The 104,802-nt window shown below is 41.9% G+C and overlaps 6 protein-coding genes across 6 annotated transcripts; 4 read left to right on the top strand and 2 right to left on the bottom strand.

Moving 5' to 3' along the window:
• The first annotated feature begins 2,983 nt into the window (after nucleotides 1–2,983).
• On the top strand, nucleotides 2,984–27,373 carry LOC133109763 (sterile alpha motif domain-containing protein 10-like). Its single transcript, XM_061219333.1, has 5 exons — nucleotides 2,984–3,121; nucleotides 19,028–19,209; nucleotides 21,968–22,136; nucleotides 25,724–25,864; nucleotides 26,380–27,373. Exons 1-5 carry the CDS (start codon nucleotides 3,109–3,111, stop codon nucleotides 26,400–26,402), a joined length of 528 nt encoding a protein of 175 aa, XP_061075317.1. The 5' UTR covers nucleotides 2,984–3,108; the 3' UTR covers nucleotides 26,403–27,373.
• Nucleotides 27,374–29,791: 2,418 nt separating this feature from the next.
• On the top strand, nucleotides 29,792–32,888 carry LOC133109761 (heat shock 70 kDa protein-like). The gene is made up of 2 exons (XM_061219332.1): nucleotides 29,792–30,018; nucleotides 30,619–32,888. The coding sequence occupies exon 2, from the start codon at nucleotides 30,646–30,648 to the stop codon at nucleotides 32,575–32,577; it is 1,932 nt and encodes a 643-aa protein (XP_061075316.1). The 5' UTR covers nucleotides 29,792–30,018; nucleotides 30,619–30,645; the 3' UTR covers nucleotides 32,578–32,888.
• A 3,876-nt stretch (nucleotides 32,889–36,764) lies between these two features.
• LOC133109803 (heat shock 70 kDa protein-like) lies at nucleotides 36,765–39,989 on the top strand. The gene is made up of 2 exons (XM_061219414.1): nucleotides 36,765–37,109; nucleotides 37,718–39,989. The coding sequence occupies exon 2, from the start codon at nucleotides 37,745–37,747 to the stop codon at nucleotides 39,674–39,676; it is 1,932 nt and encodes a 643-aa protein (XP_061075398.1). The 5' UTR covers nucleotides 36,765–37,109; nucleotides 37,718–37,744; the 3' UTR covers nucleotides 39,677–39,989.
• Nucleotides 39,990–40,884: 895 nt separating this feature from the next.
• On the top strand, nucleotides 40,885–70,965 carry LOC133109874 (serine/threonine-protein kinase 4-like). The gene is made up of 11 exons (XM_061219595.1): nucleotides 40,885–41,488; nucleotides 43,379–43,459; nucleotides 44,836–44,964; nucleotides 46,735–46,849; nucleotides 46,944–47,108; nucleotides 47,946–48,113; nucleotides 48,781–48,918; nucleotides 49,700–49,828; nucleotides 50,619–50,805; nucleotides 58,582–58,730; nucleotides 68,974–70,965. Exons 1-11 carry the CDS (start codon nucleotides 41,445–41,447, stop codon nucleotides 69,130–69,132), a joined length of 1,464 nt encoding a protein of 487 aa, XP_061075579.1. The 5' UTR covers nucleotides 40,885–41,444; the 3' UTR covers nucleotides 69,133–70,965.
• A 4,678-nt stretch (nucleotides 70,966–75,643) lies between these two features.
• Nucleotides 75,644–81,588, bottom strand: si:dkey-43k4.5 (potassium voltage-gated channel subfamily S member 2). The gene is made up of 2 exons (XM_061220695.1): nucleotides 80,623–81,588; nucleotides 75,644–76,518 (listed from the first exon to the last, which is right to left on the bottom strand). Exons 1-2 carry the CDS (start codon nucleotides 81,586–81,588, stop codon nucleotides 76,015–76,017), a joined length of 1,470 nt encoding a protein of 489 aa, XP_061076679.1. The 3' UTR covers nucleotides 75,644–76,014.
• A 16,780-nt stretch (nucleotides 81,589–98,368) lies between these two features.
• Nucleotides 98,369–99,289, bottom strand: LOC133109453 (odorant receptor 131-2-like). The gene has a single exon (XM_061218775.1). It carries the CDS (start codon nucleotides 99,287–99,289, stop codon nucleotides 98,369–98,371), a length of 921 nt encoding a protein of 306 aa, XP_061074759.1.
• Nucleotides 99,290–104,802: the final 5,513 nt, after the last annotated feature.

Below are 104,802 nucleotides of genomic sequence, written 5' to 3' on the forward strand. Positions count from 1 at the left end.
ACATATAGTATAACACAGAAGGCACACATGCCCACAGACATCAATATTATGATGTCAATATTAGGAGATCCTGGGTTTGAATCCCAGTCGACTGGGGCCTCTCTATGTGGAGTTTGCATTTGCATGGGTCTCCCTGTGTTCTTGTGGGTTTCCTCGGGGTACTCCGGTTTCCTCCCACAGTCCAAAGATATGCAGGTTAGCCTGATTGGAGAGTCTGAATTGCCCGTAGGTATGAGTGTGTGAGTGAATGGTGTGTGTGCCCTGTGATGGACTGGCAACCTGTCCAGGGTGTATTCCTGCCTTTTGCCCAATGTATGCTGGGATCAAATCTCAACAGTACCTTTTCTATGAAAAATAGACACCTGGTCAGCCTAGACAGATGAAGACAGAAATGGAGAAAAGAAAGCAGAAGAATCAGCACAATTGAACAGGAAACAGTTGACTGTATACATGCTGCTTCAGTTTGGTCATAAGTTCAATCACATTCTCTAGTCTACACCCACCAGATGTTCTACTTCATATTCATAACTTTTAAAGCTACATATTCCCTAATCTTGAACCTGGAAAATGCTAAATGCAATTGCTGAAAATGTATGTGCATGGCAAGAAACTATACAGTTACAATGGATGTTTTACACCATAATACAGACACAGTTGGATGCAGAGATGCAGTTGCAGAGAATGCTTTAGTGCCAGACCTGTGATGCATTACCAACAGTTACCTCAAGGTGGTGCTCATGCTCTGACAGAGCAAACAGAGTCAGCCTCCTGGGCCATTCTTCTCAGATAACAAAGGTAAACCCGTGCTATGAGAATGCCTTGTACAACCCGTTCTTGCTCTATTCTTTCTGCACTCTTTGAGTCTGTTCCACGGTCTGTTTTCATTCTATAGAAGCTTGCAGAACAAATACAGTCGGCTTGCTGCTCTCAGATCCCTTGTGTTTATTTTTTGTTTTAGTTCCAAAAACAGAACGTTTTTGTAATGCAGTCACTGGGCACGGACTGAATAGTTCTAAAGGCTCTGGAACTGGGATGTCCATTTGTCTAGGGTCATAAGGGAAGTGAGAGCATGTGTACAGTAGTATGGAAAAGTGGGATCTCTTGGTTGAGATGTGAGCATTAGCAGGACATGTGGTTTGAATAGTATGTAGAGATAACTCCTGTTAATTTGTGACAAAATAATATATATAATATAATTCTATCCCTAGTTTTTTCCATTATAGTTACTGGCTGTTTATCACTATATTGGAGGCCTGTAGCGTAATGCTTAAGGTACATGACTGGGGCCCGCAAGGTTGGTGGTTCGATCCCTGGTATAGCCAAAGTAAGATCCGCACAGCCGTTGGGCCCTTGAGCAAGGCCCTTAACCCTGCATTGCTCCAAGGGAGGATTGTCTCCTGCTTCGTCTAATCAACTGTATGTCGCTCTGGATAAGAGTGTCTGCCAAATGCCACTAATGTAATGTAATGTAATTTAATGTAATATTGAACTGGACATGACGGTTACTGCTTGTTTATCATGATGAAGAGCCAAACGGGACAGTTACTATCTATATTTTATATTGAACTGGGCATGATAGTTATTGGCTGTTTGTCACTATATTGAACTGGGCATGTTAGTTACTGGCTGTTTATCACTATAGTGTGATGGACATGACTGTTACTTTTTGTTTATCACTATATTGAGCTGGGCTTGTCAGTTACTGGCTATTTATCACTATATTGTGATGGGCATGTCAGTTACTGGCTGTTTATCACTATATTGAACTGGGCATGACAGTTGCTGGCTGTTTATCACTATATTGAACTGGGCATGATAGTTACTGGCTGTTTATCACTATATTGAACTGGGCATGTCAGTTACTGGCTGTTTATCACTATATTGAACTGGGCATGACAGTTACTGGCTATTTATCATGATGAAGAGCTAAACATGACAGTTACTATCCATATCTGATATTGAACTGGGCATGACAAATGCTGTATGTTTTTTTCTATATTGAGCTGGGCATGACAGCTAATGTCTGTTTATTGTTATATGAAGCTGGGCATGACAAATACTATTTCGTTATTTATATGTAATTAATTATAATTCCGTGCATTCCTATAACACTTTTCTCATACTCAAAGCGCAGTGATTAGGGAAAATTTCACCTGAACCACCACCAATGTGTAACACCCATCTGGGTGATGCAACAGCAGTAATTTTGGTTACCAAATTGATCGCCCTCTCAGTCACAAATAGTGCTGTATTACAAAGTAACACATTGTGCCTCAAGGCTTTCAAGTCGCTTGCTGCGTGTTATTGCAGAATATTTTTGACATTGTTTCTAAGTAATCTATGGTCTATCATTGACATCATTGCATGCATGTTGTTAGGATAATATCTATTTTAATTTTGCTGTGAATGTGCATGGGTTTCTTCATGATATTACTGACTTTTCCTAGACTCCATGAAAATCACTCATTATAAGGCCTTTCTGCTTTCTACGCCCGTTTCTCACACCGTCCATCTAACCAGTAGACTGCACCCACCAACAGAATCAAACCGCCGGCAGGCTGCACTGAACAGCGTGTTTCTACACGGTCAGCTGAGCCCTTCTCGACCACATTTGCCATCTGTCTCTCTAACCTGAGGGTATCGAGCTAAGAAGGTCCGTGTTCAAAGTGGCGGACTGATTTCTCTTAACAACAGAACATCTGATGTCATAAACAATACGCGCACGGTCCATCGAATGCGAATTCAGCGCACAGCATTCATAGTAAATCTGCCTCTTAAAATGCGACGGGGGCGCACAGCAAACCGTTTCTACAGACCTACAGGTGCTAACATAAGAAGCCATTCTACTGTCTTTCGGGGCGCAGGTAGCCTATATATATATTTATACAAATAAAAAGGGAGGAGTCAAAACAGACTGTTTTCCCACAGTTTGCCGTTGGTGTGGAGAGGAACCGGAACGGTGACCAGTTAGTCATTTGGACTGTGTGAAACTGGAAAACACTTCCACCTGGCCACAGAGGTCTCTTCGGAACGAGAATCGCTACCATAATCATTGAAAGCATGGAGCGGCTTTCCGGAGATTAATAAAGAGGTGGAGACGGTGACACCATGGCTGTGGATGGTAAGAAAACGGAAAACACTTATCATATACCTTAACAAAATGTTCCTGCGTTAATTGATGGTGAGTGTCTTGTGCCTACTGGGGTATTAAGGTGCGCGAAGTTATTATAGTAACCGTATATACTACGACAGGATATTTGTCAAGTGCTTATCATAATTGTAGACATTACGCATTTTATTGCCCATGGACATTGCATTGTTCGTATTGGAAACTACACGTCAAAATATTATTTTATGAAATCGGGTGTGGTCTTGTGAATATTGTAGCCTATCACTGGCGTTAGTGGAAAGTTGGAATGTTCCGTTCTTGTTTCAGATTGTCGATTTCTACATGTTGCTTGTTGAAATTATACCACCTTTTAATCACGGGAATTATTGCTGAGTCGTATTTTAGCCGATTTGAGTAGCGATGGTAAACAAAATATAATGTGCAGTAGTCGTGCATATTTGTTTATGTCTGTGACGGCACGCGTGCGGTACTTTCCCAGGCTAATAACTGACTGACTGCCTTCTTGGGTTGCCTTCCGCGCATTTGATACAATTACGCATTGATGGCAACATGTTTCCATCTTCACACGCACTGGAACCGTTTGGTTCGTAAAAGGCTACTTTAAAGTTTAGCGTACATGATTTGTACTAACTGAAAATATTTAAAGGGGGGGGGGGGGGGGGGTGCTGAAATTGTTGCAGTTCATAACGGTCGCCTTGCCTTTTTTTATTTTACTTACAATCAACACAAGACTCTCTCGCTCTCTCCCTTTCTCAATCTTTAGTGCTTTAGATGAACCAATTGGGTGTAGCTCTATAGTATCTGTTTATCTTTGCCTGGAGGAGAGTTGGCCCGTAGCCGGGCTGCCAGGTTTCCTCATTCATTAAAATGATGGACTCTACAATTAATTACAAAGTTAAGTGCTTCAAGGGCACCTTATATGACTTAATTAATCTTCATTTCTACAGTTTGGTAATAACGAATTGTGAGGTAGGTCATGCATAAATAGGCCTAATTGTGAAATTATGAGAAAATTACATGGTATTTTAACCGTACATTCTGCGTTTATAAACATGTGGTTGTGTGGTCTTGTAGTTAAAAACTGGAGGATTTGAACATTGAATTTTTATTTATTTAATTATCAATATTTTTAACCTTGTGCAAGGTTCTTGAAATGCCCAAAATAGTTCCACAGGCAATTCGCTGCATAAATTAAGAGCATGTCAAATATGCATGCTATCTGAGATGCTGTCAATAAGGTATGCTTATTAATAATATTATTATTAGTTTTTCTAATATTCATATTAATTATATCCAGAAAACTTGTTTCCATTCCATTTTTCATCCTGAGATTCTTGAGGATGTAATTATCAATCAAAAAATATATATCTTTATCCCAAACATTATAGACACTATAATACAATCAGGTTGAAACTATGCATATTGTCCCTCTTTGAAATATTCAGTTGTTAAACCAAGTCTTCCAGAGTAGCCTTCACGTGGTCCCTATTCGACTCATACAAACACTGTAGGAGTTGAATTTATACTGGTCATTTTACTGTCAAGTGCCCTAAGGGATTATGGAACTGAATATGTAACTCAGAGATTGCAGGTTTAAATCCCAGGTGGGGCTCGACTGTTGTGCCTTTAAACAAAGGTACTTGACTGGCATTGCTTCAGTAAAATATGAAGCTGAATTAATGTTCTGTTTGAACACAGCAATCTTTAAGTTGCACAGGAGCCTGAAAATGTAAATGTTTGCAGTTTGCGGGGTAGTTGTGGAACCCAGTGCTAGGTTGTGTACACTCAGAAAGAAATGGTTCCAAAGGGAACCCTTTGATTGCATTGAAGAACTCTATCTAGATCAAGAGTTCGTTGTCAGATATAAATGGTTATTTGTCTGGGAGCTTTCACACTTCACACCTACGATAGATGGTTCCATAAAGAACTAAAATGGGTTAATCTATGGAGACAAGCCAAATAACCCTTTTTTCTGAGTGCCTACTCGCAGCTGGCCTTGCATGCAGGTGGGTTGTGAGACTTCCAGTCTCTGAGGAACCACATGGCATGCTATTGTTCCCTGCGCCCCACAAAGAGAGGCTGACGGATGTTCAGAAGAATAATGACCACAGAAAGGCAAGCACAACCATCATACAGATCAGGAGAAACTGAAATGACGTCTGATCAGGAAAGCTGGCCGTTCAGTACACATTCACTAATGAATGAGCAGGGCGTCTCTCATACTCTGTGACCCATGAGAGAAGCAGGCTGGTAATGATGAAAGCATAGGGCTATTTTTTCACTTTAAATACAAATGCTCTTTTTTTTTTGTGGTTTCTTTGTTGTTCATTCTTCAGCTAGTGGCATTATTGTGCTTTGAAATCTCACCCACAGGCCCTGGTGTTGGGGAATGGGGATATATTGGGCACTATGATGTAGGATTGTATTTGGTTTTGAGACAGTCTGCGAGTGAGTGTTTCTTAGTGTAGGGCAGGAACCAGGCTGGCTCATGTATACCATTTGTTTGTAGTAGATTTGTATGCATTTTTTGTAGATTGTATGTTTTTTGATTTGTGTGATTTAAAAATAATGTGTATGCATTTGCACATGTGTTTCTGGGGATTTGTACTCATCTATAACTGGTTACAGTTGGCATCATGTGAGCCTCATCTTTCTGAGTACGGCTGGGCCAGACCTCATTACCCGTGTCACCGGACCATGTTCAATACCACCTCTTCCATCGTCCCATGCCCCAGCTTACATTTTCCTTTTTAATGAGTTTGCTGAGACAGGGTGCTACTAATTAGGCTATTAAAAGACACCACCCCCATACCCACATCATCACTACTAACCTTGTGAAGGTCACTGGAAAAAGGAATGTACACCTAGCTGGTCACAGGGCCCATTTCAGCTGGTGTCTACTCCCTAGTGTCTGATGTCTCCTTCCTTACAGATTGTGAAAGGCACTATATGCATTCAGGCCATTATGTTCATTATTATGGCAGGAAGAAGATATACATTTCCTGCACACAAAAAGAATGAACTGAATACATTTTTTATTTAAATAAATGAAATAATAATTGTAAACATATCTTTTGTGTCTAAAGATCTGAAACCATTCAGTGTGACACATATTCAGCAGTAGTGGAAAAGCAGGATTGGGGCAAATACTTTTTCACAGCAGCACTGTATATATTATAGATGTTGTGCGGCTACCTTCACCATCCTCTCTGGGTAAATGAGAACTAGTCACCTGTCCTTCCTGTCCTTCCAGCTCTGTGTGTTTTGCAAAAGAGCTACAGTCTCATCTGTCGCCAATTATAGTGTGTCATGCTGTCATTTAGCTCCAGTTTTCGCTTTTCACGAGGCTCGCTGTGTGTAGTTTTCCTTGTGTATGTGATGAATACCCACCTGCAGAGCTGGCAGACGAGTGACACAAAAGAGGAGAGGGTGTTGTGTTTTTGTGTCCCTCCTCCTCCCTTCCTGTGGCTTGAGCATTTTGTTAAATATCCAAAATTGAAGACAGTCAAACCCCAAGTGCTGAAAAGGCCAGGAGAATTGTGATGATGTCTTCTCCACCAGATTATGTCCACCGGCTCATTTCTGCACTGCTTTGAGCACAGCATTGAGCCTAATTGTTTGCTGTGGAAGTGAGGAGACTGAGTTTATGTAGACTGCCCTAGACTTGGGCCAAGTTGAAAAAAGATCATTTAGGGGGTTTTATCTGCTGTTGAATGTAGAGGGAGGTCATTTTTGACCCTTAAGACAACACAAGGGTGAATTATACAGTAGCTTCAGATACGCATGAGCAGCTCTTCTTAAAATAGAGTTGGCGAACTTGGGCAAGTTAAATTATCCATTTTGAACAAGAAAAAGCACCACAGTACTGATCCAGGAGAGGTGGTGTTTGTGGCTATGCTTCCTGATGAGTTTGGGTTATGGTTATGGGTTTGCACTTTGCACTTTGTTGGATAAGAGCGTCTGTCAAATGCCATTAATGTAATGTAATGTTTGAGATGTGCACTCCGTGAGCACTTTATTAGGTAGTTATTAGACTTATTTTTTAGACTTCGACTGCTGTAACTTAAGAGGTTTGACGTCTGGTGTGTTCAGAGATGCTCTTCTGCATACCACTGTTGTAATGCGTGGTTATTTGCCTTACTGTCACCTTCCTGTCAGCTTTGACCAGTCTGGTCATTAACAAAGCGTTTTTGCCTGCAGAACTGCTGCGCACTGGATGTTTTTTTGTTTTTCACGCCATTCTCTGGAAACATTAGTGATTGTTGTGTGTGGAAATCACAGGAAATCGGCTGTTTCTGAGATACTCAAACCACTCTGTCTGGGACCAACAATCATTCCTCAGTCAAAGTCACTTAGATCACATTTCTTACTCATTCTGACATTTGGTCTGAACAATAGCTTAACCTCTTGACCACATGTGCATGCTTTTATGCATTTAGTTGCTGCCACATGAGTCGCTGAATAAATATTTGCATTAGTGAAGGTTAATGAAGTGGTCACTGAGAGTATAGTGCAGCCCGTAAGTATTCGGACAGTTTTGTTGTAATTGGCTCTTGAATGTGAAATAAAGCAATGCCTGAAATTTACTTTTGCATTTATGGTTTTTACAACCATATTGGACGAACAGTGTTGGAATTGTAGCCATTTGTATACATAGTCCACCCAATTTTCGGGGACCAACATTAATTGGAGAATTGGCTACGCAAATGATTCTTGGACAGGTGTGTTATCTTTAATTTTTAGTTAATTCATAAAAGAGCTAGCAAAAGGTCTAGACTTGATTCTTGTTGTACCATCTGAGTCTATTGTTGTCATGAGGACCAAAGAAATGTCATTGTCAGTAAACCATGCCATCATTAGGCTGAAAAATCGGAATAAATGAATTACAGACATATCAGATGTTTTTGACAGACCAAAAAATTAGATAATAAACTTGGTCAACTGTTTGGTACAAAGCAACCAAGGAGTGTTTTCAGGCCAAAAAGTGGAATGTACTTGACTGGCCAAGTAGATATCCTGACCTCCTGATTGAGCATGCATTTCACTCACTGAAGACCAGACTGAAGGCAAATAGCCCCTGAGACAAGCAGGACCTGAAGAGGGCTGAAGTACAGGCCTGGGAGAGATTCACCAGGCCTTCACCAAAGGATTTGCTAGAAAATATTGAATTTGACTTTATTTCAGTGAGTTAATTTGTCCAATTTCTTTTGGTCACCCAAAACTTGGGGGACTATGGATAAAAATGGCGGCAATTCCTATATGGTCAGGATATAAAAACCCTCAAATGAAAGCTGAAAGTTTGCACTTTTAACTACATACAATAGTGATTGTTTTTATTTCAACTGGAGTACAGGGTGAAAACAACAAAACATGTGTCACTGTCCAAATGCTTATGGACTGCACTGTCCACATATTTTCTTTTGATCAATGATCTAGGCAATTTTGAAAATAGGTGGTGTTTACAGAAATGCTGTTTAATAGATGGAGGAAAATCGGTTATTGACATTTGAGAAAGAATGTTCTTCTGTTTACCATTGTTTTTCTTGTTCTGTTTCATTCTGTTTTTTTGGTTATGTTTTGGTTTTCTTATTTTTTTTATTTTAGGTATGGGTGAAATTGCATAGGTAATCTACAGGATTATACCTTGATCGATCCCGAAATATAATGGGGTTTGCTGTGCCTTTCCATCTCTTTCTCTCATCCCATTTTCAGTCCTCCTTTCCCTCCTGTTTCTTCTGAATTCACTCTCTCACTCTTTCCCTCTTCTCTCTCTCCCTTCCTCTGCCCCTAGCAGAAATAAAGATGCCACAACCAAGACAGATAATGCACTGCTCCAACAATCCACATTATAGCAGCTTTATTTCTAATATTCACAAACTAGTCGTGTCTCCACAGATTCACTGACCAGACTGACCACATATTACTGGTCATGCCATCCTTTCTGTTTCTTAACTGTAGGAGATTCCAGTGCTTTATAACAATACAGAACATTCACTCACCGAGCACTTTATTAAGAAAATCTTTTACTTTATTACTTTTACTTATTCATGTGATTATCTAATCAGCCAATTGTGTGGCGGCAGTGCAATGCATACAATCATGTAGATACGGGTCTGGAGATTCAGTTAATGTTCACATCAACCATCAGAATGGGGAACATTTTTTATCTAAGTTACTTTGTCCAGGGAATGATTGTAGACAGGGTGGCTTGAGTATCTCAGAAACTGTTGGAAATTTCACGCACACTAGTCTCTAGAGTTTGCGAAGAATGTGTAGAAAAAACCAAAAAAATTCAGTGAGCAGTAGTTCTTCAGAAACGTCTTGTTAATGAGAGACATCAGAGGAGAATGGCCAGACTGGTCAAAGCTGGCAGGAAGGTGACAGTAATGCAAATAACCACACATTACAATAGTGTTATGCAGAAGAGCATCTCTGAACACACAACACATCATAACTCTAAGTGGACAGGCTACAGCAGTCGAAGTCTAAAAAATAAGTCTAATAAATACCTATTAAAGTGCTCACTTTACAATGTACAATGTTGTTGAATAACCATAATCCTGTCACAATATTAGTTTGGCAAATAAACAAACCTTGATTCTCTATAGACATTGCTAACAGATACACTTTTTGAGTTTTGTACATGAATTCTAGTTTTAGGCATCATTCCTTGCTGCCTGATCTCAGGTCTGCCTTTACTCTACACGTAATCCACCTCCTGGACAGGGGATAGTGGGTGAGATCTGTGTGTACTTCTTCTGCAGTAAATGACCTGGAGTTGGTCCCTGGGCAAGCCATGTAGACAGACTGTAGGCTGGCAGTATAGCTATGAAAGACAACTGGCCTTTCACCTTGCACTGAAATTATTATTTCTTTGGCATTTTGATAGTAAACATACCGAAGCTTACAAATGTTTCACTTAGGCTCACAATGCATAATGTCAGCATGAATTTTATTTTTTATCAATTCATTCCTTTTGGGATTTTTTTCTCTCAGACATGAGAGGAGCATGTGATGGGTGGGGTTGATAGACGGGGAGTTAATCCGATGGGCTACTAGACCAGCGGAAGGCACAGCCTCTGACCCAGATAATACACCCAGAGGTGTACAGAGGTATGCATGATGGTTCTACAGCTGTGTGACACCTGTGCAGATAAGAACCAAAGAACATTTGTGTGACAGCTGTACAGACAAGAACCAAAGAACATTTGAGTGACAGCTGTACAGACAAGAACCAAAGAACATTTGAGTGACAGCTGTACAGACAAGAACCGAAGAACATTTGATGCTCATGTCACCCCGCTTCTCATTGGCCTCCACTGGCTTCCCATTGCTGCACGCATCCGTTTCAAGGCCCTAGTGTTGGCATTTCAGGCTGCTAAGGGGACTGCCCCACCTTACATACAATCCCTGATCACTCCCTACTCCCCAGCTAGACCACTCCGGTCTGCCAGCTCTGGTCGCCTTACGGTTCCCTCTCCACGTGCACCTTTTCAAACTCTACCTTAGTCCTCCCTCCTGATTTCCCCTGCCCCTCCTTTCTGATATCCCTATCCTTGTCTAACCCCCCCCCCAGTTGTCTGATGACAACTATGTTTAGAACAGCATTTCCTGTGTATTTTGCTAGTTTCTGGATGTGATGCTCTGACTTATGGTAGAACCTATGCACTTGTAAATCGCTTTGGATTAAAAGCGTCTGCCAAATGACTAAAATGTAAAAATGTAAATGTAAATTTGAGTGACAGCTGTACAGACAAGAACCGAAGAACATTTGAGTGACAGCTGCACAGACAAGAACTGAAGAACATTTGATGAGGACAGCAGGACATTCAGCCCATCTGACTTCATCATTTATCTACAACTAGAGGGGATCCAGCACAGCATCAAGCCTGGACTTCAACTTGGCAATCAAGGGTACCCATCTTCTGCAAGCTCAATGTGTCGCACCGCATGTTAACAGCATGTACGGAGATTCTCTGGAAGCAAACAACCACAATCAGTCTATGGCATGTTGTGTTCATTAATTAGATTTCTGCTCAAAGCATTGATAAATCATGGGTACCTGGCAGCCTACTGAAGGTTGTGCAGTACTATCTGTACTTGGATATTACCTGAAATCAGCCATTTGATGTACAAGGCTATAGCCTGTATTTGCTTTTATCATATGCTTGCACCTCCAGTGCATCTCTTGGAGGGTTAAGCCAGGTGTGTGCTTGCCTGGCTGTATTTATTATTGTTCAGCCGGCAGTTTTCCTACCTCCGCTAACATGCTCCCACAACAAGAATAAATGAGACCCTGCATTTCTCTACCCTGCTAAAATTTCTGACAGATTAGGGTGGTTGTGTTAACAGTGTTAATTATTTTCTCAGGTCTCTGAACATTCTCATGTCAGAGTCTGCTATGGAAAGGAACTAATTTACAGTATAAAATGTTGTAAAGCACATTTTATTGTAAAATTGTGCATACAGCAAAATCCACCAAAACATTGTGATTTGGTGCAAGGGCGGTTCTAAAGGGGTGGCCGTGGCCACCCCAGTGCCACCCCGCACATAGCCAGTCCGCTATAACGTTACCAAGATACCGTTTTTACCAAGTCACCATCTTTCCCGTTTTACTGACTTTCAAATGACTGTCAGAAGCACCAATCTGATTCGCACATTTTTGGCTGTTTTGTCAGTCTGTTTTTACGAAGACACCGTCTTTTCAACTTGCAAGACTACCAAATGTGTGGTAAAAAGTGACAGCACAGCTTGCAAGCTTATGTGGTGCAGTTTGTAAGCCTCTAAACTTCATTTTACTCTTGTCAGTGTGACAGTTTGAAATATTGAATATGTTGAATGGTAATGTTACGGTTTAAATATCATTTAAATGTCATCATTAAATAACATAAAACTAGTCAGCTAGCTGACGTTAGCTAACGTTAGCTGACTAAATTGAAGACTAGTAACTAGCTAGCTAGCTAACGAAAGTTAATCTCAACAAGAAATAAATTACTTGTGTTGTGTTGTGTTTCTTTAAGATAATATGGCCCCTTGTGTACTACGAGCTAAATCAGCTCAATATATATAAGCAAATTGCTAACTTATCTAGTTAGTTAGCTAACGTAACGTTGTAACAGATGGTTTGAAAGAATGTGCATTTCCATAATAATATTGTGCCCTCTGTATAGGTGCTGGTACATATTCTCATAGTACTGAGACAATTTGTTTGACATGTTGATTGATGCAAGACAATGATTCATATAGTTTCCAAACGGTCTTTAAAATGTTACATGTAAGCATTCTTCTCATGTCACATCGTGACATCCCCGTGTCTGACCCGTCTATTGTTTTAAAAGATTAAAAGATAATTTGTCTTATGTCGTTATTTTGAGTGTATTTTATAATGTCGATTTTGTGTTCTCTGTATTAATTCAGAAGAAGACTAGCTAAAATGAAGTGACTGGATAAGTGACATGCATCAGAGCTGGTGAGAATGTGATTTTGGAAAAAGCAACAATGTGTATTATCATCATTTTAATTAATTTAGTTAATCCTTTTAATCATATTAAGCTAATTTGTAAGACATCCATGACCGCAAATTCTTGAACAGGCTTAGTTATAGGTCATTACATTATTGTAATAAATCTCAGGTACATCATGATGATAAAAATGTGATTTGTCCAAAATCACATTCTCACCAGCTCTGATGCACATGTTACTTATCCAGTCACTTCATGGCATTCTTCTTCTCAGATTGAAACAAGCCTGTAAATATTGGTAGCCTATTATGTTGGTGTGCCATGACAGGGATTGCTCTACACCATGTAGCTTGTTCTGCAGAACACAGTCCATGACCTTAATGCCCTTAAATATGGCCAAACAATTTGTTTTTCTTCTTGGTCTGTAAACATTTAATTGTCTTATGATAACAATATCTGATGTGTATATATATATACAGCGGGTAAAATAAGTATTGAACACGTCACCATTTTTCTCAGTAAATATATTTCTAAAGGTGCTACTGAAGAAATCAAACCTTAGATGTCCATAAATTAAGTTATGTGTAATAAAATGGAATGACACAGGGAAAAAGTATTGAACTCACTTAGTTAAATTTATTTAATACTTCGTACAAAAGCCTTTGTTGGTAATAACAGCTTCAAGACGCCTCCTGTATGAAGAAACTAGTTGCATGCATTGCTCAGGTGTGATTTTGGCCCATTCTTCCACACAAACAGTTTTCAAATCTTGAAGGTTCCGTGGGCCTCTTCTCTAATCTTTAGTTCTTTCCATAGATTTTCTATTGGATTCAAGTCAGGTGATTGGCTGGGCCATTCTCGCAACTTTATTTTCTTTCTCTGAAACCAAGTGAGAGTTTCCTTGGCTGTGTGTTTGGGATCATTGTCTTGCTGAAATGTCCACCCTCATTTCATCTTCATCATCCTGGTAGATGGCAGCAGATTTTTATCAAGAATGTCTCGGTACATTTTTCCATTCATCCTTCCTTCAATTACATGAGTTTGCCAGTGCCGTATGCTGAAAAACAGCCCCACACCATGATGTTCCCACCTCCAAACTTCACTGTTGGTATGGTGTTTTTGGGGTGATGTGCTGTGCCATTTGACCTCCAAACATGGTGTGTATTATGACATCCAAAGAGTTAAATTTTGGTCTCATCTGACCAGACTATATTCTCCCAGTATTTCACAGGCTTGTCTAAATGTTGTGCAGCAAACTTTAAACGAGCTTCAACATGTTTTTTCTTCAGCAATGGAGTCTTGCGTGGTGAGCGTGCATACAGGCCATGGCTGTTGAGTGTGTTACTTATTGTTTTCTTTGAAACAATTGTACCTGCTAATTCCAGGTCTTTCTGAAGCTCTCCACAAGTGGTCCTTGGCTCTTGAACAATTCTTCTGATAATTCTTTTGACTCCTCTGTCAGAAATCTTGCAAGGAGCACCTGGTCGTGGCCGGTTTATGGTGAAATGATGTTGTTTCCACTTCCGGATTATGGCCCCAACAGTGCTCACTGGAACATTCAGAAGTTTAGATATCCTTCTGTAACCAATGCCATTAGTATGTTTTGCAACAATAAGGTTGCGAAGGTCTTGAGAGAGTTCTTTGCTTTTACCCATCATGAGATGTTTCTTGTGTGACACCTTGGCAATGAGACACCTTTTTATATGCCATCAGTTGGGACCGAACCCAAGGATTGCTTTCTGATTACTGATAGATTTCAGCTGTTGTCTTGGCTTTTGGTGCCTTATTGCACCTCCATTTCTTCATGTGTTCAATACTTTTTCCCTGTGTCATTCCATTTTATTACACATAACTTAATTTATGGACATCTAAGGTTTGATTGCATGTGTGGGTTGCATGGGTTGTTACCGACATCTGGTGAAAATTGCATGTCAGTAGCACCTTTAGAAATATCTTTACTGAGAAAAATGGTGACGTGTTCAATACTTATTTTACCCGCTGTATATATAGTATATATAGTATATGCCAACACTATAGCCTATTAATTTATATTTAGTCTTAGTAGACTACTAATGCTTAGTAGACTTTCGCACATGAAACACATAAATAACCCTAAGAATGTGTGCGTGTGAAGCCAGGAGATATGGTGGCCACCCCCAGACAACCCTTGGACCCCCCTTGGCCACCCCAGTAAAAAATTCCTAGAACCGCCCCTGATTTGGTAATCTTGAACTGGTTGTGGCTGCACTAGCACTAGCTGATTGCCCTACTATGGGTGTTTTTTATAAAGGGGGCTGGTTTCCTTGCACTTCCATACAATGGAAAAAAACTATATTAATTATAATGTCACCAAGTTTAGCTAATTGTATGTGCTCAGTGGGCAGAGTCCTAAAGCTTGTTTACATGTGCATAGACTCCATTGTCTTAATGTCTCAGAGCAGTAATGATGAAGAAGGTACCATTTTCTGAATGAGACATTACACTGAGTATATGTTCAGATGTTGAAGATATTCTAGTGCCACAAGATGGTCCCTGTGGATCCTGAGGGAAAATGCTGCTTGTTTGCTCAACTGAGCACTTGGATCCATATAGGTAATTAACACACCTACATTTCTATTTCCTCATCAGTATTCATGATGGATAGCCCAAGTACCCTGCACCTAACTGCTGATATGATTCATTTTCCTGCCTGAAATGGAATGTGATTTTCTTTTTTAGTGAGATGCTATTAGCTCAGAAAGAAATTGAGTTCCTTACAATGTTTAGGGGTAAAAAACATTATTATTTGAATAGTTAATATTTTGTACCTTTAGCTAGAATAATTGACTTTCATTTGAATGGTAATGCATATCATTTCTGCAAATACCATGTTGTCCAGGAACAATGGAAAGATACTCATGGGTATGCAGACCTTGGCAACTTGGGTTTGTACTTGGTGAGGGAAAGATTGAACAGAAAGTGAGAAAGAGCAGAAAGAGAAAAATAGAGAAGGTTGTTTTTATATCCAAAACTTACTGTGCCCTCAACAATGTATGAAAAGGTATAGGACGCTGGTGAGTCAGGGTTGCCTTGCTTCGAATGCAGGCCTTGAGAGATTAAGATTTCTGGGACTGACAGATGGAAGACTGGTTCGACTCTAGGGATGCTACTAATGATTGTTTCATAATTAATCTAATACCCAATACCCATTATTTTATTTGTTCACTTAAATGATTAATGTTCTTTAAAAAGTGCAACTGGACAAATAAACATTTTATTTTCCCATAAAAAAGAGGAAGTCTGACCCTCCTTCCACAACTTAGCATCCTGCTGGGTAAGGTATTTCTGATAACTGAAGGAAAGAGTTTTCAGTTTGTTTTGGAGTCTTGGAGATAGGCTTTCTTCTTTATTTGGGTGGAGGTTCTTTGGTTGTACGTTTTGTTTTTGTTGCACAGAAACTGGAGGATAATGATTTGACATGCAGGTTCTGGCTTATTGGTCTCTCTTTACAGGTAATTAGTGTGGTTGCTTCAGTTTTCCACCAAATGTTCTGTACACTTCACCTCCTACAGCTTGTAAGATAGACATGCCATTCCAACTTCATATAATTCAGTTTGGTTCAGTGCAGAGTGCTTGAACAAAGTTTTCTGCAAAAAATTCCCATAGCCAATGAATGGGGAAAAATACATTCAAAACTTTGCTTTTGAGCCCTGTGACGACTTGATTTGATGCCCTTTCAGCCAATTGGACACATAGAACGCTGAAACTGTTGCTGTCGCCTGTGTGTGTCTGCAGCTGGTAGCTCAGGTTTTAAAAACTGAATTTGAGACATTGGAAAAAGAACCCTGAGCTTTTGAAACCCCTAAAGCTACAATTCTGAGACGGGTGCGTGGGGGTTGGACCCAAAATGCACGACTCAGAAACAATGGGTAGAGAAAGTCCCGTCAGGGCTTTATTCGGGACGAATCCCAGGAGAGTGGTCAAAACAAGAAAGTCCATACACGAAGATCCAGCCAAACAAACAGTAAACAAAAAGCTTGGTGCCGAGGGAAGAGGCAAACTCGTAGTCGGTAGGCGTGCAGGGAGGTCCGGTAGCAGGAGAGCTGTCAGCGAGGCAGAAGTACAGGCGGACGGCGGGCAGGGTCATAGTCGAAGGCGAAGCAGAAGTCGAAACCATAAAACAAAGCGAGGCAAAGGTACAAAATCGGTAGGCGAGGACGTGGTAAAAAACAAACGATGGTCAACAAAACAGAAATCAATAATCGGTGGTCGGTAAACAGGCTTGGATCGTAACGTGTAATCCATAATAGTAACTGCTCAAGAGTTGCGTTGATAAACAAGATGCAGACAATTTCGCGAAGAACAGTAGTGCGACTGGGCTATAAATGCGGGTGTAGACAGGTGTAGACAATTAGTTTAGAGAGCAGCAAGGAAATGAAAAACAGGTGCGATGGATGACAAGTTTAACAAGGTAATTAGTAATCGTTAGTAATAAACCTATCCTGCCCTAGCATTAGTAAATTAGTAAATGACATGCACGAGAAACGTAAGGTAACATGAACACATGATTAGTTTGTTAGTTCTACCCAATCTAGCGTTAGTAGTTTTAGTAAATAGACAAATGGAAACAATTAGGGTGTGAATGACAGAAAGAGAGAGAGAAAAGGCGGAACGCAAGGTTTGCGGAAAGACATGTAAAAGTGTATGTTTAAACAGTAACCAGTCGACGTAACAATAAACATAAATCAAAATATAACACTAAACGAAACTAAGACGATAACCACTCAACATAACAAGGTAATATAATCGTAACGAAACATAACTAGACATGACGAGAAAATAAATCGTAACAAGAAACAAACTAAACAACATGAGGAACCTAGACTAACATAGTACATGATAAGACAAAATGAATAAACATAAAACATGGCAAGACAGACCTGAAACGTGACTAATTCAAAACTATTTCTAAGTGTATGAATTCAAATGCAGCCTATAGAATTCTCAGTTTAAAAAATGAAATACATTATTTTCACAGTTTCAAAATGAAAATCAGTTAAAGGTACAATAGGTAAGATTTTTGTATGAAAACATTGTTACAAGACCATTGAAAATCCCTTCTTATCATCGAAAAAGGTTCACTGACATGTTGACTCACCCTCTGCCTGTGTTTATAGTCCTTAAATTTGGGTTTCAGAATTGACCGTTGACAGCCCGACACTCTGTACCAAAACATTGTATAGCTGTACAATAATTCAAGCTCATTTGTTGAAAATTGGTTCTAATTGCCACAGCCAATGTCTAATTTCAATTTCAACGTCACCACGTTTACAGAGAAGGGGGAGGGATAAACATTATTATGGTTTGAAGGTGTTTGTTGCTACTATTCCTCTCTTGGCCGTTTGAAGTCCGAAATTACCTATTGTACCTTTAAGATCTTGTGTGTTTTTAAAATCAAATCATTTTAAATCTTATACCCTCCATAGCCCTGCAGGAATATAATAATTTTGCTATTTGTGGTAGCCTACCAACAGTTTACTATGGGCTCTGTCTGAAGATTAAATATTGTTATGTTGGGATAAGAGAACCCTGTGGGACCACAATGCCCTGCTGGAGGCCTGGGTTCTGCTGTAGGGGCTCTTGAATGCTGACGCCTTCCACAATACACAAGCCTTTGCCTCCAATGGCTAAAAGCAATATGAATAGGTCTGCTTCATTCAGTGTTGTTGTGGAATTTCTAAAACACCCATTAAAACCCATACGGAGGTTTTTCAATTTATTTCTTCAGAGGGAGATACAATATTCTGAGGCTGACTGTGATTAAATATTTTCTGAGATTCAGGGAAGGTGATATGATGGTATCCTTTTTGCAGCTCTTAAGCAGGAAAGTTTTCACCAAAAAATTGGCACCATGAAATATAAGGTAGTCCACCAAAAAGTGACATAGGGTCATTAAAATGACCAGATTGGTCAATTATATTTTCGGACTTTGAATCCAGCCTGTTCCATATGCTGTCTCAAATGTTACAAAATGTGTACATAGATTTCAGTTCCAAGCTTTCTGAGGTGTAAGCCAAGCTCGGGGCAACATTGGCTCAGGGGCAAGAGCAGTTGTCTGGCAGTCAAAGGTTCGACCCCCTGCCCTAGTGAAGTGTCCCTGAGCAAGATACCTAACCCCTAAATGCTCCTGATGAGCTGGTTAGTGCCTTGCATAGTTTTTGAGTGTGTGTGTGAATGAGAAGCATCAATTGTACAGCGCTTTGGATAAAGGCGCTATATACAATATCTTACAAAACCATTTACCATTTGTAAGATACAAGGTGTAAGCCAAGCTTGTACGATACGAGGTGTAAGCCAAGCTTATAAGATACTCTGCACCACTGCTGCTTTTCATCAGTACTATTTTAGCGCTGTGCAGCCCAATTTGAGCATTATTTTTACTTCGCTCCCTCTCTAGCCGGGTCCAGTTTCCAGTTCTGCCGGACGGTTCTGGACCATGCCCTCTCCGCTGAGGACCTCTGCTGCCAGCGGTCCCGGAACACGGGCGGGAACCTGACCTGGCATGATGGCCGGGGCCAGGAGACAGCGGGCGGCAGGGCGGTGAAACTCCTTCAGCAGCCGGGAACTGAATCCCTGCAGGTACGCCCACCTGTCCTAGATGGTGTTGGTATGTGGATGGTATTGAATGGGATAGTTAGTGTTGATATGTGAATGGTGTTGAATAGGGTAGATAAGGGTCAAGCTTTTCTCACAGTGGCTCCCAAACTTACAGTACTGTAGGATCTGTGGCTACTGTGGACATGTTTAAGTGGCAGCTAAAGATTCATCTACTGTATACAGACAGTAAAAGTCTCTGTTTTTTCTTTACATTTAGGTTTCTTGAAAGCCGCTACATGAATAAACTTTTACTTGCTGTCAGTCAAACAAATATGTACAGTACTGTATACGGCTATTACGGTAACTCTCTTCAAAACCTTTCCGTTGTAATTCTCATTGTAATGTGAAAAACGAAATGACTGTACCATAAAGAGTGCACTGACAGGTTACACTGACTTCATTTAATGCACAAAAACATTAGGAAGAGGTTTGGGAAATCTGGTGGTAGAAGGATGTAGCATCTCATGTTCTGGATTATTCTGTATCCTGAGCTGCTCCTGGAGTCAGAGCTGTGACCGACAATGCTCAAATGCAAGAGAAAAGAACATACGATCAGGAACACTGAGCTGCTCTGTGCAGTGTTACTCAAAGCGTCCCCAGACAGTGGCCTCCACATTGGAGAAATGCCCTTCTACTCATCAATCCTGCTGTGTTCATATTTTAGGCCTAAAGAAAAAATACACTGCATTAAATAAGCGTCAAAGGGACTCTTTGTTTTGCAGTACGGGGCAGGCTGGCAAAAGCACAGTTCTCTCACACCCAGAGATGAATCCTCTAAAGCCTTTCAAAGGCACACAAAAAGATCCTGTAGTCCAAGTTCTTCCTTCCAAATAACCACTTTGTTCCCAGAGGAGGGAAACAAGCTGACAGCCAGTGAAACACTCTCTCTTTTACAGTCTATCTCTCCCCTTCTCCCATTTGAAAATAAGTATCCTTAAATGTCTCCGAGCAGACTTTTAATCTGTGAATATTCTTTAATTAAACATTGAATTTAGTTAGCAATGGAAGTAGCCTACTATATTTATGTTTTGCATTATATTTATATTTCACATGATATTCATGTTGTACATGATATATACTCATGGCTAAGCAGCCAAAGTAGTCTCAGCTCAGCCAGAGGTATTTTCCCTAATAAAGAGAGAATTTATTCGTAAAAATGAAAAATCTATTTGCATTCCCACTCCACTTAATCATTACATTACCTTCACTTCAGCTACGTTCTGTTTCCATACACTGTGCATGCCATTTACTGTTTTATCTGGTTCACTCAAAATAAAAATAATAATGAACTCTTGAGGGAAATAGATTACATTACATTACATGGCATTTAGCAGACGCTCTTATCCAGAGCGACGTACAACAAAGTGCAGATCAAACACAAGTATAAGTGCGAAGAGGACCTGAGAGGATAGTACAGTTCCGAGTCCTAGTGTAAACATACAGATAGTCAGAACCCTTGAAGAATACAATCAACTTCCAAACTAGCATACCACAGTTGGCGACTAGAATACCCTGAGTACAACAATACAATAGCTAATACAAAAAAACAACAATATCTATACAAGTAACAATATCTATACAATCTATACAGTCCATTATAGATATACAAGTGCCATTACAGTCTATGGCATATATAAGGCTAATCATGGTGGTGAGTTAGGGCCGTTCTGACATCCACCGGGAGGTCATTCCACCACCGTGGGACCAGGACAGACAGCAGTCGTGCGCGTGAAGTGCAGGTGTGGTGAGGGGGAGGAGCCAGACGGAACGAAGTGGCAGAACGGAGGGGTCTTGTTGGTGTATAGGTCTTAATAAGGGATTGAATATATACAGGGGCTGATCCCTTAACTGCCTGGTATGCGAGCACCAAAGTTTTAAATTTGATGTCAGCCATAACAGGCAGTAAGTGGAGGTTGCTGAGCAGGCGGGTGACATGTGAATGTCTGGGAACATTGAATACCAGACGGGCTGCAGCATTCTGGATCAGTTGTAGGGGTCTGATGGCAGATGCTGGAAGGCCAGCCAGCAGAGAATTGTAATAGTCCAGGTGGGACAGGACCATTGCTTGGACAAGGACCTGAGTGGAGTAGGTGGTGAGAAAGGGTTGGATTCTCTGGATGTTGTACAGGAAGAACCTGCACGCCCGGGTCACCGTAGCAATGTGCTCGGAGAAGGACAGCCTGTTGTCCATCACCACTCCAAGGTTTCTTGCACTAGGGGATGTGGTCACTGTGGTATCCCCTAGTGAGATGGAAAAATGGGAGATGGGAGAGGTTAGAGCAGGGATGAAGATTACCTCCGTCTTACTTGGGTTGAGCTTTAGATGGTGGTTGCCCATCCTGCTAGTCCTCTAACTCGGCGGAGTCAGAGCTGTCCGCCACATCGAGTTTGAGCGCCCGTTACCTTCTGGGAAACGTTTTGATTCAAGCCAAACACGTCCAGTGACGTCACTGGATGTGTTTGCCCTGAGACATTTTGTACAGTAGGTTAGTAGGACTAACAAACAAAATTATTTTCTCTCAAAGAAGTCTTTATCTTCTCTCCCTATAACCTCAATCTTTTGGAGCTGCTGGAGAGTCCAGGAATTTGAGCATCTCTCGGTTATCATAACATAACAGTTATCATCTCGGTTATGTGTGCGTGCACGTGCATGTGTATTAATACATGTTGGTTCGTCAATATGTGCTTGCAGGTGTGGTATGTGTGTCAGTTAATGTGTGCGCGTGTGTGTGTGTTTCAGCTGCGTCCTGATGAGGCATTAGCAGTGTATCATCCCAGCCCCTCCCTCTCAGACCTGTCCCGCCCAGTGGTCCTGTGGAGCCAGCAGGATGTATGCAGGTGGCTGAAGAGACACTGTCCTCACAACTACTTGAGTTATGTGGAGGTGTTCTCCCACCACGCCATTACAGGTACAAACACACTCATACACAGAGCCTTAACCACAGTGAGTCCCCCATTATATTAAGCATAAGCAGCCACTGAGAGTCTCGATATTAATAACATAAGGGAATGGCGAGAACAGGCCATTCAGCCCAGCAATGGGATGGTCTGAAGGTCAAGCATTAATGTTGTCATTAGCGTTGTCATTGTGTTTTCCACTTTCTATGTGTTCCCTTCATTTCACTCTCTGCTCCCCAGCTTCTGTGTTTTTTCTATTTTCTTTGTGTTTTGTGTGTTTTGTCCCCTGTCGCTTTCCGTAGTCCTGTTAGTCTGTTCTGCCATTCATTCCTTTCACCTGTTCTCTCCCTATTAAGTGTCTCCACCTCCCACTCCTTATTTGTACTTCCTTCCTGTCTGGTCTTACCTGTTCCTCGTTGTCTGGTCATCAGTTTTGTATTTAACCTGCCTCTGTCTGTATCTCATTGCTAGTTTGTCTTATCCTGCACCTGATCCTGTCCCCGGTTCTAGCCTCTGCTTCCCCGTTCCTTCTCCTGTGTGGTATCTATTCTGTTTTTGGTTCTGTTATGGATTTCTTGTTTTATTATCTCTACCTGGCTTTGGACTCTGTGTTTTGGATTTCATTTTTGTACCTTCGCTTGCTTGGACTGCCTACTGATTTATGAAATATTAATTAATGGAATAATAAAATAACAAAACAGGCCTTACAACCATACGCTTTCATTTCCACGCACAATACTAACATCTGAGACCACCTGTGGAGTTCGTTCAGCTCCTACAAAAAAAACTAACATCCAAAAACTTATTCCCACATTTCTGCAAATGCATTTCCGAAGGATTTACGGTGAATTTCATTCGGCTCACGATTCATAAATGGGGCCCAATGTGTGGTGAGATTATTTGACTGTGCTCTGAATATGCATTTTATTTTCTTTATATTTCCAGCCTTGATTATTTTTTAATTTTTTTTTACATTAGCTGCTTGGTGTTTCTAATGTGTCGATGTGATGACAGTGACTCCTAGCAGACTGGAGTTGGGGCAAGGGGGTGGGGGTTTTGGTAGTGCTACAAACACTGCCTCCAGGCAAGAAATAAAGATATCAGGCTTCGTGAAGGGGAATTAATCTTTATTCATCTACTCTGTCTAATTGCACACAAAGGATCAAGGATATTAGCTCTGAATGACAGAGCACCGCTGGCGGCTAGGTGCATGTGTGCTTTACAAGAGAAGTGAGTTGTTTGTGCTATTTACTGTGGTATCCGAAGTGGATAACCATGCCATTATGCTCTTAGCAATGGAAGCACAAGGCACGACAGAAAGGCATCAGCCAGTAAGGAGAGGGATATGTCCTCATCAGTGTGGAGGACAAAATCTGATCCTCTGGTTCTTTGAGGTGGGTTTGAAGTTGAAGTTGTGGTGATGTGAATAAAGACTCAGACAAATCTTTAGTTAAAGTCTTTTAAGATTTATCTGGGAAGTCTCCTAGCATTTTGGAGAGCATAGAGAGAGTTCGCTGAATACAAAGTTACAGCGGGTATTATAACTTTCCTGTAGGAGAGGGGGAAGAGGCACTCTACATTACACAATTGTTCCTCAATTGTTTGCAACCAATTAATATCAATTGTTCCCAAGGTCAATGGTTGCCTAGCAAAGGTCACCAAAAGGGCACATCTTCCCTTGACTTGTTTATAATCGGTCTGCTGCATCAGCTAGAAGTTTGTACTTTGTTGTATGTTGTTTTACTTCCGACGATTGTGGTTAGGCCTTCCTGTCTCTCTTTATCGGTCACAGACAGCCTGTCTTCTTCCAGGCACTCTTGGGGAGTTCCCCTCGAGGAATGTCAGAGGTAGTGGAACAGAATTCAACACACATACACAATGTCAAAACAGTCTGTGATATAATCACTTTTTTGTGCATACACAAACCACTATGTGTTCATATCCATTTGTATAATCCTGTAAAGGCTCACTTACTAACATTCTACTTTCTTCTAAAAAGCGTACTTTTTCTAAGTCAAAACTATGAATCTGAATAATATGAAAAATATGAATCCAGACACACATCCGCATTTCATTGTTTTCTCACTTCTGCCTAGAAATTGGTTTTAGCAGGTCTGTGTCTAAGTATGCGGTGGGGACTGGGGCCCATGTTCAGCGTGTGGGTTGTGGGCTAACTGTTAGTTTCCACAGAACACATTTTCCTGGCACAGGAAATTTAATTCTGGAAATTTTAATTGAATGTTATTTCAAAACATTCAATATTTTCTCACACTCTACCCCAGCTGCAAAATAAATAACTTTGCGTGCGTGTCCAATAGTGTGGCTCTATATGATCGCTATCTATCTGTGTCAACGCGGGCGTGCCTGTGGTCTGTATAGCCTACAATGATACACTTATGTATCTTGTGACGGCACTAGTGTATAGGCGAGTGACTATGGGGTCCAGGTATCCAAAGGTGTCTGTCTGTTAACTCTAAACTGCTAAATGTGCAGTGGTGCGAGTCAAGAGGATGCAGATTCAAATTAATACAATTCATTCAACAATGTGCAGTGCAGAAATATAATTACAATGTGGAAAGGTGCAATATGAATGGCTATGTGAATGGTGCGCTGGAGGTCATATTAGCGAGTCTCCTCAAACCATTCCATGTTTCCCTCTATATACCCAGGGTTTACAGGAAAACAACAAATCATCAAATAAAGACGGCGGTAACAACTATGGTCATGCTGATGTTATCTCTGTATGTCTAATAAACCTGATTAACCTTTGTAGCACAGCTGGATGCTGACTCACAGGTAACTTGCATTACCTGTGGTTTATTTCTCAGCAGCCAGCCCATCAGGCTCTCTGTGGCTAAAACATCACATGCAATAACTTTTCTACTTTGCATAAGCTGGGGCAGGAGCTCCTCTAGAGGAAGCCGATGATGGCAGGAACACAATGGAAATACAAGCCAGAGCTCCCAGCTCAGCTGTTGACTACACAGAACATGTTTGTGTTCATGGCCGACATGTCCCCGGTGTTCTAAGTGCAAAAGAAAGGCAAAAATGTGGTACCCATGAGAAATGCTGCCTCGGGATTAGAGAATCTGTGGCCAGGAGCATCTGTGAGTGAGTGAGTGAGTGAGTGAGAGAGTGTGAGTGAGTGAGAGTGTGTGTGTGAGTGTGTGAGTGAGTGAGTGAGTTTGAAGTAATAAACATCAATAATGGCAATGAGTGCATGTTTTTGCATTGTGACTGCTTCCCCTAAAATCTTCAATTGATGATTTCAATTGAATGTCAGATTGGCAGTCAGACTTTCAATTAAAGAGCAAACCATGATCCTTGTGGCCAAGCTGGGCTCCTGGCTAGTAGTTTAGGTATTCTGTGTTTCTTCCAAAGATGCAACTTTCAAGGAGAGAAGTGACACCCCAGCCTGGTGTGCAGAGATAAGACCCGCAGCGGGAATTCTAACTCTCCCAGAGATGTTTCCTTTGACAGACAACATAGAGAGAAACAAAGAACATTCCTAACAGTGATAATCTATGTATGTGATAATCAACATGATGATGATGATGATGATGATTATTGTTATTATTCCCCCTCCCTCTCTCCCTAGGGCGGGCATTGCTGAGGCTGAATGGGGAGAAGCTGGGCCGTATGGGGATAGTACAGGACACTCTGAAACAGGAGGTGCTTCAGCAGGTCCTGCAGCTGCAGGTGCAGGAGGAGGTGAGGAACCTGCAGCAGCTCAGCCGAGGTGAGTAACACACCTGTATCACTGCACCGGCCATCATGGGGTTAATACCTGTATCACAGCACCGGCCATCATGGGGTTAACACCTGTATCACAGCACCGGCCATCATGGGGTTAACACCTGTATCACTGCACCGGCCATCATGGGGTTAATACCTGTATCACAGCACCGGCCATCATGGGGTTAACACCTGTATCACTGCACCGGCCATCATGGGGTTAATACCTGTATCACTGCACCGGCCATCATGGGGTTAATACCTGTATCACTGCACCGGCCATCATGGGGTTAATACCTGTATCACTGCACCGGCCATCATGGGGTTAATACCTGTATCACTGCACTTTTTTTTTTTTTTCAAATACACTGGAGTGAATTATATTTACTTTAATCATATAATATAAATATGAGTATTTATATTATTTGATTTAAAAAATAATGTCTTGATATTTATAGTATGTTGCAAGGTTTTTTTTCTGTAAGGGCTTCTCTGTTCTCTCTCCCTCTGTTTCTGCAGCTTCCTTTGGCAACCTGTCATAGACCTTTCCATCCTGCACCTCTGACCTGGCCCCACCCATCCAGGACCCTTAAGAGGAACCAATCGGGTCAAATACCCCCTGCCCTGCACTGTGAAGAGAGGACCCAGGCCTTCACCAAATCAGCGCACTTGCCTACTAAGTTGTTCACATATATAACTTCCATACTCAATATTAGGCAAGTGTGCTGATTTGGGCACAGCCCCACTTTTGACTCTGCTGTACCTTCGGATTGGCTGACTATCGCCCCCTGCTGGCATAAAGAAGGCAGTGCTGTGAGGCGCTGGCTCACTGTGATATGAACTTGCACCAGCTTACAGCAGAGTGTACTGCACAGAGTAGTAGCTCCAGATACTTCAGCCCAGCTGTTACAAAGAGGAATAAATTAGTGCTGAACAGCAGAGACAATCAATCACACATTAAAGTAATCCTTACATGAGTAACTACAAACAAGGACTTACCCAAAGAGCTGGAGAGCTTGTGAGCCTTTAGCCCATGTAATAGGCTGAACAGGAAACTGTCTGTTTGGACCTCTGCGACGCCTTCCTCATTGTCCTCCTATTTTAAGTTACCCGATAAAGATTCTTCATACACTGTGTCATGAGCTGTCCATCAAAGACTCCAGTGAGAGGAGCCTTGCAGTAACATGGCCATCCAGAGGGGGCGATGCTGAGCACCTGTCGTTCATGCCTCCAGTTAAACTGCAGTCACCATTCCTTGGGCTCTTTGTACACTGATGAGCTGCTCATAATATTGTTCTATTCAATTGAATTGTAGTAGTGTTGTGCTTTTTACGAGGGCATTGTCAGAATGTGGTTACATTGAGATTTAGGCCTGAGATTTAAGCCTAGGACTTTTTGTGAAAACCAGGGGTGGAGGGTTTTGAAAATATTCAGTTAATATGTATATAGCAATTGTAAAGAAATTAAATTCATATAAATCACAATAACACACAATAAACTTTTTTATGTACAACATTTTTTACTTATTATATTTCTTTTTTATTTGCATTATTTGTAATAAATCCAGCAGTATGGTGCTTTTGCAAGGTCCTATATAAGATGGTAGTGAAGACATGTGGCTCTATGGTTCCAAAACATTCAGATGGAGATGGCAAAAAAAGTGCTAGAGAGAAAACTAAAACATCCAGTGAGCAGCAGTTCTGCAGGCAAAAACACCTTGTTAATGAGAAAGGTCAGTGGAGAAGGGCCAGACTGGTCAAAGCTCATAGAAAGGTGACAGTAACACAAAGTCTAATAAATACCTAATAAAGTGCTCACTGAGTGTATGTTGTATGTGTACCGAAATGCATATATCTGATGTTTGATATAGCTATACAGATTGTATCCTTTTAATAAGGAAGAAAAATGAACATGTTGATATCCAGAGCTGGCAGCTGGCATAACCACTCAGTGCAGTTGCTTAGGGCCACAACCATCCACGGGCCACAGAATTCAGGGTGGTGCCAATATCAAGTGTGCCAATAGGCTCCCTGATCCTGGTTCCCTGGCTATTTCGTCCCAGCTTTTTGCCACCCTATCGTCTGGAGATCGCACCACTTGTGCTCAACTCAGGCTAGGAGTATGATATTAAAGTGATGTCTGAGCAACATTTTAGCTGATGAAATTAAATATGTTATTGTGCCTGCTAAATAACAAACCGTAGCCTTTTCAGTACGCATGCTGAGACCATTACGCACTGGCAAAAACAGTTCTTGAGACTTTATGCCTAAAACGCTTAACGTTTAACAACAGAAAGTATGTTTTGAGCTTTGTTTTAGTAACTTATGACTTACAGACCTTATTGGGGTTGATGCGGTTTTTAGCTGTAATTGTCAATTGAAATGTTTACATGATGAATGGCATCGGATTGAAGATTTGAGGATTGATTGTTTGTGTCATCCTACGACATGAAAGACATTGTTTTAAGTATTTTGACAGACCATGAACGTTAAAATGAACTGGAGGAAAACCACCTTAATAAAAATGTGGGAGCGCATTGAACTGGTTGATTAAACACATTCAAAAAAACAAGTTCATAATAAATTCGGAGATGAAGAGAAAAACGGCAGTGAATCACGTGCTGAATTATGGCAGCTCTCAAAAATGGAGCGCCAACATACTCCATTTCACTGTCTTCCTTGTCAGCAATGGACCGATTCGCCGACACCAGGCTAACAAATAAAACTACTACTAATGCATAATCATTGTTTACAGATCTAATCATTATTGGATAGCTATCAAAAGCGCAAAACTACGAGTTTGGGGAGAGAACCGCATGCGTCTTGAACAGGTAGGCTACCTAAACGAAACCCCGCAGAACGCATTTGGAACAGGACGAGCAGATGACTGTCAGACCAAGGTATATTGCTGTTTCAATTGTCATTTAATTGTAAATAACGCGAATCAATAAAGTCACAGCGGCACGGCAATAAGAGGCCATCTTGTTAACTTTGATTTGACATATCTCGTGACGTAGGAAGTCATTCGCAGTTGCGTCTTTGTGCAACATTTATTTTTATTTTATTTATTTTATTTTATTTTATTAACACATAGCCCTGCACTATAGGCTACAGTATTAACGGTAGGCTTATAGAGGCTGAATGCATTTCAGAAGACAAATGCATGAACTGCTGCCCATGTAGTGAATTCAGTTTATTTATGTAGAATGTACTTGTATTTTTACAGTGATAGGCTATTTCGATCGGGTGATAGGGTTACGGATGTTTTATTTGTCTAAATTAAATGATCACAGTAAATACAGCTAAGCTTAAATTTACAACTGAAGAAGCAAAACTCTGTTCCGGTGCTTACATGCTTCCCAAGTGTTCCTTGTACACTAAACATCTTCTTGCGCATCGCGGCAGTGATGTCCAGTAAGAGTAGGCAGGAAAGGCAATGTCGAGCTTGCTTTCTGAAAATATCGAACAAATTACTAAATGGTGCATGACTCTGTTGTCATAAAACATTATCTGCACACTTGAAACTTTTTTGCAGGTCACTCACCACTGAGCACAATGTTCTCTGTCTTCATCTGAGAAGAGGCTGCAGCTTTGTGTCCTGTGCCTGACTGTCCTGCTGAAAGTGTGAACTGTCCCATGGCTGTTGAGTCCCCGCCAGTGAGGAATAAGTGATTTGAGCAACTTGATGTCACTGGCATCTAAGGTGTAAATATGTTACAAGTGGTCCACTCACCACGTTGCTTTTTAAAAATGATATTACCGTGCTACCGTTGTGAATAAGAATTCTGGCAATGTTACAACATGGGAGTTACACATCTTTTCAATTGTACAATCTTTGCTGTGTGGAGATGACGAAACAATAACAGTCTGCAGTGCGTGGCCCCTCCCACCACCCAGAGTTTTCTGCCTGGCTCTCGTGCTTTCGGGACAGGTCTCGTATGTTCCCGAACTCTCTTGAAGATTCGTGTCACATCTCGGAGAACATATACAGTCATTGGACGATGGAGTCGGATAATTATCGAAGAAGGGCGGGTTGTATAAAAAGAGTAGCATTCGGCCAGTGTGTTCAATCTAACGAAGAGCATATCAGAGGAAGACCGACAGAAGTTGAACAAATAAATAAGTGGGACACACACGGACAGCGAGCCTTTTACTCTCTGTAAGTACCAAATTTATTTAAGAAACGAACCAAGAAGCGCCTAGAAGCGAACGTAACTGAACGTTTTCTTGGCAATTAGACCGCCAGTCTTTTGTAAATTCTTGGTACAATATTTTTTTTCGTGTATGAAAGCCGTTGTAACTGGTCACTAGCTATCATGCCTGTTCGATTGCTATGAATGCTATTGATGTATAATACTGTTAGGTTTTAGAAAAATATAATGTAAAGATTTGCATTGACTTATCTACAGTACAAACATTTGTACACCAATTCAGTTTATGAACAGGGTTGGCAGTGTTTCTTTTGGACTTGTAACATGATGGCAAATAATGTTTTTAGAAACGTGCTTTACAGAGGCCTGTATTGTGTTTTGGAAGAATAACCTTTAAAATTTATTTTTTATGAAAGTGCATCAACCTTTAAATTTGCTTTGAAATGAGATTATTGACATTGTTCATGGGAACGGTTATTGTATTCTGTGTCTTCTGTTGTTTATGAGATGAATACAAATCTGAAACAGAAGTGAGCATATCACAAGGAATAACGCACAATGTTGAAACTGCAAATCCTGATATTTTTGTTTTTCTTTTTTTATTGTAGGACACATAGAGTATACCAATAATCAAGATGTCTTCTGCAAAAGGAGTGGCAATAGGGATTGACCTGGGAACCACCTACTCCTGTGTGGGTGTGTTTCAGCACGGAAAGGTGGAAATCATCGCCAACGACCAGGGTAACAGAACCACCCCCAGCTATGTAGCCTTCACAGACTCTGAGAGGCTCATCGGAGATGCTGCCAAGAACCAGGTGGCCATGAACCCCAATAACACCATCTTTGATGCCAAGCGGTTGATTGGCAGAAGGTTTGACGAGCCTGTTGTGCAATCTGATATGAAGCACTGGCCCTTCAAAGTAGTGAGTGATGGAGGAAAGCCCAAAGTTGAAGTGGAATACAAAGGGGAGAGTAAAGCATTCAACCCTGAAGAAATCTCCTCTATGGTGCTGGTTAAAATGAAAGAGATCGCTGAGGCCTACCTGGGGCAGAAGGTGTCAAACGCCGTCATCACCGTCCCCGCCTACTTCAATGACTCTCAGCGCCAGGCCACCAAAGATGCCGGCGCGATTTCTGGGCTCAACGTGTTGAGGATCATCAATGAGCCCACAGCAGCTGCTATTGCCTACGGCCTGGATAAAGGCAAGAGAGGGGAGCGTAACGTCCTGATCTTTGACCTGGGTGGAGGCACCTTTGACGTGTCCATCCTGACAATTGAGGATGGGATCTTTGAGGTGAAGGCCACTGCCGGTGATACGCACCTGGGTGGGGAGGACTTTGATAATCGCATGGTCACCCACTTTATGGAGGAATTCAAGAGAAAGTACAAGAAGGACATCAGTCAGAACAAGAGGGCAGTGAGGAGGCTGCGCACAGCATGTGAGAGGGCCAAGAGAACCCTGTCCTCTAGCTCGCAGGCAAGCATCGAGATCGATTCTCTCTTCGAAGGTATTGACTTCTACACATCCCTCACCCGGGCACGCTTCGAGGAGATGAACTCTGATCTCTTCAGGGGCACTCTTGAGCCTGTTGAGAAAGCCCTGAGAGATGCCAAAATGGACAAGTCACAGATCCAGGATATTGTTCTGGTCGGAGGCTCTACCCGAATTCCTAAGATCCAGAAGCTCCTGCAGGATTACTTCAACGGCAGGGAGCTGAACAAGAGCATCAACCCAGATGAAGCAGTGGCCTACGGGGCAGCTGTTCAGGCTGCCATCCTGATGGGTGACAGTTCTGAGAATGTTCAAGACCTGCTGTTGCTGGATGTGGCTCCGCTGTCTCTGGGCATTGAGACAGCAGGAGGAGTCATGACCGCTCTTATCAAGCGCAACACAACCATCCCAACCAAGCAGACCCAGACCTTTACAACCTTTGCTGACAACCAGCCCGGTGTGTTGATCCAAGTGTATGAGGGAGAGAGGGCCATGACCAAAGACAACAACCTGCTGGGCAAGTTTGAGCTTTCGGGCATCCCTCCCGCTCCACGCGGGGTCCCGCAGATTGAAGTGACATTCGACATTGACGCAAATGGCATTCTGAACGTGTCAGCAATGGACAAAAGCACGGGTAAAGAGAACAAGATCACCATCACCAATGACAAGGGTCGGCTGAGCAAAGAGGAAATCGAGAGGATGGTGCAGGAGGCCGACAAGTACAAGGCCGAGGACGACCTCCAGAGGGAAAAGATTTCTGCCAAGAACTCTCTGGAGTCCTACGCCTTCAACATGAAAACCAGTGTGCAGGATGACAATCTTAAAGGCAAGATTAGTGAGGATGACCAGAAAAAGGTTATTGAGAAGTGCAGCGATGTTATCGCCTGGCTGGAGAACAACCAATTGGCTGAAAAAGAGGAATACGAACATCAACAGAAAGAGTTGGAGAAAGTGTGTAATCCAGTCATCGCCAAGCTGTACCAGGGAGGAATGCCAACAGGAAGCTGTGGAGACCAGGCACGGTCCAGTGCAGGGTCCAGCTTTCAGGGACCCACCATTGAGGAGGTGGATTAATAATGCTGAACTACTTAACATAACAATCTGCAACACAATGGTCCTTTTTGTGATGAAAACCTGTTTGAGGGAATTTCTCTTTTGAAAAGTTTTCAAATTATGTGTTGAAATAATTATTTGCAGCTGATTTTGAAATTGGACTCAAAACGTACATGTTTTTTTATACAATGCTGCCAAATGTGCACTTTGTAAATATGAATGAATGGATGTGTTAAAATAAGTAATGGTGTGAATGTTATTCTCTTCAATTGTATGTATTTACTGTTCTTGAGATGGACTTTGGGTAATAGCAATAAATTATTTTAAAGATCTCTTTTGGATTTCATTACTTTTCTTTCTAATTTTTATTGTTCTAATTTTGTGCAAGTGTAAGTGCTCCTTTCTCCACCAGATGTCTCTAAATTACGGCTCCCCAAATCTTTTACTCTCAATGCCCCTTTACGTTCACTATTTGAGGTCTCCCATTCCATTATTCACAGTTGTCAACTTTATCAAACATACATGCACATGGAAATGTGATGTTTACAACTATGCAATCATTTTTAAACATGATATTCTGAAGTGTTAGTTTCCGTACGTAAAATCAAGTTTCATCTTGGGAAAAAATTGAGAAAGGAGATTCCTATTGTGGCAAGAAAAGAATAGGAACCCTTTGGAATTACCTGGTTTTCCGCATTAATTGGTCATAAAATAAAATCTGATCTTTATCTAAATCCCAAGTAAAGACAAACACAGTGTGCTTAGGCTAATAACACACAAAGAATTGCAATCCTTCATTTTCTTCTTGTTGAACACACTCATTAAACATTCACAGTGCTGGTGGAAAAAGTTAGTGATCCCTTGGATTTAATAAATGGTTGAACCTTGGTGTGAACCTCAAACAAGTGCTTCCCGTAGCTGTGGATCAGACCTGCACAATGTTCAGGAGGAATTTTCGACCATGCTTCCTTACAGAACTGCTTCAGCCTCGCCATGTTCTTCGGATGTCTGGTGTGAATGGCTCTTGTGTTCTTTCCGAGCAATTCCACCTTAGTTTCATCAGTTCCACAAAACATTTTCTCAGTTGTGTTGAGGAGTGTCATGGTGCTCTTTGGCAAATTCCAGGCACGCGGCAATTTTTTTGGGGGGGAGGAACAGTGGCCTGCCAAGGACACCATGCCTGTTCAATGTTTTGTGCATGGTAGACTCATGAACAGAGATGTTAACCAGTTCCACTGATCCCTTCAAGCCTTTAGCAGTCACTTACTTTCTGCGTTGTGCCTTTGGAGTCATCTTGGCTGGACACCCTCTTCTGAGCTGAGTAGCCACAGTACTAAATCATTTCCATTCATAGGCAATTTGTCTGACTGTGGACTGATGGAAATCGAAAGTCTTTGACATTACTTTGTAACCCTTTCCAGCTGAATGCAATCAAGAATTCTTTATCATAGGTCTTCTGAGATCTGTTTTTTGTGAGGCATGGTTCACATCAGCAGATACTTCCTGTGAATAGCAAACTCAAAATGTTTGAGTCAAAGGACCTCTAACGCACAACTCCAATCTCTTTTTATTGATTAGATTCCAGGTTTGTAACTCCTGACTCAAATTAGCTTTTTTTGAAGTCATTACCCTAGGGGTTCACGTACATAATATCCAGGTTACAGTTTGAAAAATGTGCATTTAAAACCTGTACCAGAATGATGGAAAGAGGAAAGTGTGGCGAAAAAAGGAACAGTCCATGATCCACAGCATACCACCTCAACTGTCAAACATGGTGGAAGTAGTGTTATGGCTTGGGCATGTATGGCTACCACTGGAACTGGTGCACTTGTGTTCATTGATGATGTCCCTGCTGACAGCAGCAGCAGGATGAATGCCAAAGTATAGAGAAATATATAAACACCCAGATCCAAGGAAATGCATCAAAACTGATTGGACGATGTTTCATCATGCAGCAGGACAATAATCCAAAACATGCAGCCAAAGCAACCAATAAATCTTTCGGGCCAAGAAGTAGAATGTTCCACTTGACATTCAGCCAAGCAATGCTCGCCTTTCCTTACCACTAAATGTACCTACTGCTTAATTTGCCTAAAAGCTAAATAGTATCTTGCACTGGTCTTGAAAACTCCCAGTGTTTCTCCCTCTGCTACATATCCTGGCAAGGTATATCACACAGCGACCACCCTCAGTGTGAAAAAATACTTCCTAATACCTGTGCAGAATTGATCCTTCGTCAATTTCCATTTGTGCCCCTTTGTTCCGCTAACCAAACTCACCCTGAAGAATCGCCTGTAGTTCACTTTGAGGCTTTTAAATTCATTAAAGGAATTAACAATCAAATCCCCCCCTAAGCATCCTTTTACTAGACTTAAAGCAACTAAGCATCTTCAGTCTATCTTCATAACGCTTATCTTTTATACATGGAATACATTTGGTTTCCCTTCTCTGAACCTTTTCCAGGATCTCTATGCCTTCTTTATAGTGCTGTCCCCAGAACTGCACACAGTACTCTTAAGTGTGGTCTAACAATGGTATTGTATATGTTATGGTTTGGGTTTTGGTGTTGGTTGCGTGTGTTTTCTGTTTCCTTTTTCTGTTTCCTCCCTGGCAGTGTGAGTGTGTGGCAGTGGGTGTGGCTGGACTGTTGGTTCTTCTACGAGGCACACCTGGCAGCAATCATCCAATTACCCCGCTCCATAAAAGCCTGGCTTCACCCCACTCCGTTGCCAAATTATTTCCGACGACAAGTCAGTATTACGGCCAGTCAATATCACAACTGCTTGTTTCCGCTCGTTGGTTTGTCTCTCGCGTTTTCCTGTTGTTTCGAAGATACCAGTACATGTTTTCTCTCACCAAATACATTTTTACTTACCTGTGTCTCTCCGTTTTCTCCCGTGCGCAGTTAGCCCGTGTGCCTCACCGCCTGGTTGAACCCTCTGGACTCAGACGCTGGTTCCCTCGTTGTGGTTATCCTGGTTCGTGGTGCCGACAGTCCGGTCCGCCCGCTGCCTTCCCCACACGCCAGCGGTTTTGTTATTTGTTTCCTTTTTGAATACATTTTAGTTGTATCTTCTCGTTCGTTGTCACTGTCTCTGCTTTGGGGTCTGAAAACATTTTACTAAACCCAGACCTAACAGTATAAGGTGAGTATAACTTCCTTAGATTTATACTCAATACTCTTGGCTTTGTATCCTAACATCCTGTTGGCCTTTTTTACTGCTACCACACATTGGCTAGAACCTGAAAGGCTTTGATCAACTGTTACCCCCAAGTCTTTTTCAACTTGAGCACTTTCCAATTTTATTCCACCCATAAAGTAATCTTGCCTTATGTTTTTATTTCCTACATGTAGATCTTTACATGCAGTTATATTGAATTGCCAGGTCTCTGCCAAATTCTGGATTCTGTTCAAATCCAATTACTTCTGGTCCTTAAAAAGGAGGGACTATGTATAAAAAGGGCTGTAATTCCTACATGGTTCACCCAATATGGGTCTAAAGATTCTCAAATTAAAGCTGAAAGTCTGCAGTTTGATCACATAGGGATGCTTCATTTCAAATGTGTCACTGTCCAAATATGTATGGACTGCGCTGTATATGGAAAAAAGCAGTTTCTTTGTGATACTTAGTACTGTTCACAGTAACTGATGTTTTATTTGTCTTAATGCAACGATCACAGTAAATACAGCTAAGCTTATATTTACAACTCTGGATATTTTCTTCTCCGGTGCTTACATGCTTCCCAAGTGTTCCTTGTTCGCTAAACAGCTTTTTGTACATCACAGCAGTGATGCCCAGTAAGAGTAGGCAGGAAAGGCAATGTCGAGCTTGCTTTCTGAAAATATCGAACAAATTATTAAATGGTGCATGACTCTGTTGTCATAAAACATTATCTGCACACTTGAAAAAATGTGTTTCTAAAAATAAACTTTTGTTGTCACTCACCACTGAGCACAATGTTCTCTGTCTTCATCTGAGAAGAGGCTGCAGCTTTGTGTCCTGTGCCTGACTGTCCTGCTGAAAGTGTGAACTGTCCCATGGCTGTTGAGTCCCCGCCAGTGAGGAATAAGTGATTTGAGCAACTTGATGTCACTGGCATCTAAGGTGTAAATATGTTACAAGTGGTCCACTCACCACGTTGCTTTTTAAAAATGATGTTACCGTGCTACCGTTGTGAATAAGAATGTTACAACATGGGAGTTGCACATCTTTTCAATTGTACAATCTTTGCTGTGTGGAGATGACGAAACAATAACAGTCTGCAGTGCGTGGCCCCTCCCACCACCCAGAGTTTTCTGCCTGGCTCTCGTGCTTTCGGGACAGGTCTCGTATGTTCCCGAACTCTCTTGAAGATTCCTGTCACATCTCAGAGAACATATACAGTCATTGGACGATGGAGTCGGATAATTATCGAAGAAGGGCGGGTTGTATAAAAAGAGTAGCATTCGGCCAGTGTGTTCAATCTAACGAAGAGCATATCAGAGGAAGACCGACAGAAGTTGAACAAATAAATAAGTGGGACACACACGGACAGCGAGCCTTTTACTCTCTGTAAGTACCAAATTTATTTAAGAAACGAACCAAGAAGCGCCTAGAAGCGAACGTAACTGAACGTTTTCTTGGCAATTAGACCGCCAGTCTGTCTGTCTGTTGTAAACTCTTGGTACAATATTTTTTTTCGTGTATGAAAGCCGTTGTAACTGGTCACTAGCTATCATGCCTGTTCGATTGCTATGAATGCTATTGATGTATAATACTGTTAGGTTTTAGAAAAATATTATGTAACGATTTGCATTGACTTATCTACAGTACAAACATTTGTACACCAATTCAATTTATGAACAGGGTTGGCAGTGTTTCTTTTGGACTTGTAACATGATGGCAAATAATGTTTTTAGAAACGTACTTTACAGAGGCCTGTATTGTGTTTTGGAAGAATAACCTTTAAACTTTATTTTTTATGAAAGTGCATCAACCTTGAAATTTGCTTTGAAATGAGATTATTGACATTGTTCATGGGAACGGTTATTGTATTCTGTGTCTTCTGTTGTTTATGAGAGGAATACAAATCTGAAACAGAAGTGAGCATATCACAAGGAATAACGCACAATGTTGAAACTGCAGATCCTGATATTTTTGTTTTTCTTTTTTTATTGTAGGACACATAGAGTATACCAATAATCAAGATGTCTTCTGCAAAAGGAGTGGCAATAGGGATTGACCTGGGAACCACCTACTCCTGTGTGGGTGTGTTTCAGCACGGAAAGGTGGAAATCATCGCCAACGACCAGGGTAACAGAACCACCCCCAGCTATGTAGCCTTCACAGACTCTGAGAGGCTCATCGGAGATGCTGCCAAGAACCAGGTGGCCATGAACCCCAATAACACCATCTTTGATGCCAAGCGGTTGATTGGCAGAAGGTTTGACGAGCCTGTTGTGCAATCTGATATGAAGCACTGGCCCTTCAAAGTAGTGAGTGATGGAGGAAAGCCCAAAGTTGAAGTGGAATACAAAGGGGAGAGTAAAGCATTCAACCCTGAAGAAATCTCCTCTATGGTGCTGGTTAAAATGAAAGAGATCGCTGAGGCCTACCTGGGGCAGAAGGTGTCAAACGCCGTCATCACCGTCCCCGCCTACTTCAATGACTCTCAGCGCCAGGCCACCAAAGATGCCGGCGCGATTTCTGGGCTCAACGTGTTGAGGATCATCAATGAGCCCACAGCAGCTGCTATTGCCTACGGCCTGGATAAAGGCAAGAGAGGGGAGCGTAACGTCCTGATCTTTGACCTGGGTGGAGGCACCTTTGACGTGTCCATCCTGACAATTGAGGATGGGATCTTTGAGGTGAAGGCCACTGCCGGTGATACGCACCTGGGTGGGGAGGACTTTGATAATCGCATGGTCACCCACTTTATGGAGGAATTCAAGAGAAAGTACAAGAAGGACATCAGTCAGAACAAGAGGGCAGTGAGGAGGCTGCGCACAGCATGTGAGAGGGCCAAGAGAACCCTGTCCTCTAGCTCGCAGGCAAGCATCGAGATCGATTCACTCTTCGAAGGTATTGACTTCCACACATCCCTCACCCGGGCACGCTTCGAGGAGATGAACTCTGATCTCTTCAGGGGCACTCTTGAGCCTGTTGAGAAAGCCCTGAGAGATGCCAAAATGGACAAGTCACAGATCCAGGATATTGTTCTGGTCGGAGGCTCTACCCGAATTCCTAAGATCCAGAAGCTCCTGCAGGATTACTTCAACGGCAGGGAGCTGAACAAGAGCATCAACCCAGATGAAGCAGTGGCCTACGGGGCAGCTGTTCAGGCTGCCATCCTGATGGGTGACAGTTCTGAGAATGTTCAAGACCTGCTGTTGTTGGATGTGGCTCCGCTGTCTCTGGGCATTGAGACAGCAGGAGGAGTCATGACCGCTCTTATCAAGCGCAACACAACCATCCCAACCAAGCAGACCCAGACCTTTACAACCTTTGCTGACAACCAGCCCGGTGTGTTGATCCAAGTGTATGAGGGAGAGAGGGCCATGACCAAAGACAACAACCTGCTGGGCAAGTTTGAGCTTTCGGGCATCCCTCCCGCTCCACGCGGGGTCCCGCAGATTGAAGTGACATTCGACATTGACGCAAATGGCATTCTGAACGTGTCAGCAATGGACAAAAGCACGGGTAAAGAGAACAAGATCACCATCACCAATGACAAGGGTCGGCTGAGCAAAGAGGAAATCGAGAGGATGGTGCAGGAGGCCGACAAGTACAAGGCCGAGGACGACCTCCAGAGGGAAAAGATTTCTGCCAAGAACTCTCTGGAGTCCTACGCCTTCAACATGAAAACCAGTGTGCAGGATGACAATCTTAAAGGCAAGATTAGTGAGGATGACCAGAAAAAGGTTATTGAGAAGTGCAGCGAGGTTATCGCCTGGCTGGAGAACAACCAATTGGCTGAAAAAGAGGAATACGAACATCAACAGAAAGAGTTGGAGAAAGTGTGTAATCCAGTCATCGCCAAGCTGTACCAGGGAGGAATGCCAACAGGAAGCTGTGGAGACCAGGCACGGTCCAGTGCAGGGTCCAGCTTTCAGGGACCCACCATTGAGGAGGTGGATTAATAATGCTGAACTACTTAACATAACAATCTGCAACACAATGGTCCTTTTTGTGATGAAAACCTGTTTGAGGGAATTTCTCTTTTGAAAAGTTTTCAAATTATGTGTTGAAATAATTATTTGCAGCTGATTTTGAAACTGGACTCAAAACGTACATGTTTTTTTTACACAATGCTGCCAAATGTGCACTTTGTAAATATGAATGAATGGAAGTGTTAAAATAAGTAATGGTGTGAATGTTATTCTCTTCAATTTTATTTATTTACTGTTCTTGAGATGGACTTTGGGTAATAGCAATAAATTATTTTAAAGATTTCTTTTGGATTTCATTACTTTTCTTTCAAATTTTTAGTGTTCTAATTTTGTGCAAGTGTAAGTGCTCCTTTCTCCACCAGATGTCTCTAAATTACGGCTCCCCAAATCTTTTACTCTCAATGCCCATTTATGTCCACTATTTGAGGTCTCCCATTCCATTATTCACAGTTGTCAACTTTATCAAACATACATGCACATGGAAATGTGATGTTTACAACTATGCAATCATTTTTAAACATGATATTCTCAAGTGTTAGTTTCCGTACGTAAAATCAAGTTTCATCTTGGGAAAAAATTGAGAAAGGAGATTCCTATTGTGGCAAGAAAAGAATAGGAACCCTTTGGAATTACCTGGTTTTCCGCATTAATTGGTCATAAAATAAAATCTGATCTTTATCTAAGTCACAAGTATAGGCAAAGACAGTGTGTTTAAGATAATAACACACAGACCCTTGTAATCCTTTATTTCTTTATTGAAGACAGCCATTAAACATTCACAGCGCTGGTGGAAAAAGTTAGTGAGCCCTTGGATTTAATAAATGGTCAAACCTACTCAACGCAATAGTGTGCACCAGAATGAACTTATTTGTTTATGAAAATCTGTTTCACAGGATTTTCCCTGAGAAGTTTCTATATAATTTGTTGACATGGTTAACAGATTATTTTTTTCAGCTGTTCTATGTTCTGCAGATTCTATTCTTATAGGGAATGTTTCGGTTTTCAGTATTACGTATGCTTTGAATGGATTTTTTTTACTGACAGGGGGCCTCAACATAACGGGCCCTTGGTTGGAAAACACGGCACGACAGCGCTCTCTACTTGCCACTTCATGCTAAAACTGTCTTTGTTCAGTTCCACACCCCTTCCGCCCAATTATAGCAGTCCGACATGCTTCCTGTTTCCACAGTCAGTCAGTGATGCGGAAGATCAATGAAGAGAAACAGTAAAACTGCGAAATATTAACGAAGTCAAGGATACCGGACTGGGCGCTTGGAGTGAGAGTACGGGGCTTGAGAGATGACACCTATAGCCCCCTTCACAAGATAGTTAACAATACGTAATCTGCCTGTTTTAACTTACACGAAAATGGAGCCAAGCAATTTACAGTAACCAGCTAGCTAGTTGCTAGCCCAGGTGAACTTAATGTTCTGAAGCCGGTCAGGACAAAGCGCATAAATATACCGCTGATGTTAACGCACAAACAATTTGTGCTTATGGTCAGTGTTTTTTAAAACGTTGAACGTTAACTAGCTTGCTAGAAACGTAGGCTACATCAGTTGTTAAACAGACAAATGAGCTTACCGGGTATCAGTCGGTAGATACCCAAGTTGTGTAGCTAAGTCCCTAGCAGGTCTAGCTAGCCTAGCAAGCTAGTGCCAGCCTGCTAGTTTGCTGGGCAAGATATAACTAGCTAGCTGAGTTACACATACAAGCAATATTTACAAAAAAATACGCTATGGAGAACAAGGACAAAGTACAACTGAGGACTCACCCACGCAGGTAACAGCAGTTCCACCGTTTGCACGCTATCACACTAGGTTTGTTCGCTAGTAAGCTAACGTTACCTATTTAGTTGGAGCTAGCTACAGTACGTTTTGATGACTGACATGGTAAGTTATTGTTAAATTGGCTTTATAACTAGCTATAGTCGCTTTTACGTTTATTTATCTGGTGAGTTTTTGAAACGTGAATGAACTCGTATTGTTAGCTATTTAAATGATATAGCCCAGCTAACGTTAGCTATCAAATGGGGAACTATATCGTTCGCGGACGTTACTTTGTGCCATTAAGTTACTAGCTAGCTATACGAGAGAGACTAGACACTTTGTTAGCACTATTTTTTTCATGTCAGCCGTTTTTGCTAATCCTACTGCTAATATTTGTCCATAGCAACACAGTGCACTTCGTACGCAAATAATGCCTGAACTTAAGTAGGTTACATTTTATTCACTAGCCTGCGTTCTAAATTTATTCGGTAGTTCAGGCAACTTACCGAACTGATCACCGATTTGTCATTGGAGGAGGCTCGCTAAATTAGGGATAACAAGGTATGAGTTGCTACATTGTTCTTCAATTCGTAACAAGCATCGTTCGATGCGGACTCTGTGTTCTTCTTGTAAAAAATAAGCCCCCAAAAAAACAGGTTAACAGTTATGAGGTTCTAACATTTATTGGCATTCTGGTTGCAGGGACTATCTTGCTGTTTTGTGGCGCGGAAAAGAGAGAGTTCAATCGGCTTGCCTCTGCTTGTTATGGAATGTGTGCAGCATTGAATACAGTATTGAATTTAAACCTTCCACCGTTTTATCCGAAATGGATCGAAGCATAGTAATTTTCGTCTATCAAATTTCACAGGATGCGAAAACATAGACTGGAATTATGATGTACTATGTACCCACACTAGTAGTACTCAGTACTAATGTATATGATGCATCTTGCTTTTGCATTCTAGGTTTAGGGCGTATAACACGCAATTTCACCAGCACAACTGATTTGATCTGTAGTGTTTATAGTGTGATGACAGGAGTTTTCGTTTGGACACTGCTGAGAAATGATGGCAGTCTTTTCAGTGACAGCTTTGGAAGAATTTTTAGGATGGTAACCATGGCAAGGACCTTTTACAAACCACAAAATGCTTAAGTTTTTTTCTGTCTCTACACTGTACCTCCCTTTTCTGACCCAATGAGCCCCCTGGGCGACATGGCTCAGGCAGTAAGAGCAGTCGTCTGGCAGGAGGGTTGCCGGTTCGATCCCCCGCCCGGGCTGTGTCGAAGTGTCCCTGAGCAAGACACCTAACCCCTAAATGCTCCTGACGAGCTGGTCGGTGCCTTGCATGGCAGCCAATCGCCGTTGGTGTGTGAGTGTGTGTATGAATGGGTGAATGAGAAGCATCAATTGTACAGCGCTTTGGATAAAGGCGCTATATAAATGCCAACCATTTAACATTTACCCCCCTGTAATGTTATCGGGTGCTTACAGCACCAAGAAAGTATGCCTGTCCTTATTAACACACTTCCTCTGAATGACCTCACAAACAAATCTTACAAAATTGTCCTGGCCATTTCAAATAATTATGGCAAGAAACCTCAGACTAAAATGCTACTGTTGTGTACATTTCTTAAATATAATGACAACCTTAACATGTGAACAATGGCACACTGCTCACCATTTTCTTGGCCACTATGAATAATGGCTCTATTTGTAAAAACTGGTTAGGATGATCCTAAGTTTTTCTACACAAATTCAACCGCTATGCTGCAGGACGATTCAATTAGCCAAGCTGTATTCCCTTCTGTAACTGTTTGTGAACTAAACCCTGTCAGCAGCCATTATCTTAGTGGTGTCATTGCATAACTACAGTGAAGTGTCGTCATGTCGTTCTCCCCTCAGACAGCTGAAGAAGCTCAGTGAGGACAGTTTGACCAAGCAGCCTGAGGAGGTGTTTGATATGCTGGAGAAGCTGGGTGAAGGGTGAGTACCGGAGGCTCAGAGCAACTTGGTCACAGCTCTGGGGCTCAGGGCATATCCCTATAATTAGGATATAGGAATAGCTATATATATCCAGATAATCCTGTTGCCATATAATTACCTGCTTGTAGCCATGTATTTTCTTTTAATTTTTATCTTTTTATTTTACGACTTTTATAATTTTACTGTGTTTTGCTGTTAGTGTGAATAGGTACATTTATGTTCTCAATTACTTTTACTGGTTAAAAGTGGTAAAATAATTATTTAGCTTTGTGCACCTTCTTGCTGCAGATGTGGATGGTGAAATGATAGCTGCCTCATAAACATCATAGTATACAGAATAATAAAAGATCCTACATTACGACATGGCAACTACATCAATTAGTAGTTATCCTGGGTGATAGAACTGACCTCATGCATCATGTATCTATTTATGTCCCTTCTTATTGGGGCCCCTTGCTTTCAAAAGCAACTGATGGAATTTGAGATTTGACCATTGGAAACTGACTTTCTGCTGTGAAATCAGTGTGAGGTTACCACAGCAGGAAGCCATGCACACTGGTTGACCAGCGAGTACATGTTAAAACAGCAGGCACGAGGCAATTGGAGATCACTGCTGGGCATGTTATTACCTGTTAAACTGCTGCTACGTCGGTCAAAGTGGATGTGTGTGTTAAGTACCAAACCAGACTGCTCTCACACTTATGGCCACTTTCAGAACCGCAGAAGTTGATAAGCATTGTCACAAAGTTTTACCCCGAAAAGTTCATTTAATTAACATAAGACCTGTTAACCTATGTTTGCAGGTATGTGGGATATGTGGCTTTTGAACATCTGCATCTGCTCAGCTGTGTATTTCTGTCCCTGCTGTGCCCCAGGCCTTATGCACAGGGTCTTACACTTTCCATTTCCTGTTTCTCAACTTCCTGTTCAGTCTGTTTTAGCGTGTCTGAAAGTGACCCTCCCTGCCAGCATTGCAGTCTTACTGCTCCGCACATACTCACGTTCATAGCTTTCTCACCTAATTTCTCTTATAAGGGAAGCATAATTAAAATTATGTCTTTACTCTACAAGTTATAGCACTATAGGCATTTATCTCCACTATGAATGTGGAGCACTCAAGTCTTTTTTTTGGGCCTGATTCAATCTTCCCAACACAACATGGGTTTTGCTATGACTACGTTAAAAGGGGTTGAGGCATGATCAAATTATGGAACTGTTTTTGAAATAAAAACTTTCTGAAATAAAACATTCAATATATTAAAATATATATATTGAATATTTGTGCTGGGTATCTGAAGAGGAATATTGTGCTAGGATCCATTGGCACATGAAAGCAGAGCTTTGCTCATTGAGGATTGTCATCCTTTGTTGTCTAGGTCTTATGGAAGCGTGTTTAAGGCCCACTATAAGGAGACCGGTGAGATTGTGGCCATAAAGCAGGTTCCTGTGGAATCTGACCTACAGGAAATCATCAAAGAGATCTCCATCATGCAGCAGTGTGACAGGTGAACCACATGCCACTGTTATTCTCATTACTGTCACTGTTATTCTCATTACTATTCCTGATATTTCCATTACTATTCCTGATATTCCAATCGGTCTTCTTTTTATTCCCATCAATTATCACTTATAGCATTGTAGCCTTGGAAGGTCGTTGCATATTTAGAGGCAAAAAGGGTAAATAATATTGCTAGACAGGGGGGCATGGGACTGGAAATTAGTAAGCAACATTGGTAGCAATCTCCAGGTTCCGCAGATTATTGTTTCAACCTCCCTGAGACCTGATATGTTTTTGCACAGCAGATAGTGTACTTAATTGAGTTAACAGTGCCGTGTGAGGATGCTATTGAGGAAGCGTTGGAGTGGAAGAAACTACAGTACTCCAGTTTGGTTGCTGAGGCGCGGGAGCACAGGTGGCAAGCGTATGTGAGACCTGTAGAACTAGGTGCTTGAGGGTTTGTGGCCAAGTCAGCGACATCGCTCCTTTTGGAATTTGATGTTCGCGTTCAATCTCTCAGGAAAGCAGTTAAAGGGCAATCTGAAGCAGCTGAAAGAGCAAGTCAGTGGTTGTGGATAAAGAGAGGATGGGCTAGTTTGGGGGCATCTTAACCTAGATGATGGCTAGCAGATAAGGCTAGTGGTTATATGAGAAAGGTATGGGACTGGTGGCATTGGGCATGCATTAACAGTGCCAGTGAGGTTATAACCGTAGTCACTGAGGAGGTGCATGTTGTACTGGTAGCCTGTGCATGGTGTGTACTATTTTTTGGCAGTATTGTTGTTCAGGATATTAATGGGTGGGATGATTAGTGTATTGGCAGTGTATTGTTCTGGATCTGGTTGGCAGGTAAAGCTGGTTATTTCTGATTATTTAGAAATCCAGCTGGGACCAGTGGCACTGAGCATGCATTAACGGTGCCAGTGGGGTCATCACAACCTTAGTAACCAGGGAGGTCTGTGTGGTACTGTGCTTGGGGCACACTAGTGGAAGTGCTTGACTGTAGGCATGAGGTGATATGCAATGTTTGGTCTTACTCATCATGTTTAGTGTCCACTCCTATGTTCACCATAAATGGTCAGAAAATGGTCCCATTGAGCCTGTTTAGCATATTCCCCATATCCATAAGGTAGAATGTTGGCTGGAGTCAATCACTATAGCAGTGAATACTGTCAGTTCAGAGGTCATGCCAACTGTAATGGTATGGATGCAGTGAGGACACACTTAATGTTTCACATATGGCTTCTGCATGTTGGCTTATTTTTGGTTGAAAAATAATCTTAAACTTGTTTTTTTTGATCACATGAGCTTTATTTTATCTACTGTTGGGACAAAATGGGGGTTAGATGCAGTATATCCTAATATGTAGAACTAGTGCTGATGCAGCCTACTCATTTGATAATTTTCAGCTGCCGATTGGCTGCATTTCCAGTTGCCTCTGAAGTGATGTTTACTACCACAGCAATTATAATTAAAGAGAAAATGAAGGAAAGAGGCACTACACCACACGGTGGCAATGGTTGATATTGTACGACAATATGACAGGAAGGTGACAATAACATAAATAACCGTACATTACAACAGTAGTATGCAGAAGAGCATCTCTGAACACACAACGTGTCAAACCTCTTTAAGTGGATAGGCTCCTTGGTATTGCATACCATTTCTATATCGCAGTTCCTTTGTTTTGGAAATTAAGTGTGCTTCTATTTCCTTCATTGATTGTATGGTTCCCTATTGCATGGCGGTAATCTTAATGTTTCCCTGGCGTTGGCAGTCCACATGTCGTCAAGTACTATGGGAGTTATTTCAAGGACAGCGATTTATGGATCGTGATGGAGTTTTGTGGCGCCGGCTCCATCCTGGACATCATTCGCCTGCGGAACAAAACGGTGAGGTCTTAGTCAAAGGCCACCGGAACTCCATCACAAACTAAAGCTGATGCCTCCCTAAACAGCTGTACCCTTGCTCCCATCCCGAATGCAGTTAACTGAAGAAGAGATCGCGACTGTGGTGCAGTCGACGCTGAAGGGGTTGGAGTACCTTCACTTCATGAGGAAGATCCACCGGGACATCAAGGCTGGGAACATCCTCCTGAACGCCCAGGGGCAGGCCAAGCTGGCCGACTTTGGTGTGGCGGGACAGCTCACGGTATGGGTCTGCCCACAGGACATCTATGCACCCCAAATGCTAGATTCCTTCTCCTATTAACCCAAAATCAGGATCCCATATCCCTTGTTCAATTATTGAAACATTTTCTCATCACCAATTTATTAGAACATTTACCAAAGCACGAATGGCCTTTTAATATCATGAAAGTGATTTATTAACACTGGTTCATTGTTCATTTGAATAGGCAATAGTCACAGAAGAAGCTATGAGTGGTATTTGGGTTCCCAGCTCCTTTTAACTCCAAAGTTCTACGTTTACAAATCTGATTTCTTGGCAAATCTGGAACCTGATGTATTTAATGATTGTAGATTAAAATCATGAAATCGGATAGGAACGGGATGCCCAATTCTCATTTGAATCGCATTTTGACGTACTCCGGTTAGATTCCACTGGTATCTCGTATGTCATCTGAATCATCTTACATCCTTTCCTCTCACCAGCATTTTACTGGTAAATAACATCCCACAATATGCATGTTTAAGTTAACACTCCGGGTGTTATGCTGCTGGTTGTCAGGTTGGATGGAACACTGGCCACAACAATCAATACAAATGGACCACCAATACAGGGCTCTAGGTTATCATTTTCTCCAAGGAGTGTGTGTGCTCCTAAATTGAGAAATATAAGAGCACTCTAATGCGTCCCAATTGGCGGGTTCGCTCCTAGATCGTTTTCTCAGTCAGCACACATTCAAAATCAAGTGTAAACAGACAGCCTCCTAAATCGGATATGTAGAAATCTGGTTTGCTGTCCACATTGGACGGAGAGTAAAGAGGACCTCATTTTAATGTCTCTTCTGTCCTGCCCTCTTCACAGGACACAATGGCCAAGCGGAACACGGTCATAGGAACGCCCTTCTGGATGGCCCCAGAGGTGATCCAGGAGACCGGGTACAACTGCCTGGCAGACATCTGGTCCCTGGGCATCACTGCCATAGAAATGGCGGAGGGCAAACCCCCGTACGCAGACATCCATCCCATGAGAGTAAGTCACCCGGCCGCGGTCTGGTTCAGTAGCACAAGACAACACTAGGGGATTATCTGAGAATTTCCCAGATGTTGAAGGAATTTTATTAGATTTAATTTACGTCACTCTCGGTGTTGATGGACAGCGTTTCACTTCCCAGCAAGCCATTGACACAGCGCTTTGTGTTGCCATTCAGCATAGCTGTGGTATGTCATTGCGTGACACAACATCTCAACTAGATATTATAGACATGTGTAGGAGTATGCTTGTGATGGAAATTTGAAACCCAGCCAGGTACCATGATCTACCTCTGGCAAGGCTTGACCTTAATAATTTTGTGCCTTGCCATGATTGAAGAATTGAAAACATCTTTAAAAGGATTGGTGATTTCTTTTTGCACTGAATCCCTTGAGTTTTTGTACAGCAATGGAGGAAGATAAAGTGACACATGTAGGTCTCCACTAGGATTTGAAACCAAACTGGCAAGAGACAGCGTCATGCGTTCCCAAACCTCAGTTTTATCAGAGTTACATTGCTTTACTTGCTAATATATGGGCTGCAAGGCTGTGGCTGAAGAAATCTAAACACTGAGCGACAGTCATTTGGAAACATGATCATCCTTCTGCTTTGACAGAATTTAATTGATTGTTTTTTACATTTTTTTGTTTTTTTAAAACCCTCACAGGCCATATTCATGATCCCCACCAACCCTCCACCCACACTCCGAAACCCGAAACAGTGGTCTGAACCGTTTCTGGATTTTGTCTGTCAGTGCTTGGTGAAGAACCCTGAGAACCGTGCTCCAGCCACAAAGCTGCTGCAGGTACGCAAAATGGAGTCTGCTTTACTCCAGTGCTCTCCCTGGATAATGCTGTCCCCACACACTATCCCACTGTGCACTGACACCCGCATGTACAGATTGAGGAAGAATTGGTTTCAGCTTGTTTTTAAACAATTTGTAGTCAATTCTTTATAATCATAGGAACATACAGTGCTGTGCAAAAGTCTTAGGCACCTGTATAACATTCTGTACAGATAAGATTCTTGAAAAAATAATTCAATGAAAGGTCCTAAATAAACATACTATACATTTTACACTACATTTGTGTAATTTGGCAGAATAGTTAAAAACTAAATCAAATCACATTTTTGTGACCATCTAGACAATCGGCAGGGAGGTTGTTCCAAGCATGAACTTGCCACAGTTCTTCTGCAGACTTTGGTTGGCTCCTTGCTTCTGATCTCAGACAGCCTTGATCACATTTCTATGTAAAAAGTAGTCAATTGCTTACAGTAATGTGTTAAAATTAAATACAAAAATCTCAAAAAATTTCAAATGTGTTGTGCCAACACTAACACACAAAAAAATAAAGATCAGTATCGAAAATCAAGAAATCGGAAGCTCCCGGATGATCAGTTCAAAAACACAAAAAATATGCGCGTGGGCCGAATCTCCACCCTTCAAAAATTGTGCCCCTTGCTTGTTTCGCTTGTGTGTGCATCATATTGCGGAAGCTAACCTCAGCTTGTCTTTAGAAGAATATGAATGGCTGTGTTCAAACTCGGCTCTTGTTCTGTTTTGTCTCCTGGGTGGTTGGCTCCAGCACCCTTTCATTAAAAACGCCAAGTCCAACAGCATCCTGAAAGCGCTGATCACAGATGCCATGGAGATCAAGCTGAAGAAAATGGAAGCCCAGCAGCGAGAGCAGGACCAGGAGGATGAGGAGAACTCGGTGTGTTACATGTCTGATGTCATAGGCCTCTAGTAAAACAATTTTCTGACCTCTTTTTTTCATAGATCCCTGTTACAACCATTTCTGGTAATGTAGAGCAGGAGGCTGCCTATCGCAGTTGATTATACAGTTAACCTACCTCATATGGTTAACTGTGTAATCAATTCCAGGGTTGCAGCTCCCTGCCTTTGAGCCCTGTTACAACTATGCCTGATGTCATACAGCCCTGTTACGATTGTATGATGTCATAAACCCCTAGTGTTATGCAGCCCAGTTACAGCTGTATTAGAACTGTGTCTGATGTCATCAGGCCTCGTTACAGCTGCACATCATAGAGCCATGTTCCAGCTGTGTGATGTCATAAACCCCAGTTAGAACTGTGTCTGATGTCATCGAGCCTCATTACAGCTGTACATCATAGAGCCATGTTCCAGCTGTGTGATGTCATAAACCCCAGTTAGAACTGTGTCTGATGTCATCGAGCCTCATTACAGCTGTACATCATAGAGCCATGTTCCAGCTGTGTGATGTCATAAACCCCAGTTAGAACTGTGTCTGATGTCATCGAGCCTCATTGCAGCTGTACATCATAGAGCCATGTTGAAACTATATGATGTCATAGAGCCCTGTGGCAGATGACACTAGACCATCCCACCTACACTTCTGGATGTCAGTTGATTTGCCTCAGTCTCCATGGGAGAGCACCTCAGCTGGATTTTGACATGTGTGGCCCATGTGTGGTGTGCGTGTGTGTGAGAGTGCATTGAGCGGTGTGGCTTTGTGTCCCCAGGATGACGACGAGGTGGACCAGGGGACGATGGTCCGAGCAGCACCCTCAGACTCCGGGACCATACGGGCAGCAGGCTCCCTGGGGGAACCCGTCCGCACGCTGATCGAGCACGACGGCACCATGGTGTCACAGATGGGCACCATGGTGATCAACTCTGACGACGAAGACGACGCAGGCACCATGAAACGTAAGAGGGACCGCACGACCATATCACGATTAGCACCCCACTCTGACTCCAAACTTCTCCAGCCCGCAACCTATTTAAAAGTATTTGTCACCCACCCATTATTCGAACATAGACTATGTTTAAGACGCTGTGTCAGGACTGCGTGTGCGTTGTAGTCATGTGGCTGTCACAAATGCCTGTGGAAGGTGTGTTATATTTTTTCTCCCGAGCCCACTCTTTGATATACACTACTTAAGAGGCGTTACCCATCAGTACACATTAGCCACTTGCATCCTTGTAGCTTTGACCATATGATATCACGGGTGCTATCCTCCCAGGGACCTGCAGGGAGATGTTTACTTTGCCTTTAAACAGCTGCATTTTTTACACAAGTACATTCGAGGAGGAAAGGACTGATTATATATGTGTGAAGGCTACCGCTGGGCTTCTGTATTCTTTTTTTTGTTAGTTTTGTTTTCTCCAAATGAGCCATTGAGCTTGACATTGATTACAGTGTGTGTCATCTGATAGGGTGCTATTATGTGATGCATTGGCAGAACTCTGGGGCAGGTGCAGCCCTGCTGATGTTCTGGCTGTGTCCACAAGGTGTCCTCAGACTTGTGGCTTTCCGCGTTCGGGCTTCATGTGGACTGGTTTACAGGCATACTGAGTCCATTCTCACTCCTCTATCGGTCCAGAGTTGATGGTCCTGTAAGATAATAACACAGTCCTTGCCTATGGCCGCTTGCATTATGTGTAATGCTGCAATTAGCAATGCTGTCTATTTTAAAATAAAACATTGCTGGCATTTTTTCATTTTTCTAGACGGCAAGCAAAACTTTGAAAAATTTATTTTTTATGAAAAAATGATCTGAAATGTTTTCATACAGCCAGCGGAAATGGCTGAAGTTTTTCTTTCTTTATGCTGGACGCGTCCCTAATGCAGCACGATGAGCTTTTAGTGTGTAACCCCTGCTGCCGCCTCAGGCCTTGCTGAGCAACCCGTCCCGGTAACGTTCTTCCCTCGTTCACATCTCACTGGTCAGCCAGATGTACTTTGAAACTGTGAATTGAAAATGAATGAGCTGACAGAGAACGTGATGGATTTAAACTCTCAATGGAGGACTATGAGGAGAGCGTGTTCAGTGCTTCAGTCTACATATATCTAATTTCTGTATGGATCATTGGGCAATAGGCACATTTGCTATTATTATTGGTAGAAAATATAAATAATCATATTGTTTTATTATATTATCACCGAAATATCCACTAGTTGTAACATCAGTTAACGTGGAATTGCCCTACAGTTTAAAGTCCATTTAAACCGAATTCCAGGATGTGATTTAAGAAGTAGACGAACAATAGCTGTTAAGGGAACAGCAGCACTGTTAACTGTAAAGGAAAATGAACCAATAAATGAAAGCCAGCATGTGGGAATGAAGCAAGTGAAAAAAACCCATCAAATGAATACAGGCTTTTATGTAAGGATGCCTGCCTAAACTACAAGAAACCTAGCAGATGCAAGGCTGCTGTTGTAAAATCAGCTCTGTTTTTGATAAACAACAGGCTCTGTCTCACGGCAGATAAGAATAATATTTAGGAGAAGAAATGACATAATGGAAGAAGAGGGAAGAAAAGTATGACCAACCGTCGCTGAAGCTTGCATTTCAATCCATATCCTATTGAGGATGGGCACTGGATTAGCACAGTCACCTGACTGCTGTTACTGGTGGTGGTTAATTGCGACCCTTATGATGGCACTTGGTTTCCCTAAAACAAGCAGAGGAAGGAAAGTTAACAAGGACGGAATGTTTAACAAAAAAAAGACTACGAGTGTACCTGTATCCATTTATTTGTGGTCAAAAAAAATAACTTGTTAAAAAACAAAAAAGTATATTGTCTTATAGAGGGAACCCCCCCCCCCCCCCTCCTCTGTAAAATGAGTAAACCCAAATGACATGCATTTCTCATTAAGCTTGTAATCAATGATGGGGCAGTCCCCTCAGCAAAAGAGCTTATGCAGATGAGAAGTACATGCCACACGCTATTAATCCACATAAAGAAAATTAAAAGGGACTGGCTGAGTCAGCTGACGGCGTCTGAGGTCCCAGATGAGTGAACAGATGGCACAGATAATTATGTTTTGCATATTTCGTTTAGCAAGGGAAATGCATCGCGTATGATTTGAAATAATTCCTCATTGCACTTTGCTGATGTAAATTACTGTTCCGTTGTGGACGACCTCAAGTAATGGCTGCTGGTCTTTGAGGTGGGTTTCAACAATATGACCGCATTAATCATGGATAATGCAACTTGAAAGCATACCAGGAAACCCTCAAAGGCTTCACGCCAAATGCAATCCATTTAACCTGCGATGCCCACATTGTGGCAATGGTGTGTGGCGTTTGGCCAAGCAATTTCTCCAAAGTTGACAAACTCATGGGAGTAGTTAAAATGTTTTTAAGCATTGTTCAATCACTAAGTTGCACTGCGCTGCACTTCTAAAGATCAAAGTAATGGAGCAAGGTTCAAGACTACCAATAAAACGTCTACCTGAGCTATACAAACAAGATCGGGCATTTGGTATTTTGCTGTGTCATGTCATTCCTAGTACCTGGTGATGACCATCTCCCCAAATACTGCAGAGTCTGGATAGCTCCCAGGGTTGCTGTGCAACTGCAGTTTCGGTGCCCAGCCAGCACTTGAGCTCATGAGGCCACTTCTAGAGAGATTTTTTCTTGGTTTTGGAATCTTTCCTGGTGCTGGATGGTGCAAATTGTGGACTCGCATTAATTCCAATGAAGGCCAAATAACAAATATATTTGCAAGGCATCTGCCTATACTCTAACATAAACACTACTCTGTAGCGTTGTGTGTGTACATCAATGACACAAGCCTCCATCTGAACATTTGCTGTCATATTTTTACTACTTCAAGGAGGCTATGTGGTCTGAAATATTTCTTACTTCAAAGAAACTACAAAGTGATACCTCTGAGGTCAATTAAGTGATCATTAGACCAAAGGTTATAATTTGATGGGGAACTGTTAAAAACGAACAAAAGAACAGAAAGCTCTATTGACCTCATATTCTCTGAGGAAGATATGGCGGCCTGTAGGATAGTGGTTCAGGTACATGGCTGGGACCTGCAAGGTAGTGTAGCCACAATAAGATCCACACAGCTGTTGGGCCCTTGAGTAAGGCCCTTAACTCATTGCTCCAGGGGAGGATTGTCTCCTGCTTCGTCTAAATCAACTATAAGTTGCTTTGGATAAAAGTGTTAGGCAAATGACATGCAAAAGATATGGTGACATTCAGACGTCTTTCAGGAAATTGCCATAATATGTTGCCTGTTTTGTAATTTTGTAGTCTAAATGTATCGCCTACTTATAGTATGGTATATTATATACTTTGAATGCATAAATGTTGTCAAGCTACTGCGCCTAGCGTCAAAGAATATTTTGAAAGGTTGATGCATTAAGTACGTGTATGTTTCATTTAAAAATATCAAAGTGTCAATTGAAAAAACTACTCGAAATTCAAGGGAAATTAATAGCATTTTTTTTTTATGCATAGTGGTGCAAAACAGGTGCCCTAGTGCAAGTTGCATAAAGAAAAATATTAAATTAGACAGTGGTCAAAGGATCATCAGTACTGTAGAACAAAATAAATAAAAACGGTTAAATGCACACTTAATGACAGGACATTGCATTCACATGTCGTTGATGAAGTATACAGTATATAGCTGAATGCAGTAATTTGTTGGTTCAATTAGGATTATCAATCAATCAATTGTGATAGGCACGATATCAAAGATCTTATATCGAAACACCATCATGGTTATATAAAGAAGCAAACGGTTGTTTTTTTAAATGCTTCTGACATGTTGGCCCGCAAACATGCATACATATACATATATAGCCTATGTAGTTGTATAGATGCATTGAGAAAATGAATTCATATAAACACTGATGTGTGCAGATGCACCCTTAGTAGAGATATAAAGAGAACATGCAAGATTCATTCTTCATCATGGCCATATGGATGCACTTTAAATACAAAAAAAAAAGTCTTTAAATAAAAAGAAAAATCCACCTGCTTTCAGACTATAAGACGTTGTTCAATGTTAGTGTATCTCAATGCCACAAATAGTAAATTCAGCAACCAAATAATGTCCTTCTTGAAAGTGTTCATGTCTATTCTGCAAATTCCACTTCTGTGTTCGTACAGTACAAAGGATAGTCCTTTAGCTATCTCGGCTGCTTTTCCCTTGAATTCTGAGTGGTGTGCAAGTTTTATACTGCAAATGCGCCAAAACCCCTGTGCACTTAAAATGGCAAGTGACTGATGTGCATTTTTTCCCTTTTTTTATTTTTAAAAGACTGTTGGGGAGGTTGGAATTGTTCCTTGAGGATGTTGTGGATGACCTGTACTTGGGATGAGTTTTGAGTTCTGTCTGGTGTCTCAAAGGTTGAAGCTTAGTCAGACATAAGACTGTCTGATGAACTAAACTGTTCACTTTCCTTTATTAGGTAGACTGCATGGATGCACACATTTTTCATCAGAGGCTAATGGCCGAGTATCTAATTTGTATGGATTCATTTAAAGAGCAGTGAAAAAGACATTAACAGTAGAGTCCACGGAAAGTCACGCCCAACCCCCCCCCCCCCCCGCCCTTCCTAAATTTAATTCCGGTTGCAGTCTCGATCCGATGCCTTGAGATAAGTATCATGTGTGTGCGACTGCTCCTCTGAGTAAGACATTGATTTTCGCTAATGGCGCTGGGGGGAATTAAACGGCTATTTCTTATCACTGTCAGGTAGCAGAGTTAAAGACATTAGAGACAAATTAGCTGCTAATTGTATTTAGCATGTTCTAGGTTTGAAACCTAAGCAAGTGATTCATTGTAAAGTAAACTCCTGTTAGTTTTTTTTTGTTTTAATATATTTATTGTATTCACTAGAAACTGTATTGGTCTGGCACTACATGTATTGTCATACATGGGCCCTGTCATTTTTAGTGACTGGATTCTGCAGCCTGGAGGTCTGGTGCAATCCCTGCACATCTGTATAGTGGCTTTAAGTTGGCTTTAACATTGAAAGTGGCATTTGCTGTGATGAATTCAGTATAAAGAGACAAATCATAATGAGTTTATCGCAGTTTAATAAATGATAGATTACACTGAACTGATGGTGATCTAAACTCAGAAGGCTTATGTTAAGGAGAAAATGGTTTTATGGTTATGCGGGAATGGTATCAAATATTGGGAATGATCGGAACCCGGTCATGTTTCTAACTAAGTTTTTATATTGCTTACCTGAATTGTGTTTTGTTAAAAATGAAATGTCAAGCTTCCTTCTGGTCTATGTGGGCCAACCGAAATGATTAAGCATCGGTTAATGGGAATCACTTGCGTTTGATGTTTGGAACTTTTTCTGGAGTAGGCCAAATGCTTTATGGGGTTCGAATGCCTAGATTTCCTACCTTGCTCTTGAGACCAGATTGATATTAATCTGTACAGTTTACCCGTGAAGACAGATTAATTCAGCATTTAGTTGATTTGCAGCACCCCAGCCCCGAAGCCCTCGTTCCCTCAGTGCTCGACTGAGAAAGTGCACTACGGTCTGCCGGAGAAGAGGAAATGAGTGGGAAAGTAAAAATGCCTTTTTTCTGCAGTAAAGGAGTCCCTTTGGGTGACATGACGACTGAGACTGTAATCTACACTGACAGATGTGCAAGTGCACAAGCAACTGAAGCGCTGCATGTCAGAAAAGCTCAGCGTTCCAGTGTCCAGACCAGCACTCTAACTCCGCGGCCCACAATGCACATACAGACGTCCACACGTAGACATTAGGTTGCCCGTTTCATTCCCGTTCTGCAGCCGCTGTCACAAAAATTATATAATATGCTGTGTACTCTGTGTAGGTGTGAAGCCTTTATCCAGACACAACAGCCGCATAAATATCATCTAAATATCTTTGTGATGGTATATTATTCTTTTTGCTGATTCATAATTGTGCCAGTTCTCTCTGGAGATCCACTCTCTGACATAGTGGTTATCAGTGTGCAGTCGTGTTCCTCCAGTATTGCTTCTTTATTTTAGAGGAATTGGAGCTAAGGAAAAAGCCCTTTGCAGCTGCACCATTTCCCGTATTCTTGTGTTGCCTCTGGGGCTGTCCAGATGGTACCTCCTGATGGAGCCTGCTGCCTCAAAAAAAAGAAACCGTATTTTCTGGAGTACGGTCCCAGAGCGGGGCTTTCCTTAACTGCGGATCTGGTGATTTATTCATAGGCGCTGTGTTAAGGTCTGGCATTGCTGGGTTTCGTGGCTCTGTGGCATGTACAGCCCAGAGAGGCTCGAGGCTGTGCCGGGCCGCATGCGTGCGGTTTCCCGCACGGTTTCCGGAGGCGGTTAGACACCCTGGGCCTGCCAGAATCACCGTCTGGACTCGTGTTCAGGCCGCGCACCAGCACTCTGCGGAACCACCACTTTAGAACGTGCAGGATGACGCCCGAAAGGGGGCGAGCGACAGCTAAAGCCGTTAGTAAACAGGGCTTGCTAACCGAAAAGGGAGCCGAGTTTCCGTTGAGGATACAGGTGCGGCAGAGCTGGGCGGCGGTTGCAGTCGGACGGGTCGAGAGGGAATAAGTGCTGGAGATGGGAGCTGATACAGTGGGAGAGAGGGAGAGAGAGATGTTTTTATCCAGATAACTCATAATTCATCTCCTACAGTACCGTACTACGGGTGTCTCGGGGGGGGCATAACGTGAGCGCTATCATGTACGTCAGGTGGTAGCAGCCAGGGAAACGTTGTTAATCAGGCAGTGATTGTTTTATTATCCCTGTTCATGTCGTCCCTGGGATGATTTCACTCGCCCCCCTCAGGGAAGGAAAGCCCTGCCGCGGTGAGTTGTTTATTCTCCGCGCCCCAAACTGCTGCTCCAGTGTGCCGCGATTCTCGCTTTTCCTCCAAGGCCGCCATTGGGAAAGGGAAAGGGGCGAGTGAGACAATAGGGAAAAGCCTGAATAATTCAGCATCTGGTGAATTAATCATGAGCAGAAGGTCTTCGATGAGGGAGGCAGGGGCTCCGGGAGACCTCTCTCGGTGGGAGTTCACGTATGCAGATAACGCGAACGTGGTTAAAAGCGAAAACCTTTTTATTTTCCCTGTAGCAAGTTAATTATTTAGACCGGAGGAGGTCTTTAAGATGGACGAGTTTACATGAGAGAGGGCACGACCGTGTCGGCTTTGCCAGCTGAGGGTTGTTTGCGCGACGGAAGCAAATGATGGATTTTGGGCACGGCAATCTCTAATAGGCTTTTCTTTAATTGTTAGACACTTAAAGTGCCTCGTGGCATTTCCTCTGGCCGTGGTGGATGTAAGTGAAGCTCCTGGAGCCATTTTCTGTGTAAACGGTCCTGTGGGAAATAAATGTTGTTTTTGTCCTGAAGCAGAACTGAGGACAGTAAGCACTTAATGTAGCCAATTTGAATTATGTCTCAACTTTCTGTACCCTCCAGGACAATAATACACACCTCTGACTGGAATTCTTTGTTCAGTACTGCTCAGAATCCGGCCAGGCTTGCCTTACTGTTTCAATGTGGCCCGTAATATTAAACTCTCATAACTACACCCGTCAGGGCCGATGTTGGGAGCCAGTCCATCCAGGAAATGGGGTTCTTCAAGCCTGGCATTGCTCAAAGTTTGACGTTTGATTAATGGATTGACGATATGTCCTTTTGCATCGTCTTACTCGTGCGTATGCGTTTAACGTTTTTAACGTGCTGTACCTGCAGGGGTGGAAGAGACTGTGCAGCCGGCCAAGCCCTCATTCCTGGAGTACTTTGAGCGGAAGGAGGAGGAGGGCAACCACCATGGCGGGGCCGGAGACGCCGACCACAATACAGACAACCGCAAGCTGCCGGCAGAGAGCGACATGAATATGGTGAGTGACATGAACATAGAGAGTGACATGAGCCACTCGCACGCGAAGGGGGCGGGTGAGCCAGGCCAAGGGGGCAGGTGAGCCAGGCCAAGGGGGCGGGTGAGCCAGGCCAAGGGGGCGGGTGAGCCAGGCCAAGGGGGCGGGTGAGCCAGGCCAAGGGGGCGGGTGAGCCAGGCCAAAGGGGCGAGTGGGCCAGGCCAAAGGGGCGAGTGAGCCAGGCCAAGCGGGCGAGTGGGTCAGGCCAAGGGGGCGGGTGAGCCAGGCCAAGGGGGCGGGTGAGCCTGGCCAAAGGGGCGAGTGAGCCAGGCCAAGGGGGCGGGTGAGCCAGGCCAAGCGGGCGAGTGGGTCAGGCCAAGGGGGCGGGTGAGCCAGGCCAAGGGGGCGGGTGAGCCTGGCCAAAGGGGCGAGTGGGCCAGGCCAAAGGGGCGAGTGAGCCAGGCCAAGGGGGCGGGTGAGCCAGGCCAAGGGGGCGGGTGAGCCAGGCCAAGGGGGCGGGTGAGCCAGGCCAAGGGGGCGGGTGAGCCAGGCGAAGCCAAATGCCATTAATGAAATGTAATGTAATTTATCGGTTTATACCTACAATGCAGTTCTCATTATTTCTACTGTGGGACAGACTTCAAAAGAGCTGCTCTCATAATGCAGATTGATTTTGATTTGTACTCTGCATGATTGGGTAGAAGCAATGCTTGGAAGCAGTGCAAATGCAGAAACAGGCAGGACAGTCAGGGTGAAGTATGCCACCATTTTACATGAGTGGTGGATTGAGGTAGGATGTGGTGATTTTTTTTAGGAAGAACAGGAGAGGGGAAAATCTCAACTCAGCAACTGGCTGACCTACACGCATTTTGACATGTGAGAACTGTCGGTTCTGTTTAGTCAGTAACGGGTTAGTTCTCTTTGTGTCGGCCATAACAGTTTGCGGTTTTTGCTGTAGTTACTCTTGCACATTGGAGCAGAAGTGCGTTGGACGGTCAGTCATTGCTACTTGACCTCAAGAAACCCTCTACAATGTTTCTTCTCAGGTCGGCTTGACAGAGACGTCATTATACAACCTCCTTGACGGTGGTGTTTATGACAGGATCTTCATTCTTAGTGTGCTCCTTATTTAAAATCTGTCTAAAATTCAAAAGGACAGAAACTTGTGAAGATCTAATCTAATCACTTTGGCACCACTAGATGGTTAACTGAAATGATAATAAAGCTGGTCTTGCAACCAATTCAAAACTATAAAGCTACTCTCGATGTTATCAGGGTAACTTCGTGTGGATGTATTTACAACACTGGCATTATTGATTTGTTTAAATTAAGTTGCACAGGGAGGATTGAATGCAGTGTTTCTCTGCAACCAGGAATGAATGATTTACTGAATTTGTATTTATGTTTAAATAAACTTGGCGATGCTGGTTAGAAATGTTTTCTAACTTCAAATCAAAAATAAGCTGAAATATAACATGATAAAAAAATAAAAAAAGGAAGTTATGGGGGTATTATGTGTTTGCACAAAATAGTAGATTCAAGTCTGCCTTCGTCATCTTTAAAAATAGTGAGGTCAAAGAAGCGAGACACTGAAGCATTAGTCAGGCTGTTTTATTAAAAGTGCTCTGTTTTCAGCCGCAGCTCTTATTTTGGGTGTAGCTAGTCCCTGTGAGTTTATCTGGGTACAAACCCTTATTTATGCATTTTGGTCTGTCCTGGCTGTGAAGCCCATTTTCAGTCCTCTCTTATTAGCTGGCCTGTTTGACGTTACTTGAGGCACTGCACCATTTTTAACTTAAGAAACCATGTTTCCTAATATGAAAGCTGACTGCGCTCTTGAGTCCTTGGAAAAACAAGTGTGTACTTTTGGCACATTTCCCACTTACTTTTGTACTTTTGTCTTGGTATTTGTGTAATGGCCTCATTTACAAAAATTAATTTGGGTTCCTCAGAACATTTTCCCCTATGAGAGACTGACATGTTTGGTACCTCATGAAAGTGGCAGACTCATTTTGAGGAACAAAGACACTTGGCCAAGCCTGGAAAGTGGCACACGTTTGGATACACACATCGAATATCCACCCTAAATTACAATGGTCACTTACCTGCGCCCCACTGCTGAGAGTGTAAACATTTGGGAGCGCGGAGACATCCGTGATTCTCTTCTGAAACGCATGGTGACCAGCTGCTTCTCGTCCCACCGCAGACTGCATCTTAGCTTGTATAGAGTCAGAGGAAGACCGTTCATATGAGGCTGTAACCCGCTGCTCATGGGTAACCAGGGGTTGCTAGACAGCAATGAAACGCAGACCCCTAGCGACTGAGTCCTCCATACCTGCGGGGCGACACACTCACCAATCGCCTGTCGTCCTACGGCGCTACCAGCCACAGTTGGCACTGGCACTGCTGACTCCTTTTTAATGCAAATTCTTATGCTGTTCTCACTCTATTGCCGAAGCGTTTGAGTCGAGAAGGGGGAAACATTTCTTGGGAGAGTGGCACGAGTGGGCTGTGGTCTATAAAGTTCCAAGCTGTTACTCTCCTGCATCAAAGCAACGAGCCGGAACATTCCCAAATGCCTGTGCCTTTGCAGCCAAACATCCTCCTTCCGGTGGGAGCCAGCGCGCGTTCATCCATGGTCTGAACGACTGTGCCTCATCTGTTAATCCCCAGCAGCAAACAAAAAGCCCCTTTACGACTCCACCTTGTTATTAGACGAGAACTAGACGAGAACTATTCCAAGTGTTATCTCCGGTAGGAAATCCATTAAGAGACGCCGTTACCAGAAAAAAAAAAAAAAAAAAAGTTGGTCTCGTCTCATTTGCATTTCTCTAAAGACTGCCTCTATGTGCCACAAGCCTTTATGCACTATGCACCACTCGGATCAGTTAAAAAATGGCAGTTTAAAATGTTAGAGCACTTTCGAATCGAAATGATCTGACAACAGGATGCAGAAACATTGCTTGGCCCCGAGTTGCATCACTTGAAACGGCTCCACCTCAGTACATATTTTTTTGTGGAGCGTCTTGAACTGCTACTATCGTTGAAAACAGCTCTTTAAGACATAACTGCTCTGGAACAAAACGTAAAAGAATTGTGCCCTGGTAAATGGTTTGATGCTGTTATACACGCTTCCATTGGGTAGAATCGTTTGTAACTACGGTGTCAACTTTAGCAGCGATGCTGATGAAACGCAGCTATCCATCTCTGTTTCACTAAATGACCCTGATGCATTAACCCAATTGCGTTTAGCTAGTATTGTTGATTGGATGAGCTGAAACTGAAGAACAGAACTGAAATTCTTCTCATAGGAGCACAAAAAGAAAGATCAAATATTTCGTAAACGGGGGCATCTACAGTGCCCTCCATAATGTTTGGGACAAAGACCCATTATGGCTTGATTTGCCACAATTGTATTGTGATTTGGAATCCCACATTTAACATGTGGTTAAAGTATACATTCACTGATTTTATTAAAGCTTAGATTCAAACATTATGGACGGCACTGTAGCTTCTCAGGTTCCAGAAGTGAGAACTTGACTTTGTTTGAATTTATTTTACCTTTATTTTACCAGGCAGGTCAATTAAGAACATATCTGTATTTGCAATGACGGCTCTGAATTAAGATTCAAGCCTCACATAGACTACGTACCAAGGCTGACTTTTTTCATTTGAGAAATATAGCATGTGTCAGGCGATTCCTCTTTCTGAATGATACACAGAAGCTGACTCATTGATTTTTATTTTTATTTTAGTCGTTTAGATTATTGTAATGCACTCTTTGCGGGACTGCCAAAGAAGTTGATTGATAGATTGCAGCTCATACAAAATGCTGCTGCCAGAATCTTTAACAGAAACAAGGAAATCTGAACATATCACTCCAGTTTTGGCCTCCATTTGCTGGCTCCCGGTATCATTTAGGGTTGATTTTATAGTACTTCTATTAGTCTGTAAAAGCGCTTAATGGTTTAGCCCCATCATATATTTATGATTGTCAGTATATGTTCCAAGTCTAACACTTTCATAATCACCTGTTTCCTTAATGTTCCAAGAATGAAACGCAAGAAATCTGTTGACGCAGCATTCTGTGTAGGCCTGGAATGCACTGGCAATTGCTATCCATCAGGTAACTACTGCGCAATTATAAGCAACGCCTCAAGGCTCATGTATTTAATCTTGCGTTTTATTTTATTATCTTTGAGAAGCACATTGAGCTGCATTTTCATGTATGAATGGTGCTTTAGAAATCAAGCTTTTTAAATTATTTTTACGAGCTATGATGAGAGCAGACTGCTGCTTTAAATGCACACTGAAATCTTGGTTTATCAGGCTATTGTTTCTTAAAGTAAAAGGAGCAATGATAATAAATGGTTGCATTAACTGGCCATCTGGGAAGCTGATTGTACCAGAAGTGATGAGAGTCAGCGTAACTGACAAGGAAGATAAATAAGACTAACATTGAATGAAGCTGGTTTTCTTACTAGTGTTACTGCGGAGAAGTCTTCCTTGACTGTCTTCTACGCGTTTCTCCAGCGTACGCCGAAATACATTGCAGGGTTCGCCTGTCCTCTTGCTGAACGCAAAGTACAGTAGGGTCTTAATATCGAGCTTGTGTAACCCTCCTTGTTCTGCATCCTGACCGGGTTGCCGGTTTCATATGTGAAGCGTAATGAACTTTGAAGCGCACAGAAGTACTGTAATGTAGCGAGCACATAACATTCTTGTTTTTATGTGCCCCCGCCATGGGGGCTGCCGGCCGCAGTCTTGGGTCGGATTTGATCCGAGACCACGGTGCTCACTCGTGCTGCAGCACACCGCATTCTTCTCTGATTTACTGTAATGGTGCCCCCAGCAAGCACAGAGGCTGCAACTCCTGTGTGGTTCACTGTTTATGTATGTACTGGTACAATGAGAGCGAGTTTTTTTTTGATGCATAGGTTTTAATAACCGGCAGACACGAGTGGCGCATGCTTTCGCCTGCCAAGGAGCACGGCTCCCTAAAGGAGCCCGTTTCATTATTCATTCACAGCGCGCTGCCGTGCTTACTTACAAATGTCCTACTATGACTGTTCAACTTTGAGAGAGACAAAATTAGCAAAGGAAGTCCATGTAAGGTTCATTTATTCATTAGACCTTCCCAAGGTTTCTAGACTCTAATAGCAAAGAAGTGTCACAATGTTTTGGAAGGTTTGTGTTTGTCATAGTTTTGCCAAGCGTCATGTGAAGTATTGTGGTAATTGTGTGTTGACTAGGCCCTAGGGTTCATGCCTTGGAGGTGTGGCTTGTTTCTGAAAAGATCCCTTAATCTCTGTGAATATGGAGCAGCAGTAGTGTGTAATGTAGTGGTATGAGCATTAGCATCCGTAGTGTAGTGTAGTGTAGTGTAGTGGTTAGGGCCCACATTTTTTCCAGTCTATACACAATTAGTATCCTCTTTGTTAAGAAGAGATACGTGGAATTAAGAGTTGGAAAGAGATTACCTCTGCCAATGAGCTTATGTAACGCCATCCGTCCGTGACAGACATATCTGGGAAGGTAATTTCTGGTTTGCCATGAAATTTACATTTATGCACATTTGCACATTTATGTTCCCAAGAGGAAGAAACCTATAGATTTTTGTGACCCTCGGACATTTCCTCTAGCGTCAACATCACACTTGATTTGTGATTGACACACAGTTCTGGAAAGGTAATGCCAGATTGCCGTGAAATGTTGGTGTGTACATTCATGTAAGGGGAGAGTGTTGTGCCTTGGCGGAGGTCTGTGCCCTACCGGGTGCATTCTTTCTAGTTCTGTATGAAATTTAAATATTTTCCCACTTACCCAGAGTACTGTTTATCCATCCCCATAGATTTGGTAGATAGTTCTCTAGATTTTATGAATTTTCTAAATGCACTTCAGCTTTATATTACGGAACTCTACAGAGCCATATTTTTGCCGCTGAAGGAAAACTCAGCAGCAAGGTCTTTTTCCAAATATTATGAAACATCCAAAGAGCTTATTTGGTGCACGGTTGAGAACATTGAGAACTACTGTTTCTGCGGCAATTGTATATCCAAGCAAGCGGACTATACTTTAATTAATGCAACTAAAGAAGGCATCACAGGTAAGAAGGTGCCATGGCAGGGGATTAGGCCCCTGCACGCATAGGGGGACTGGCGTATAGCACATTTAGTTTTAGAGTCGGCCGCACTATGGGCACATAATCAATCTGAGGAGCGGAAGTATAGTGTCGTGATAAGGGCACTTAGTCATTCACAGATGCTGCCCTGTTCTGGATACTATCCAGACAGTCAGCAAATGGCAAGCCTAGATGGGCTGAGTGCTCTCTTCTTGTCATCATATATTCTTATGTTCTTCTGTAAGTAATGCAAGTCTTCCATTAGCTTTAATCCTCCCTCTTAAGGCCACCAAATATTATACCTTTAAGCATAATGTGGGTGGACAGTACTGACTCTGAGATTAGTGAATGTTGGGTGATTTTGTGAATAAAGTGGTTTCTGTTCACAAGGTGCAGCTCTGATAATGTAATAACACATTCAAACTCTACTCTCCTTACTGTCTCACTGTCTAACTCTACTCTCTTTACTGTCTCACTGTCTAACTACTCTCCTTACTGTTTCACTGTCTAACTCTACTCTCCTTACTGTCTCACTGTCTAACTACTCTCCTTACTGTCTCACTGTCTAACTACTCTCCTTACTGTCTCACTGTCTAACTCTACTCTCCTTACTGTCTCACTGTCTAACTCTACTCTCCTTACTGTCTCACTGTCTAACACTACTCTCCTTACTGTCTCACTGTCTAACTCTACTCTCCTTACTGTCTCACTGTCTAACTCTACTCTACTGTCTCACTGTCTAACTCCGCTCTCCTTACTGTCTCACTGTCTGACTCTCCTCTCCTTACTGTCTTACTGTCTGACTCTACTCTCCTTACTGTCTTACTGTCTAACTCTACTCTCCTTACTGTCTTACTGTCTAACTCTACTCTCCTTACTGTCTCACTGTCTAACTCTACTCTCCTTACTGTCTCACTGTCTAACTCTACTCTCCTTACTGTCTCACTGTCTAACTCTACTCTACTGTCTCACTGTCTAACTCCGCTCTCCTTACTGTCTCACTGTCTGACTCTCCTCTCCTTACTGTCTTACTGTCTGACTCTACTCTCCTTACTGTCTCACTGTCTAACTCTACTCTCCTTACTGTCTCACTGTCTAACTCTACTCTCCTTACTGTCTAACTCTACTCTCCTTACTGTCTCACTGTCTAACTCTACTCTCTTTACTGTCTCACTGTCTAACTCTCCTCTCCTTACTGTCTCACTGTCTGACTCTCCTCTCTTCTCCTTACTGTCTCACTGTTTAACTCTCCTCTCCTTGCTGTCTGACTCTACTCCGCACTACACTCACTGTGCTGAGTACTTTTACTGTCTGGATGTAATTATGGTCCCATACTCCATGCTGTCTCACTGTGTTCCTGGTCACTGAGGACCGTGTCCGTTAAAGAGGCGACTGAACAGGGAATACTTCTGGTAGTTGTGTCTCTAATGAAGAGCAAAGGTCTGATGGCAGAGGTAATGACCCATTCATCTGAGAGGGCTGGATGAAGAGGGCTGAAACCACATTTGTATCGATGGCTGAAATCTCTTGGCATCCATTGCTTATGATTGGGTCAGAAAAAGGTGACAAAGGCCTTCTCTCCTTCCACCGGTCTGCCACGCTGGATAGCCTTTTACTGGCTTGTAGCCAAGAGGTGACTTGTAGTTTAATAGATGACATTATGATTGATTTGTTTACTAATTGATTGTTTATTACATATGGTTTAAAGGTGCCATTTGTATTATCTTAATTACAGGTTTGGGGAACTTTTATTGAATGAAGAAGTTTTAAGGATCAGGCTGAATTTTTGTTTAATTTTGTTTAATAATAATCGTCATCAACAATGTCTTCGTCATACTCAATCACAATTATCATCCATCATTAACAAATACTTCATAATATTGGTTAGCACGTCAGCTGGAAGTTGAGTGGGAGAAAATTAAGCATAATAAATCATGATTACCTCACCAAGTTGGGACGATCCAGTTTGCCAGGACAGTGGGAACGCCTTAATCTCTGCAGTGCAGTGAGCTCTTTGATGCCTGATCCTCATTTTGACATGTCGTTTGAAAGATTGAGTCTCCTGCAGCCCAGTCTTGTTATTGGACTGGGGTTTGGGGGTTTGTTTGGCTCTGAGGGCAGTGTGCCTGCTACTGGCCAACACTGGCCAATGCTTGTTCCAGCGGGAACTAGGATATCTCTCACCCACACGCTAACATCTGCTTGGCTAACAGCCTTTCAGCAGAAGTAAATGGTGCTATTGTGACTGGATGACTGGAGAAACTTCTGCCAAGCAGAATAATTTTCCAGGAACTGTTCAAGGCTATTCACTGTATTTAATATATTGGTGCTCTGATAATGGATTTTCTGGCTGCACTGCATACTGTGGTAGTACAAATGGGTTTGTAAGTGTTTTATGAAATTTAGATGATTTTCTTAGGAATTATTTTTTTCTTTCAAGAATGATTGATAATGATGACAAAGAAAAGGATGTGTTTGTAAATAGCAATGGTCTACTAGATTGCAAGGCCATTGTTAATCTATATTAATACAGATAGCTCCTATGTGACGGAAATGAATATCCTACTCTTTGCAAGTTGTTGAGTCAGACAGTGAGACAGTAAGGAGAGTAGAGTTAGACAGTGAGACAGTAAGGAGAGTAGAGTTAGACAGTGAGACAGTAAGGAGAGTAGAGTTAGACAGTGAGACAGTAAGGAGAGTTGAGTTAGACTCTTCTCTTTCTGTTTTTGATCCTAAAAGGCTGAGGGGGCTATCTTGGTCTTTCTAAAGTTGCACCCTTGCGCGAAACCAGTCTCTTTTTCATACCTCTCTTCTAATTCTCTTTACCCACATTTCCTCTCCTCTACCTCCCAGACGTCCGTAGCACACCGCGGTAGCGAGCGAGCGGTTTCTGAATCGCTCAAGCTTTCATATAAAGAGGGGGACTGGTGGCCTTCATTCACTGACGTATTGATCTCTGCCTGGTGACCAGTGTGGCCGTCTGCTGGCTGTCAGCTCAGCCCCAGTCGCACCCGGTAAGTCAGGGCCGCGCCCTTCACGCAGGACGCAGACGCCACTGTTATTTTTATCTCATCGATCGGGGCAGTAAATAGCCGTATCATGCTCGTAATGTGGCTACAACGGATCCCAGGGGAAAAGCTATCGGCAGTGGGCTTCTTTTTTGAAAATTTTACCGCCCTCAGAGTCGCTGCAAATGCGATTCCTTATTTTGGGCTTTTGAATTGTGGTTAATGCTCACGATGTACAGACATTTCTTAACATTGGAGATGCTTAATCAAATGTACTTTGTTTACAAATATTTAATACTGTGGAATGTGTGGTTATATAGGCCCCCAAATAGTTCAAATATGAAGTCTATTTTATTCATCTTGGTTGATCTCTTTGAGATTAAAATCAAAGAGACCTGACGAGAGTATACAGGCTGCCGTTTCAGTCAAACAAATACTTGTTCCAGTGGGTATGGGTTCTGCTTACTGGGCTGTTGAGGTGTACTGTGGATCAGCCAAGCAGAAATCTTTGGTTCATTCATTCATTTTCTCTATACGTTTGTCCATGAAGGTAGCTTGTATAAGGTGGGCAGTTTTACATCACATGGATGAGATTTAATGAAAGTGGCCCATTTGAGGTCAGATGTGAGGCCATTATTACAGCACAAAGGGGGGGTTATTGTGCAATGATAAAGAGGTAGAAGGTGTTCTGTGGAACGTCATAGTGGCTGAAGGCGGTCTGTGCGACGTCACTGAGACAGCGGGCGGTCTGTGCGACGTCACTGAGACAGCGGGCAGAGAGACAGAAGGCGGTCTGTATGATGTCAGAGACTGCGGGCTGTCTGTGTAATGTCACAGAGACAGCAGGCGGTCTGTGTGATGTCAGAGAGACAGCGGGCGGTCTGTGCGACGTCACAGAGACAGCGGGCAGAGAGACAGAAGGCGGTCTGTATGATGTCAGAGAGACTGCGGGCTGTCTGTGTAATGTCACAGAGACAGCAGGCGGTCTGTGTGATGTCAGAGAGACAGCGGGCTGTCTGTGTAATGTCACAGAGACAGCAGGCGGTCTGTGTGATGTCAGAGAGACAGCGGGCGGTCTGTGCGATGTCAGAGAGGCGGAAGGTGGTCTGGCTCTTGACTCCTGGTCCTTGTTTTGTAGATGCGGAGCTGGAGTGTGGACGAGCTGCGGGTAAGACTGGCCTCCCTGGATCCTCAGATGGAGCAGGAGATCGAAGAGATCCGACAGCGCTACCAGGCCAAGCGCCAGCCCATCCTAGATGCCATTCAGGCCAAGAAGCGCCGGCAGCAGAACCTGTGAGCAGCGGGCCCTGCTTGGTCCAGCTGGGTTTCCACACGGATCAATACGGGAGCTCACTCCGTCGCAAAGCTGGACTTTTAAATGCAATTCTTTTCTTATAGTCTTATCATACTTGACATAAGGTCGCAGTGCTGTGAGTGAAAACTGCCAAACAGGCATTCTTTTCTTTAATTTATTGCATCTTTTTCAGGGTTGATGTACTCTTTTTTTTCAGTATTTCTTTTTTTTAACCACCCTCGTATTCCATAATTTCTCCCATCACCTAGAGGGTTAGAGATGGGGTACTGAGTGACAGGGCTAGTGCACTAGGCAAACAAGCCTGCAGTGCTGGTGCTTAGTATTTGGACTATGGTACTGAGTAGTAGAGCTAATGTACTGAGTTACAAGAGTGTGGTACTGAGTGACCTGGGTTACAAGTAACAGTGTTGTAGTCAGGACAATGAGAACCACACTGTAGAAATCACAAATGCACTGTTTATATTTAAGCGGAATGATTTTTGAGTGCATTGGTTTATACTTTTGTTAATTTTTCTAACCGTTTTGATGTGTTTTTGGTACTTATAGCAGTCTGGAATACAGTGCACTATCATGCCCCCCCCCACAGGCATTTACTGTGAGTGAGGGGTTTTGCTCTATTTGACGTCACAACAAACAAACAGGGACAAACAGGCGCTTGAGGAATGTAGCCGTCGTCCATCCCGGGGCCATGGAGGCAGGGGAGCCCTGGCAGGAGGGTGTCTGTGGAAGCGCTCATGTTCTCACACACGCATGCCTGGGTGAGGCTGGAGCTGTGTGGGGCTCCTGATCCGATTTTCTGATGGAGGGGAGGGCGGGGGCTAATTCAATACGGGATGGGAGATAATGCACATCGGTCAATGCCCATGAGAGCTGGCCTCAGTAGGAAAATGCTTCAGGAGGAAAACCTTTTTTTCTTTTTTCTTTTCTTTTTTTTAAACTGCCTGGCACTTTTTGTGTGATCTGCTGTATTTTTATTTGGATTTTGCTGTTTAGCCTGTTTTTTTTATCCTAGCTTTTTATCTGCCGCAAGTTTTCTTTGATCTGCTGCAGGGATTTCAAACATTCCAGGGGTTTGTGGAACAAAAACAGAAGTGCTATTTTTTTATAAAAGTTTATTGGGTTTTAGTTACTGCATATAAAATGTCACTATTTTTTCATAACTGGAATGAGCATGTGTAAATTAGCAACTCAGGATTTGCTCAGGTTTTTCTTGGTTTCTAGTATTGTTCATAAAAATAAATTGCAATATTAATGACTGATCAGAACAAATTGACTGTTGAACCTTGTTACTAATGATTCAAAAGGGATTTCTTTTAGATGTCTCATTTATTTTCTGTAATTAAATTACTTACGAATGCTGTACGTTAAGCAAGTAATGACTGATTAATGTGGACACAGGTTACCATTTACTTAGGCATCATGCCATGTTTTGCATAGTTTTTCCAAGTACAGTATTGAGACATTAATTTGAGGTACATTTAGTAAATATTATGGTCTTCATATTTTATTTGGTAAATATCATGACCTATACGTTTAACTGAATAACCCTCCATTGCCATCTCCTTGCCCTCTTTTGTATAAGTCGGATTATATACTGTCAGTCTAAGAATGAACACTGGAGAACATTTCAGCTCGGTCAGTGAAGGACTGCTGTCTGGCCCATCTGTCCTGGCCTGTGAAACTCATTGGCTCATAGTGTTTGAAATGTATATGCTTTGTTAAATTATGCGTTGATGGAAAGTGTGCACGTCAATTAACATTGTCTGATTTTCTTCTGTTTTTTTGAATGCTTGTTTATTAAAAAACATTTTCAGATCTATTGCCTCAGCTTGGGTTGTATGCATTTTGCAGTGACATTTTTTATTGTTCTTAAAATTATTATTATTATTATTATTTTATTATTATTATTATTATTATTATTATTATTATTATTATTACTTCACAGGTTCAGAGTAATGTTTTCCACTGGTGGCTCAATCACAAACTTTTCTGCCACAACATTTTGACGTGGCATTGCTCATTTAAGTTAAGATACATTTTGATGTGGCATTGCTCATTTAAGTTATTATGATACATTTTGCAGTGGTCTATATCAGTTGTTCTGAATCCCCCCCCCCCCCCCCCCCCCCCCACACACTCATAAAGTAAAAAATCATAACAAAGAATAATGAAGAATGTGCACAACTGCTGCAAAAATATGAATTAATCGACACAGGACACAGACATCTCACCTCTCCAGTAATTTGTCACCTACTCCCCGGTACCTGCGAATTGTCGGAAATTTCTTTGCAGTTGCACCTGTACATCCGTTTAAACAAATTACAAAAAAAACATCCAAGTAGTCAAAGTCGGGAGCCCTGTACTTCTTAATAGAAGCAAATATTACAAACATCACTCACTGATTTAATGCCCATTTCATTTAAGTATATTTGACTCTTCTGCAGTTACCGGAGAGGCCTACAAGGACTACTGTGAACCAAACAAAAACGAGTCAACTTTATTCTGTCTGATCTGTGACTCACTTTGACATGGCTGAATAGTCAAGTGAAATGAAATAAGCTTGGTTCCCACTTGTCTGCTATTTCTATGACCTTTAATGGCCCAAATAGTCAATGAATGAATTTTTAATGGGGTGACTGCAGCAGCTTTTTCTCTTGCGCAATGGTGTTTATTTCATCCTAAAATAAGACTGCCATAGAATCTAAGGCCACCAAAAATGATGACACAGCTGATTTGTGCGTCTCAGTTGATGATTAACACATGGTCAGATGTTGAAGTGGTCCATTTTCCCCCACACCTTTATAAAGTAATCCAGTGGTTGAATTGCAGGGCAGCCAATGGCAATTGCAGTGGTTGCTCTGCATTTTTGGCTTAATGCCCTTTTAAAAATAACTGGTGCCTTGACTCCATAGTCCACTGTAGTTTTCAAACATTTTTTATTGACTCGCTAAATGGCTATATTTAGTGAAATATAGGATCATTGAAGGATAAGCACTTCTTCGGTGATCAATTTAGCTATCAATAAACGATATCTACTGTATTGTAATATACCTTTAGTAAGTTAACCAGCAGTAGATGTCCCATGTACGTACACTCAGTGAGCTAGTTATAACCTAGTTATAAGTAATTTAATAGAGCTTTTTTTTTTTTTTTTTTTTTTACTCCTGCTCCTGTAGCCTATTCATTTAGAGGTTTGACGCGTTGTGTGTTCAGAGATGCTCTTCTGCATACCACTGTTGTAATGCGTAGGTTATTTTCGTTACTGTCATCTTCTTGTCAGCTTGTCACCAGTCTGGCCCTTCTGCTATGTCCTCTGATTTAGTTTTTTGCACCATTCTCTGCAAACTCTAGATATTGTTGTGTGTGAAAATACCAGGAGATCAGCTGTTTCTGAGATACTGAAACCACCCTGTCTGGCAACAACAATCATTCCATTGTCAAAGTTTCTTAGATCACAATTCTTCCCCATTCTTACATTTGGCCTGACAGCTGAACCTCTTGACCACATCTGCATGCTTTTATGCATTTAGTAAATAAGACAGCTTCAGAATTGCTTTTTGTTGTATTTGTTGTATTTCTTCACTTTGAAGGAGGTAGGCTGCTGACTCAAGTCTTCAAGTCTTTATGCTAAGCTAACACGTTATGCCAACATGGAAATTGAGCCAGTGAAAGCACAAAATGAAATCAAACATCTTGTCTAAGTCCCAAAATATTGGTGTTTTCTTTACAGTCCCACTGATTCAAACTTCACTGAGATTTTTATTTGATGATATACATCATGCCCAATTATGTCAATATATGACAAGCCTCTTTACAAATTACCCAGGCTATTAGTGCTTCTCTGTGTCAATGGCCTCCACATACTGCAAAACTGCTCTACCTACCCTAAACATCACATGAAAAATACAGTACCTTCCAACAAATACTTGGGCCCCCCTGCACAGTTTTCACATTCTGTCTCTGGTTTGTAACCATAAAACTTAAAATTTCATAAGTCTGAACTACACAGCCTAATCAAAACAAGAAGAAATAGAAATGAAATACTGCATGACTTCTCCACGGTCCTAAATTAGTTGACCTTGACAACTCGACTCAAAAATATTGTCAGTCGAAATAAATGAATATACCCATCTATGCAAATTCGCTCCGGATGTGTATTTTAAGAGGTTTATGAAGCATGTAAAAGTCACAAAGTATCATTTAAAGAGGAAAGTGTATTCCACCGTCAGGACACTGCCCAGACCAAACAAACTGAGCGGCAGTTGGTTGCTGTTGAGCTTAATGGACGAGATGGCAGAATAATTAAATTCTCGAGCCAATATCCGGGTCACACCACAAAGCTGTTGTATATAGCAGTGACACAGAACCCATTACACCAAACAGCATTTCAAATCCCATATTTGATTTGCAATAAGGCATTTAAGGGATGCTGTGAATATGTGGCAAAAGGGTTGGTGGTCAGAAGACTAATTTGGAACATGGTTCCAGTGTCCTGTGTCCAATGTGCTGATTTGAATCAGATAGAAAATCTGAAAACTGCTGCTCCATCAACAATTTCTAGCCATTTAGCAAGATTAATAGATAAAAAAGTGACCTCCCTAATATGGAAAGTTGGAAGAAATTGGAAGTACAGCCATAGGTGCTTCCACCAAATTTTGCACCTTAAATGTTAATCACTCATTTAAGATTTTGATTTTGCTTTGAAGTTTTTGCATACAGTTAACTCCCTTCACCCATTACAGTACTAGTATTGCACTCTTAAAAGTTGGATACATCTCTACCACAAAAGTTAAAATAATTGGAAGGACGCTGATACTTTTGCAATACATTGTATTTTTAATTCTAGTGAAACAGCCAGTTTAAACCAAAGATCATAGAGCAGTGTACTAAATCTATTCCCAAATTCATGCTTACATCTTTGGCTACCATTCCACTGCAGGCTACAATCATCATACATGTCTGTGTGGGGACCATAAGTTTTTCCAAATGAAGTATGATTACTATTAATTTATAAATAAATAGATAGATAAATAAATAAATAAATAAATAAAAACACTGACTAAATAAGAATATTGACACAGGAGCTCCCATTTCCCCTTAGAAAAAAAGATGAAGAAAGGATTTTGGACACTGGGAGAAATGTGATTAAAAATCTCTCGTTATGAATGGAAGACCAGAGGGGAGAACTGAGCTCCTGGTTTCTGAGGAAGCTCTTTTTAACACTGCAACGTCCCCTGGAGACGAGGGGTAGGCGTCTCTTTGTATTGACGCAGTATACAATAACTGGGACTCTGGGAAAAAGAGCTGGGGAATGAGATAACCGCCAGGACTGATCCGGTTTGAGTTAGAGCCTTGCTACATTACAGTGGGCCCAAAATAATTATGTTCCCAGAAGACAACTGCCAATGTAAGAGACAAATACAAATGACAATGCTAGTACACAGTGAAAAGATGACAACCCCTGCCCCCCCACCTACACATATAAGTGTGGAATGAAAGCTTATAGAGAATGCCGTGGGGGCTTTAACCTGCACAGGGAGACTGAAATATCACAACCCAGCTAACGTGTGTAATATGGTTTAAATCCTCACGGAGTTCTACAGGGGAGGATTGAGTTTCAGTAGGAGGTATGAATCCTTAAATGTTCAAAGAAGCTAGTGTTACTGCTAATGTGCTCCGACATATAGTAAGCCTCATAGAGGCACTGCTTCCAGGGAAGTCTGAAAGCATTAGTGTAATTCAGGTTTTAACAGAACTGCTGCGTTTCCTCACGTGGTTTAGAACACTGAGGCCAAGGAAGAAAAAAAACCTCCACAGAACTGGAACATTAGAGACTTAAAAGGTCTGAGGAGAATTTTTTTTCCAATTTGAAAATGCAGGTGCAGCAGATGTGAGATAAGATGGTAATAATTCACTCAAACAAGGAAAACCAGCCTTAATAAGATCACAGGCCTGTGACTCAACTATGTTTGTAGGCAGTTATGGTCTAATTTCATCAGTAAGCCATAGCTCCCAGTCCAGTGAAATCAAGGCTTGAGGGAAACTATCTCTCCATCTCTTCCATTCCCTGACCACATTTCTACAGGAGATGATCCAGGTTCTGCTTTCTGACAGTACAGTGACAGTAGGTCTACAGCAGGCAGCAGTTTGAGTCTACTTCTCTGCTAGGCTAGAATTTTATGAATGAAGGCAATATGTCACACATACTTACACATATTATGTAATAGGCTCCTACAGTAAATCTTATTGTCCCTTAGATTGGTGGGTTCTATAACTGCTTAATCTAAAGGTAAATGGGGCTATTATATAATTGGAGCCATGCAGTTAGCATCAGACTTTGTTCTTTCGATTCTGATTCACTGGGTGTTGCACTGAATATATCGCTTGACATTGTTATGATAACTGTCACCATAATTATCATGAAAATTACTTTCTCCTGTACTAATTTGGTCACAAGACACAGTAAAAAGCTGCAAAAATGTACCATGCTCTTGGTGCGGCGTGTAAAAGCATCCCAGGTCCTCTACATAGTAGTGCTGTTTAAGTTTTCATGAGCCTGTATGAGGTGCACCAGGGTAGTGACAGAAGAGGTGCAATTCCTCATGCATGGGGAAACATGGTGTACCAGAGTGCCAGCTCTCTTGTCTGAGAGTGGTGCCTTAAGTGGGCTTCACAGCATTGGACTGGGACCTTGGTACACTTTCTATTTTACTGCAAATGCAAAGTCCTGGCAATGAGCAAAGCCCATGCTTGACCGTGATGCTACAGGTAATGCAGGTGACACAAATGAAAGGTGTATAACTGAGGTACAGCAATATACAGCTTCTTCATGCACCTTTAGGTTTTACCACGGAAACCCAGAGCTCAGAGGACGTGAGGCTCTTTCCTTCGCACCACACTCTCCCAGGAAGGCGGGATGTCCGTGTAGCTGTAGTTCACCACCCCTTCTTCCTCATCATCATCCTCATCCTCCTCAAGCTCCTCCAAACACTGGCTGTCCAAGCTGCCGTCCGTCTCTTCCCCCGGCCGCCTCCACCTCCTCCGGTTGTTGTTGCGCACCGAGGCCTCCAGGGCCTTCTGCTTGCGGTAGAAGTGGGAGAACTTGTTGAAGATGATGGTTATCGGCAGGGCCACCACCAGGGTTCCTCCCAGGATGCAGCCCCCGGCCGCCAACTTGCCGGCGATGGTGACGGGCACCACGTCGCCGTAGCCCACTGTGGTCATGCTGACCGTGCCCCACCACCAGCAGGCTGGGATTGTGTCCAGTCCCACGTCCTCCTCATACTCAGCCGTGTAGGCTATGCCCGAGAACACCGACACGCCCACTGCCAGATATAGAAGGAGGATGCCCACCTCCCGGTAACTGTGCTACAGACAGGAAAGGCAGAGGGAGCAAGTGTAAGGGTAGGTACTGCAAAACTGTAGACCTTCAGCCACTTCCATAATTTAACTTCTTTACAGTGGTCAAGACAACAATCCAGACAGCCCACCCCTCCTGAAAATTCCGGAATTCTCCTATATTTAAGTCTTGCATGCCCAGAAATATGTTTTAGATGAGGAAATGGTATGGAAATGTCTGGAAAAATTTGCTAATATCCCTCCCACCAACACACCACCACACTCCATTGTCTTCCTGGCACCTCCCTAAAAATACATTCGTATCTTTCGTAGCTTTGTGTATCGGTATTTTTAGTTGGCCAGGTAAGCAGTGTTTGGATAGTTAACTTTGGTCACTTTTGCTCTGTTTGTTTGTTTGTTTGTTCAAAAAAAAATGGCCCATGTCCTTCTCTTTGTTGTACAGGTAGCAGTTGAAATTGTACTTCCCTCTAGGGTCTTTCAGCGAACTTATCCCTGGTTATGGGTATGAACTTTGTTGTACGTCGCTCTGGATAAGAGCGTCTGCCAAATGCCAATAATGTAATGTAATGTAATGTATCTCCCGGAAAACAATTTCAATAGGTTGTGCCGTCCTACCTAATAGCAGTCGTATCAAATGATGGACTAAAAACAAAAAAAGAAATGGACACCAATCATTATGACCTATGTTTGACACTAAGGCATAATTTAAGTAGCTCCCAAGGATGGATAGTAAGAACCTCGAGAAAGGGCAGTACAATTGAACAACTCTGTATGCCCATCCCCTTTATCCCAACCTAGTTTATCCAAAACTACCCTGAATCAACCCTTAGCCCACCCCCTCGTCCCACACCGTCAACACCTAGCAACTCTCTGGGTATTCCTGAGGACAATGGACAGCATAATGAATAGAGAAATAAACATCTGAGCCTTAAAATATTTATTCTGCTATAAACAGCCCTTTTATAGAGAAATATGTTTGTCATTGCACACGCTAGACTGAAACTGAAACAGGTAGCGAAACAGGACGATATATGTTCTGGATTGGTGAGGGATTTCTATTGTGATGCAGCATACAAGTTCTCTTTCTCACAGCTCTCTGAGGTCTGGATGTCCTGTCCTGTGTCTGATCTGGCAGACAATGGCTTCTTAAGGTAAATTACTTTAAACTTTTGGATAGAGAACTGTGAAAACTGGAAGCAAGTCCTGTCACTCAATCCATCATCATTGAGCCGGTTCCAGTGGCAGCTCGTACATGCCCAAACCATAATACTACAGGACCTCCACCATATTTCACAGATAAGGGTGGGACCTTTGATGAGGGTAGGTGCCCATAAGACTACAATTTATCAATGTACTTTTTTGCATCTAGCAGTGAACTTTCTGCGGCTATGCTGGGGTAGTCTTCTCTTCATGTCTGTGTCACATCAATGCCTATTAGTATTCTTGACCTGCTCAACAGTTGAAATGGGTTTTCTTCACAATTGACTATTCTTCGGTCATCCAGTAGTCCAGTGCTCTCCCATGCATTCCTGCTTCTTAACAGTGTATCAAACAGTTCATTTTGACACACTCAGTGTCTCTGATCAATTTATTCAGATTTTTCAGCTTCATGATGCCCTGCTTTATTGGTATTGACACTTCTCGTGTTTAGAGACAATAACAACAGATTCCCAATGCAAAATACAACACCTAGCATGAACTGTAGACCTTTTGTTTGCTTTCTTGTGCATGAACTAATGATGCAAAGACACACAGCTGGCCAAGAAACAGCTGAGGAACCAATGACTTTTTCCCTTAAAATGGGAGACTATGTCTAAAAAGGACTGTAATTCCTGCATATTTCACCAAATATGGATGTAAATACCCTCAATTTAGAACTGACAGTCTGCACTTTAATTTTACAGTAATGTGCAAGGATTTGGGCAGCCCTGGTCAAAAAGCCTTTTACAATTAAGTGAACAGAAGTGGTGGCGGCACCGATGGTGCAGTGGGTAGCACTGCCGCCTCACAGCAAGGAGGTCCTGGGTTCGAATCCCCGTCGGCCAGGGCCTCTCTGTGCGGAGTTTGCATGTTCTCCCCGTGTCTGCGTGGGTTTCCTCCGGGTACTCCGGTTTCCTCCCACAGTCCAAAGACATGCACGTTAGGCTGATTGGAGAGTCTAAATTGCCCGTAGGTATGACTGTGTGAGTGAATGGTGTGTGTGCCCTGCGATAGACTGGCGACCTGTCCAGGGAGTATTCCTGCCTTTCGCCCAATGTATGCTGGGATAGGCTCCAGCCCCCCTGCGACCCTGATCAGGATAAGCGGGTTCAGATAATGGATGGATGGATGAACAGAAGTGAACCTGACCTCTAAATGGTACAACGCTAAACCTGACACATTTCTTCAAATGCTAAAGCAAGATGACTTAATTATCGCCCCCTTTTTCTTAACATATTTTCTATTTTTAAATGGATGCAGATCATTGTGGATAATAATTAGAATGTGTACTTTTTAGAATTAGAAACTATTATGCATTTGGTTCACTGGACCGTTGCCACAAAGATGACACTGACATTACCTTGATTTGTGTAGTCTTTGGATTTCCAAAATGCAGAGAGGTCCCCCCCACTCTTGTTTTGCCACCCACATGTTATAAAATAAGGAACGGTTGTCACTAAAGCAATGGCATCTTAAAATAGGTCATAGAGATAGAGCCGCAAGTTTTAAAGCTTTCAAATGGTATATCCTGCTACCATAGTAATTGACATTTGAACCATGAAAAAATAAATTAATGCAAAAGAAACCCACACCAACCCAGCCCTGGGCCGGTGAGATTTAAGGGGCTAATTTCTTAAGATTTGGTGGAACCCATTCTTCCTTCCACTCACACAATATTTCCTGTACCCCCAGCTGCCACACAACCCCAAAGCATAATGGATTCACCTCCATACTTCACAGTTGGCAAGGTGTTCTTTTCTACAAAGGCTTCAAACTTTTTTCTCCAAACATACCTTCTTTGGTGGTGGCCAAAAATTTAAATTTTGGTTTCGTCAGTCCAAAGCACATTGTTCCAAAAGGCTTCAGGCTTCTCAATTTTTTCTTTTGCATACTTCAGATGCTTAATTTTGTTTTGTCATTCTTTCTGGCAAATTTATCCTGTGAACAGCTAGACCTGTGTTCGCTACTATTTTTTGCAGCTCTTTTGCAGTGATGTGTGGGTTCTTCTGAGCATTTCTCACCAGGTCTCAGGCCATTCTATCTGAAATCTTTCTTCGTCTTCCAAACAGACCAAACAGTAAAAAATGAAAAGAAAAAGCATTCTTGCTTTAAAATGAGCAGAAAGGTCTCGTTTAACTAGTACGATTTCAGGTTTGCTTTTGATCACATACAGATTAATTGTAACAGACATGTTAAACCAGGGGTGCCCAATTTTTGCACCCCACCGTATATTTATTGTTGCACTTCTAATCGAGCATAATGGGTACAGAGCCAAAACAACAAAATCAGTGTCACTATCTGAACGCTTTTGCATTTAACATTATGCATCTGAACTAGATTTTAAGCATTAACATCTTGTTATAGGTATTATAGCTCTGTTGATTAAGACATTCAAATTTATGAGCAAAGCAGTGTCCTCTGCTGGCAAAAAAATGAAAGAAAGAAATAATACACATTGTACTGTATCAAGCATCAGTGTATTTCTGATTCAAAATTTTATGTTTGGTTAGATGCCAAAGTGAAGGACCAAGTCATTTGTAATGCAATTGCAAACACTTACATTGGACAAGTCACATGCTGGCAATTACATTGGAAAACTCAAGGATTCATTTGAAAGCATTAAGACAATTATATAAGGGAAACAAAAGCATTTTTGCTGTATAATCCTTATAAAGACTCTCACTTTGACTTGCAGTAAAGAAACTATGAAATAAATCAACCCAATTTCCTCAAAATATTTAGCAGCATTTCCTTATGAAGGGCAATGTGTAAACATTTTTCCTGCTATGGGCCTTGGTTTTTGGACATTGCCTGGTTTGGTGCTACGGTTGGTATAGGTGCATAGGTCCTGCCAGTAACAGTAATGTAGCTGTGGTGTAGCAGTGTAGTGTAGCAGGCGTACTCTCAGCTCACCCGCAGCGTAGCCCCCAGAGACCTCAGGCCGGTGGAGTGCCTGGCCAGCTTCAGCACTCGAAAGATCCTCATGAGGCGTAACACCTGCACCAGCTTTCCCAGATTCCCCAGCTCTGACTCGCTGCCTGCCACCAGGTCGAAGAAGAATGTGATGTAGATGGGCACCACGGAAACAATGTCAATCACGTTCAGCGGGTGCAGGAAGAACTTGCGCCTGTTGGGCGCCAGCAGCATCCGCGTCACCACCTCGAAGGTGAACCAGCAGATAGAGAAGAGCTCCAGAGCTTGCATGGTAGGGTCCTCCAGCATGTTTCCGTTCTCATCGAACGTCTGGTACTCGGGGATGCTGTTGATGCACATGATGGCGATGGAGGTCAGCACCACCCCGATGGACACCAGGCTGAAGAGCTTGCTGGGGATGGAGTAGCCCGGGTTCTCCAGCGTCAGCCACAGGCACTTCCTCAGGTTCCCGCAGCGCATGTCCTGGAACTGCAGGATGTCCTTGTTGAGGTCGGAGATCTCATCCACCGAGGTGTCAACGCTGCTCACGTCGCTCTCCTCGTCCCAGTTCTTGTGGCGGTTCTCCAGCTTGCGGTCGTGGTAGCGGTAGCTGCAGCAGCTGTCCAGGAAGAACTCGTTGATGCCCCAGTACTCGATCTCCTGGCAGAAGGAGAAGACGCACAGCTCCTCCATGATGTGCAGCTTGCCCGTCTGGTAGAAGTGCAGCACGTAGGGGAAAAGCCCCGGGTTGCGGTCGAAGTAGAACTCGCCCTGCTGCACGTCGTAGTCGTCGCACACCTGCAGGATGTCCTCCTCGGAGTGGCAGGCCAGCAGCCGGCCCAGACGCGTGTCTGGGAACTTGCGCAGAGTGCTGGAGCACAGGCTCCTCTTCAGGCCCCCGACGTTGATGTGCACCAGCCTGTCCTCCGGGTCCGTCACCCAGCGAGGAAGGTTCTCGTTCACCATCCTGCCACAACACAGAGAATAGCCAGACCTGCTGCACAGACCATCCACTCAATATATACACTCACTGAGCACTTTATTAGAAACATTTTTACTTTGTTACACCTACTTATTAATGCAATTGTTTAATCAGCCAATTGGATGACAGCAGTGCAATGCATACGATCATGTAGATACGGTTCAGCAGCTTCAGTTAATGTTCATATCAACCATCAGAATGGGGAAAAAATATGATTTAAGTGACTTTAACCATGGAATGATTGTTGGTGGCAGACTGCTGATGTCCGGGACTGCTGCTGAGATCCAGTCAGCAGCAGTTCTGCAGACAGAAACGCCTGGTTAATGAGAGACGTCAGAGGAGAATGGTCAGACTGGTCAAAGCTGACAGGAAGGCGACAGTAACACAAATAACCACACATTACAGCAGTGGTATGCAGAAGAGCATCTCTGAACACACAACGCATCATAACTCTAAGTGGATAGGCTACAGCAGTAGAAGTCTACAAAATAAGTCTAATAAATACCTAATTAAGTGCTCACTGACTATATATCATAACTGAACACACAATTGGCAGTTGTTTCTTTAGTTAAAGTATGTAATATGAATCTCACCTCAGTAAAGATTTGATAAAGTAGAGATCTGCTGGTGTGAGTGCGGTATGGAACACCCTCTGTATAGGTATTTTTTTATAAAGATAAAAAGTCTCTTTGAGAATTTTCATAGACCATATCAAATCTAGCTTTGCCTAAAATGTGCCTAGTTCTAGTCACATTTTATATATAAAGCCAATGACTACATTTCTGAGAAATAATTGGAACAAAAATATTTCTCAGTGTAGAGTGGAAACTGTCTCTGACTATACCTTTTCTTGCTATAGTGAGAATGGCAGTGTAAGGGTAATTTTCTTAATTGATTCTTAATTGACAATGTGTGTTAACATTAAGACAATCACATGATTACAAATAACCATTTAGTGTTAATCCTTATTACTATTAGACCACTTTCTGTATTAAGTGCTTACTAGGAGTCTTTCTCTGTCTCTCTCCCAGCAGACAGACAGACAGCCTTTGATCTTAATGTCTCTGTTTCTTCTGGAAAGGGGTAGCTAGCACATTCTGGTCTTACAGCAAGGTCAACAAGGGGTATTCAGAAGACAAAATACTGATAAATGTTAGTGGCCAGCTTCATGTCGTTTTGTTTTGGTAAAGCCCCCCCTTCTGGAAAAGTGTGTATAAGAGTCTTGCGATGTCTGATTCAAATCAGAAAGCCAGTAAGCTTTCTCACTTTCTGTCATTTCTTTGCAAATAAATACGAAAGTTAATTCAAGTATAGCTATCGTTGTTTTTACTGGGATCTGTTTCATCAGACGATGCTCACCTGTGAAATGTTAAAAAGGGCGTTTTTCCCTAACAACAGTCTAACAGATATGATTCTCATCTGCTGTGAATGTTACCTCATATTTCATAAATAGTACATCTGTCATGTACATAATATCAGAATCAGAAGAACGTTTGTTTAGGTTTTTTATATAGAACATTTCTCTTTATCAATCTTGGTTTCAATCGTTTCAAAAAGCCCTACATTTCAAATGAAGAAAATTTCTGGTATTTTTAAGCCTTTGTTTGCTTCAAAATGACCACTGGAGACTGACTTATTGTAACAGATGGTCCTTAAAATAGACTTGCTTCCCTGCTTTTAGAATAAAGGAAAGAGCTTCAATCAGCTCTTCTAAGTTATATCTCTTCTAAGTTATATCTGCTTCAGGGACAATGAGCGTAGTACATTCAAGACTGTAACTGTAAGAATTCAACACTCAAACACCCAAGTCCAATAGGGACCACGTGTACTCTACGAAAGGTACATGTACTCCATAAGATAATTTCACCCAGAACATGTGCATTGTCTAGGTGTGCAACAATGAGGAGTGAGGCTTCAGAGCATATCCTGCTTACTTGTAAATGAGATACTCCCTAACGTTGCAGAGGAATATGAGAAATGGTTATACATGATTTGTTATATTTACAGATTTAACAGATTTAGGTGCACAAGGATTTGGTTTTTATACCCAAAAAAAATCAGGAAACTGATAGCATGAGCTGTTTGCAATAGCTTTTAAAGTTAAACCATGCTGGTCCACAGATAACCATAGAATAGAGTGGGGAGTGGGTTGTCTGTGTCTTTACCAGATATTAATGCAATTAATGGAATCTTTACCAGGTAATTAACTTGAAATTACAGTAAACGCTCAGATTTCGTAAAAACGTGTAGGCCTACATTCCAGGGTCATTTATGACTCACGATTTGTGCAGCTCATATACGTATGATGAATTACCAAGTGTAAAAGCATCTGAACTCCATTATCTTCATCATTCCGATGATACCGTTTTAAACGATTTTTGAAGTACCACCAAGCCCCCACCCACCCTGGATCTAATATCTCTTGATATTATTAGGCAACCAAAAGCCTTTCCTGTCTCCGCAATTTTATCAGTCGAGGCGTTCGACCAAGTAGCTTACCAAGTGCAGCCCTGCCGTGGAGGACAGAAAAAAAGTTTATCAATAATTTATAAGAATGGGACTCAGAACCACTGTACTGGAAAATATTCAACTATAAATACTGCTCACATTCAGAAAATGACCATTTACAGACTAACAGTGATCAGTATTGACTTGAATATGATCAATTATATATTTACGTTTATTTATTTGTTTTATATTTAGATCACTTGCTTTACTGGTTATGCGCCACGTGAAAGGGCATAATTAGCAACAATAACAAGATCGATATTTCAGCATATATCATATATCAGCTACTGTACATTAAGAGAAACGACAATAAAGCTTTTATAATCCGGGTATAATTTGTTGAAGAGAGTAACATGTAACCAGTCGCAGATTATTTCCTTAAACCCCAGCACTTCCATCTAAGCGTATTTTGCAATGTTCATATATTCAATAATTAGTTCAATGCTGCTGCGATTTAGAACAGACAGAAATTTATCATCATACGCGATCCACCTAGGAATTATCTTACCTTGTGATATTTCCTTTCCCGTGTCGCTCCTCAAAATATCCTTTTTATCCCATTTCTTCTCCTATTGGCAAGCACTTGGGAAACACTTTGGAAAACTCATCCTGCAATTGCCATTTTTTCGGATTATATTATTAATATTTTTGGACATTATGTGGAATGTTGCAATTTGCTCGATATGTTAACATGCCATAAGACCATTTCCTTTTATGCTTGCTCCTCTGTTCGAAGCACGTGCATGGGTGTTTTGCAGTACTTTATCCGTTGACCTGCGAGTGCATCATCTTCTTTGAACTGCGCTGAGCGCTCAGTGTTACTCTAGTCCCCCGCTCTAAACGTTAAGGGTTCATCGATATTTTACTGTATTCTCTACAAGGGACCGTGTAAATATTACCCTACCTCCTGTAAATACTTCTACATTATCTTATGGTATTTGACCATCACAGTATCACAGCAAATATGACAAACCTATAATGTGATTCATTAACTGAATTTGTACAGGATGATAAAAAAGTGGTTTACTTGAACTGAGATTCTGACAAACCAGGTGGGTACCTGATAGATTATGTATGTATGAGATGGTGAAACTTGCAATTTGTGTTAAAAATGTGAAAGTCCTATCTTACTACTGAACTTATATTTAAGTATATATATACAGTACTGTGCAAATGTTGTAGGCAGGTGTGAAAAAATGCTATAAAGTAAGAATGCTTTCAAAAAAAAAAAATTTTTTTATCAATTAACAAAATGCAAAGTGAGTGAACAGAAGAAAAATCTAAATCAAATCAATATTTGGCGTGACCACCCTTTGCCTTCAAAACAGCATCAATTCTTCTAGGTACACTTGCACAAAGTCAGGGATTTTGTCGGCATATAGTCAGTTGTGTGATTAACCAATTATACCAAACAGGAGCTAATGATCATCAATTTAATATGTAGTTTGGAACACAATCATTAACTGAAACAGAAACAGCTGTGTTGGAGGGTTAAAACTGGATGAGGAACAGCCAAACTCTGCTTCCAAGGTCAGGTTGCTGAAGACAGTTTAATGTCAAAAGTCTTACACCATGGCAAGACTGAGCACAGCAACAAGACACAAGGTAGTTATACCGCATACGCAAGGTCTCTCACAGGCAGAAAATGCATGGCAGACAGGGGATTCTAGATGTGCTGTCCAAGCTCTGTTGAAGAAGCACAAAGAAACAGGCAACGTTGAGGACCGTAGACGCAGTGGTCAGCCAAGGAAACTTAGTGCAGCAGATGAAAGACACATTGTGCTTACTTCCCTTTGCAATCAGAAGATGTCCAGCAGTGCCATCAGCTCAGAATTGGCAGAAACCAGTGGGACCCAGGTACACCCATCTACTGTGTTTGAGAAGTCTGGTCAGAAGTGGTCTTCATGGAAGAATTGCATCCAAGCGACTCAACTATGCACGAAAACACAGCAATTGGGATGCAGAAAAATGGCAGCAGGTTCTCTGGACTGATGAGTCAAATTTTAAATATTTGGCTGTAGCAGAAGGCAGTCTGTTCACCAAAGGGCTCGAGAGCAGTACAAGAATGAGTGTCTGAAGACAACAGTAAAGCATGGTGGAGGTTCCTTGCAAGTTTGGGGCTGCGTTTCTGTAAATGGAGATTTGGTCAGAATTTATGGTCTTCTCAATGCTGAGAAGTACGGGCAGATACTTATCCATCATGCAATACCATCAGGGAGGCATCTGATTGGGCCCAATTTTTTTCTGCAGCAGGACAACGACCCCAAACATACAGACAATGTTATTAAGAACTATCTTCAGCGTAAAGAAGAACAAGGAGTCCTGGAAGTGATGGTATGGCCCCCATAGAGCCCTGATCTCAACATCATCGAGTCTGTCAGGGATTACATGAAGAGACAGAATCATTTGAGGCTGCCTAAATCAACTGTGGCTAGTTCTCCAAGATGTTTGGAACAACCTACCTACCGAGTTCCTACAAAAACTGTGTGCAAGTATACCTAGAAGAATTGATGCTGTTTTGAAGGCAAAGGGTGGTCACACCAAATATTGATTTGATTTAGATTTTTCTTCTGTTCACTCACTTCTTCTGTTCATGCATTTTGTTAATTGATAAAAATAAACTAACTAGCACTTATTTTACAGCATGTTTTCACACCTGACTAAAAGTTTTGCACAGTACTGTATATATATTTATATTACTATATAAAGTACAGTAGTACATAGCTTACTAATAAGCCTATACTAAATGGATGATTTTTTTAAAGTTTTTTTTGCAATTGCTTTGAAATTCAGAACCTTGAGTGTCAGGTAGGCGAACTGAGAAACCAGGTGCAACCAGGAAGTAAGTAGAGTAGAGGTTTTATTTTCGTAAGTCAACAGACAGAGTTCAATCGCCGGCAAACAATCACAGGAGAGATAGGTAGAGGCTTGGTCATTGTCACAAACGAAAGGTTCGTAAACAGAATAGCAATCCAATAAGTTCACAGTACAGAATCGGCTTTCAAAAATCAGAAGTCTACTAAACCAGAAGTGGGTCGATACAAAGTAGACAATCAGGAACACGCTTGAAAGAATGTGGAAGACACATAACAATCTAGCAAAGTAAATGTGAAGACATACACTTATATATTACACAGGTGAATTACACTGCAATGGCCATCAGGTGAGAGAATGGAAATGAGGAAATGAGGAAAACAAATAACAAAGGTGAGATGAATGACTGGAGTGAGGGGTACAGAGCGGGAGTTAGGCCAAAAACGTAGCATGAAACCAATAATGCAAAATAGAACGCAACACGGGGTGTGATAATGGTAATAAAAACAGGAGACAAATAAATGTGGCGAGAAACATGGAACAGACAATAATGTGAGAATAAGTGATCTGAAACATAGAACATTATTGAATGAAAAAAACAGAATGTGACACTTAAGATCATTTTTCAAAACTCTAAACACTTTTTTCAATTACTTGGATACATCATACAGTACTGTTTAAAGGTTTTTGGCAGGTGTGAAAAAATGCTGTAAAATAAGAATACTTTCAAAGATATCAAAAAAAGAATATGTTAACAGTTTTTTTTAAGCAATTAAGAAGTTTCTTCTGTGGATTTAGGTAGCCTCAAATGCTTCTGTAATCCCCGACAGACTCGATGATGTTCAGATCAGGGCTCTGTGGGGGCCATACCATCACTTCCAGGACTCCTTTCGCTGAAGATAGTTCTTAATAACATTGGCTGTATGTTTGGGGTCATTGTCCTGCTGCAGAATAAATTTGGGGCCAATCAGATACCTCCCTGATGGTATTGCATGATGATCCCCAGAAATTCAGCCCCAAACTTGCAAGGAACCTCCACCATGCTTCACTGTTGCCTACAGACACTCATTCTTGTACCGGTCTCCAGCCCTTCGGTGAACAAATTTCCTTCTCTTACAGCCAAATATTGAAAATTTTGACTCATCAGTCCAGAGAACCTGCTGCCATTTTTCTGCACCCCAGTTGTTGTGTTTTCGTGCATAGTTGAGTCGCTTGGCTTGGACTTCTCCACACAGTAGATGGGTGTACCGGGGTCCCACTGGTTTCTGCCAAGTCTGGACTGATGGCACTGCTGGACATCTTCCAATTATGAAGAGAAGTAAGCATGATGTGTCTTTCATCTGCTGCACTAAGTTTCCTTGGCTGACCACTGCGTTTGCACTAAGACCTTGCTGATGCAGTATAACTACCTTGTGTCTTGTTGCTGTGCTCAGTCTTGTGACTTCTGACATTAAATTGTCTTCAGCAACCTCACCTTGGAAGCAGAGTTTGGCTGTTCCTCACCCAGTTTTAATCCTCCTACACAGCTGTTTCTGTTTCAGTTAATGGTTGTGTTTCCACCTACATTTAATTGATGATCATTAGCTCCTGTTTAGTATAATTGCTTAATCACACACCTGACTGTATGCCTACAAAATCCTAGAATAATTGATGCTGGTTTGAAGGCAAAGGGTGGTCACACCAAATATTGATTTGATTTAGATTTTTCTTCTGTTCACTCACTTTGCATTTTGCTAATTGCTAATAATAAAAATAATTTGGTTTACACAGTACATGAACCGAAAATAATTTGGGCTGCGTTTCCCAAAGCATTCTTAACGCTACGGCATTCGTAAGCAACCTCCTAAGGTATAGAAAAATGTCTAGAAAACTTTAGTAAGAACCTTTCGAGTTCTTGTAAAACACTAAGAGACACTGTTATTGGGAAGAGTGGCCCTGTTCACTGAACCAAATCACTTGTTCACAATGACATTACTTTATTTTCAAAGTGAAATACACACATTACATATGATATGACTGTCTTTTCATTCATTACAATGCATCAAACTAGTCAAAATGATAACTGTGACACTTACTTGATTACTGTTACAACATTCCATGTTTAGATCATGAATGTTTTAGAATAAAGAAACCTATTGACAGCAATTACTTTGGAACATGATCAATTTTACCACATACTCATTGGATGTAATATTTCATCACTATCCTTTATCACAGGGGGTTTTTTTTAGTGACAATGTGGAGTTGGCAGATGATCCATGTTAGAATAGAGATTAAACAGTTAGAGGAGGGAGAGGGGGTGGAGGTGAAAGTGATAAATAGAATGGCAGACTACAAGTACCACTTCAGAGAGGTGGCCTTGGTCCTCCTCATCTTAGAGGTGGGGTGGGAGGTGGGTATGTGGTAGAGGACAGTGTCTTTCACTGCAGTTGATTTTTTTTTCCACTTTGTAGCTATATTTCTGTATTGCTATGTTTAACAAAGTACAGTACAATTGCTAACAATTCACGTTAACTGTTCATACAACTCTCTGCACCAACATGCAGCTTGGCACAACAGTTCATTTCATGCACAAAATGCACCAAAACACTGAAAACATCTAAAAACAAAAATATTCTATTGACCAGCATTAGTTTTTTCCAACAATATTTTTTTGTAGCTAAATCATTGAGCAATGATCTAAAAAAAACAAAAGCAAAAAACAACCAGTGGCATTACATAAAGTAGGTGCACTATTTTCTGTCAGTCATTTGCAAATTGGACTGTAGAAATTTTTTGTGGTTCCGCCTGAGTGAGAAATAAAGCTTTTGTAAAAGGAATGAAAAATTCATTCACAGTTTGCTGTGCTCTTGTGTTAACTGTGTGAAAAAGTAAACTTGGTATCAAAAATGATTCAGATTTTGTTCCATGTTTCCACTCTTTTATACTGTTTCCACTATTCCCTTTATTTAGAACCATAGAACTCCAAAAAGAACCATATCAAACACCTATCAAGTATTTTTTTAGTGCAATATTAAGGTATTGTAAAAACAACTAAACAGTGAAACTATCGGTATCTTGTGTATATGCGATCTAAACAAATGTTCCTATAGGAATGAGTTATAACCAACAATTTTGGAATTTAAGATTTCTTCAAAAAAATGACTGTACAATGCAAGGTTTTGAACAGGCGACAGGCTATGTTAGAAGTGCTGACTGTTTAGATTTTTGTGTCTAAGGTTTTGAAAACTGAACAGAAACTTGTGAGATTAGCGCCAAAGTGCCTGTCAAGAATAGTGTCAAGAATAAAATATCTGCTGATCTCAAGTATGATGGATAGTATTTGGATTGTTTTTGCCATCACTTTCAAGGAAAGTTTAAAGCATCTGTCAGGTCCTAGTTTCTGCACTACTTACGATTCTGGCGTTGTTATTAGGCTAATAACAGCATGCACTTCTTACTTGAGAATCACAAATAAGGTTTTGCTTTTATCAAAACATTAAATGATATCAAATTAATATTCCTTGGAATAATAAAAACTTAAAGGTACACACAAAAATACACATCAATAAATAGTACACCGACAAGGAGCTAATTCCCTTCACATATCCTATAAATAAAAATGGCTTTATTCTGCTTTTATCAGCACCATCTAAGAGTAAACTGACAGTTAAATCCCATTTAAAGCAGTCTCATATAATTATGAACCTTCATACTTTCTAGCCTTTCTTCTTACTTTCATACTTATTTGGTCTATTATACATACATGTTTGGGACAAAGACCCATCATTTATTTATATGTCTCTCTACTTGAGATTTGCAATAAAAAATTGCATTTGCACATTGTCAGATTTTAATCAGATACAATTAAAGAGTGAGGTAAATTAACTGGCTCAAACAAACCAAAGAAAATGATATAAATCAAACCTGCATTGTATTCAATGCAGGTTTGATTGATATCATTTTCTTTGTCTTTGGATGCTTAATTATCAACCAAATGGCTAGTTTTAGTGATCAGTCTTTTGATCAGTAAATTGATCAGTTAAAAATATCTCCTCTCTTCATGTTATCATTTAAAATACAGCACAATGTGAACTTTTATTCTTTATAGCTAATTCTGACAATGTGGCTTTAGAAGGTGAATAATCCCTCAAAACAAGTGTAATTAACAACAAAGACATGCAGGGGTCACCCAGGACTGAGTTTAAAAACCCCTGGTTTAGGGGGTAAAATAAATCTTAAAAAGATTGAAATTTCAGAGTAGAATATTGTTAAAAAGATTCTAACATGATTTTAGTGTTAACTTAACATACATGAAAGTTTTCCCCCAGGAAATATACACTAAGGACCCATGTTTACATACGGAACATTTTAAAACAAAGTTGTGCCAGGCAGCGAAGGAGCTGGATAAACTGGACTGGCTCGGCTGGTTTAAAAAGGAACTGTCAGCAGGGTTTGTCTTTGTGACTGCTGCCCTCTGGTGTTTAGGACCAGTACCACAGCATGCTTCTACATTTAAAACTAAAATTGTGTCTCAATAGGAGTACTAATGCATGATCAATTTTGCATATTAGATTAATAAGGATAAATGAAACCTGATCCTAGATCGGGGGCCTCATTTATAAAAAACTTTTTAAATATAAATTAAACAGTCTTATGATAAAGTTTTGCTTATGCTTCATTTATGAAAAATACCCGAGACCTGAGACCAACTTGGTTTAATGTGTCTGACAGATCCAGTGCCTTCACATGAGAAAAGCCATTTCAAAGTTGAGACATGATGAATTCACTTTGAATTTTGATATTAGTAGGGAATAATATCAATAAACCTGAATGCCCTTAAATAATTCCTACTTATACAAGAACAAGTCATATAAATTCAATAAAAACAGTTCAGACTATGTTTCATTTTGTGATATGACTAATACATTAATTTATTCTTCTGAAAGATTGCCTTTTCGTTCATTTATGTACATAGTTATGTATGTTCCTATGTGACTTCTTCTGCACCCTCTTTTGCTGGTGTACATTTAAATGGTAAATGGTTGGAATTTATATAGTGCCTTTATCCAAAGCGCTGTACAATTGATGCTTCTCATTCACCCATTCATACACACACTGACGGTGATTGGCTGCCATGCAAGGCACCGACCAGCTCGTCAGGAGCATTTGGGGGTTGGGTGTCTTGCTCAGGGATGCTTCGACGCAGCCCAGGCGGGGGATCGAGCCGGCAGCCCTCCGACTGCCAGAGGACTGCTCTTACTGCCTGAGCCATGTTCCCCCCAATTTTTTATACATTTAAGTTACCCAACAGTCATACTGCTGGATAAGTGCTATCTTCATGCATCTTTGATATGAATCTGGGCCTGCCTAACCCATATTCTGCATGAAGATTTGGCAGATATAATGTGCATTGACATGTGACTTTATTAGGTTTTTATTAGACAAATTTTATAGACTTGGTCTTCGGCTGTTTTAGCCTATCCACTCAGAGGTTTGACATGTTGTGTGTTCAGAGATGCTCTTCTGCATACCACTGTTGTAATGCGTGGTTATTTGTGGTACTGTCACCTTCCTCTCAGCTTTGACGAGTATGGCCCTTCTCCTCTGACCTCTCTCATTAACAATGCATTTCAGCCCGCAGAACTGCTGCTCACTAAATGTTTTTAATTTTTCTTATCATTCTCTGCAAATCGACCACAGTCAAAGTCGAGTTGAGCACATGTCTTCCCCAATCTGATATTTGGGCTGAACAACAGCTGCCACATGGCTGATTTCATATTTTCATTTACAGGCCGGTTTACAGGTCTACCTAATAAATTGCAAACTGAGTATGTATTCTGAATGCTATTTTGCTTGTTTTACTTATATGTTGTAGGTTAATTTCAAAACAACACTACTTTAAGTCAGCATTTCCTACTTTCTTGCAAAAAAACAATAGGCATATGTTTGCTAACCTTTGTTAAACAAATGTGTTGTGCAGTGGCGGTCATATAGGCGGTGCATCAGGTGTAGCCCGTGACTTAGGAGGGCCCATGTCTGTCCATGTCTTACTTCAATACTTACGTTTCTTACAGGTCTTTATATTTTAACCACTCACCGGAAAATAACACAAAAACTAAATTTTCTTCAATCGTGGTGTGTGTTTATATATCCTTAAATAAGCAAACACGTCTCGGTCATGGTTATTACACTTTCTTTGTACAACATGTGATCATGCTAAATTTATACCATGTGTCTATTTTACAGAAAAATGACTATAATGTATAAACTATTCAATGAAATAACTTGTGACAGGCTAATTAATTTGGTGTTGGTTTTATTTTCTAATATGCAAAAAGTGCTGTTGGGAAATATGTTTGCTGTTTTCCAATGTGAACCGTCTTGATCATTTGTTGATAGCTAGTCTAATGCATTAAATATTGAGTGCCGTTTAGCTGCTTCGTGTGAAAATGCCCTTGAAGCACAAAAGCGGGTCGCAGAAAAGAAAGGATAAAAAGGACCAGGAGGAAAAGGTAGCAAAACTACCTAAACTGGACGGCTTTTTGAAAAAATAATCGCTCAACTGATACCCTGTTCCCAGTAGCAGCTGTCTATGGCAATCACAACGTTAATGTGAACTAACTTCATTCTTACATTGCTCAATCTTGCAATGATGAATTAACATTAGTCAAAGTCCATAAATGTACTTCACTCACATTGCATTCAAATTAGCCAAGCTGTTAATTATCCCAGCAGTTACCGCGAATTAGATTTGTTTGTTCAATTGCTGGACTGGTTTTCTGCTGTAAACTCAGCGTTCCAGCCATGTTAAGGGAGAGGGCTGTTTTTAAAAAGTTTATGACAAAGATGGGGACTCGAGTCAGCGACTCGGACTCGCACTTAAGTCGCACATACATAGACTCGACTCGGACTCGTCCAAAAATGACTTGAGACTCGACTCGTCAATAAGGACTTATGAACAATAAGAGTCTGCCAAATGCCATCGTCAAATTTCAACAGGCATTTGAAAACTCATACGGAAAGGTAAGTTAATTTACCCCACCGCTGTTCACTGTTGCGTTAACGTCACTTGGCTAAACAGTTGTGTTGGCCAAATTACGTGTTTCAGACTCAGTATAATGTTCATGTCATCGTTTAATCAGCATCACAGAAGCACATATTTGCACATAGTTGTGCGATATTGGATTGTATTTGGAATGGTTGTGTAGGGGAAAATTCACAGAACGAAAGATCTCCCTCCTAAAAGCATGATAACCAATCACAAGTCAAAATCAGACTCCGCCTTAGTGAGCAGGCTGGTTCCTCCAAAACTCTCGACGATGTGTGCTAAAAGTTTATCAATATATCTGTATTAAAGTATGATATGTACCCTGTATAGTTTCAAACTGATTAACTGCTAAATTGTGCTAGGATTACACGGTGAGCCCAGCCAGCTGGCAGGGGGGGGCCCGTCTTGAACTGTGTAGACTAAACTGTCAAGGACACGGGCAGAGCAAGATATGACTATACAGCTGATTTCTCCGGGACTCTCGATGTTTTATGCCAGGAGTGTATCTATTTGACCTAGAACATTAATTATAGCTGAGCTTATGAAAACGCAAGAAACCACAGTGAAAACTGTCGAAATGAGAGCAAAGAATGCTACGTACATTTACTCCCTTAGAAGAGAATAATTAATCAAATGTTTAGTATGTCTGTATATTAGAAAAGTATATTAGAAGTGAATATTAATGAAATGTTTAGTTTGTCTGTATATTTTCAATGATTACTGCTGCTTAGTTTGTCTTATAAAAGCGAAAGATACAGAGTGACGTGTATGGATGACGTGTTAGAGGGAGGGCATCCAGAACTTTCTGAGGTCTGGTAGTTTGCCAAGAGCAGGTGCGGGGTGAAGTGAGGACACGTAGTTGGCAGAATGCCCTGAACTTTGTACAGAGTTGGCAGAGCATAAGGACCGTTGGCAATTTGCCACAATGACGTTGTGGGAGGAGCGTTGGGAGGAGTTACGATAAGAAAAGTGTGGGTGATTTGCCAGAATGCGGTTCGAGGAGGAGTTGTAGGTGGAGTAACTGTGTATAAAATGGGTGTACAAATGCCAGTCGGGGTTCAGTTCTGGAGAGCTGATCCGGCTTTATGCACGTCTGCTAATAAAGTCTGATTTTCCTGAAGATCTTGCTGCCTGGTGTCGTCTTTTCCCTCGCGAAGATGTTTTTCGACAAATTGAAGATTTGGACTCTGTCGTTTCCTAGACACGACAGTTGATCTCGAAAAGCTATGCAAGCTAGAGAACCACGAGCGTAAGGCTATAGCCATACTGTTCAGGTTGCACCATTTTGGAGACTTGAGACTTGACTTGGACTCTAGTATCAGAGACTTGAAACTTGACTCGGACTTTTATGACTTGTGAACATCTCTGATAGAAAGTATAAATTGTATCGCTTAACAAAGAGGAAGCGACCAAAATAGGTGTGTGGCCGTTTGATTGGCAAGTTTGGTACGTTTAGTTTGATCAACTGCAGGAGGAGTTATGTCCATAATAAGAATAAGTTCCTGCAATAAATAGAAATATATTGTATAATTTTTTTAATAATAACGACAAGTTGAAAAATAAAACAAAAGCTAAGAAATTAACTGATTTTAATACATTCATTCATATTTTATTATAAAAAATGCATTCAGTGAATTAGGCATAAGATCACAGTGAACAGTGAATGTATTGTGTTCTTCTTTTCCTCTGATACTGACACATGAGTAGCATATAGGCCTAAGCTTTAGTTATGTAAGCATCCCAACTGTCGTTAGTTGATTTGTTGACTTGTTGATTTGATTCTGTGACCACCCACGTTGGTCCATGGTTCTGATTTGATTTATACAAATGCTATGAAGTATCACAAACAATGTAGCCTCTGTCCCCTCTGCCTCTGTCCCAGTTACTCATGAGCCGAATAAAATCCAACGTATTGTCTGTAAAATATCTGTCTAATGGTGCAGTGTGTGTGTGTGTGTGTTTGTTTGCGTGCGCGTGCCTGGGTCTTAGGCGGTCTTGCACCGGGGCCCATCCTAACTAGCTGCCGCCACTGTTGTTCTGCATGGGTGATATTTATGCAAGAATTTATGCGACTGGAAAAAATTGCTTGACGATGCACAGCGATTAATTAGCCAGTCAATAATTCAGAATACTGTAGCTGTCTGTAGTATTAATTTGTGTAATTAGTCATTTTATAGATGTGTGTGTGTGTGTGTGTGTGAGAGAGAGAGTGTGTGCATCTGTGGCAGTGTCTGAGCACTAGGGATGTGTACCCAGAGCCGGTATTTTTTGGTACCGGTTCCTAATTGGTCGGTACCAGAGTACCGCTAAAGATTCTGGGCAAACGATACTGTTTTTGGTATTTTTTAAGAGTCTACCTAACCGTCGCGTAATTATGACACTGCCGCCGTCGACAGGTTATGACGTAGCGCCCCGTCGTTTTCTCTAGTAGTCAATAGGTCGGCCGTAAGAGCTAAGCGCTCCAAGGTATGGGCTCACTTCATCAATCTCAATGAATCCTCGGCTCAATGCAATATATGTAAGAAAGTAGTTGCGTCAAAGGGGGGTAAGACCAGCAACATCATGAAACACTTGCAGTCTACCCATAGCATAAAGCTAAAGGAGTGCGGCGTGTTTGACTGCCTAAACAACGCATCTAAAGTTAGCAACCCGGCAGACGCTAACAACACCGTGCCCTCCTCCGTGCAGGCAGACTCCGACAGTGCTTCTTCCTAAAGTCACGGTGAGTGTATGAATCATGAAAGGGGAAGTGAAATACTAGATTAAGTTAATAATTTACAACAAAAAAAAATAAGTAATTAAATTATCCTTTTTTAAAACATGCGCAGCGCCATTTTATCCGAGTGTATAGCGTGACGTCACTCTGTCCAGAGCGATCTCGGCTGCTGCCAGAGAAAGTAAATATATTGCTTTTCCTTAACAAAAACTGTTAGGCCTAAAGGCGTCAGGAGAAGCGCCTCCCCTACACTGTTCTGTTTACATGTATGTGTCTGTTGGCTTGAAAATGTAGGCAAGAACTTTGGTCATCTCCCTAGGTTTTTTTAAAATGTCATCTATTCTGAGAAGCATTTGTAATTTTAAATTAAGCTTCTGTTCTGTTGAAGCATTATCACATTGACAGTTACCTTTAAGGCTGTATGGAGCTGCCTGCTCGTTTTTTTGACATACCTTGCACTGCACATGTTGACTTGCTAAGGGCTTAAAAGGCAGGTGCTGTAAGTTGTTTAGTGATGTTGCTGGTGTTACCTCCCTTGTGGTAATAAAAAACGATTGAATCTTTTACCATCTTGTAACGTCTTTATTTTATACACTAAATTACATGCCGTGGTATCAATAAGAGTATCGATAAATACCGGCACAGATAAGGAGTATCGGTATTGGTATCGGTATCGGTATCAATATCAATAAAATCCTAACGATACACATTCCTAGTGTGCACTGTATGCATAGGCTGTACAACATTGCAACAAACATTTGAGAGTATTTAGCTCTGCAAGGACTGTGTACTTTGAGCATACACTTTTCTGTGTATTTGACATTGGTTTCCCTTAATCCCTTTCCCTTAATCACATGTTTGGTGTTTTTTTTTTCTATGTCTATGTTTATGTTAATCTATGTTTTCTATGTTAATGAATGTACACAACAGTCTTCTGATTGGTTATTTAGTAGACCCTAAATCAGTCAGATGGAAGTATCACCCAACTGGTTGGCATTTGAAAAAGTCACACCGAAGTGAAACACGGCAGCAGTACCTCAGGCGCCAAAATAAGTTACTTTTATAACAGCATTATGTATATTTCTAAACATTAATTTCTACATTGCATGTTAACAAAATATATAAACAATGAAAATTATATTTAAACATATTTAATGGCATAACAAGACACAGAATATTTTTAAGAGTAATTGTCCTTTGCAATGGACAGCATGAGGGAACACAGCATTAGAGGCCCTGAAACTGCTGGCAGATGGAAATTTGTCAGCAATTGTGGCTTTGGATAGGATGGATGAGCCTGCACCCTGTAAAGCCAGTATTCAGATAGTTGGTGATTGTAGAATTTTAGTTGTAAGAGACAACATTTTACATATGTGACGGGCCAAACAGACATATTATCTATTCATTTTCACTATTCAATCCAATGTGAATATAAATAATCTAAATGATTAATAGACATAGATAGATATATAGACAGATAGGCAGGTAGTTAGACATGTATTATTTAAACCAATTTTCATGTACATGTAATATGAGTAAGAAAAAAAGATTCATGGCTGGAAAAGAAATCTGGTCTTAAAGGGTTAATCTTGCTGGTGTAGACACTTGTGTAACATACATAACATCTTCCATTATTGTCTCTCCACCACACAAAAATATCTTTAGGAGGGGCAGGCAATTTTTGGAGCTCTCAGATTTAAGTTGGATTCACCTTTACAATAGACAATCTGCACAAGAAATATCCTTTCATATACATAAACAACTTCTGGTCCCTAATTCCATAGACCAATGGACTTAAGAGGCGTGGTAAAACACTCCCAATGAAAAAAGTTGAGAAGAGTATCGTCGTCCTCTGCTCAGGAAATAACTGCAGGAAAAATATGTCGCACCAAGGGGTGATATAAGACAGCATGCACAGCATTACCTGCACAGCATGCAACAGGATTGTGTTGCGAGCTTTTTGGGCAGAAATGGGATCTGTACTGGCGGCTTTCGCTGCAAAAAGCACTCTGAAGTAAGTATAGATCAAAGTTAGCCACACAAAAGAAATGTAAATAACTTGCACTGCTGTACCTCTGACTTCATGGTATGGTGTATTGAATATATTGTAGATAAAACAAAGAATAGCAGTGGAAAAGAAACTAAGTGGTTGCATTGCGAGTGTAATTACGAGGTCCGAAAACGCAGGCACGGCTGCCACACCCCAGGTGATGGCTAGGGCGATGTAGGTTCTGCGTACAGTGCAGACCTCAGCGTGGTGCAGAGGGTCACAGATGGCGATGTAGCGCTCAATGGCCATGCCGGCCAGATTCAGGGGGGTGTTCATGTGGGTGATAAGACTTATTATAGTTACAATGCAGCAGACTGGCATTTTGAAAAGTGGCCAAATATAGGATCCAACATGTATAGCCACTGTTAATGTCAGCATGACCATGTCATTAATCACCATGTTAAAGTAGAGTATATACCTCGGCTCAGTGTAGAATATCTGGTTGGTGAAGAAGATGAACACTAATGTCCCACTGATGTAGTTGAAGATTATCGCCACGAAAACAAGAACAAAGTTCTTGATGAAAGCATCTTTAAACATGTCCATAGGGTCCCATGTTGAGTTCATAATGGTCCGTTTGTCTGTGAAATGCAGTTGTTGATAAACAAACAAAATTCTGGCACTGTTTTCATTTTAATCACAGAAAATATATGCTGCCTTTCCCCCTGCCTATGCTCATGGATGAGAAACAGTGGAAAGGAAGGAGAGGACTAACATTAGGGGCAAAAAATAACCACATTTTTTACAACAGCATGTGATTTCAGGACAGTGGAAAATACTACATTCTGAGATTTCCCTCAGCAACATGATTTTTTAAATGTATTTTCATTCCAAAGATTCTTCTAAAAACGTGCTGCATGAAAATAGGTGAGGTAGTATTTCAAAAGTATAATTACAGTTAACTGATTATCATTTTCAGATACATCATTTCTAACTGATTAAGTAGCCGAATGCATTCTGCATACAACACAGATGCAATTATCGGTCATAAATTATTAATCACCATCGTGATGAATGAAAGTGAGTTTACTTACCTCAGACTTCTTCTCAGAGAAGTGAGGATGGAACACTGTGACTGGCTTATATAGAGTAGTCATGTTATTTATGTTTTGTGTATGCCTCTGTTGGGAAATGCTCGGTAAAAGACTGAAGATGTGGGGCCATTTAGTTAATTAGGCTGCATTTTTGATTCTGATCATTAGACGCTAAAACGTACAGAAGCAGTAACAAAGCTAACTCAGAAGAGAATCAATTGTAGTACAAAATAGTAGGGGAGAGCGGGGCATATTGTCACACGTTTCACTCTCACGTTTCTTGGGCGCAGTGCATCTCAATGGAATAAATGTCATACCAAATGAAAGAATGTCTTAGGCACATATTTTGTATTCATTACATCTTCACATCTTATTTCAGTACAGAGTTATAAACAGGTATGTAGAGGGTGTGCACTTGTAGCAGCTTGTACCATCAGTGGGTAACTATCTTGGAATTGAACAACAGCAGGACATTGTGACATTTCTACATTTATCTGACTAATCAAACTTTTCAGAGTCAGATTCACAGTTCTAGCACACAAACATTGCCTGGTCCTGGGTAGAAGCATCAATTTGATAGTCAGACTCAAAAAGCCAGTCAGACTAAAACCCTGTCTTGTGTTGTCCAGGGATATATCTGCTGCTCTAAACTATATGTAAAGTCCCCTCCAAATCATACCACCTTTTGTATCAGACCATCTAGTCTTTAGGTGAGCAAAGATGTTTCTTGTTGCCCAGATGTGTCGTGTCAGATTGATAGGCTCAACAATGAATAGTTCTGAAGCCTATGTTTCATGTTTTTCATGTATTGTATTCTATGTCGATAGCGTTTCCGTGTTTTTGTTACCTCAGTGCACACCATCAGTTGGTTCACTCTATTCATTCGTTTCACCTGTGTTTCACTTCCTGATTGTTTCCCACACCTGATTGCTCTTCCCTCTAGTTTTCTCTATTATTTAAACCGCTCAGTTTGTATGTCTCGTCACCAGATTGTTATGTGTTTATTCCATACTTTCCAGCGTTTTTGGCTTGATACCTGTTATAACATGTTTCGCCCCTGACCTCCGAGTTTTGTTTATCCCGCTTAAGCACAAGCATTGGGGATAGCTTGTACAACAACTTTCTGAGCCACAGATATTGAACAGGTCAACCATGAAAAACAACAGCAGAAGCTGAGGTATCTCAATCAACCATTTGTAGAGGAGAGTTGCAATATAGGACGGCACGGATGGTGCAGTGGGTAGCACTGCCGCCTCATAGCAAGGAGGTCCTGGGTTCAAATCCCCGTCGGCCGGGGCCTCTCTGTGCAGAGATTGCATGTTCTCCCCGTGTTTGCGTGGGTTTCCTCCGGGTACTCCGGTTTCCTCCCCGCAGGTTAGGAGTCGAAATTGAGTCTAAATTGCCCATAGGTATGAATGGTGTGTGTGCGCCCTGTGATGGACTCGTGACCTGTCCAGGGTGTATTCCTGCTTTTCGCCCAATGTATGCTGGGATAGGCTCCAGCCACTCTGTCACCCTGTTCAGGATAAGTGGGTTAGGATTCATAATAGAGTAGCAATGTAGAGGCTATTCCACAAGATGCAAACCACTCATCAGAAGTAAGAATCGGAAGGCTAGATTACAATTTGCAAAGAAGTACAGAGATGAGCCACAAAAGTTTTGGAACAATGTTTTATGGACTGATGACACCAAGATTAACCTCTACCAAAGCGATGGAAAGGCCAAAGTGTGGAGAAAGAAGGGATCTTTTTATGGTCCATTACATTACATTATTGGCATTTGGCAGACGCTCTTATCCAGAGTGACGTACAACAAAGTGCATACCCATAACCAGGGATAATTTCACTGAAAGACCCTAGAGGGAAGTACAATTTCAACTGCTACCTGTACAACAAAGATAAGGACGAGGGCCAATTATTATTATTATTATTTTTATTTTTTTGAATGAAGAAACAAACAACAGAGCAAAAGTGCCCAAAGTTCACTATCCACTGCTTACCTAGCTAACTAAAAATACCGATACATAAAGCAAGTCACAGAGACAACAATTAAGGTTCACAGGGAGGTAGGGAGGGATGGGGAGAGGTGCAGCTTGAAGAGGTGTGTCTTCAGCTTGCGCTTGAAGGTGGGGAGAGATTCTTCAGTTTTGACCTCAACGGGGAGTTCGTTCCACCACCGTGAAGCCAGAACAGACAGTAGTCGTGAGCGTGAGGTGGAGGTTCGGAGAGGGGGAGGTGCCAAGCGGCCTGTGGAGGCTGAACGAAGAGGTCTGGCAGGGGTGTAGGGTCTGATGATTGTTTGTAGATAAGCTGGGGAAGACCCCTTAACTGCTTGGAAGGCTAGCACCGATGTTTTGAACTTGATGCGAGCCATAACAGGCAGCCAGTGGAGGGAAGTAAGCAGGGGGGTGACGTGTGAGTATTTGGGAAGGTTGAAGACCAGACGAGCTGCTGCATTCTGGGTAAGTTTGAGGGGTCTGATGGCGGACGCTGGGAGGCCAGCCAAGAGGGAATTGCAGTAGTCCAGGCGGGATAGAACCATCGCTTGGACCAGGAGCTGGGTCGAGTAGGGGGTGAGAAAGGGGCGGATTCTCCGTATGTTGTATAGGAAGAACCTGCAAGACCGGGTCACCGGCGCAATGTTATCGGAAAGGGACAGTCTGCTGTCCATCACCACGCCGAGGTTTCTTGCCCTGGGTGATGGCGTGAGTGTGGTATCCCCAAGGGAAATGGAGAGATCCAGATGAGGAGAGGTATTAGCAGGGATGAGTATCGTTTCAGTCTTGCCTGGGTTGAGCTTTAGATGGTGGTTGTCCATCCAGCTCTGGATGTCCCTCAGGCAAGCAGAGATACGGGCTGAAACCTGCGTATCAGACGGCGGGAACGAGACGAAGAGTTGGGTATCATCCGCGTAGCAGTGGTAGGACAGCCCATGTGCAGTGATCACAGGGCCAAGGGAGCGAGTGTAAAGAGAAAAAAAGAAGCGGGCCTAGGACTGAGCCCTGGGGAACTCCTGTGGCGAGGGGCCGAGGTGTCGATACCGAACCAGCCCAGGCAACCTGGAAGGAGCGACCAGAGAGGTAGGACTCAATCCAGTCCAGGGCTGTGCCACAGATGCCTGTTGCTGACAGGGCAGACAGGAGGATGGAGTGAGCCACAGTGTCGAAGGCAGCAGAGAGATCTAGAAGAATGAGGACAGAGGAGAGGGAGGCTGCTCGTGCGGCATGGAGTGACTCACTGACGGAGAGGAGCGCAGTCTCTGTTGAGTGGCCCGATCTGAAGCCAGACTGATGGGGGTCTAGCAGGTTGTTGTTAGAAAAGAAAGAAGAAAGTTGAGTAGATGCGGCTCGTTCTATCTATAGTTTTAGAAAGGAAAGGAAGAAGAGATACCGGGCGGTAGTTCTGGATGATGGAGGGATCCAGAGTAGGCTTTTTTAGCAGCGGAGTGATGTGGGCCCTCTTGGAGGATGCCGGAAAACAGCCGGAAGACAGGGAGGAGTTGACAAGGGAGGTGACAAATAGGAGAATGTCAGGTGTGATAGTTTGGAGAAGAGAAGAGGGGATAGGGTCAAGGGCACAGGTTGTAGGGCGGTGGGAGAGCAGGAGTTGAGAAACATCAGACGGCAGTGACAGCGGAAGAGAATGCCGCCAGGAGAGACTGGTAAGTCGTGAGGTCTGAAGCGTCTCTGGATTTCCTCCACTTCCTCTCCGCTGCGCAGAGGCTGGCCCTGGAGGTACGGAGGGTGTCAGATATCCAAGGTGGAGGAGAGAGATGAAAGGAGGGTGGCAGATGCAGAGTCAGCGGGGAGTTTGGAGAAGGATTCGAGAGGGGGGAGTGAGGCGGTGACAGTGGTGGCAAAGGAAGAGGGTGAGAGGGAGCGGAGGTTACGGCGGGCTGAGGAAGGGTAGGTGGGAGGAGGGGGAGGAGGATGGTCCAACATATACAAGCTCATCTGTGATGCACGGTGTCATGCCTTGGGCTTGCATGGCTGCTTCTGGAGTGGGCTCACTAATCTTTATTAATCCCATGATTGAAGCAGCAGGATGAACACTGTCTGACATTTTGGCAGTTTTATATCTTGATATCTTTGATTGCCGACAGCGTTGCACAGTTTGAAGTGCTGTATGCCATACAGTTCGCGATGTAGGAGCGGCTAACCGTTTCCTCACTAGTAGTAGAACAGGAGGCGGAGAGTCTTCAAGCTATTAGTTTTGTTTTCTCTTTTCTGTTTACAAAGCTAGGGTTGCATTTATTAGAATACTGCACTTCTTAAATCACAGTGAACATTGTGCAGATTTATACTTCTAAGCAATCTTAGAACAAATCTTTTCTAAACAAATCTTTTAAATAAACGAACTGAGCCAAGGCGTCTCCATTAAAGATTTGTTTGTTTGGCTCTCTCCCCAAGCGCTGAGATCTGTCCGCCCGCTTAGCCAAAGACAGTGATTTTAGTGACTTACACTGTGTCCAATGGCAACTTAACAGGACAGCATTGTGTGATTAAGCCGATAGGCTTACCAAAATGCCAATCAAACAACCACAAATGAACGACCGTACGTACCGACGTCAGTGAGCCGTGGAGCCATACTGAACAAATGACCAAAAGGAGTGAACGAACGAAAGAGCCACTGAGCCGGTGAACAAGTTGGTGAACGAAGACCCGAATGAGCCATGGAACGAGTGACCCAAAAGAGCCATTGAACGAATGAACGAATGAGTGAGCCAAAAGAGCCATTGAACAAATGAGCCATGAGCTGTTGAGCCGTAAGGCGTAATGATAATCTTGTCAGCACACATTCTGTGGACCAGCTGAATAGTTAGGATATCACCGATAATATTTAGCTAAATCAAGTTGTCTATTAATTTTCTGTAATATAGTCAGCTATGCAATAAAAGTGACGAATGGTTTTGCAAAGACCACAACATACATCATGTCATTTTATTTTTGTAGGCAATACATTTAAACATAGCTAGCTATGTGGGCTGCAATAATATATTTCAGGTGTTATCTTAATTGCATTAAAGTTTAATTTTAGCTAATGTTAC

This window comes from Conger conger, chromosome 14 (assembly GCF_963514075.1).
Source record: "Conger conger chromosome 14, fConCon1.1, whole genome shotgun sequence".
Lineage (NCBI taxonomy): Eukaryota > Metazoa > Chordata > Actinopteri > Anguilliformes > Congridae > Conger > Conger conger.

Coding starts and splice junctions, on each gene's coding strand:
- LOC133109803 (XM_061219414.1), top strand. CDS start 37,745: ATGTCTTCTGCAAAAGGAGTGGCAATAGGGATTGACCTGGGAACCACC.
- LOC133109761 (XM_061219332.1), top strand. CDS start 30,646: ATGTCTTCTGCAAAAGGAGTGGCAATAGGGATTGACCTGGGAACCACC.
- LOC133109763 (XM_061219333.1), top strand. Junction 19,210..21,967: donor CGGGAACTGAATCCCTGCAG/GTACGCCCACCT, acceptor TGTGTGTTTCAG/CTGCGTCCTGATGAGGCATT. Junction 22,137..25,723: donor CTCCCACCACGCCATTACAG/GTACAAACACAC, acceptor CTCTCTCCCTAG/GGCGGGCATTGCTGAGGCTG.
- LOC133109453 (XM_061218775.1), bottom strand. CDS start 99,289: ATGAACTCAACATGGGACCCTATGGACATGTTTAAAGATGCTTTCATC.
- LOC133109874 (XM_061219595.1), top strand. CDS start 41,445: ATGGAGAACAAGGACAAAGTACAACTGAGGACTCACCCACGCAG. Junction 46,850..46,943: donor TTCGCCTGCGGAACAAAACG/GTGAGGTCTTAG, acceptor TCCCGAATGCAG/TTAACTGAAGAAGAGATCGC. Junction 50,806..58,581: donor CGACGCAGGCACCATGAAAC/GTAAGAGGGACC, acceptor CTGTACCTGCAG/GGGTGGAAGAGACTGTGCAG.
- si:dkey-43k4.5 (XM_061220695.1), bottom strand. CDS start 81,588: ATGGTGAACGAGAACCTTCCTCGCTGGGTGACGGACCCGGAGGACAGG. Junction 76,519..80,622: donor CTCTGGGGGCTACGCTGCGG/GTGAGCTGAGAG, acceptor TCCTGTCTGTAG/CACAGTTACCGGGAGGTGGG.